This window comes from Idiotropiscis lumnitzeri, chromosome 4, assembly GCF_059441095.1.
Source record: "Idiotropiscis lumnitzeri isolate Australia: NSW breed Sydney's pygmy pipehorse chromosome 4, RoL_Ilum_1.0, whole genome shotgun sequence".
Taxonomy (NCBI): Eukaryota; Metazoa; Chordata; class Actinopteri; order Syngnathiformes; family Syngnathidae; genus Idiotropiscis; species Idiotropiscis lumnitzeri.
In genome coordinates, this window is record NC_142394.1 from 14148400 (window position 1) to 14292578 (window position 144179).

The 144179-nt window shown below is 40.6% G+C and overlaps 1 protein-coding gene across 4 annotated transcripts; it reads left to right on the forward strand.

The window, feature by feature from the left end:
- Positions 1-33203: 33203 nt before the first annotated feature.
- Positions 33204-97888, forward strand: pcdh19 (protocadherin 19). 4 transcript variants are annotated; one of them, XM_088294515.1, is made up of 5 exons: positions 33204-36179; positions 38564-38909; positions 66080-66138; positions 70238-70410; positions 95304-97888. In XM_088294515.1, exons 1-5 carry the CDS (start codon positions 34048-34050, stop codon positions 95867-95869), a joined length of 3276 nt encoding a protein of 1091 aa, XP_088150641.1. In that variant the 5' UTR covers positions 33204-34047; the 3' UTR covers positions 95870-97888. The 4 variants fall into 4 exon arrangements, with proteins under 4 accessions (XP_088150641.1, XP_088150643.1, XP_088150642.1 ...); XM_088294517.1 differs by having other exon boundaries at positions 38564-38696; XM_088294516.1 differs by having other exon boundaries at positions 38582-38909.
- Positions 97889-144179: the final 46291 nt, after the last annotated feature.

Consider the following 144179-nt stretch of genomic DNA (forward strand, 5'->3'; position numbering starts at 1 on the left):
TTAGATGTGAATCTTTCTTCATGTATTATTTACTGTACAACATTTGCTCGGTGAATGAAGGATTGCTTGCGCTTCACATTTCGCTCTGACATGCACATCTGAGTGGGCAGGTGAGAAGGAACATTCACTCACCAACACACTTTTCCGAGTTTATAGCTCACTGGTCAAAGAGAGCCCTTAAAAGAGTGCAACCTTTAGGGAAAAAAAACTGAAAAAGCAATGCATTCCAGAAGAATCAGACATTTGCCGCTACGTCCGTTGAAAGAAAAATGCTTAATGTAACCAATGCATTTTCCTTACAATTAAATCGTTTAAGCCGAGTCACTACTAGTATTCGTTTTCAAGCTGTGATTTTAATTGGCTCTCTTTAAATTCAAACCCACAAGTGTTTTGGAAATAAAGTTAGTAATGGGCATCATTAGTCCTTAGTGAAGAGACGAGCAAGGATCCCCCCTAAAAAAAAAAAAAAATGAAACATTCTTGCGCCTTTCAATACCAATAAGTTTGACATTTTTTCCATTTTTTTTATGTTCCTGTTGTACCCATCATTGAATCACGAGCAAGCTGAGTGTCAGCCAATTAAGCGAGGTTCATAATTCTAATACAACTTTTATGAGACTGGAGGTTGAGCCCAGAACAGTTGGAACATGAGCTTGCTTTTTCCCAAATAATAAATCCATTTTTTTTTGCTTAGATTAAACTTCATGGTTGAAAGAATATGGTGCTAATCACATTGAGAGGTAATTAAGGCAATCACAGGTTAGAGAGTTTGAAAATATTTGTTTTTTTTACGTTATACTAGGCAAAGGGATAATAGAGGAGCTCCTCGGTTTATGAAAGTCCCAGCATGCAACATTTTGAGGTTATACGCACCAGGAGAACGCAGTCAGTAACTGTCATACTTCACCGTATTCATTTGATTGCTTCATATTAATGACCTGGAAGCATTTTTCATACACATCGACTGTGATTATAACTTTACTACTGTGTTAGTGCAAGTTAGCAAGCAATAGTCGTAATGATCACTTTTAGTTTGGTTGCTGCTAAAAGCACAGTATTCCATAAATCCAAGAAATAGTAATTCATTGATTAAGAATAATTTGTTGAGTACAGTATGAGTTGAATCAATTGCAATGTCACTACATGATGGCAAACACCAGAGGCCTTTGCTGAGTCTAAAGAAGCACAACATGGCAACACTTGTTACAGAAAAATTAGTTTACAACATCCACGATTTCAAAATATTTGTTTTTGTTAATTTCATCATGAGTGGATCAAGAATAAGTATTTTCACAGGTACCTGCTTCTTATGCTTAATGTGCTGCATGTTTTCTCAATAATTTTTTTATCGTGTCCTTGAGGTACCTACAAATGTCATTAATAACTATACAGCCATAATTTCCTTCATGATCAATACAATATCGAGAGTCACTGATGGTGTAGTGGTACATTCGTCTGATTTGTGTGCGGGCAATGGGTTCGGTTCCCACTGAGTGACAGTGTCGATGTCTATCCTGTGACTGGCTGGCGACCAGTTCGGGGTGTTGTGCGCCTTTTGCCTGTAGTCAGCTGGGATAGGCTCCAGCACCTTCCCGCGGCCCTGTACAGGATAAGCGGTGTGGATAATGACATGACATCAATAAAATATTAACTACCTCCCTTCCAACGCGGACATACTAAAATAAATGTAAAAGTATTTATTCTGTAGTTCAGGGTTAGAACCTCACCAAAATGCAACATGCAGATTGTTACAACACTCACCATTGACTGCAGAAGCATTTGTGATGCAATATTAATGATTTTAAACTTTCAAACCAATGGAAGTTTTCTTCCAGACAGATGGTGAGCCAGTCTGTTTATGCAACATAACAACATACCCAAATATACTTTTAATATGTAAAACCAGTTTAAAGTTGTTTAAACTGTGAGTGTGAATGTAAATAAACTTGACAGACTATGATGCTTTTCATCAGGAAGCAGGGTGGGTTGTAATTTTGAAACACACCAACAAAAACACTTAAAGAGCTCCACTTGATTATCTTGTGGATTCTGGCCATCTTAGCCCCCCCAAAAAATGGAAAGTTGTGCGTGCTGCCATTTGCCTTGCGGCCAACATCTTACATGTCAACAGGATGATGATTTAGGCCGTCAGCTATTCTCCAGATGTCTCACATTTCTGTCTGCATCCATGTGACAGCTTCCAATGAGCAAGAAAAACATGTTTGATGAATCAGAGAAGAAGAGTGGGGCAGACAGGAGTTGGGGAATCCAGGACAGCCTTAAATAATTCCACTTGTGCATAATCATGGCTAAATAGCTAAAAGAGGACTTATTCAAATGGAAGGCGTTACATTATACGGCAATACCTCCACGCTGCGATGTCCCGAGGGTGCTACTCGGCTGAACTGCAGATCGTATTATCACTTGAAAAAAAAGGTTTCAGAGAGTGTGTGGTGTGATCACCGAGATAAATAAGAGAGTTCATCTCCACTCACCGCTCTCTCATTCTCTTTGAACTCGCAGCCAATTTGGAAATGCCTACGCTGACCTGCGCCTGAAAGCCTGAAGAGCGCCGATTGCGCTGAACTTCCAACGTCCAACCCCACTCCTCTCCATTCGTGTACCTCAGTCGCCCGTTCGAGCATCAACTTCAGAGCAAAGATGATTCAGTGTAATGGATGCGCTTCACCCCAGTAAACAGCCAACCTGCTGCTGTGAAAATGATTTAACCCCAAGAGACAATGGCTTCAACATCTGTGAAAGGAAAATAACCAGTATCTCATTCATGAGTTTGCACAATACACTTGCCCAGTATTTGATGCTCTTGGGGTACCTTATTGATTGTCCTAGTTAGGCAGTAGCTAACCGATACAATCGCAACACACTCAACCATCAATGCATGGTCACGGAATATACAGTGGAAGACCTCTGATAGTTTGCAATGATATTCGAAAGTCGCTTCACAAGAGCATCATATTCCGCAAGTGTGTTTTTTTCCCCCCCACATGTTATGGTTACACACATTTTATATGATGCAAATAAAACTGGGATCTGAGTTGGCAGCAGCAGTAATAATCTACAACTGAAATAAATGTTATACTACAGCAAGCTGTGCTAAAAAAATAACCAAATACTGTATTAATGAATTTGTAATCTGAGAATCAATATAAATGTAGGCAAACGCTACTATTCCAACTCCAACTCGCCGTGGCACAGTGACGACATCAAGACTCCGCAATTGATGTCAGAATTCCCTGCTCGTCCAATCAGAGGACCGAAAGCCAAATTCACATGCAGTGCAGTGTTGAACGGAAGATGGCTCCACGCAGACGTTCTTTGCCCCAAACTCAACATGCACTAAAATGTCAAAATAATGACCAGAACACTGTAATAGACACCTGCACATACAGTTTATCAGCAAAACAATAAAGCAGATTTCTTTTTCCAATTTATCCTCGTGTCATACCAAAGCTATATGCTCCAGATTTCATCCAAATATGTAGTAACGCTGGTTACGATCTGTCAGGTGGTGAAGTGTAGAATGACAGAAAATCAGCTATGCTTGTATGCACATTGAAAGGAGTCATAATCATATCTTCTGCGATATTGTATGTTGCTAACATTTTCATAAAGCTAAATGGGTTTTGGAGGCAGTGCCATCAACCGCTACTAATTACACAATGTCAAATCGCCATGACCCTCAATTAAAATGCAGCAATGCACACTGAGGAGGCAAACCACCACCAACAACAATTGAGAAATAGAATTTTTCAGTTTATTGTCCGGGTTCCCAAAATATAATGGATTCTTCCTTGGCCAATGCTTGATAGCATCAGTACTGTGCCAAGTTCTGAGACATTTTTGTGCAATTCTGCTAATATGAACGTGACGTCATCAATGGTTAGATTGAGCCTCTTAATCCTGCCACGGGAGAAGACATTGTGGTGTCACAGAGATGCAGTCAGTCAGAGGGCATGTATTGGAAGTATTATAAGTCATCACTGTATTATTATACATCCCTGTCAATACTATGATACGTCCCACTTATCTATATATTTGGGAGGCCTGACTAAGAGGGCTATTATGAGTTGCTGTTTGGTGCACAAAAAAGTTAATATTTTGAATGTGCAAAAAATGTAATGTTTAAAATGTCGATCTAATTCTAACGATATATAACATATTTATCCATGTAAAATTTTATTGAGACAAGACAATGCACATTTTTTCAATAAATATAATCAAGTTATTTTGAATGATTTTGAGATAGCTACACCAGAAAATATGACATCACGATCTAATTTCTTTGCCAAAACGTGTTTGAATAGTAAAAGGAAGCTTGTACAACATTTTATCAAGCGCAATGTGTGGAGGAGTTGTAAGTAGCGTTGTGGTAATGATGACTCTCGCCTTCTCTGCGCTTGCAGTCTCTCCTCTCTCGTCTATTCACTTCCGAGCGCTGAGTACCCGCAAGAGCACTAAGGGACACTTGTCTCCTCGTCGCTTTTTAACGCCACAGAAAAGATTAATTTTAAAGGGAGGGCTTTCAGAATTTGACAGCTCTGTTTTGTATTCAGTTAGTAGGGCTTATGATCAAGAGAGATAAATGCAAATCACTTTCTTTACTGAATAAGAAAAATTAAGGGGAAAAAAAATCTCTGGTACAGATGAATATGGATTCCGGGGAATCTTGCTGTTTGAGTAGGCCGAGCTGTGGGATGATCCCACTGTGAAGAAGAAAGAGCAGATGAGACGTCATTGTCAGACCTGACAAGATTAAGCCGCCTCAAAAAAAAAGAGGGAGCTGATTAGACCAGGACACATCGTGCCTGATGAGACCAGAAAGAGAGGCCAAAGGTTATAAACAAACTTGTGACATTGAAAGGGACACTTCAATTCCAGATAAAGACTCAAATGCAGCGTCACTGCAGACACAATGACTTCAATGTCCCAACCGTATAATATTGTAGCATGTTTTGTCCACCAAGTCCTCCCTTTGAAACATTTGCATCGTGTTGTGCCAGTGTTGTCCCTATTAATAGTTGGGTGACGGATACATGCGGCAATCCTATGATTCCACAACTGAATGGGATGAATGCAAAACGAACAGAGAAATCAAATCCATTTGTGTTTTCTGTCAAACAATATCCACTCAAAATATGATGACAGCGAAAAGACGTAATTTCTCTTACCACATTTTGAACCATCCATCCAACCTGTCATTAAGCCATCGATTGTCTTGATCACAGGTGAGTTGGAGCTCATCCCAGTGGGATCTCTGGAGTAAAGGGGATCATGATAAAGACATGCGAGAGAAGGCTGGCAAAATACATCTTTTGTTAAATTTGTCTTGGAACTTGACATCATTGTTTAAATATATTCTTGGCCAAAACTAAGCCTGGAAATGAGACATTCACTGCTATTCATCGTTTTAAATACCGTATAGGACACAATTGGGCAACAAAATACACCAGTCAATTTCCAGGACTTTTGCTCAATTAGAAATGCGTAAGTTGAAACAAAAGGTGCTCTCATATAAGTTAGTGAAGCCAATCACAATATCCAGTCAATCACAGGAAATAAAAGATAAAATAAAATCTTTTGAACACAGAAATAGACATTAGCCTCACAGTTACGATACATTTTGCAGGGGAGTGTACTGCATATTGCTGCGGCAGATATTTTCTTTTACTCTAATACTGCTGTACCCGTTACAATAAAGTCCCCTCGTGAGCCTAAAAAAATGTTTAGATTTACTTGGAAAAAGGCACCAAAATAACCTTGGATCTTAAGTCATGTATACATTACATGTAGCAGGCTGCTTGGGCAATTTTCTATTCAAATATGTGTATGATTTATGTCCACCAACTCATGATTTTTTTTCTCCTCCTTTTTTAATAAGTGACGCCTCATAATGAATGTTATTAAAAATAAACAGCTGTGCAGAATGCCACAAACATAAATTAGAGTTTCTGCTGCGACAGACAATTCATTTATTAGGATAACAACCGAACGCATCCTTTTTGAAACGTATTCTCATGCGCCACAGCCAACACCCATCTTTGATTATTCAGTTTTATGTGCGGTCTCTTATGAGCAGCCAAGCTCGTTGATTATAACATTAGAAGACTTGCCTGCTCAGCAGACAAAAGTATTAGAGGCACCGCTACAGCAACAGCCATGTGTCTTCCTTCCGACATTTACATCTCCTATGCAAATACGGACCAAATGGAGCTGGTAATCATTCATCAGGAAACCGTCTCCAAATGGTAACTTCCTCTGTCCTGCTTATTTATTATTCCTCGCCACGGACCGGGTCAGGCGGCGAGAGGCTCTACGACGACTACAATCGGCCTCATTCAAGTGTTTATCTGCCACATTGCTTCTCCAATGTTCTCCATCTCTGGCACCAAACGTGGTTTAGTGTGCCTATAGATAAAACACCTGGCCTGCAGCTTCTTTGCTGTGTTTAATGATAAAACATGCTGCACAGCATATATAGCAGCTTCTTATTGGAGAAATGAAATTCAAATGTGTACAGACACACAACATGCACACACATGCCCATCTGCATTTTTAGGTTGAAAAATTATTTTCCGAGCAAGAAAAAAAAAAAATCACGGTCACTGTTGCCTGATTTATGAAGATTATTGAGCTTCTATGCCATTTTTTCTCATAAAAACTAAGAGCTTATTGAATCCCCACAGATAGATTTAATGCTGTTGGAAAGATTTGTGAAAACATTATGGCAACAGTGATCAACAAATGGGGACCCTGATTTATATGAAATGCTGGCAGGTGTACTGCTAGTCTATGCTCTCGGAGATTCGGTTTAAAAAAAAAAAACAGGAACTGACCTTCCACCTGTTAAAGAGGAAGAACGGCTCTATTTCTGTAGAGAGGCGCACATAAAAACTGGCACATTTTGTATTGGGGATTTGCCATGCCGGACCAAGGGAATTTGCTTTCAAATGGCGCCTGACTATTTGGGATAGAAAGTTGTCAAAACTTTAAACCAGGCGAAACCAGATCTAAGTTGTGCCTTAAAAAATTCTAGCTGTAAGCATGCCTGAGTATGTCGTGCCAGAACATTGCGGAAACAGAAATGCGAATCGCTAGTGTGCACAACATTTGCACATAAACTGCAATATGTGTATGTGACTTTTGATTGTAGGTCGCTTTGCACCTCGCGATGTGTCCATGTGTGAGAATTCGTACCCCAAAAGATAATGAGGATGCCTCTTATCCAAATGCCTGAGCTCAATAAAAAGCAAATTTTGTGGATAAAACCACTGGTCTATGTAATCCTCATGTAATTACTTTGTGATCATTTTCCCATATAATACTTGAGTGCTAATGATCTGGCATCACCGGTTTCCATTCAGCCCCAAAGACAACGCAAGAGATCTGTAGACTGGAACGTTCATGATTTCCCTTGCTAACAGTACACACCCAATGTCAGATGCTGTTGTCATGGAAACCGATAAGCTAAACATACAATACTTGACTTTTTGGCCTGCAGCGACAGCTTCAGCAAGCAAGACGAGGAGTTTTTAGTTAAGCGGTGAGTGTTTTGTGAAGTCTATGATAAAGGACCCAGGGTATATGCCCGCTGGTCTGTTATCATCCTTAAGTGGAGCATTGTCTAGGCCCTGCAGCTTCCCGCCTCCCACAATGGAACTGCCAGTGGTGCACAATCACCAAGACCCCTTCGGGGCTCATATTTCTCGCTGCAGGTTGTCTGACAATTTGCTCAGCGGTTAAATCTGGCACGCAAGATGACAGAGACAAGGCTCCACAATCCCGATGAATGTGAAGTTCTAAAAACAGATCACAAAGTTAAGGTTATTTGGATATGTTCAGGTCACATCTTCCATGCAGCATATACGCGGTTAATATGTCTTCTTTATTTGCACAAGGTGTCTCATTAAAATTGCATGTGGCTAGTAGCCTAGTGCATTGTAGTCTGCTAGATTCACCAATAAACGGATCAAATTAAAATACTTCATATTGTGTTTTTTAAGAAGTACTTTGCTCACTTGTCCATATACCAAACTTTTTTCCTGTTTACATACACCGAGCGATAACAGAAGAGAAGCAATGTCACACGTGTTGTAGTAACACATGTTGGTTCACCACATCGCTTATTGTGCAATAACGTTGGCATTCCATGTATAACTTTACATGCATAATATATGCAAAGACACCTCTCTCCATTTATATCACTGATTTGTATTTCCACATTTGCACTCCTATGTATAGTCATGTATTATTATATAATAATGACATGATATTTACATTCAATTATGGACGCATCCATCCATTTATTTTCTGAAGTGCTTGTCTTCATTACGGCTGCACATGAGCTGGAACCAGCTGGGCCAGAGGAGGGTATTCCCTAGACTGGTCACTAGCCAATCACAACACAAACTGGAACGTAAAATAGTTTATCATAATAATAAAATAATTCAATCTATTTTTTTTTTATCCATATTATGATTAGTATTAATTATAAAGTATTATTAAAATGAATAAACCCTCTTAAACGTGAATCTAAAATTTTGGCCATGCGATAAATTACTGTTTACACAGCAGGTTACTCTCCTTCAACCATTTCATATCGTTCATTAAAAAAAAAAAAAAAAAAACGCAATGGCCGGATGTACAAAACTATTTATACAAGAGACCTTTACTTGTTATCATCTAAGACTAACGACATTGTTAGGAGTCGAGGCAAAACAAAAACGTTGACAGTCACTCCATCTAGTAAGCCAAATTTAGATGTGTCGCGCGCATTAACGTTAATCACAAGTTGCACGAAAAGAAAGGAGGGTACATGTCGGCAAGAATGACATACATGCATTCTTCCTGGATAAGACACTCCAACTGTGCATCAAGCTCGTACAACAGCCAAGTTGAAGACATAATTGTGAGGTACAGAGACTCACTGGGGAAGAACAGGCCATCTGCAAAGGTGCAAACTATCACTATGATGCTCACAGGGGCGCAAGTGCCACTGACATGACCAATTTATTCAAAAATCTGGTGTGCTGTGTCTGGAAAGAGGATTGTGTCTGAGATTTGAATGTGAGGAGAGAGAAAAGAGGCAAGTATATGTTATATTTGCACAATTTATTGTCAAATATTCCTGCACATTTTGGTATTTTCATACACCATCGTGTGTCTCTGATTGATTGTGAGACTCAAATTGGCTGTTGAAATCTGCAATATGGTTGGCGCCAGCGAACTGAATAACAGATGAGAGGACAGGATGAACAACAGTACTTTAATTCACCACGACTAATTTGATAATAAAAGTCCATTTCCATTTCACAGAGCAGCCAATTACAGTATGTCGTCACCGAGCTCAGCTGCTACTGCTGCAGCTGTTGTGCGCATCCCACTGCACAATGTCTGTTATGTTTCCTATTCACTTTTTTTGTATTTTGACATGTTTACTCCAATCATAAAACCATAACACGTACAGGAATTAATGGGGGACTTTGCAGTGTTAAATCTGTTAGTAGGATTGAATAGTAGTCCCAATTCTCTAATACTTCCACCCTAGAGACACTAAACAAAACCACGCCCGTCACTAATAAGAAAAAGAGTGTTCCTCACATATGACAACGCATAATGGCATGTGATTATCAAAGCACTTAATTGTGATAATAGTCATAAGAAACGCATAACCAGCGTCAACAAAAAGGCATTGGTAGCAATACTAAGCTAGCATTAGCACTGTAAACAAGTCGTCATAAGCCACACTTGTTATGCTGATAGCATGACTTATTTGTTTTGGAGTGTTACTATACACGATCAAATGTCATCCGTTTTATGTTTTATTTTTTGGGAATTTACAATCAATTAAAAATCAAAGAGGTGATAAACAAAACTGTCACACAAAAATGCTGCTAATTCAGTGTCAATCCTCAGACCTGCCTGAGGTCCTTTTGTTCGGCTTCTGTTTGGTAGTCTTTAGTCCAATTGTTGGTAAATGGGCGTGGGGGATGTTTCAAGTTGTGGGTAGGGGGCAATGATGTCATAGTTTCAAGCATAAGGTAAGAGGTCAGCACTCAGCCATAAGTGTGACAACTAAAAACTAAATTAACCCCAGGAACAGACCCCGTCGCCACAGGCGAGCCATAGGAGGCACAGCCACCAAATTGCAACAACCTATCACAGCGGCGAAGTTTGAAGTATGTGAGCGCGTGTGTGAGATAGCAGCGCATGTGCCTTTCTTGACCACTTCAACTGCACTTGTTATATAAGCTGTAGGGCTCAACGATTTACTGTTTTGTATTATAGCGACATCCATATATGAACATTTAAGATATTTAACAAATCTTAATATGAACTTTACCTGCTCGAAAGTACATGCACGGTTCATTTTTTATACTTTACTTGAATGTAACGCTGAGGCCTGCCAATCACAAGCCTCATTTCATGCTAGCCAGTGACAAATATTCAAAAGCGGATGTAACAAGTCATGCACACCTTGCACGTGAAAGGCAGAACGTAAAGAGTGTGAATAATACATTTAACATTTTTTTTTTTTTTTAGATCATGCATTTTTTTTTTTTATTATTCAAAAGGAAAAAAAATAGTGTTGTGTTTGATTATTAAGAAGGCAAAACAATGAAAATGCGCTTCTCACTCGATGAGGGAAACTACATTATAAACCTGAATATCCACTTTTTGTGCATAATTTTGCTTAGTGGTGTGCTGTGAGATATCCAATGTGAAATTTGAACATTGACTCAAAGTTTGGAATTGAACTAAAAATACTCTTTTTAAATGGAACAGAAATCCTAGGAAGATTCGGCAAAGGTCAATTGAAATCTGTGACTCATCCAACAGCGTCAATTAGAACAATAAATTGTCACAAATTAATGTTGAGGAGAAGGAAGAACCAATTGCAGGGAAGTGAGATAGGGAGTGGTTCAAAGCGGTATTGAATTTAAAGTCAAAACTCAAACAAACTACACGGATAAACAAAAAGATAAAAGTGAAAAAAACACAAGGACTTCAAATTAACTAAACAACTATGACTAAGAAAACCAGAACACGGTGAGAACCGGACGACAGACACTTGACAGGACACATTGACATGAACAGTGAACTGACAAGAACAGAAAGCAAACAGGCAACTAAATACAAACAAATTAACGAGACAACGAGGAACACCTGGACAAGACATTGGGGTTGAAGGGAACTGATTGGTTGACACCAGGCAATGGGAGCACAAGCCCAGGTGAACAAGATAAAGGAACACAAGGAAAAGTAAATATGAAATCAACATCAACAAACAGACCATGACAATAAATATTGGGATTATTTATTAAAAAACAACAACAAAAAAAGTCAAACTCACTAGTCGTGTTTTGACATGGCAGCAAAATACCTGTTATTTGACAATGGTCTATTTAACTTTGTGATCGAAGGAGTGGTGGCATTCACTCTCTCAGCCGCGTCAAGCTGCTTTGGCTCAAAATAAATAAATAAATAAAATTGATCCAGAACAAAAATTCTTGAACTATCCCAATTGAAGGGTATACACAGGATTGGTCACCAGTCAGTTACCGGGCAAAAACAGACAAACAACTATTATATTCACAGACGTACATATGGCTGATTTTGAGCATTTAATGACCCTGACAAGCATGCTTTTGGAATACGGGAGGAAGCAGAAATCCCATGCAAGCATTAGAGGAACATGCACTCGACACAGGAAGCCATAGATGACAAGATTTGAACCCTGAACATCAGAACTTCTTGCCACAAGACTACCATGCTGCTTCCTGGATGAAATATTCAGATGCTTCTTTTACGAATTCAAATATTATGTATAAAATATGTGAATCATACATTGTGGACAATATGCTGAATAATTATTTGTTGAAGTTTTGCTAACGTAGATCGGTGCTGCTGTTTTGGTTAACAAAAGCATTCAATTGTCTTAGCAGCCAAAAAAAAGCGATGTGTAAGTTGGGCAGAAGTGTTTATTTATTCAATTAATTTAAACGGCTGTCACTGAGTATATATGGTTGCTCACATGCGGGTGTGTGTGTGTGCGCACCACGCTTGCAGTATGTTCACTACGTTGGATGAAGCCGACTAATGTGCTTACTGTGTTCACTTCTATGATAGGTTAAAAGGAGATTTGAAATTGTCCACTGTTCCGTAACAACATATTTAAATATTTTACATACAGTGTGAGAGTCCATGTTGTAAGCTCATCTGATAAAGTAGGTGCATATACGTGCGTACCTGTATATTAAGTGCTGCATGACCGCAGAGGGCAATTCATCTTTCTTTCATCTAGGCAGGACCTTTAAGTTGAGGGCCTCATGGATGGTAGCTGAAAAAATGGATTTGACCTTGTGACAGGTGTTAACACTGCTATTCAGTACAGGAAGAGCTCTTGTAGTAGTCATATATATATATATATATATATATATATATATATACACACATACAGGTTGCAAGTTACATTATTGGGACAGTGCGTGTTACGTCATCGACTTGAGCCACTATGTTGGATCTGCGCACTGCTGACTCACATGTAAATTGTAACCAGAGTAATTTTTGTATACTTATTATATTAAACCTATAATACGTTGTTGTAGTAAGTGATTATATTGCCATTTCACTTGGCCCTAGATGAAACGCTTTTCCGTTAGACTTTTTTGGGGTGAACAGTTACAATGGACCCTTCAAGGTGGATCTAAAACGCCAAAATCATACAGTATAATATAATACTGTTTGACTTCAACACGGGACCATATTTACAATTCTATTTGTTTTAATGAACACATTTTTGTTAAATAATGGTAAAAAAATGTGCACGCGCACGCACCACTGGCTCGTCAGGTCCCGCTCACTTGAATTGCGAGGTCCCCCCGGCCCAATTGATCGTGGCCCCCGCCTCGGGGATGGCGGCTTTGGATGGCTGCCAGAGGGCTTCGGATGCTGCAGAGTCAGGATGACGAGCGATTGACTCGAAGAGGCGGCCAAATGAATGAGAATGAGGTCTCTAGAATGAATGAGTGCTGGCGGCGAGCTTTGCGTGCCACTGGCAAAATCACTATTGTATTCATATGAAATTATAAATATGGTTGGTATGTCGTAAAACACAAAATATATATGCTGTATGCACTGTATTTTTGTCTTGATAGCAGCCGGCTTTGTGGCTGTCCTAAATCTGGAAATTTTCTTTTTTTTTTTTTAGCCATTTGTGAAAGCTTCTGTGCATTTCATGGGCGAATTCGCCACATCATGCAACGGCATTTCATATTTTGACTCTCCCCAAAAACAGTGGCCGAGACTTGCCGCTTGTGAAATATTATTATGACACGGTGCGAGTGTGAATAGTGCAGCGTAAGCTTGCACTGTTTATGTGATCCCACCACCATCCCCCCTGTTGTAACGGAAAACAACGGAGACCCCGTGATTTGGTGCCGGGCATAGCAGTGTGGTGTGGGGCTATTGCGTGGTTAATAGAAAAGCGGCATTAGCGAAGGGCAGGGCCATTTATAACAACGTGTAGAGGAGACAGGTGAAGGAATCACAGGTGTCAATCATCATTACACGTGATCTGCTTCCAATCCAAATTCCAAATGATCCCCCAATTAAGAAGAAAAATGAAGTCACGGATGCCATCGGTATTTGACATCCTTATTAATTACTTCCTACTTTGTGAAGAATTGACTCCTGCTTCGTGTCACCTTGGAGTCCTCCTGTGCGGTTCGCAACATTAGCCAAGAGAACGACGTAGTAACATTTAAGCTTTTGCAGGTTAGAAGTTTTGGTCATATTTTGTAAGTGGTGTTTGACGGTATCAAGCTGCACGGGTGGACTAGTGGTAACAATGTCAGCCTCACAGTTCTGAGGTTGAGAGTTTGAATCTTCGCCCTAGTCTTGGTGCATGTGTCACGTTTGTGTCTGGCGACCACTTCATCAAAGCATGCGTCTTTATTGAGGACTCTAAATTGTCGGCATGATGTAACCTGCAATTGTCTGCAACCAGTCCTGGGTGTCCACCCGCCTCTTGCCCAAAGTCAGGTGGTATAATAATAATAATAATAATAATAATACAATCACTACAACTGCTATTACAACGACCAGTACTACGACTCATAATAATAATAATAATGCACGGACTACTAATTGAACAAGTGTTATGGAAAATGGATGGAAAAGTGGATATGCTTATTGATTTATATGTGACTATTCTAACTATGGCAACTCAGCTATACGTTTTGAAAGAATTCTTAAGTATGTAAAAACAAGAATCATATTTGATTTTGAATGATGATCCAAGATGTATGAAAAAAGGTTTAATCTAGAATACATTTGGAAATCAGTGGCCAAACCAGCATAATGCTCATTGATCTAAGTTATTTGTAAAAGGCAAAACAACAACGGGCTGTCGTATTCTCGACCGGCTTCAGACTCAAAATGTTTTTTTTTTGTTGTTGTTTCGAACTTGACACTGGCTTCATGGCATTTGAGTTGGACTTGTCTCCGACTTGGCTATTGGACTCGAGTCTAGCAACTCGACCTAGTCCAAATGAGATTTTATTTTTCAGATTATCAATATAGCCATCTGATTCACAAACCTGAGCGCAAGCACCAGAGCACGCAGTCTTTTTCTTTCTGTCATGTCAGCCAACTGCGGGGATATGAAATTTGGTATTACCAACCATCGAGAACTGGCTTTCTCCACATTTTAAAAAATAAACAAACTTGAAGCAACTTGCAGACTCTATAAGAAGACAGTTTGGGACACACATGGCACCACGTCCAACTTGTTTATCTGCACTCACGGTTAGGTAAGAATTTAAGAAATTTTGTGGACGTTAAAATTGTAGGTTTTTGTCTTAGCGTTTATTTTTTATCTCATCTAGACTTAGACTCAGACCTTGTGGACTCGGACTTGCCATGGACCTTTTTTGACTCAAACTTGACTTGGACTCGATAAAGGTGGACTTGACTATAGCGCTGAGAAATAATGATGGTTTTTATTGAAAAAAATAATTCAACATCTTGTTTACCGCTATGATGCTAGTTTATATACATTAATCTAGCGTTGACATTTTAAGCGCTTACCACCTCCTCACTCTTGCTCGTTGAGAGAATCTAAATATTTGTGTGCAAATGTGACATCAAAAGCATTTAAGCATTTATATTCATTGTTGACTGCGTGGCATTTTTTGGGGGGGCAGTTTGAGAGGGTTAAGCACGAGTGGATTAAAAATGCCGGCACACATCCGTTTGCATACTTTTATCCTCTTAGTGCCCACTCCTAATACGTTTTTATATCTTTCCCATCTCTCGCTGAGGTGAAATATCAGATTAGTTGCTCAGGCTCGACTCGATCTCATTACAACCTCATCTAACACCGAGGGCTTGTTAGGCCGATGGCGGCCGCTTTGTCTGTGGAAATGCAGAGCAGCTTGGAATGATCGTGTTTGTGATTTTTTGTCGGGGTGTTTAAACCTGGCATGCACGCACGCGCACACACACACACACACTCAGTAGAACTATATTGTGCTTTCCTGCACACAGTCTGGATTCATAACATGGTTATATTTTGGCTTGACTCTGACAAGTACACACATACACCAACAAAACCCACTTAATAAGACATACAGTGGAACCTCGGTTTTCGAACGACTCACAGTTCGAACAAATAATTCGAGAAATTCTTGCTTCGTAGTTCGAACAAAAATCGGAGTTCGAACGCCGGTACGTACGCGAGGGTGGGATGCTGAGCGGCGTACGGGTGTAGATCGCTCTCTTCGTGACTAACTGTTGTCGCGTGCGGACGTGCTGCGTTTTGCTCTCGCGTTTTATATAGGTGTACGAAGTGTTTTAGCCCCTAATCATGCCTCCAAAGAAAGTCAGTGCATGCAGCAAAGGAATGATTTCGGTGTTCGAACAAATCGCTTTTTGAACAGGGTTCTGGAACGGATTATGGTCGAGAACCGAGGTTCCACTGTACCTAGTGTAAATACTGCAAACAAATTGCCAATCAACCAGAGAGCGACATTAAAATTGTTTCCCGCCATGAGCTGAACCAGATCTCATAGTGCTAAAATCAATCAATTTGCTGCAAACGTAGTGTGTTTTACCCACATGACTCTCCTCTTCGACGTGCGACACAAATTGTCTATATTTCACAACTATCTCGCTTCGACAGCAAGAGCGGTGGCCACTGCAATTCGCGGCGAGGATGATGGAAAATACGACATTCAACGGGAGATAAAGTGCAGGCTGCAAAGTTGTTACTCTGTTTTACGTCGAGAGTGCTGGCAACTTTATATTCACCCCAAGGATTGTTCCGCGTTCTTGAACAGAAGGAGGCCCAGCTGGCTGGAGGCCCAAACAAAATAACTTAATTCAATCATGATTAGTGCAAAATAAGAGCCGCATGCTGAGTCACTTTTCTTTTTGTTCTGCAGCACCACCGCAAGACCTAACCATGGCGTTTCTAGTGTATGGCTGAGTACAATTTCAATTGTTTTGGTAGAGAAGTGAAAAGAGCTCACCTGAATCCAGTTTTAGGCTGCCACAAGTGGTCTTGTTTTACTTGTCTAGCAAAAAAATAATAATAATAATAACCCATCGTGAACTGCAAATCTGTCTGCTTTGTATTTAAAATAAGAAAATAATGCATCTGTATACTATTACGCCATAGTGTGTGTGCGTGTGTGTGCGCACATGTTAAGGGTGCACATCTCTCCATTAAAGATGACTATATTTCTCGATACATTGGGGTGAACAAAAAAAAATCTATTCAATCAACTATTGGGATATTATTTGAAAATTATTTCTTCTTTTTTTTTTTTTTTTTTTAATATATCTATGTCAAAGTTCAGCATTGATTTTCACCCCATCATCTGAATGAGCCAGTACTAAGCCACGCAAACCACATTGTTAAGCATGTGTTAAGATCTTAAAATATAAGAAAACAATGTACTGTTTTGAGAAAAGTGTCAGGGTTGAGGAAGGTGAGGACCCAAACGCAAGGAAGCAAGGCAGGGGTAACTTAAAGGGCATTTAATTAACAGAAAAGTAAGGCAAACAGGGAACTTGGAAAAACTAGACAACGACAGGAAACTAATAATCGGGACAGGCAACAGGAACAGGCAACAGGAACAGGCAACAGGGACAGGCGACAGGGACAAGCGACAGCGACAGTGAAAATGACATTGAACCAACAAGAACTGAAAGCAACCAGGGAACTAAATACACACAAATTGACGAGACAACGAGGAGCACCTGGACAAGACATGGAGGGTTGGAAGGACCGGATTGGTTAACACTAGGGCTTGGGTAAACGAGCACAGGTGGACACAATAGACAAGACGAGACAAGACACATGAACAAGGCCAAAACATGAAACCAAATACTAAACCAAAAATAGCAAATACAAATCATGACAAAAAGTAGCAATAACCGTGACAAGGAATTACAAAGCGCAGTATAATCAATAATCGTGATCTAAATCAAAACGTCAAGTATTGTGTGATTTCAATTGAATCGTCTCACGCCTAAGATACATGGCCCGTGCGATACGATTCATGAATGGATCATTATGAAGGGGAACGATTTGATTCAGTTTGATTCCATGTGGTCACATCTTTTGAATCAAATGCGATTTTCCAATCCAAATTGTTTTTTGTAACACGACTACTTAACTGATTAGTTTGTGCTAAGTGTTACTTCATGATAAAATTTGATCTAATTTGACTTCACCAAGTTGCAGAAAGTAACCAAGACTTGAACATGTTTGCTCCTTTTTGTTGTGTCTATAACAAAGAACCAAGTGACAGTCAACTGACTACGCAAACACTCAAAATACAGCACAATGTCACTCATTGGCCAAGAATGAACCTCGCAGAATGTGCAGTTCACCTCCTCATCAGTGGAGAAAAGGCAGCGGTTAATCCACACAGGTTACAACTGGCAAAGTCGCTCTTTATCCACCTAAAGATGATCCCGCCTTTGCAGCCCTGCAGATACCAGTCGGAGCGTGCAAAAGTGTGCATCGAACGTGGGCCCTGATGAAGGCAATGAGCCGTGATGAGGCTCCCGTCAACAGTGTTCCACACTGATGATTATTGAGGGATGCAGAACAGGTGGACTGAGTATGCAGCATTCACAGGGGTGTGAATACATATTGATGGGCACGCTTAACAGCAGTGTTGATGCTGGAGGGTAGGTGGGTAAGCAAAAGGTCCGCGTCAAGAGACAATTATTTTGGAAATGGTATGAAAATCTAAAATTATTATTTTTCAGCTGGACCTTTTCAGAATGTCTGCATCGTGAAAAAAGAACAAACTCTCCTTAACTAACTCTTGTGTCTTGTGAGATTGAAATGGGAGATTTTTTTGAAAACTATTTGCACTAGCATACCCGCGAGCCTCATGAGGATAAGCTGTTTGGAAATTAAATGAACAAAAGAATTAATTATTTTATTGGTTTGTTGGTTCTTAGCAAGACTAAACAGTCAACATTCACAAAACTATTGCGACTGGAAAAGTAAAATACAAATTTCCAATTCAAAATGTGTCGTTTTCTCATTTATTAAAAGTCAATAGTTATTTTCAAGGAATTCTACCAAATTCTACAAATGACTCAACAAGATTAATTACATTTTTATTTATTTGTGGTTAGTTCATTTTAGATTAACAACAACGGTGAATGCAAATGGTCGAGTCTGTCTGCATAATCTTGACGTTTTCCAATCTTCATGTTTTAGAAGGAAGACTCCTACAAACCAAAATACATTTAGTGGGTTTTGGTGACGGATGCCGACTGCAGAACGAAAACTATTACACTGCAATCATCTATCATATGTATTGAACTGTCTTACTGACCTCAGCTTGTCGTTTATGTGACTTGTGTTGTGTTTGGATGTCAGAAGTCAGATGGCGTTAAGAGAACAAAAATGTTTGTCTTTAGTGCACTCCATATATTATGTCTTTTCGTGAATCATTTCTAAAGCACATCAAATCATGAGCACATTTTCTATAACGTGTCACGCTCATTCTTGATTTCAACACCTCCTAGAAAAACAGCCAGTGTGCCTCGGAGAGTTTTACTAGAGAGTGCTACGATGCCTTTCTTGGAGGACCGCAGACTCGTATTGTATACAACTGCAGTAAACACCATGAATGAAAAACACAGCAAGCCAATCAAAAGGCAGTATTACCCCAGTATGGTCATCTCTCGCTCTCTCTTTCTACTGCAGCATCCATGAATGAAATAACTGTTGACACAAAGAGAATTATTTTTCCGCCCTAGCTTTGCTGTATGGCCAGTGGATTATGAAATGCTGTGATCCACCCTCGCTCTCCAGGCCTGGATAAACATTAGCTGACACATGGGGGAAAGGAATCCCCACTGCCTCTGGGCCAGATCGCCTGCGGCCAAAATAAGCAGCACTGACTACTACATGCTAAGCAACGAGAGATAATGAAGCCAAGGATTATCATATTAAATAGGTTGGTATTTAGCATCAAAGCCTGGATGATGGAGAAACACATGCATGTTTCACATATGCATCAGGAACGCATTTGCAATGCAATGCATTCGGCGGCGGCGGCAGCCTGAAGTTTGAAGTTGATAGATAGTGAAGAGGAAAAGACGGATGGAAGGCGCACGCTGCCCTTCAGTCATCAGCGGCTCAGGGCTTTCTTGAATTCAGGCAAGGGAAAGGTCTGCGCTGCACTGATTGGGCTGCAAAGCCTCCTTCAAGCCTGCACAGAATAGACCAAAACTCACCTGATCCACACAGGCCAGGAACACGCCGTGGGGAAGGAAATGGTTTGCTTAGCGGCGGTGTAAATATAATCAAAAGTTACTGAATTTAGGGGTATATTCAGCCAAAACTCTTCCAATGTACATTGCCTACTTTTCTGTAGACATCCCAAACCAGTAATGACCTGGTTATTTCTCTTATCCTGAATTATTTAATATTTCTAGTCACGATTTGCATATGATGCAGTGTACAGCATTTGCCTCTCTCTCACTGGGCTTCTTTTTCAGGCTTCTGTGTAGCACACTGTCATCCCACTTTGTCTTGCTCTCACTCTGTGGGTCTTTTTCAGGGATTTAGACAGCAGACTGTTGTAATACTTTGGCTCACTGTCACTCTATACGTCTTCTTCAGGTCTTCAGTGACACTACTAATATGACTTATTATATGAAAAGGAATCATATTTTCAAATGCAGTCCTCTTAACTGTAAGCACAGTTCTAGTATTGTTAAAGGCATACCCCAAACTGTAAATTGGCACAATATTGAATGAATATTGCCATGAAACTAAGCAGTCCTCCTACATTTTCACTTAGAAACTCAGCAAACGGACCCACTGACGCCACGTGCAACGCCAACGGCTTAGAAGAGAGCTAATTTCCATGCTAATTTCTTTCTTTTCTCCCTCCCATGACAGTAATTCCAGACCAGGCACGAGTCTGGGAGACATGTGTCGCTCGATCTAATGGCTGAGGTCTAATTGCATTCTGGGATACACGCCTGGAATTCACAATGTCTGCGTGCAGCCGGCATCGGTGCAATTAATAAGCCTCGTTCTGGGGGTGGAAGGAAACATTTGGAGTGTCCAGCCAAGAGATGCACTGCTGCCTTTGCTGCGTCCAGACAGAGAGACAGAAGCGCCATCCCCAGGCAAGCCCGACTCCTCTGGGGCTCCACTGTGCTTGGACTATTATGAGCCCAACTTAGCCAGCCTGCTGCAATCATAGAAGCACAAACAAGCCCCTAACCGCACTGAATGCTAAGCCAGATCAGTCTCGGGGGTGGTTTGTCAGGTTTTTGCAGGGATAACATAGCATGAGATTTTTTTTTTTTCACTCTCTCTCTCTTTCCCTCTCTCTCTCTCTCTGTATTTCTGCCCGTGTGCCTGTTATTATGGATTCACATCTTTCCGAGGAGGAGAATGGCTTTTTCGACAGATGCTGCTGATTCACGCACACTCACACGGCGCTGTACTGTAGGCACAAAATACGCACCAGAAACCTCTCACCTCTTATCTCCCCTTCGACACAATATGCCAAAACAGTGTGCGTTTATTTGCTGCAGGCGGGAGGGTAAAAATGTTGACACCCTCTAATTCAGGCCCTTAGAATGAGATGTTGCTGAGTGTTACAAGGTGATGAAGGGCAACATTTTAAATGGCTCAATCTCGAAGCAACGTCCTCCTTATAAAAGGCCATGCACATGATCCCATCCCTATGCCGCACCGTTATCACGCAGACATCATATGGATGCTTGCAGAGGTGGCTGTGCCAATTCAGATAGAGACACAGACAAATAGAAATTGAAAACCGGACAGAACAACAGTATGATGTCTTCAGCACTCATTTGTCTTGATGAGGCAACAGCTCAAAACATAGATAGAACACAGATAAGTACCACGTGGCGGAGATGTTGTGAGATGGCAACAACATCCCACAATGGCACCGCACAACATTTTCAGGCATTCTATCGAGCACATGGTGCCGATTAATCAGCAATGAATGGACACAAAGCTGACTGACCGCACAAGATGTGAACACACACTGCATTGGGACCTGAAATCCACTCTCTGGTTCCCGCCTATTTTATAAAAACATGCACACAGACTCTAAATTGTCTATAAATGTGTGAACAAAGGCCAAACACCTATAACCACACTCTTTTGCTGTTTGCACCAATCCCATTTATAAAAATCTTTTGTCACCACAACTCATCTGTTGGGTCCAATTCCAGCAGGTTGTAAAAATATATTTAAATAAATCTCTGAAATTAAGGGCACACTCACCAAATCATTTCTATCGTACGAGCATTTTAATTCAATAAAGTACAATAAATTTTATTTCACACACAAAAAAAAAACACATTCAAGGGAAACACTTTGTCAAAATGTGTTTTCTAGTCAATGTTGGTGCCTGTTTTTTTTTTTTTTTTTTGCATGTCATCTGATTGACTGTCTGGCCTTATAACAAGAATAACTGATTGGGTACAAAAGGTAATCATCCCTGTATTAAAACTCCAGCGTGGCATTATATCCGTGATTTGGCCCATTGTGCTTCACACCACCTGTTGAGGGGCGGTGTGGGGTGAGGTGTAATATCATATTTCAAGCTGCCAAGAAAGCACGCAGCTCAGATAATGTTCACTCTGTACAGAAAATAATACACATATTTTCAGGCTTGCCTTAAGCGATCAACGCCTTGCTAAAATATTCACTTTCCACAATTTGAGAATGTTTGATAGAACGGCGTCACCAGGTCAGTTTTCCTCAGGAAGAAAAGAGAACGATGAAGGAAGCGTTGCATACATTTTGCAAGATGTGACAACTGCACTCCCTCAAAATGGAGCCAGTCCAAGACAAAAAAAAAAGACCAAATGAATGAGAAATACTCTTGGTGGTATTCTAACCAACATCTTCCAATGGGCTACCCATGTTAGATTCATTGAAGACTTATACTATTTGTATATATGTGCCCTGCGATTGGCTTGTGACCAATTTCGCTCGTACACTGCCTCTGGATCGGCTCCAGCTCACACATGACCATAAAATAATAAACACAAGGGTGATAGAAAATGGATGGATGAATATTCCAGTGATTGTTATTCAGTCTGTGTGCATTATTGATGTACATCTCCATCACTTAGGGCATTACGTACCTTACCCGTACCTTCATGATACATATAGATAAGAAAATGAGGGCTATAAATCCTTTCAGATGTATTCCCCCAAACAAGTATATTGTAATATTGAACATGGTTTTGAAGAGCATGATCATTCACAGGTTTTAGTCATCTAAATTCACTTAGTGACTAGTACAACCTACGCTGCAGATTTATAGTTCTGCATGCAGCTTGGGGATCCACAGGGACGAGTAGCCCTACTTGATGTGCGCTATTTATACTCACAATAGCTCAAGATTTGAGTTCAAGATGCATTTGTTAGTAACAATACGCAGTAGTAATACGGCAGAGGGTTTATAGCTGATTTTATTACATTTTCAATTATGATGCCAAGACAGGTATTGTGCAGTACATTTGCAACCTTGCAAAGCCAAACAAAAGTCTAATTATTTATTTTGGTTGACCAGTAGTATTTTTTGTATTTCAATAGAGGACTAGGCCAGAATAGAAACCTCGGCTGACCCAGCAAAATACTTGTGCCCATTGGCTTGAATATGTTGCAACATTTTTTGTAATCACACATTCATGAGGAAATTATTCAAGCAGTATAAAGCCTAAAAGACTAATAAACTAAATTAAAGTGTTAAATGTTGAAAAAATGATGCAACAGTTATCGTTAAAAGAGTGAGCGGCATACCATGTCTGTTAATTGTCATTTAAAAGCAGCAAAAGCGCCAACAATCACAAATGGAACAAGCTGCCCCTAAACATGTTTTCATTGGAGAGGCAAATGGGTCATTGGGTTACTAATTATTAATTGCTTAAATGTCAACAAACTGCATATTAAATAAGCGTGGGCTTTTGATGTTCAGGGACCCCACCAACCGTGCAATTTCAAACGATCCCATTCACACATTTCACTCGCTCTATTAGCATTTGTATGAAACAGCCAATCAATGCAAGGACATTTGCATCTATTTACTGGAGAATGTGGAAAACCGTTTTAATGTTACTATTGCGAAATAGACTTAACCTCTAATGGAAATTGATCAAACTAGAAATCCCCTCACAGGAGGGCAGACCTCCACCAAAGCAGAATCTCTGGAAAAATGTACACGTTCATGTCAATATGGTTCCACTCCAGTTCAGTAGATGGCCATCATTCATATTACTCGAAATGTTACTGTTGCTCAGCTCTGCCTACATCAGTTTGAGATGGTTGCGTTTCCCTCTTGAAAATAGTTTTCACCAATTTCAGCAATACTAAAACGCATCCAATGGATCATTTGAGGCTTGCAAATAAGAATAAGCATGGAGGAGAACGAGGGTCTTCTAGATTTACTTCCAAGCATGTGCTGGCTGTTTTATTCAAAAGTAGACCGAAGGGAGCAAGAAACCGGACTGCTGCAGCAAAATGGAGATTTTGGAGTGACACTTTTATGGATTATGGAGCGCAGCAAAGGATAAACTATCGGTAGCATCCATCCAACCATTTCTAGTGCTTGTGTGTTTACTCCTCTCCGTTTTACAAGTGAACCACAAAGGTCAAGTATTATTACAATGGATAAAAATAAAACTTAAGTAAAATAATTTACCTGTTATACCTGTTCAATTTCTGGTCTTTTTAATGCAAAAAATGTATTTGGTTCTCGAACAGTCTAAAATTCAAGTTCATGAACTAACGTTCCACTCTCGCAACAATGGTGTTGGTGGTTAAAAAAACTACTCTTGGTCAATTAAAGGAGGGATAAGCATGAGAAAAACTGAGAGAGAAAAATGCCCACCAAAGAGACACATACACCCATCTTGTATTCACCCAAACACAGCCAAACAATCACAAAGTAAAAGAAACTGCATTGAGTCGTAGTGATATCGAGTGAACTCAAAGATGAGCAAATGTACCCAATTTATTTTTGAATGCAGTCAGTCCCATCAGGCTTGTGCTTTGGGGAGATTTGGATTAAAAATAGGACCGGATTAAAAGTGGCACATCAACAAGCACCAGCCCAATAATAATAAATATTTGGAAAGAAAGAAAGAAAAAAGCCGCTGAAACGAAGAACATCAGAGATCCATTTTGCTGCTGAGGCATGACGTGGTTGACACTGGAAATCTAAGAGGTTGTTTAGCGTTGATACTAACTGATGCATCATGGAAGGTGGTGGCATGGAATGTAGTGAAGGGCGTATCGTCATTGACGATTAAGCCTGTTGGTTCCCCTTTCTTTCATACGCCTCTGGCAAAGGATGCATGGGAAGGATAATTTTTGAGAAGTCATATTGATAGGGATCATAATATGGCAGCTCAGGCTAAAAGAGGTGTGTCTGGCGCCTTGTGTGCGGGTGCTAAGTTTCAGTGTCAGGTGGGCCACGCTGCCACACAGAATGGCATTCGGTGGACCAAGGACCTTGGACATCACAGCGTAGCCTAAAAACTGTCCAACTTGTTGAAAAATGATCTTGTAAATGGGAATTTTTTTTTTTACTCTGACTCGTGTTGACAATTCCTCCTCAGACTCGTCAATATTTTGGAGCAGATTTAATGCCTCCACTACTCTATAAGATTTTTTTTTTCAGAGATCATGGTAACCAGCAGCTTTTCTCAATTCAGCTATGGTTGCTATGGAAACCCTGCAGCGTCACAGCACAATGTTCTTAAGAATAAGGAGAGCCGTCAAATTGACAGGCACGCCGCTACTATTATTAGATTGTTTAATACTGTGAAATTGTACCACAGGAATCAAATATTTACAGAATTAGGAAAAGTCAAGAGGCTAGGAGCATCTTACATCTACATTACATGAATAATAACACATCAAAGCGTCAAAATGACGCCTTTCGTAGTCCTAGTGTTGATGCGATTTACAGATGCTGTAACAGTGCAATTATTTTTTTTCTCACGTGAGTTAGCACTAGTTGAGTGCTGCAATAAAATAAGCTGATTGAGGGATGCTAACTAACAACAATTGAGCAGAACAAAGATCACTTGTATTTCTTTGCATGTGGTCATTATATTTGATAAGAGATTGATGGCAGCAAAAAAAAAAAAAAAAAAAAAAAAAGCGCTACACTATAGTGGCGACTGAGGAGTATACCCTGAAGCATCCAGAGCTCAGCAAAGGGTGTATGGTTAAAATTGTGTGCTTAAGGTCCACATTTTGTTTTTGAAACTGATAGATGGGCAATTTTTGTTTTCAACTTGTCCTCATTAAACAGGATGTCAAATCCAAATGTTTCTTTACAATATGTTCTATAAAGCCAAACTAGTCTAAACACGGAATACTGATTAATATTGCATTTGTGAAAAATGAATTAAGGCGAAACATCCACCCATTTTTATCACCTCTCAAGGGGCGGCCATTTCGCCACTCGCTGTCACCTGAAAATGACATCATAGTCCCTAAGGGCTCAGCTTGCGCACATCACATGACGAAACCCTGAATACTGGTGAGCCGTGATTGGTGGTTACATGATTCCTTATTTTTTAACTTGACTTCCCCTTTAAGGTGGCGAGTGAGCTGAAAGCGAGAGGTGGGGTACACCCGTGCGTGTCGGCTGCCCCTCGCCCGGGTGCCAAGTTCCATTGCCAGGCGGGCCACAGGGGTGATAACGCCAGCATCTGTCACACAGACTCAGCTATTCCACCCTGAGAAAGCTTCAGGGAAAAGGCCGCAGCCGTGTGTGCCATTCCTCGGCAGGAGAACAGAAAAAAAATATGCGATATGAGATGAAATTCCCTGTGTACTTTCAGCTGCAACAGTTCAAGCTTTCTGCCACAAGTGCTTCAAATAGCTTCAAACACGATGCAAACTTGTGAAATTCCCATGGACTTCAATAGCCTTGACTTGCCTGTTGCCTTCAAGTTAAAGAACATATCTTGAAGTGCACACAGCACCATGTGTGTCAGAATGATTCACTTCCTGTTATGTCAGCGTGTGTTTTCCTTATCCCCAATCCACTGATGGACAATTATGTGGATTTGGATTTTTCATTAGTTTCTGTAGTGTCTTTATCACTGACAATTCAACGCAACACCATGACAAAAAACAAGTTTTTGATTGTTACATCTTACATATTGTTTCATGTTTCTTTGTCTAAAGTCAAAAAATGTAGACAAACATTCCCCGTAGAAATAATAATGAATATTGAACTATGGCTACCTTAAAACAGTTATCAATTTTCCAGGTAATGTAAAGGCAACGTTATTTTAAACAACAACAACAGTATCACAAGAACATGAATAATAAACAGAGTTTAGCACTAACATGTTTAGGGTGTATGCTTGGGAGGCAAGTCTCTTCACATAATGACAAAATAATAACAAACTTATCGGTGCACATTGGGTTCCTCTTTCTATGATTATTACGGTTGATTTAACCATATTGGACCGAGCAGCCCGGTCAGTGACATATGTTCCATATTCTGGTAACGTAACAATTGGGAGACACAGTTCCAGATGGATGTGGTTGTTCAGTTGCATGTTCGGCCCCATTGCACACGGACTATAATAACTTTGCATCTTTAACCAAATTTACACCTAAACGTAACCGCTTCTTCTTCAAATTTTGTGACATCCATCAAACTCATCTTAGTTTCTGATGCGCATTCTTCTGCTTTCGCAGATTTCACTTCTGCTTCCATGGATGTTGTCTTATTTTTTCATCCTTAACTTCACTGGCACACTCTCGTGGTGTGGTAGCATAATAATGTTTTTGGAATGTTGGAGGAAGCCTAAGTATCAGAAGTAAACCCACACAAGCAGCAGGAGAACATGCAAACTCCTCGCAACTCAGAACTGTGAAACATACATGCTAACTCCTCATGCACTGTGCCTGGAATAGAAATGATCAATATGAATAATACAGTATCAAAATAAATTAGAAGATGAGCAAATGCTTTCAAAGATGGTGACTGGAAATCAAACGGTGGCGCTTGAATCAGTGAGACACCACTCCCTCTCTGCATAACATTTCAGGACCACGACTGTGCTTCAATCAATAAAGGCCACAAAAGGCACGTCAACAGGAGGAAGTATGCCGAGCTAGATTGTAGCTCATAAATGAAATATGCCACCGCTCTCTCCGCGAGGGGAGAAACGCATTGTGGCTAAATTATTGCGCTAGTTTATGTTTGAGTCTGCCGCTCCAGGCAAGACTGCTGCCTTTTTTTTTTCTTCATTGCAGACTGCACTCCACTGCGGGGGTAAATATATCTGCAACATTTTGATCCACCTCATGCATTGGAGCAGCTCAAATTTCAAATTAGGTAGAAACGTACAGACCACAGCTTGGCCCCGAGGACAACAAATTCTCAGATATGTTGGTTAGCAACACTCAACCCTACAACCACCCTTTGCCAGGAATGAAGTTTGGGCAAAACTCCTTAGAAACATATCCCTTCCACAGGGGAGAAAAAGCATCCCATAAGACGATGCAATGAAGTTGATAATTTTTATTTTTTTTTAACTTAATGAGTGTTCTCTAGTATGTAAATTAGAACCTGCTAAAGAACCCATGGAAACGTGTTCTTTCCATTTATTTTCAATATCTTTGGATCTCATTAGGGTCACGGGAGCCTATCTCAGCTGACTGGAAGAGATGTTGGGGTACCAATTTCACGGCACATATTAATAAATAACCATTCACGCAATCATTGCTGGGATGGGGCAGAAACCTTCCATCTCCAAAATCACCACCATTCAGGAGAAACAGCATATTTGTTGAGCCATTTACATTGCTTTGCCAGAACGGGCCATTTTCAAAATTTAATATTGGTAAAAAAATTGTAAAAAACAAAACAAAAACAAAAAACAAGTGGGAACTGACCAATAGTATTGATTATTGAAAAAGGAAAAGTTAAGTTGACCAAAATGTACATAGGAGGTCCACCACAAGAGATTATTCACACTTATTAACCTATCTTAAGGAGTATGTTTTTGGTCTGTCAGTGAACTGCTGTCAGCATTTCAGGCCGCCCCAGTCCGTCCGAGTTGTTGGCAAAACCCAAACGGCGTCGAGGACGGAGTTACCGGTGCTAGATCATATTTGGCTGCGTCGGCTTTTGCGTCGCGTGTGTGTGACGCAGAAATTACGTTCTCGATGCTGATTCGCTGTTGCAGATGAGGGACAGAAAGGGTCCACATAGGACGGCGTGAAATACTGACGGAAACAGTGACGAACTGACAGACCTTTCGCCTGTCTGACAGAATGCCCACCCCTAGTTTTAGGAAGCTGTTGTATGAGGAGAACATCCAGAGCATATTGACTGTGAGGCTAACTTTACCTTGCTACTTTGGTATTTACAGTCTGTCAAAAATTTATCTCCGCATTAGACACAAATGAGTGATGATGCTGAAGTGAGAAGTCAATCGCTGTGATATTGTTTTAATAAGCCAAGTATCAACAACCTTGGATAATTAATGCATTGTTTCCAGCAGATCATTGATAATAAATGAAATAATTTTTTGCTTTCAGCCTTGAATTCTTACTTCTTATACTTAATCAATTCTGGAGGTGATTTGGTCACCTGTCATCCATCCATCCATTTTTTTTTCTGATCCCACTTGCGAAAGGCAGACTACACCCTTGACTGGTCGCCAGCCACTCACAGGACACTTGAAGAGGCAAACAATCATTCACAACATCAGAGTGGGAACTGAACCCGCACTGCTCAGAAATCAAGCAAGTGAATCACCTTGCGAACAGTGATGAGATGTTATCACCTGAAATGATTACAGTTTGACACTCAAAGGCAAGGCCAGATCTTGCCCGCCATACCACACTCAAAATGTGCAGTCAAATCTCACATGCTTACAAATTTACATCATCCATCTGTGGATTATACTCTGACTGAATATGGAAAATATCCAATATCTCCTCCATAAGAAAAAGAAGGTTAATGTGTGTCCCCAGTCAGTTTTGGCAATCGGATGGACCTCTTGAGACAGGAATTTCATCATCCACACTAATTCTGGACAAGATCGGGGCTCATGGTTGTGTTTTTCGAAGCGAGCCATCCAACTTTGCAGCCACAACAAAGTGTCATCCAAATCTGTAGAGTATACCCATTTCAAATTTGATGGAAACTGGGTGAATTCCCTCAGAAGAGTTTGTTCAGGTATGACCTCTGGAGGTGGCCCCTGAAAAATGGCAAATTTCAGATTAACTGGGCTCCCGAGAAGAGTGCCATAAGATGTTTTGTTGATATTTGATCACTTTACTCAAGGATCCACACATTTACAAAGTTATAGGTGAGTTGTAAAAGGCAAAGGACTCCTCACCTTTGAGACCAGTCCATGTCCTTACACCTAACTATAAAAAAAGATTGAGCTTTCTAGTGCATAAGTTGTCTAATACCAATCGTTTGCTGTCGGTTTTTACAAAGTACTTGCATTTAAAAAAAAAAAAATAATAATTTCTTATCACATAACAGGGGGTTCTCAGATTGTTTATTTACTGTAATAATGATGACTAGCTGTTGGTCAGAACTGCATCGCAGTTCTAAAGTATTGAATTTAAATATTGGGTCAGAACCTCTTCTGCTATGTTTGAATATTCTTCCAATTTTTGCATTCCCACTCACTCCCACATTCCAAAATCATGCATGTTGGGTAAGCGCAAGACTTTAAATTGTCCATAATTGTGAATATGAGTATGAAAGGTTATTAGAAATTAGAAGCTGGGATAGGTTCTGGGCTCCTTGACCCTAATGAGGACATGTATTATGGAAATTTGGATGTATGACTTTACATAAAGTAGTCCTCATAGAAGCATAACACCGTAGTAATCTAAGGCCTCTTGTAAATGGTCATCAGATAGCCACAATATTCACAGACAAAGGCATTATTGGCACAAGTGCACATTCTAAAATAAATTAGCCCACAGTCTCTAGGACAGTGCCATAGATGGCCATTTTATCCATGCCACTGTGTTCTACACACATAACTCTCCCGCCCGCCTCCCCAAGAAAAATGAACGTCCCCCAACTGCCACCTACGGTTGTTTAACTTGCTGACGTTAAGAATTTATGAGCTTCAAGATTCCTCCGGCATGCTCCCTTCTCTCTTGAGCGAAGGCAACACATCTCGAAAACTGTTATGGAGACGCAAACAAATTGCTTTTGATACCTTGTTTGTTGAGGTGGCGCAAGAAATGAGAAAAATACTGTAAATATATCTGTGTGTTTTGAGCAACAGGAGGATTTCATCAGTGTGTCTGCAGCACAGAGCTGGGCCATTCTTCAGACATTTTTCACATGTATTATATTGTAAATAGGGCTGCAACTAATGATTATTTTATTGATTATTTTGTTGTTTGATAAATTAATTTGATAAAAAAATAAACATGTTTTGATTTCCATAATTTAATTCCAAAATATGAGATTAGTTCAAACTGACAATGCAAAAAAATAAATCAATAAATAAATTCAGATTCAGGCACTGGTTTTAGTCCGTTACATGTCAGAAAAAGGGAAACAATGTTGACTATTGATTTCCAACACAAAGGTAAATCAGTCCACTTTCATATGGGACTGCATAAATCACATTTTTAATATTGAGAAGCTGAAATTTTGAGCATTTGGACAATATTAAATTTAAAACGGTATCAAAACGATGCATTGATTGTCAATGTTGGTCCTTTTCTGTCGCTACGTCAGCAGGGTATAAAAATCCTGACTCCTGCCTTTCTCTGACGAGCCTTTCAGTCCAGCAACGACAACACCAAAAAGAAAGACGCCGTTGTAGTTGAACAAAACAATCTTCGCTTTAATTCCACTTTAAAACTATTTATTACAAAACAAGGTCCATCGCACGGTCAAAAGATTGTTGCTCCATGATCTACGTGTCTTTCAATCGACTTTACGTCAACACCAAACTTTTCCACCGTTACCGGCGCTTTACGGCAGCCCAAAAGTAGGACATCTTTATGCAGCCTAGATGCTTACATGTTCGTAATAACTGTACTTTCAGTAAAAATTACAATAAAACAAAACATCAAATATAAACCAAACAATGTATAAATGTTCAATTAAAATTATTTCAATGGAGCACAAATAATTAAATTCAAAATGAACCAAAATCTACTTATGGCACTAGCAATCAAAAATAATTATAATCTTGACAATCGATTAGATGTCACATAATCGTTGCATCTGTAATTGTAAACATCATCCACTATCACATCCCCTTTAAATATGCATGTAAATCCACCACATTGATGCTGAAGTTAAATGATAGCACATCTTTTTGCATTTTTACAATATAAGACTTCAAAGCCATTTTTTATTTGTGTCGCTGCCATTTATGAACAATGATCGTCTCTAGCTCAGTCCTCGATCACCTCTTGGACAGCACATTAATTGTGCTCCAACTGTCCAATACCATTTCAATAAAACGAGCAAATTGATTGTACCATTGTTATTCTTCTGGCTAGGAAGGCTCTCTCTCTCTCTCTCTCTCTCTCTCTCTCTCTCTCTCTCTCTGCAGAGGGTGAAGTAGCAATACATGCAGCTGCGGACACTAGGTGTCACCCTTGTGACTTTGAAGATCCTCTGCCTCTGTATAGTGTGCGTGTGGCCTGAAGCGGAACTCGACATTAACCTCCTCAAAGTCAGACTGAAGACGTACCAGCGTTGGTATCGAACGCTTATGAGTCTTGCTCTGCATTTAGATTTGTATTTTTTATTTAACATCCTCACATTTTACATGCCTCAAAAATGCTAAATTCAATTCTATGACCAGAGACTTTATAATGCAACACTGCTTAGTATTTTCACTGTGACAGCCTATTGAACGTGATGTTTGCTCCTTGTGGGGGCTTTAGATTCAAACAAAGTCGGCCATGATGTAATATGATGTGCAGATACAGAAAGATGGCTATATATTGTTTTAAATTAGAAAATCAATTATTCTGGGACTTTTAGTCAAACTGCAGGATATAAAAAAGAATAGATACGCCCTTTTGCTCTACCCTGCAACAATTTGATACAAATATAAAACGGAATAATTGCACAGGGAATGGAGAGGGAATAGAGTGCAATATATTTAAACACGTCCCACTGATGCTGTTGAAGTATTCACTTGAGCAGCACGTCTTTTATTTTAGTTTCAGGGTGCAGTGGTGCACATTCTGCAAACAAGACACTCATTATTAAATATTGTAGTAAATGAACGACTTCCTGTCAAAAACTGAGCATATTATGTTGTTGTTTTTAAACAATTCTTTAAATGTATTTGTTGTCATTTGACTGTGCAAGTGCACCTACTATTGTGTCCAGTTAGTGTTTACTTTTGTGTGGGGGCGTCGTGGGGGCACGTTGCTTTCTCTTGAGATAAAGCAATGCAATAGCATGCATGTTGTAATTGCAAAGACGAGAGGAGCGGTATTATAGGTATATCGGCTGGCCATCGTGGATGTTTTTTTTTTTTTGCCCCACCCACAAGCGACTCCAGCCCTGGCTGTGTAACCCCTGATTGGCTGAGGAGGGGAGTGGAAGAGAGAGGTGTGGGGAGCGGGGGGACTGCGGGCCCGCACGCACTGAGCGGCCGGCTCCGGAGCTACAGCGCGTCTGCCAGTGTGCTTCGGTGGAGCGAGAAGAGCGCATGTTCGAGTCCGAGTTCTTTTGGATGATAGGAGCTACTGGGTCCTCCAGTGTGCAGTCGCTTCACATTTTAAGAGCTGCGTTTGTGTGTGCGTGTGTATGTGTGTGTTTTGTATTTTTTAATTTGGAACGGATTTCTTTAATGACGTGGATATTTGGCGCTTCCATCCCCCAAGTGCTTTGCAGGAGAAAGTGGCATCCGCAAGACTTGAGGAGGGTGATGTGAGAGGGAAAAGATGTGCTGGAATTAAAACAGATCTTGGACTTTGCTGATGCGATGAGACATTCCTCGAGCAGGTGACCAAAATCGGACTTGAGCTGCTCATTTATTTTCATATATATGAGCAAGGATTTCGATTTGAAAGTATACATGGAGGAATCAAGGGAGGACTTTTGAGCATCAGCACTTGGGAGATTTAAAAAAAAAAAAATTTTTTTCGTTATTTTTTGGGAGGACTTGCCACTGGATTTTTTCTTCACTTTGGATCAATGATTCACTTTGCTCCCGTGAGACAGTTTTGCGCGGTAAGGACATGCACAGCAGCACTTGGATGAAGACGTGCACGGTTAAATCACTGCAGCCTGCCCGGACACCGTGCGCGGTGCATAGCCCCGCCGTCACCCCTCGCAGCGCTACACTGCAGGAAGGACTACTCCGATAGATGTCAAATTTGCATGAACACAAAAACATTTGCCTCAACACTTTTTTTTTATACGTGACATGATTTTGGAGCTGCGTCAGTGATCAAGTTCTTTTATTTAGGTGAACTCAACAGGTACGGGGAAAATGGAATTAATACATTTAATTGTGCTGCTGCTCGTGTTTTGGGTCGGCGCCGAGGCTGTTATTAACCTCAAATATGGAATAAACGAGGAGATAAAGCCCGGCTCTGTGATCGGAAACGTGACGAAGGACGCGCTCAAACAAGGATTCCAAATCGCGCCGCAGCCGCCCTACTTGCGGGTGATCTCCAATTCGGAGCCGCGCTGGGTGGAACTCAGCCCGGCCGGAATTCTTACCACGCAAATGAAGATCGACCGGGACGTAGTGTGCCGCCAGAACCCCAAGTGCATTATTTCTCTGGAGGTGATGTCAAACTCGATGGAGATCTGTGTCATCAAAGTTGAAATTGAGGATTTGAACGACAACGCGCCCAGGTTCCCGACGAGTCACATTGACATCGAGATCTCGGAAAACGCGTCCCCCGGGACCAGGTTTCCCCTGGAGGGGGCAAGTGATCCAGACTCGGGCGTCTTCGGAGTGCAGTCCTACTCCATAACCCCCAACGAGCTTTTCGGACTGGAGATTAAAACGCGAGGGGACGGTTCCAAAATTGCAGAGCTTGTCGTGCAAAAATCATTAGACCGAGAGACTCAGTCCCACTATACTTATGAAATCAGCGCAGAGGACGGAGGCGACCCGCCAAAAATAGGCGCGGTGCAGTTAAACATCAAAGTCATCGATTCCAATGACAACAACCCTGTTTTTGACGAGCCTGTGTACACGGTTAATGTCATGGAGAACTCCCCAATCAACACTCTAGTCATAGATTTAAATGCAACAGATCCCGATGAAGGCACAAATGGTGAGGTGGTGTACTCCTTCAACAGTTACGTCACTGAGAAAACGAGGGATGCGTTTAAAATTGACCCCCGTACCGGTATCATCACCGTCAACGGCGTTCTGGATTACGAGACCGCCCAGATATATGAGATTGACGTGCAGGCCAAAGATTTGGGTCCCAACTCCATACCAGCACACTGCAAAGTCACCGTGAACGTGATGGACACCAACGACAACCCGCCTGTCATCAGCTTGCTCTCCCTCAACACGGAGATGGTGGAGGTGAGTGAGAACGCGCAGCGCGGGTACGTCATAGCCCTGGTGCGTGTGTCCGACAAGGATGCAGGGGCCAACGGAAAGGTGCAGTGCCGGCTCCAGGGCAACGTCCCTTTTCGGCTGCAGGAGTACGAGAGCTTCTCCACCATCTTGGTGGACGGTCGGCTGGACCGCGAACAGAAGGACACATATAACCTGACCATCCAGGCCGAGGACAGTGGCGTTCCTCCCCTGCGTGCCACCAAATCGCTGGTGGTGAAAGTGGCAGATGAGAACGACAACCCGCCGCACTTCCTCAAGCCACATTATCAGGAGATGGTGATGGAGAACAACCTGCCCGGCTCATGCCTGCTGGCGGTTTCAGCAGAAGACCCTGACCTGGGCATGAACGGAACGGTGTCATACTCCATCGTCCCTGGTGAGATCAAGCACATGGACGTTAACACGTATGTGAGTATAAACCCGTCAGGCCGTATTTACTCCATGAGATCATTTGACCACGAGTACACGAGGACCTTTGACTTTAAAGTTCTCGCAAGAGACAACGGCAATCCGTCTTTGTCGAGCAACGCTACAGTGCGAATTGTGGTGCTGGACGTCAACGACAACACGCCCGTCATGACCAACCCGCCTTTGGTGAATGGCACGGCTGAGGTGTCAATCCCCAGGAACGCCGGCGCTGGCTACATGGTGACACAGGTCAAGGCGGACGACTACGATGAAGGCGAAAACGGCCGGCTCACCTACACCATCTCTGAGGGCGACCGGGCCTTCTTCGAGATCGACCAAGTGAACGGAGAGGTGCACTCCACCCGCATGTTCAGTGAAAACGCCAAGTCCACCTACGAGATCACGGTAGTTGCCCGGGATCACGGCAAGCCCTCGCTGTCTGCCTCGGCCTACATTGTGGTGTACCTGTCGCCGGACTTGAACGCCCAGGAATCCATAGGACCCGTCAACCTGTCCCTCATATTCATCATCGCCCTGGGCTCTATCGCCGCCATCCTTTTTGTCACCATGATCTTTGTGGCAGTTAAGTGCAAGCGGGACAACAAGGAAATCCGGACCTACAACTGCAGGTACTGACCCACTTGTGTGTGTGTGTGTGTGGGGGGGTGTGTGTGCGTGAGTGTGTGCTTGTATTACAATCGTGTGTGCAGCAGCATTCTGGGCCTGCAGAGTTTCCTTCTTTGTTTTAGTTTCAGGCTGCTTTTGAAATAGAATTAGTGCATCTGAGGAGCATTGTTGCTTGTGACTGACTGATTTAATCCTTCCTTTATGACCAATTGGCTCATAAGTACGAGTGTCATGTTCAATTTGTGGCTTGTTGCCAGACAATTAACACGCCCTGCCGGTTTGGTGACAGTCACAGAAATTTCTTATATAACCGTGGATGATTGCTTATTAACTTTAATCTTCTATGATTATGGCATTGGTCAGATTTAGCCCCCCTTTAATTTTGGCGTCTGTCTTCGACATGCTAAACAAATCACAAATAGTTTAAAATGTGGTCTAGGTGAGCTCAAATAAATAGCACTCAAGTCGCAATATTAATGAATATCCTGGGAATTGGCACATCATTAGTTTTTTTTGCACATGGAACGCTCTGTTTTTGTTCATCAATCTGCAATCAGCCCTGGTGCCACATTAACATTATACATTTACATATAGATTGGATTTGAGACTTCACCTGCAGCCATAATCATATTTTGCTTCAACTATTATTGGAAGTCAAGTTTGGATGTTTTTTCGAGCATCGGGCCCATCATCATTCTAAAAGAGTACATCACTAATTTTACTTGTTGCTGTGGATAGTTTGGTTTAATATACCAGCGTACTCATGAGACACAACATTAGGTCAACTTGGGTTTCAATACAAGAAGCACATTCAAATGTCAGCCTTTGCAAAGCTGATAATGCTCAGTTTTGATGGACGCTCTCCGACAGATGTTTTTTATTATCTAAGCTTATGCATTGTTGATCACTAAATGGTATTGGTGTACCTAATGTTGTCGATGTCGAGTGTATGTAACCCTCTTCCTATCAGCTTTCAAACGTTTAACATTAGACAGAGTGTTTTAAATAGAAGGCTGATTTACAGTAGGTGGATGAAACTCTGGCTAAATGGAAAGGGTTTTGCAGGTTGAAATTTTGCCTTCTCCTGCTCATTTAAAAATCTCGCTCAAAGTTGAAACGATTACCAACCACAGATTCCAAAACACAATACACCCCCATAAACCCTCATACGCCAACCCCGCCTCCCACTGGGACTGGGTGCTATAATCAGCAGTGATGGGATGTGTGCCCTTCTAACTCACACCCCCACCTTGACTATGAGGAGCAGTTATCTCCAATTGATTGCTTGTTTTCAGCCTGTCAGACTAAACCCCAAGCCCCAACACCTCCTCCAATTTGCATTTGGAAGCAACATAGAGCGGAAGGCAGCACGCTAAATGATAAATGAAAACGAGGTGGAGAATGTTTTCCTTTTTGTTAGTGGCTGCCCATTTTCTTTTCACTAAATCAAGGCACTGGTGGTGGTGGTGGGGTGGGGGGATAAATTGAGGGCGGTAGCTTTTTACAAGATGCAATCTGAGAGAAAAATGAAAGTGAGGGAAAACAATGCTTCTTCTTAGCCTGCGCTATTGTCGAAGTGTTGGGAGGATTAGAGCTGCGTTTTAGTGAAGATACGGAGGCCAGTGTCACATCAGAGGCCAGTATCACACGGATATTCCACACGCGACTGGAGGAGAGTAACTCGCGTTTGAACAATATAAAGCATCTGGGCCACACAGTGATGACAGAAATGGCTTCAATGTCTTGCAAAGAAAAGAAAATTTCACAAATTACTTGCAATAATTGCGTTGAGTGAAATGTGGACATAGCATCTGTTCTCCTGTCGGAATCCACAAGCCTGCGTAAAGATTTTTCTATTTCCCACTCCCGGAGATGTCTTTGATGAAACATAGCGCAAGTGTGCTGCTCATTTGCTCTTATTTCAGTCAAAATGGTCTCTTAGAGCTTGCGGAAAACAGAGAGGGGCAAAATGAATTTCAATCTGCAATCCATCCTCCAACTCCATATTGCTTGTATGCTTGCTTGATAGTCAAAAAAGTGTGGTTTCTGTGCTTTGGATATGATTGCATATACCGGTAGTGCTGCGCTGAGCCAGTGTCGTTTGTATCTGTGGTTTTTGGCATGTTTGCATATTGTTTGCCTGTTTGTGACATGTCTTATGTTGAGCATGCAAATCCAGACACACAAAAAAAAGTCAGTTCCTTTGCTGTCTCGGGGTGGGGAGTCCCTAAAGTGGGTCTTGCCACCCCTGTACGCAGGAAATTCGCATTTGTTTGGCACCCATGGACCCAAACGTCATCCTAGCCGGCATGATGGTGGGAGCACGTTTTTGACTGTGTGCAAAAGAAAAGCCAAGACAGAGCACTGCTTTATTGAGTCTGTTCAGTTTCTTCTACTTGCGCAGGGTGGCTGAGTACTCCTACGGCAATCAGAAGAAGTCGAGCAAGAAGAAGAAGCTGAGCAAGAACGACATCCGCCTGGTACCGCGCGATGTCGAGGAAACGGACAAGATGAACGTGGTGAGTTGCTCATCACTCACCTCCTCGCTCAACTACTTCGACTACCACCAGCAGAGCCTGCCGCTGGGCTGCAGGCGCTCCGAGAGCACCTTCCTCAACGTGGAGAACCAGAACTCGCGCAATGCCGCACCCAACCACGGCTATCAGCACCCGTTCACCGGGCAGGGCCACCAGCAGCCAGACCTCATCATCAACGGCATGCCACTGCCAGAGGTGAGAAACCGCGCACAGTAGCTCCGGACTATGTCAGGCAACAAAGTAAGAGAGTAAAGCTGATCGATGTTGGGTGAACAAACCCCAAAAGCAACGTTGTTTTAGACTTCCGCCTTCGTTCAAAGTGTCTGAACGATCCATCTGATATCTGTTGATGGTCTGATTGGGATGGCAAGAAGTTCTTTGACACATTTCAACACATCTCGAGTTGAGGTAATATTTAGCACTCCATCACTGCGAAGATGGTGCTGTCAGTGAAATGTCTGCCCGTCATTGATGGAAGGTTAAGCTATTTGAAATGGCATGTGTTACCATATGTCAGTTTATCTGAGTGAAATGTTAAAAGCATTTCAAGAGATATTGAAGTTGACCTGAGACTGAAAGCATTTTACCAGCGCAACCTGGAGGCTGGATGAAAGGAATGATTTGCCCTTCTTACATCTTCTTGTTTTTCGTGCTTTAGTTGCTGCAAAAAGAAAACCTCTCTGAGCGATGATCTATCGATCCAGCCAATCAGCACCACCTCGTGTAATTCCAGGTGCTAGCGGAAAGAATAATCATTGCCTAAATTGCCTGCCCAGTGTCCATTTGGCAGAGCGGGCAAGCAGTGTGAGTGCATGGCTGCTCTGCGCAGCCAGCCATTGAATTATCCTGACATACTATGCACGGCTCCAGCAGAGCAGAGAAGGTCTGACGAGAAAAACTATTTGAACTGACAGCGTATGCAGACCAGCTGATCTTTATTTCATACATTTTCCAATGTATAAACTGCTTCATTGGATTTCTTGTGCAACACACCTCTCTGTCGTCATGACCCACTTCTCCTGAATCATGCGAGAGCAGGCAATAGTTCCATGTCTGTGAGTGACTGCAAATATACGTCTTGGCTTTGTCTGCGGAGGACAACAGCAGGAAAGGTTGCGCGTCCACACGCCCTACCAGACGGTCGTAATTGATGACTCCAATCTCTCTTTGACATTCATGGAGTGGAAGCTAGGGTGTTGGGGATCTTACAACAAGAAACATAAGATGGATATTGATGTATTGAGCAGATGATCTAGAGATATTCCGGCACCAATAGATCCAGAGAGGTCAATGAGACCAACTTCCAGGCATGGTGATTTACTGAGCTAATCCAATCTTGTTCGGATGTCGTGAATAGAAATAAGACATGCTGCTTTGGGATGGTTGTCCTCATATTATTATACTATGATGAGTACAGAGGAGTTTGGTTCACCCCATTTACATTTGAAACATTAGGTCTGATCCAGATTGGGCGATATGTGGCAGCTGTGTAAACAGGTTAAATTTGTTAGATACCTACAATTCAGTCCTCAATGGAGTGACATCATAGTAGTCTGATCTTACAACTTGATAATCTGCTGTTTCATAAGCAAGAAACAAATGGTTTCGTCATATATTTTGAGTGTGAACTAGGACATATGAGAGAGTGTAACATGGGCTACAAACATACCCAAATTCTTCATATACCTCTTTGCTTGCATCAACGGGTAACATACATGAATGTTTTCGGAAGTGTATGTTTGAGTGACAATCAGTGGTAATTCACTTAAAACTCATAATGCGTTTTAATCCGTTCAGCTACATTGCAGGAGAACACAGAGAGTGACTACTAGGCCGTGGCACATAACAGAGATGCCGCAGTAACATTCTCAATTTAACTTATTTGTTCCAAAAAAATGTATTTACCAAAAATAAGGGTCTGTTTATCTCTCTCTGCCAGTTATATGTAGTGACAGGCAGAACAATGAAATGCTCTTCCACCAGATGGCAAGAAGGTACAATTTAGTTTGCAGCTTCCTTCGTCATTCATAGAACAGAGCAATAGCGTTGTTTTCAACGAAACAGGCCCAAAATTCTTTTTTTAAATTATTTTATTATAAATTCAGTACTCAATTGCCATTTTTTTTACATTTTTAGGGTGGTGTGTGGTGAGAGTTTTCAAATGTAAATTATGTGCCTTGGCTCTATAAAGTGTGGGAAATGTTATAAATGGTTGGCATGCCACTGCAACTCTAATCATCCCAAAAAAAACACATCAGCCTCGCTACACATTCGCAGAAGCTCCTGAAGCATCCTTCCTCTGTGTCTTAATCATTCAATAAAAGCACATTTGCTAGCGGATTAGCCAAGCCTTGATTTGCCTGGGCTAATGAAAAAGTAAAGAGTTAGACAAATTAGGTTCGATTGATTCCGATAATCTTATATGCAAAGCTCTGAGCCGCCTTGATGGAGCCGTGCGAGGGCAAACAGAGACGAGGGAAAGGAGTGAAGACTTGTGAATGAGTGCCAGTGCCAGGTGCCCGAGCCAATGTTGTCTTGGAGCCACTTGATTGGCTTGATGGAGGCCGGGCCTGCTTAGCACGCAGCCTCCATCGCCGGTCACTTCTCTTGAAGTCGACAAGCATCCCTTTGAGCCAGCAAACACCCGCGTCTGGAGATGCCAGTGAGACCGCGCTTTAACCTCCGACCGCGTTTACCTCGACGGCGCAGTTCATTTTGTTTTCTCTGCTTCCCGTTGTGGCATCTGCCGTCGACACAAGTCCCGCAGCACAAACAAATGTCGTGTTTAAATAAGAAATGTTGTAGGTATAATTACAGCGCCATTTGTAACGCAAGAAAACAGCACTGAAATGGATGAGAAATGATAAGGGGGAAACCACTTGAGTTTGCCCTCTACCTTTGGACGCTCCTCCTTGATTAGGATAGCTGTTTTCTCTAATGTTGATTCATTCACCGTGAGAAAATTGAGCATCAGTAAATGTGGTAAAATCTTGTTAACATTGGGCAACATTTTTGGGAACCGTGTTAAATAACTAACTTTTGGTGAACTAACTTTTAAATACATTTTTCATAACTTTTGCAACTACAAAACATGGTACATTTTGTTTTATAACATTTTGGAAAACTGGTAATTGAAAGTTGAAAAGTTCATCTTTTATTTTTTGCCAACATGTTTTGAAATTATGATAGCGAACATTTTAGAAAATTTTGCTGAATTAACTTAGAGAAGTTTTTGGCTACGGTAATAAGAAAACATAATTATAAAAAAAGGTAAATAATGAAAAAAATTATTATATAAACAATCCCAACCGTGATTTCCAATAACTATGTTATTATTTTCATAAGACAGTTAAGGCAGTGTCCGATTTGGTTTTGCCAGTGAATCTATGCTTGTGATCAATGCACATATATTCAACTGTTTGCTTACGTGAGCTAGTGAGCGTCCTGCTCATAACAGAGCAGCTAGTAACAAAGCTTTTCCTGCTTCAGACAAAAGGTTCCTGCATCACACAGATACACATCCTGTACTCAAACAGCAGTCCTGGCCAAGATAGTGGCAGGTGACACTGACAGGCCTCCCCAAAGGCCTCATACCTGCGGTTGCGTATATTGTATTCCCCCTCTTGAGAACATGAAGCAGTAGATACATCCCTCTACATCCCCTCTCATTCGTTGTTTTGAAGCATGTCAGCTGTGAGGTGCTTGTTCAAACCTCCCGTGTTGTATACAAACGCTCACAGGAACATGGAGCTGTCTTCCATGGCTTAATTATAGTTTATCATGTTCTCGGAGAGACAATTATACACTAAAAGAATGGCCTTCGGCTCCAATGTGTTTTTGAATATGTTCGAAGGCTTCTTACACCTGTGATTCCAGATAATGAGCACATAGTGGGAAGATAAGTTATTCTGACTGTATTGATTCATCTCAGCCAGGTGTTTTTTTCCCCCTCCCATTTTATACTGGTAATTAGTGAGAGAGGGTGTCAAACGGAGCAGAAAGTAGGACGTCTCTAGGTGACTGATAATCAATACAGATCTCAGTCAGTATGTACCAGTTCATACTATTTGCAATTATTTCATTCCAGATACACTTTGGATTGAATTAAACGGTTATTAGGTAGAACACACTTTTGAGGATTTTTTTTTTTAACTTTTCAGTTTTACATACAAACAACCATTCACGCCTATAGACAATTCATTCTTTATTCAGCCTAACATGCATGTTTATGGAATATGGGAGGGAAAATAAAGAATAAAGAATAAAATAAACGACTCAAGCACGGAAATCACATGGAAATGAAATGGAATTATGAATATGAAGCAATATGTATAAACCGATAGTTATTTGAAATATGATGGTCTTCATTTAAATGAAAACCTAATGAAGCGTAGGTACAAGTATAGTATACATTTTTATTGTTTCCATTGACTTTCTTCAATCATTGACTGTCCCTGCCTCATACAGTAAATTGTGGCATTCATTATGTCATCAAATTTGGCGCCAACATAACAATATCAGATTCTCAGCATCACACCGGGATGCTGAGAATATGCCGTCATTCAAATCAATGCAGGTGGCCTTCTACAGTTCTGATGAATACACGTAGGCGCACACACAAATGCAACATACAAATCATTTCTTATGGATTGTCGCCTTTATTTGAAACATGAGCTGTGACATTTTCATTTACTTCCTAGTGCCTGACTCAGGAAGTAGAGGCTTGTCAATAGTCAGACATTATAGTGATTCTGCCTTTAAGCTACCTATAATGTGACTGTAGTGTAATTTTGTGTTTAATATACCGTTAGCCATAATGGTTGCAGTTTTCACTGTGTTGGACAGTACTTTAGAGCGGTGTTATTGAAAATATATGTTTTACTCAGCTGTGCTTCAAATCGCTTTATGCATTATGGTACTGTAAATTAAAATAAGGCCTATTGACTAAATATTTCTACTTTGGGGTTTCAAAAGCTAATGGTTGTGTTAGCGTGTTGAGATAATTAACATTTTTTTTTTTTTTTTATCAGCCCGTGAACGTGACTGGGTGGTTGTCTTAAAATGCCAAAAGTTCACTCAAATCATTGACCAAAGTCTCCTCTGACTGAAACGAGCGTTTCAACTTTTAGTAACGAACCGTTTTTTTGGGTAACTTTTTACCAAGTTTTGGTAACTAACCTCCGATAACAATTTGGCAATTGGTAATTAACTATAGGTAACATTTTTGAAACTATGGCGGCTAACGTCTCTTTGGCTATCTATCCATCTGTCAATCCATCAGTAAGTACAGATTCAGTTCATGACAGGTTGGCCTTAGCAAAGGTCTGCACCCTACTGAGTGCTCTTTATTTTCTTTCTATAAAACCTGGCCTTCATATGAGGACCCTTTTTTTTTATTCCCCTACCATTTCCAACTAGCACAATGACAGAAAATGTCACATTTCTAATGTTAGAACGGATTATTTGGTACTTTGGAGATAAATATTACTTCAGTGTATCCAACAACACAGATGGTGGCATTAAGGGAGGATAGTGCTTTAAGTGGATTTTACACTGTGTGTGACAATATATTTTATTCAGCAGACGCAAAGTGGTTACCATAATCGTCGACTTTTTATCCAGCTTTGTTCAAAACCACTGAAAATGAGGAAATGTGGATATGTTTTGTATTAAACGTCATAAAAAAAAAAGGGATTTAATGCAGATTCAGTGACACAGCAGCATAAATCTCCCTAAAGACTTTTAGTGGACGTGAACGCGGTAAGGCTACAAGAACTTTGGACCGAGGTTGATGGGTCCACATGTAATTTGGAGAAAGCTAAATGGAGTGAAGGAAATGGACATCGTGATGATGTTTATCACTGGGGAACAGGACATCATTACGCACCTTGTTAAGCCCCGCAAGCAATGCTGCATGGACGTAATTACCCATTTAAATGAGTATCCAGTGGCGTTTTTTCACCCGCCCCACTCCCGCTTTTAATTTCTCAAATTAAACTCTCAGACATAAATATGCCACATTGTGTTTCCTTTCATGGAGATCACCGGACTGTCTCAAGTCCCATCAGAGCACATGAATATGCAAATGTTTACCATGACGCGCATAATTATCAGCATTGTTTCCTGCAAAGGTTTATTAAGCTTTCAGGAAAACGTATGACTCTAAAAGAATATTACGTAAAAAGAAATAGATGATATTCCAGTAATGGGTCTTGGTGTAGCCTCTGAGAATGGCCTACAAAGGTCAGCTTGCATATTTAAAAACACAAACCCAAAGATTTGATTTAGCCAAGGGAAAAAAGTGCTTGTAATTCGTTCAGTGGCATTTTTTCAACATGTTCATCGATTATTGTCATGAACTGTGGGTCTCTCTATTTTAGAAACTCAATAGAAAAGAAAAAATTAACATTGGAAGCTGACTTATGGTAACATTGCTGTTTGCAATACTGACTACCTAACTATGGTAACAAAGCTCTGTAGAAATATTTGTAAACTTTTGTGTGACTGATTTTGTTCATTTTTGGAAATGAACGCTTGAAAGTTTATTAATATGTTAACAAACTTTGATATTTTTCATTGGAGACTTTTCTTAAACTGTGTTAACAAGCATCTAACTGTGGTGAACTTTTTGTATAACTAAAATGGAAGTCAGTAAATACATTTAAGTTGTCCCAGCCAATTAGCAATAGGTTCATACAGATTGCAAACATTATTACAGCATTTTTGGCCAATGACAAGTTAAATCTGCTATTCAGCACATAATGCAAGCGGTTCGACCATTAACATTTGTCGTTCTGGATGTTTGAAGAAACTGCCAGTTAGTGTTTTTCTGGCTACTTGGTTCATGAAGAATGACGAATGGACTTACAATGGCAAATAGTACCTGGCAAGTTAATACTTTTTTGTTGCAATATTTCTTTTTTTTTTTAAATGGTCTTATGGCTTATTTTTTTCCACAACGCAGAGGCAGAGACACATTTATTTAATACTTGCTGTGAATGGAAAAGTTCTTCGAACAGCCAGCTCTGACACCGGGAAAAAGTGACCTTTTCGCTGAGGCCTGAAACAAGGAGGTAGCGGGAGGATGTTAGTTAGCATCCCCCCCCCATCAGATTAAATGTCAACTTCTGCATGCATTATTGTAGAATAGTAAGTAGGAAGACTTGTCAAACAATTTGCTGGCACGGGTGGAAGAAATCCAACTGCATTGCAGCTCTGCCGTTGCGCTTTTCCACGCCACTGCCACTACAATTGGATGTGTGCCATAAAACTATTGTGGCTTCAAATAGCTTGAATTATCCTTGTGTCACATGCTTTTTTAAAAGTGAGAAGAAAGTATTAAAAGAGAGGCACTGAAGTAGTAAACAGGCAGGCAAATGCTGCATTGTTGTTTTGTTTGACCCAGTGGTGCAAGGGCCCTTTATTTCATTGGAGAACATACAAATGGTGTTTTTGTTTCAAGACATAAACCTCCATTTGCATCAGGGACTAATATACGGAGATTTCAACTGTAGCGGTGGCAGAAATCAGCTGCCTCAGTGGCACAGGCCGACGTGTCCGTCAGAGCAGCGGGGTGGCGTAATTGTGCATTGTGCATCCACACAACAGAGGTAGAGCATGTAATGAGCTGCAGCACTTGCAGCCAGCCAGCCTAATGGGCTATGACCGAGTGTGGAAGCCTCACGTTCCCTCTGCCCTGTGTGGCTGCCATTTTTTCATTTTTTTTCTCCCGTACTCACCCCACCCCGACGCCGTCACCCCTGTTATCCCCTTCCTTTATCACGTCTCCCTCAGCCGTTGTCGCTCCACCACTCTGTGTGTTTAGCACCTATTCTCATTCATGATGTGTGCAAATCTGAGAGCAGTCGGTGTGATTGAGCCTGACATATAGCGGAGGAGCTGCAAGATGACATTAAGAATTAAGCAGCACAATGAAGGCTCTGGAGGAGAATTTTGCTGATGTCTGGTGTCGGGGATTTGTTGTTTGAAAGTCTCACCTTTCCATTAAAGAGTGCTTTGCATTTCTGCATTCACACGCAGATATGCAGGTTTTTGCCCAGGCTAGTGTTCCTGGGATTATAGGTTTCCAGAAAAGGGCCTAGGCGTATTATTTACAACCAATGGCAGCTTGAAGAGGGATGAGAATCCATTTCTTTGCTTGAGTAATACCAGGTCAAGTTGCTAAGACAGGAATGTGTGCCAGGAATAGGTGATATCATCTCTCCCTGGGCTCAGGAAGACGCGGAGGATGAAAACACCACTAATGATAATAGTTATGATTGCCTTGCTTTGAAATTGATAATGACTCCACCTCCTCTTGCAGCTCGCTTTCGGCATTAGGAAATAATATTCAGGCCGCGGCGCACAATGGCCTGCCGCATTTTGACTTTCCCCTCACGTCCGACGTTTGACATAGCACAGCCCAGACAGCCAACTTAATGAACGAAAAGCACTTGGCCTCACTAAGGTGGCTTTAAGTGTCGTCTTTTTTCCGCGCTAACTTCTTTAGTTCCACCTGAGAGATGCTCGTTGCTCCAGTTAGAAAGGTAGAGCTGCGATGCTCCTTAAAGGAAAAGTCTCCATTTATAATCTCTGGGCTTTAATAATGTAGGCTGATGATTCCTTTGGCAACCAAAGCAGGAAGGTCGCCACAGAGCTGTGTTCAAGAGCTCTTATTGAGTGAGGCATTGTACCGTTTGGAATCATTTTTCCGCATTGAAATTGATTCTAAAGATCTCCGTCAAAAAGTGTCACTTTTTGGTACGCTTTCATTGTGGTACCAGCTGCAATACAAATTCATTTGGGATGGTAATTTATTTAACTGCATTCATGAAGCCTGACCCAGGAAAAATAGCAATGCTACGAATGGTATTCACATAGCAGACGGAAATGCAAGCCTAATTAGGTTTTACCCAACTGTGAATTAAACGGTACCACGTGTTGGAATCAGGGCTTGACAAGTGAACATTGCTTCATGAAAGGCAAGACTTAGCTGTAAGCTAACGTGAAGTTTCCCAAAATTGCTCAACGTAGTCATTTGAACTGTTGCGAAATGTTCCAGTTTTTTCTCATTGTACAAATCACAAATTAAAGTCTAATGTTTATTTCCTAATGGAGCCTTTTGACTACTTATGTTTAACTCTCAGTCGTGCTAGCATACTTTCTGGCCTCCATTTTCAAAACCGTTTATCCTGTTAAGGGTCATGCGCAAATGAAGAAATCCTCATTTTTAACTGTATCACTTTTTTGTTTTATACGGCACATCATGTTCAGGGGAATTACAATTTGTTTAGTACCTTTACACGTCGTAGTGTTGCCAAAAAAATAAAATAAAATTCAACCAAGTAATATGGCAAATCAAAATGAACTGTGTGGCTTTGTGCGATTTTCCCAAATTTGCTTAGTGTCCCCTTTAAAAGAAAAAAAAAATACAACAGAAAAAACATTTCTCCCATGAATATATATTTGTGTTCTAGCTTGCTGCTGTGCTGTTCACAGCCTACTTTCTAACTGTTGGCACCAGTATTGGCCAGAAATCCCCATTACAAGCGTGTGTTTGTGTCCAATATACTGTAGAAATCCGAGTGTTGTCTTGTTGCCAACATCTGAATGTGTTATAATAAAATAAAAAATATCTCTTATTCATATTTATGTGGTCGCCCACTTTGAGAGCACACAAAATGGATAACAAAGAGCGATGGGGGAGAATCAACATGGTTGTGGTGTTGTTACTTTTGATTTGTACGCTACTCGATGATTATTTGAGCCTCTAAGCCGCAGATTTGGCCTTGTTTTTGCCTTGGGAAGTCGTGTCAAAGGGGACAGGATCGCTCGGCTTGAGGAGCTTGTGTGAGACTAAGCTGGTTGGCAAAGAGAATCAGGTATATGCAGCATGCAAGAAATTTTGGGCATCACTACTGATGGGCTGATAGAGGGGCAGAATTCAAGTATGGTGGCTGAATGTTAGCATTTTTCCAATTTTAGACCTTCGTCAGTTGCCTTGTTAGCAGCGCTGGTAGGAAGCCAGTCACCCAGTTTGAGTGAGCAACTGGGGGAAATTGACTTTTTTTTTTGGTTTAATTTGGGCGACTAGTTCTAATCCAGACTAAATCTCTCAAATCTGAAGCCCCTTCCCTCCTCCCACCACAGTCGGATTACGGGAGTGTCTTTAAAAGGATAAGGACCCGCTTATCGCCGTTTCCCTCAACACTTGTTTGGGATTTAAAGAAGCGGGGGAAGGCGCTTCGGCGTTACCCGATGTGGCCGGGGTGGAGATGAGTCAGAGATTAGGCATCAGACAAATGAGATCAATGGTAATCACAATTTGCCATTTTTAAACCACCAAGCCCACTCCTCACCGCCCAACAGACACAAACACATATGCTTCCACTCACACCCACCCAAGCGAATTTCATTTTGTGTTTTTTAACAGGCTAAAATGAGATGTCTTGTTGATCTTGGTGAGTGCCTTTCACTCGTTCATTAACACCACAGTGGAGACTGATGGAAAAACGGCAGAAATGATCAAAGCATGTGACAAACGGATCTGAGCTGCAAAGTGAAAAGAAATTAACCAATTTGCTCTCCTTTGGCTATGCACCCAATGAATTTATCATTGAATTTAGAAAAAGAATGTCCATATTTTTGAGTATATAACACTACTAGTGTATATGCAATTCATGGGGAAAATGCACCTCGCCCGAAGTCAGCTAAAATAGGTTCCAGTGACCAGCGCTTTAAAAAAATAGATGGATGAATGTCTACGGATGCTCCCAATCAGATCTACTTTGTTGTTTTCTTCCATATGCAAAGCTAATGATCCACTTACCAAAACAGCATTTATTCATCGTACTTCCCACCAATGCAGCAAAATTTCCAAGTTTCAAAGTTCATCTCAGTTGACTTTGAGTGCACTGAACCCAGCAGTGAGCACAGCATGAGCTCGCATGGACTTTATTAGCACACATTCGACACATTGATTGACACACATATAGACCACTGACTTGCTGGATCCGTGTTACAAGGTTTCTGCTATAGTTGTCAGGGTTCGCCGTTCGGCGAAGAGGAGGGGGACCCAAAATGCGAGGAAGCAGGGATAAGGGTAACTTAAAGGGAATTTATTTAACAAAACAAAACCAAAAGGCAAACAAGGTACTGGGGCAAACAAACGTGGCTGGGTGCAAAAATGACGAAGACGAACTAAACGTGACTAGTGACAGTCCAAATCGAGCAGACAAGGCGAGGGTGGTGATGTCCGTGAATGGGGCAATCGCGTATCGCGGGCGTAGAAGGAGCAATGCACCGACAATGGGTTGACGGAGTGAGGTGTTTAAATAGTCCATTGATTAGGGGCGCAGACGGGAGTCAGGTGTGCGAGGCAAACGGGGAACAGGTGCGTGGCTGGTGGGGACGGAGTGCTGAGGGGAAACGCCCCTACTCAGGTGACAAAACAAACACAAGCACATGGCATGGGAGGTGAAAAACAACAAACAAAAACCCTGACATGACCGACACGGGTCATGACAATAGTGCCCCTGACAGGAGACGACTGTCATGGATAGCAAATTAGGGCAATCTGTTTAATGTTCAAAGATAATGCTTTTATTTCGTGTATAGATGATCTTTTCACTCTTACTTCAAGTAAGACAACTCGATGTCCTGCTCTATGGGTATCATTTTAATTTAATCTTTGCAAATGAAATGCAATGTAGAACGCGGTGGCATTGCAAAAAAAAAAAAAGCCAAAGGAAAAACAAAACATGCGTAGAGGCTAGTTACCTCATCTTGTGATTATGTATAAATGTTTGCCACTGCATTCCTCTTGTACTATATATGCAGACAATTTTCAATTTGAATTCAGAAACCAGGGAATGTAGTCACAACTAAATATTTAAAAACACAACTACTGTGTGCTGAGGAAAAAATGCTATTTATATCTGTAATAAGTGAAAAAAATGCAAATCTGCCAAATCAAAAAGAAAGATGTGTTAGTGTGAGGCTGTTGCTTATTTTGTCGGCAGTGCGATGGTGACCAGGTGACTGAATTCCTTGCGGATCCCGCCCGTAAAACCCTGAGCTCTTATCTCGGGAGGCAGCCAGAGAGTTAAGATGCTGCCAAAATCACATGGGGGAGGTGAGGCTGGCGTCGAAATAGAAGCACCTCGGCGGAGTGACTTGTTTACCGCGTCCTCATCGTTTCTGTCTCAGCTCATTAAGCCGTGATCGCGGTTGGCGCAAAAAACCTCCTCGCTCCTTCACAATTAATAATGGGACTTATAGGGTTAGCTCAAACACATTAGGCATCAGCTAATTGCCAGATGCAACAACAGGGAGAGGGGGGGGTCAGAGATCTCACCTCCAAAGGTACGAACACACACCCCGTCGCTTTTGTGTCAAACAGAGTTCAGTGACAAACCGCGCAATTAAATCAATTTTAAAAGAAGCTCTAAAAGGTGACAAAGAAGAAGATCGCCATCCTCTCCCCGCCCCTCACTCTCTTCCATTATCCATGCAGGATGCATCGCCTCTAAATAATTTTTGCATGACCTTTGCTACAGTCGCTCTAATTATTAGCAGCACATAGGCCCTGTAAGGCACACGGCTAATTAGAGTGGATTTATCTGAGGGGACATTGGCGCCGTTCTTCATAGGCATGGCTGGGCTGCCTTCAGAGCAGGTGATTTAAAGCCGGCGCTAAGGTTAATCTGGGTAACACAGTAATAGTAATTAGAATCATAATCATGACAAACATAGTTTTGATAGCAGCACAGAGCAGATCAGTCACAGGGTTCATTGTTAACAAGCCCCCTTTATCGTCTCAATTGTTTTTTTCTTTTTTTTACTCCTTTGACTGATGTTTGACTGCGCTTGTTGAAAGCTATATCTCTCTTTTAAAAAAAAGGATTGGCCTTTAATATAGGACCTCTTGTCATTGCATCTCATAAAGAGTTGTTACTGGAGAAAGCAGTATTTTTCAAAGCTTCGACATGAATGGAGAGGGGCAGCTGGAGCTATCTTTTGGCTGGCGGGCAACTTGTGTAATGAGCCTAAGAGGGTTCCAATTATTCCACTTGTGATCAAAAAGGAGATGGAGATTACTTCTCTTGCCTCTTTTTTTCCCTCGCGCTCTCTCGCTGACATTTTGCACAGTAACATCTTTTGATAGGGGCCGGGGGAGGGAAGGGAAAAAAGATGATTACTAGAAAGAGTCTGATAGTCTTGAACAAGCAGTTCTGGCCTCTGCATTACGACAAAATAAGATGCTATGACCAAGGTTATTATAGTTTTGGAATTTTAATTATGGTTAGTTTTTATTTCAATTAGAATTTATTTATTTTTTATATGTAGTTATTTTTTACTAGTTTTAGTATTTTCAAAAGCACTTAGTTTTAGTTTTTGTTTCGTTAAAAAGTGTTTTACACGTTTTAAAGATATATATAAAAAAGACAATGGTAAGTATTGTGCTGAGAGAATTCAGCAAAAATATTATTTCAAAACAGTTTGATAACACAGAGTACAGGCTACAGTTTAAACAGGCCACAGACTTTGAATCACAAAAAGTTCCGTGCGTACCACTTCTAAAGTTAGATACATGCAGACGCCCTAATTATATTAAAGATAGAATTCCTTGTTTGCCAAGTTGCCAACTTCTAAAGTTCATTTGTGGGCCACATTTGTGTGGCTCACACAAACTCGTTGAGGAGCGACGTCATTTGCTGATTCTTTTTCATTGGCTGTTACTTGAAGATGTCACTTTTGTGCGCCAAACATTAAGAGGTCTGCAACTCCCAGATGGCTCTTCGACCTTCTATTCTTCCAGGAAATGGCCGTACTGCTAATATAGAAAAAAAAGATTTAAAAAATCATCACCAAAGGCTTGTGTATTAAATAGATTGCCATAGATGGAAACAAAGCAGATTTTCTTGAGATTTATAGTTAGTTTTGTAAAGGAAATATATAGGTTCGGTATAAATCATTTTAACTCTGACCTTATTTCGATAACAAAAATGTTTTTTCTATTTTAGTTTTAGTTATTACGTTAATTTTTGTGACTCACGATTTCTTTTGTGCTTTCCTGTCGGGATGGACCATTGCGAACTAATGCATTCAATGTTCATTCTTTTAGAACCATTCCCAATGGTAATTGCCTTGTTTGAAAGAGAAAAGAGTGAAAAAGAAAAGTCCGAGAGTTGGAGCTCAGGGCTAAATCTCTTTGCAGTCAAACCAACCAACCAACGTGGGAACTCAGGAAGTGTGTTACATTTTGTTTAATAGCAAATATGAACCATGCGCAAACACATAAAACGTGTTCATTTTGCCAGAGAATTGTTTAGTTTTTCCACAAGTGACTCAGCAAGACAACTTGAAGTGCATTTTTTTTCCATTTTACACAAAATAACAAGATGGAGAGAAAGTACAGTTGACGCTCATAGTTAATAACTGTCATTAAGTCAATTATCCACACGTCTTGTCAATTTTTGTGAAGTGTGAGTATAAATGTGCTAACTTTGCAAACCAGGGCCGATCTCGGCAAATTTACATTGAGCCTAATTTATACAGTGTGATGAAAGAGTACATTTCGAAAATGCATTTAGGAAATGAACATAAACTGCCTTTTTAAACAAAAGAACAACGAAGCGAAACAAAGTTAAGCAACTCAAGTAAATCATGTTTCATCTTACTTTTTGAGATGTAGGAACATTTATTTTTTAAGATTCAGAAATTAATGTAGAAATTCCCGTCAATGCATTCATTTTGCCAGCCAGGGGAACCTTGCCCAATTGTAAGCAAATTTGCTTTGGCACAATTTAGTTAGCAAGTAAACATGAACTTATTTACAACGTAAAAAAAAAAAAAAGCAGTACCGTAGCGGCTCAGAGCTAAACCTCTTAGCATTCAAATGCACAAGCCTAAAACCTGATTTTATTTATTTATTTATTTTAATGAATTAGTTTTTACATTCTGTTTCTCCGGTAGTCTGCTTTGGCAAACATCTTAGTTGACCCCAGATGAATTGTTTACAGCCGTTGTTGGCTTCTGTCACCTTGCATAATCCATTAGGCCACATCTTCTTTCGGCTCTGGCTACATTACAACATTACCTCATGGTCATGTTAAATCACTATCTGATAAAAAAAAAAAATGGAATGATATGTTTCTTATAAACAGTACATTACTGTTTAGACTGCACACATTAGAAAGGACGTCCGTCTTGGTCCGCGGGAGACTTGATTGCCGAGCCCTGCACTATGTTTCTTTAAAACCATCAGGAGGAAGGCGTGTTGTGTTTGTTGTGTACTTGCTCGCTGCAGCTGTTTCTCCTCCGCCTAATAGTGACAGCCAGGCCTCCCCCTCGCTGCAGTACAAAAGGGAGTTGAAGCATTCCATTGTGTACGGATTGTTTCCTCCCCCATTTGATTTATTAAATTCACAGATTACAAGTAAAAGTACATTAGACGCCTGGGGGTGACTAAAGGGATTTCTCTACCATCGACCGTCAAACTATCGGGGCCTGGGAGAAATGGAATGATGAAAAACAAAAGATAATATTGTGTAGTATGGCGCTGGGACAAGGCAAACTCTTCCAATCAGCCCAGATAAACATCCAGCCCAGAGATATGTTCTTGCAAGATAACGGCTTAGCACACACGCTGACATACAAACATGAGCGAGCACGGAGCGGCGCTTTTGATAAGCACGGAAAATTACTACATGTTGTTTAGGGTGGCGGAACAAAAGGATTAAAAAGGACTTCATTTTAAGAAATCAAAGCTGTGCAAAAGGTGGAGAGATGCATTTCAATGGGATGGATTCGACTTCATAATGGAAACATAATTACAGGGAAACAAGATACGTGTTTGTGTACGTGTGTGTGTGTGGTAATACAGCAGCACCTCGGCTTCCCCCTGTCGATGCACCGCAGGGGGAAGGAGCCACACATTCTCCGTCTGTTGCTGTTTTGCGCAACCCCCGTAGATTCCCCCACGGTGAAAAACAGTTTGCCCCCCTAAAGTCAGGCAAAATACAAATTCAATTAAATGAAGTCAGTTCAGCTAATCCCCCCCCTTCCCCCACCACACACACTCACACACCCACACAGTTACAATCACTTCCCCCCCTAGGGGTCAAGCCCACTGCATCTGGCCCTTCTCTTTCTCTTCCAGCGACCCCCTGCTTGCATGCTGCTAGGATGCCATTCTCTGATGGAGATGACTGCTCCAGTTTTCATTCCCACTGTGATTGTGTGTGTGTGTGTGTTTGGGTCAACACATGTTTCACTGCAGATTCCTGTTGCGTTATTCCCCTCTTGACTCACCGGGAATGCACATTATTTATCCTCCCCCTTTTACTTGTTCTTTCACCCACTGTATTTTTTTTCTGTCGGTAATGGATTATAAACAAAAGCGTAGCACTGGATGTTATTCCCATTGGAGAGTGGCCGATCCTGTTAAGAAGCGGGATTTACAGATTCAACGATGATGAGCAAGCAGCTAATACTCTGCTGTCACTCTGACAGCTGCCTACTAAAACCATCACTGTAGATGACCAAACAGATGTGAATCGCATTGATTTACTAACAAACAGGATCAAAATCAGAACGCGGTACCTGCTTATCTGGATCACCGATAGGCGTGGCCTTGTTTTGGTGTTAGCTAAAACAGTGGTTCTCGATCTGGGGGCCAGAGATCCCTGTGGGGTCACCAACTGTAAACATGGGGCTCTGCGAAATAATTTGTAATTAATGATTATCTTGCGTCATTAAAAAAGAAGTGCATATGAATGGGGCAAAGCACGGTAATAAAATAAACACACCAAAGCAATTTATTCCTCCCATAACATTGGGCTATTTAAAAGCGATGATGGGATTGGACGACATAAAGCATTTCAAGCGCTCCCATGCTCTTTTATAATGTAAACGTCTTGGCAAAACAGGTGCGGTTTAGAACAAGTGTGGGCAAACTACGGCCCAGGGGCCACATGCGGCCCTTAAACGTTTTAATCGCCAAACTTGAAAAAAATTAAATGAATAAACCTTGTTAATGTTTTATTTTCTAAATACTCTGGTGTGTCAAACACAGATATTTTGTTGTAATATTTTTGTTCATTTTCATTTAAAATGTAATTTTTTTTTTTTCTCAGATGAGGTGAGGTTACCAAAACTCTTCATCCATCTGCTCCTGGTCCGGCCCCTCAGTCAAATTTTAGAACCCATTGTGGCCCACCAATCAAAAGGTTTGCCCACCCCTGGCTTAGAAACACATTCCTCACGAAAAGTTTCAAACATGTCGATAAATTACTGCTTTTAAAACATGTATGTGGAAACTCTCTTTGGCAATATTTAGAGAAATTGACTATGATTACCTCTTTTCCTGTTTTACGTAGTTGCTTAATGATCAAAATGCTACGTTATCAACACGGACTGTATCGTTGTTTATGAAAGCAGCGCTCGTCAGCTAGCGATGATAAAAAAAATGCATATTTGGTTTAAAAAAAAAAAAACTGCTACGACACAAAGGTTGTTAAACATCTGCGACACACCGTCATTGTAGCACATGCACCTGCACCGCGTGCCCTTTGAAAGCTACGACACCCCTTCACCCGAGCGCCATAATGTAAACACGATTTGTTTGCGAGGGTGGCCCGGGGTGGTGGGACTAATGAACGCTGATGAAGTTCCACTCGTATCCCAGGCGCTGCCTCCCTATTTACCGGAGTGGTTCGTGAAGCCGGAGTATGTCTAGAGGCGGTGACTAATTCCCTTTACCCAGTGTCAGATTAAGACATGTCAATAAACAGACCAACTCAATCCATCTCTGAGCGACTGCATCTGCTGGCCGAGTCTTTGCTGTCTGTAATGAGCTGCTGCAAATCTCCATTGGACTGAAATGTCTGGAAAGATGCCTTGTCACAGTGAGTGAGGAGGGGCATTGTAGGGGAAAGATGAGATGGGACTGCTGCCCACCTTTATTACCAGATTTACACGACACATCTTTGACTGTTTTCTTTTTGCTCCCAAGTGGCACAATTGGGTTATGTGTCATGGCATACGGCATGTAATCAGGCTTCTTCCAAATGTGGATAAAATCAGATATGAAATGGATATCTGCCAATGACACTGCATCATAAACCAACAGATCGGATCCACAGTGTCAATGCAGCCCTCATGTCACCAAAATGTGTCAATCAGTGATGTATACGGAGCGATTACTTCAACAACCTGATTAATGTAGTCCACATATCAATCTAAAGAACAGTAAAAGCATAGACCTTCTAAACACGGTGCAGTACATTAGTCAAGGCAAGGCAGCTTTATTTTTATATAGCACATTTCAGTTGCTTTACAAATTAAAAAGCCCAAGATTGAAAAGTATTTGCAAACCAAATATCTATCTCAAAGACATTTAAAAATGAAGTGCAGTAATAAAGTATAGCTTGCTATGATTACAGTGCAAGAATGTTTATTTTTGTTTTTTGGATAAAATCACAATCATAGGTATGGTAGGTCGAACCATTTAAAAGCATTCACACTGGACTTAAAGGATTTCTTCTTCTAATTCATCATCGGAAGCCAGTTTCACTTTGCAACATGACATTTGGTCAGCACGTCTTTCATGAGAAGACCCCACAAAAAGTCTCCATACCCTCAAACGCGTGGGACACTGTGTTGATTTCAAACACGTATTCTCAGGTCATTTTTGGCCATTTCCAGGAGTCCTTCAAAGATGAACTTGACCGAGAGATTTTTGCGGTTGCTTCCAAATGTGAACCTTGTATACTAGACAGATGGGTGATGAAGGAATCCCAAAATAAAAGTTTTAGTCATTGCGTTTGGGCAGTGCATAGTAACTTCTCATAGAACTCATTAAATCAACTTTTCACGCCTAATTCCAGACATTTTTAGGAGGCCCCTATTGGAAGAAATTTGTATGCTCATGTCTAGAACTCAGTCTTGCATACTTTTGTTGTGTCCCAGATGGACATGAGGGTCATATTCATTGTTTAACTTCATTGCGTTCAGGGGACTGTGAGACGCTGTATATGCCCTGTAAAAAATGGGGAGTAATATTAATTTGAAAAATCCTGGTCATTTTTTTCACTGAGAAATTCTAAGCACATTTTACCTGATTTTTTTTTAAATTACATTTTCCAAGTTTTTTAAATTAAAAAAATGTCATGCAGAGGTATAAACGTTTTTTTTTTTTTTTTTTTACACAGCAAACTGCATAAAGTCGGAAACTCATTGCGGTGAAAGATCGAACCCATTACCTTCAGGTTGGAACACGGCCACTCAACTTATTAAGTCAATAAAGTCGTAAAATTTACAAAAGAAAATGCTCTTTGAAATATACTTAGAATGTCTGAGTGAAAAGGAGTTACTATGTTTTTTCAAGTGAATATCACTTCCCATTTTTTACAGTGCGTGATTGTTGTTCTGATAGTTGCTATGACTACAATACAGTATATACTGTACATGCTATACAGTATATCTACATCAGTCATTTGAATTGTTCACTTCTATTATGCTTGTTGGAAACCGGAATAGTTTTTTTTTCATTTGTTTCGTGAATATACATAAATGGAACTGTGTATTTGTGAATCCAGCTTCATGTATAACGAGGACATTTACAAAATGATGCTCCATCATGTTGTATGGGGGAAGGTTAATCGACTCTCTTTTGGTTAATTTATCTCCTCTTAGTTTCCTGAGTTCACCAGACACTAATTTCTATAACGTTTCTGTAACCAAGAGTCACGCTGTTTACTCAGTCGCCAGTGTTTACATAATGTACACGCTTTCTGAATGTATGTTTGTAAGGCCCGGCCCAAGGGAGGGGGTGTAAACCTTCGGGAATATCTCATGCTCTAATTTAGTGTGCCTCACTTCCCCCCACAACACTGGCTAATGTAGGGCACAACTGAGAGGAATCAACGCTATCTAGTAATTCTCTCGCCTAAAAAAAATAAATAAATGACTGCTAATTGTTTTGTGTGTAGTGCTTGTTCCCATGGGGTCAGAAACACAAAATCCTTTCTAGAAAAGATGCAAAGCTCATCTTTTCCTTAATCCAAACCTCCCTCCTTCATGCCAATTTACAGTTTTTTGGTAGGGATGAGATGACTGGAAACTTTTTGGCTCGAGATCCGAATGAAATGAAATCCCCAAAGACGTGCCCTGAAGGGGGAGTTCTTAAGCTGATTTCTCATAGGAAATAGCGCAGATACATTTTTCTCCCGCAACCTTCTCGTCTTATTCTTATGTAAAACCGTAGAACTTTATCTCATACACTTCTTTCTTATTTGGAGATGGATTGAGTTCACGGGCACGTGCGGCCATGAATGCTGAACAGGTGTTCAATGAGTGCCTTACGCCGCTTCAGGAGTTTGATGACGCAGTACCAAGATCTCTATTCAATGAACACCGACCAGCCTTGTCACTCGAAACAAAGGCAACACAAAACAACCACCGCAGGAAGTCACATGGTCACCAAAGTTTGGGGGAAAAAAATGTCAGAGGTGAGCGGTGACCCCCTCCCCAAGCAGAAAGACAACAGACTTAAGCTGCTTAAGCATCGCTCGACTACGTTGGAATGCAGATGTCTGCAGAGGGGGGCCTATTATTTAAGAGCTTTTCATCACGCTGAAAGGGGGGGAAATGGCTCTAAAACACATGAATAATGAATGCCATTTCTATCAATGTATGTATAATTAATCACATGTCTATGGAGCCTCTCGGCCTGAGTGACATGGAGACAAGTCTGGTCTATAGTCTGAGTCTGACAGTTAAAAGGACAAATAGGCATCATAGGCTTTTTCCCTTACATAGATGGTACAGATAGATGGGCGTAGTAACTGATTAATCAATTGAGTGATTGTAAAAATCTTTTGATTTTCGATTGTGTGGAGTTGAATTTTGATCCGGGGCGAAACAGCAAAATTGAGTGCATTACTTGAGTGGAAATAATGGGCTTGCAACCGTTCCCATGAAGAAGAACAACAATGACAAATTCAGGAAGTGGTGCTGTGTGAAAATTGACATTCAATCAGGAGTTCAGAACATTCACAGTTGATATAGGAATTTCGGTTAAATGCCCGTACCACAAGCCCCTTTCATGCGAGCCAGCTGCGTATGGATGGTACTTTCTATGTGCTATGGATTCTGACAGTAACGCAGGCTTAAATGGAGGATGACCAATCGAATGACCATTTGTGTTGAAAGCAATTGTCGCTTTCCCTGACGTTGCTACACATTATCTGAACGGTTGAAGTGCCAGCAGCGTGTGAATGAGCATTACGGACACCACAATATCCTTCTTCAAATTCTGCCCGAAAGACACCGGCGAATAAACGTTATTACACGGGTAAAATAAGGTTGACTTCTTTAGTCTTTTTTGTTCATTTTACGAGTTTGGCAATTGATTGTCTTTTTAGACAGTGGTGGGAAGTATTTGTTGACCTTCTCTCGGGAAAGCTAAACGACAGAGGGGGAAATGCAAGCAGGAAGTGGTTTTGTGTTTACGCACTTGTGTCATTGTGCTTGAGAGGGGCCATTATTTAGTTTGCTGGGACAAAACTCGACGTGTATCACACCATCAAGGACAAAGTGATGACCATTTGTTTGTTTTTGTTTTTTCTTTCCAATTCTTCAAGCCAAAGAAAAAGGGATGACTTTTAACACGTTCTCTCAGTCACAATAATTCACTTTGGGAGCATGATTGATTCCCGGACTGGGCCGCTGGGTTTGGACTAAATTGACGGGTGATGGAGTGAAATGATGCGGCGAACGTGGCAGGCTGTTTGTCACATGTGTACCCCTCCGTCACAATTGATCGAATATAATTTGAGCGTGTAGGGGCGCCCGTTGATATTAAATGGTAATAACGCTCAGTATTCATCAGAGCCGACTCCCCGCAGCAAGCAGAAATAGAAAATGTAATCTCATCCGCAACTACGGCTATGGCCTAAAGCTCTCTTCCACGCTTTTTCACCACTGATCCTCCCTGAGGGGTCTTGGCCTGTCTCAAGGAAGAAGGGAATCTATAATCCAGCAGATGGCGGAGGATGTATGAGGAATTCTGTTATTGGGAAGAAGGTGGAATAGTTGCCGGCGTCCGGGGCAGAGAGGCCGACGGTTGCAGGGGGTTATTGTCGCTCAGCGGTATGGGGTAAACACAATCTAAACCCTCTTCACTCAGTTTGGAGGGCTCTTTGTCTTTCACGTCACCACAATGGGCCTCAGCGGCTCGGCAGGGGGGCAGACCTACAGGTGAGCTGGTCGCCTCTTTAAAAGCGCATTCCCGCCAAGTCGGGGGATTCTTGTACTCAACGAGGGGGAGCGTCTGTGTGTGCAAAAAATGTGCGTTAAGACTCAAAAGTTAAGCTCAGTTGCAGTCACGGGGGAATGCAAACGTAGGCATCTGCGTCCTCATGAGAGCAGACTCAGGACGAAAACAGATCCCAGGTCAGTTTTTTTCGATACAATCAGTCTTGACATAATATTTCATTGTATTGAGTGGAAAATGATTCCCAAAATATTCCAAAGCTATTTAATATCGTATTGTATTGGGGAAATAAAAAAGCCTGCTGTGTTTCGTGATATAATGTACAGTATATGATGATGTTGATGTTAGAGCGAAACAAACACGGACGGGTCTGCCGACAAACCCACAGCTACATTTCAGTGTTTGGATTGAGTCAGTGTGGTTTGTCCTTTTTCCCTCGTTTTTTTCAGTGCGCCTTTTAGCTTGGATGTTTTTTATCCACCAAATTGATGACTAAATGGTTGCAGCTCTGACGGTCATGAAACACACTCGTGTGTAATTGATTTTCTACTTTTTCAAACACACAAACCTCAACTCAGTCTTGCCCTTTATAAGAGATGTAGATGATGTTAGTAAACCCATTAAGGCTTTAGAAATTGTTTATACATATTTTATTACAGTTTATTATTTACTTACTAAACTGGTAAACAAATTATGTAACAATACAGGGAGTCACCTCCTGCTTTTGAAATTGTTTAGCATGTAGGCAGACCACTTAACGTCACATTTCAAAACTCATTAATAACAATATTTTTGCTTGACACTTGCCAAATAGGGAGCCAATACTCACATTTGGAAGGCATTGTTTTCTTTGTCAAAGATTAACACTTGCCAAATAGTGTTGGCATTTGTTTTTGTTTGGCTATGGGGATATTGTAGAATATTCACTGATTGCTTGTATTACATTGCTGTAAGCTATTTCATTGTCATCAAAACTCATTTTCCTGATTTCTTTTGCAGTTTTTAACAATCTTCACCTTCATTATTCGTCATGAATGATTTAATTACACAATTAGATGGCCAAGACGCTTTTGGAGTATTTGCTGTTCTCCAGTCATGGAAATATTACGCTATACAGTGGACTATTTGCGCACTATTTGTGGGTGTTCGAGACCGGGCTGGCCCGCTATGAGCAAAAATCTACATATAATTGACGGCCATTATAAATGAAAAGATTCACACATTGATTTTTGTTTTAGCCGGGTGCACATTGACATGAGCTAAATAATGTGCAAGCTTGCTGTTGTATGGCAATTTGCACTGTCGCAAGGTATTTATGGTTCGTTATCAAAGATAAAGATAAATCAATACTAAGCTTATTTTTTTTCACCCTGTAATAGGAACATTCTGGGAAAATGCACAATTTACAGTATTTTTTTTATTTTTTTAATGAATATACTTGCAAACTAGAGAGCCAATATTATGTAATATCTCATCAGACATAATATTGATGTTTCAAATAATTTACACGTGCATAACAGTGAGTCACCGTGTACAGTTGTTTGTTATTAATTATTGTTTATAAGGCTTCAGGTTTTAAAAAAACATTAATAATCTAGTCATAAACAATTGTTAAGGCCTTGCTAATTCAGTAAAGTGGTAACTGCATTTTCATTAAGAACCTTTCATTGCAGTGTTATGTTAGCACAGGTTAATGGCGCTAAATGTTCGCATCCCATCAACGCAGAGACGCTGTTTGCCAAATGATTGTTTATTATCATCACATTCCCTTTTATCACGGCTTTATTTTTAAACTGTAAACTGTCACGGTCGGACAAAAGAGAACACAGCAGAAAAGTCTCCACCGATAAATTGAACAGATTGGTGGTGACACCTTTTATGCATCCTTTTTTTTTAGCATCTTATTAGTGCCTATTGCTCCATCTGCCTGTGTTTGCTTCAACTTTAGCGTTGCAGTTTGCCACCGCCGCCTTGGTAATTCATAAAGTGGGGCAGCTGTGACATTCTGTCTTTATCTTTTTTCTCCTTGCTATCTTTTTGCAAAATCTGCTGAGCTTGTCGAGTGATTACTACGCGAAGAAGTGGCCCCGCCCTTCCCACCCTTACACTTTTCCGACCGTGCGTCCAGCGCTGCGAGAAAGGCAAATCAAATCTTAGAGGAGATTTTCTCTCAAAGGCAAAAGGCGAGTCCAATGTCCCGGTGACCCCACTTTTATTGAAGAGATAGATGCAAAGGCTTAAATAAAAAAAAACAAAAAAACAGGTGGGAGGTGGTGTGTGGGTGATCCTCGTGTGTCCCGCAGGTCAACACTCGCCCATTTCCTCCCTGCCTCGACTCCCCTCCCTATTCGCCGTAACACAGTGATCAGTCACATTCCTCCCCGCAGTCCTCCAGATGAAACGGAACAATAATTATGGAAATGGAGTGGCTCTGGCCGCCAAACCGGGGCCGCTCAGATCACAACAACACATTGTCCAACCTGATTAAGGAGCCATTTGCGGCCTCCTCCTCCTTCTCGGCTGCTCTCGGCTGCAACTTGACCCCTCGCAGCAAGACGTATCGATGCGCCCTCCAATTTGAGGTCGCTCATAAACGTGGGAGGAGGCGTTGTGTTTCTCTGCTTAGCCTTCGTCGGAGTGAGTGACTCATCATGGTTGCTCCTTGTTTCGAGAAGAAGGGAAGTATGGTCATTTCCTGTTCAAGTCTGTGATTCAACGAGCGATGTCGCAAGTTTGCAACAAGCAGCGTGTTTTCAGTCTAATAAATGATTGTGAAACTGATTTTTTTTCCATTTTTGAAATTATCGACTGATTGAATTAGATGAAGAGTTACAGTATTTGTTCAAGTTGTGGGAAGTGAAAGTGCCATTCTGCTGCAGTCTGGTTTAATATCCACAAGGCGTGTTCTGAAAATGATGTTTTGTCACGTTCGTCCTGTTTTGTCTTTGTATTCGTCTTGCTTGTAAATTTGTATTTGTATTGCTCTGTAACTTCCGTGCTTGCTTGTAAATTGCAACACTAAGGAGAATAGACTATCTTTTATTGCCATGTGATTATACTCCACTAGAAATAAATATATTTGATTTGTCCAGGTGATTTTATTCCTTCGGAAATAATTGAAGTAAAATGGAATTTTTGATGTAGTGAGCTTCAGTGACGAATGCTGATCTCTTGCGGGATTTGCTGAAGAGTTTTTTTTTGGTTTGTTTGTGATATTTGTGGCATATTTTTCCTTGAATAATGTTAACCGGCGTTCCACTGTACATCTTCATGTCATTTGCAAAGCAATTCAAGTTATTTCCTTGATGCTCGCTGAAGCGAAAAACGCTAAAGTCTTGTGAGATTTGCTGAAGTCTCACACTGTGTCACCCATTATTGACCTCTGAGGTTTTGCGTGTATTTTGATGCAAAGTCCTTTTGAGTTCCACTTTAAAACCAGCAGTCTGCCACTATCCATGTTTATACTTTGATGGTCGTGAAAAGCTGCACCACTGTTTTATGTATTATGGATTCGTACTTTTCAGGTAGAATTCTCCTGAAAAATGTTAATTCCTTGCCAAATTGTGAGACCGTTTAGAGATTCACCGATACATTTCCTTATAACTTGGAACAACAATCCGAGTTAATTATTTGAGGCTATCTGACATGATTTTGAGTCAGGAATGCTGTCTTTCTGGCTTTGTTGGAGTCTCAGATTGCGTCAAGCATGATCAACCAGAACATTTTTGTGTGACTTTTGAGGTTGATTTAATATTTTACTGCCAAATTTGAGTTGTTTGTCTAACTATACGACCGTTTGTAAATCTCTGCTGAATTTCATGTTGATTGCTTCTCTTATGTGCGGATATCATGTATTGTATGCATGCAGGAAAAACAAATCAGCGGCAAACAATGAAACATTAATTGCCATTTCTGTTTTTTTCTTCAAGGAATGATCTACTCTTTATAGCGGCGTGTTAAAGATTAATTGGGGCTAAATAGCATAGAGGGAGTATGAATCATGATAACCTTCACAGCAAATGCACTGATTCATAATATAGCACGTCCTTGCATCCATCATTGCAGTTTTTCTCTGCTAAAATAATCAAGATTAAAAGGCGGTGTTGAGGTTGTGCAAACGCCTGCGTTGACTTGGCTTCATAGCGGTGATTTTGGTTTTGTCATTATTTCAACATAGCTTCAGTATCTGCACAGATGCCTTCACACGGAAGTCAAGGGGTCGACCCGCAGCATGCTATCTTCACTTCGGAATTTGAAATGAAGCCGGTGCTTTCTCTCCCCGGAAAACACCTGCATCTGATCACACTTTGCAGGGAAGGGTCACATCCTGGCTTTTTAACCGGACCACCATGCTTTTTTTTTTTTTTTTTTTTGAGAAGCCTCCACTTTTTTTTAGTGGGAGTTGACACTAAAGGGAGCGGTGGGGGTTCATAGATCCTCTCCAAATATAAACGCTGGGCGAAATATGAATGTGGGATGCCTTTGAACTTTACGCTGTAATGTGGGTCAGAGATCTATCGCATGCATATTCTGAAAAAGTCTTTTCATCTCCAATTGCGGCGTTAAGATTCCCCCCGGTACATTCTTAATTTCATCTCCTTCTCTCGCTGTTATTTATTTCATTTTCTGCACATTAATGCGTAATCTTCTCAAATGTGTTAGAAGTGAGCCATCCGCACGAGAGGACGGGAGGGAAACATTTTCGGATGGGAGGGTGAACTTTTTCTTCTCCCACCTCTGCATAAGAGAATGTCCATCCCTATGATTCGGTTTTCACGGTGGTGGGCTGACCGACAAGGGAATGAATGAGGACCGGGGGTTGATGAAGCTTATGTTCACTGCACCACTCAACTCCCAGTCAGCCTCAATGTGTTTGTGTGTGTACTTGCTTTAAAAGACGCAGAGGAGGCTCTCCTTTGTGTAAAATAACATTCCTTCTGAAAACCAATTACTGCTAACATTGTTATCGCTTCTTCTCCTATTGAAAGTACCTCTCTCTCTGTTCCCCCCCCTCCCCGCACATATCCCCTACTCACCAACCCCCAACCCCACCACCACCCCAACCCAACCCCGCTCTGTGTTTCAGACGGAGAATTATTCAATTGACTCCAGTTACGTGAATAGCAGAGCCCACCTCATTAAAAGGTACGTTTATCATTATTTTTGTTTCAAGCACCTTGTTACCATTGTTATCTGTAATTGTTTTATCTAATGAGAGCGCAGGAAACCTTGCAGTGGTTTGTATGAGTTTGTTTTGGAGTGCATGGGGATAATAGGGATTGAAAGAGAATATGCAAAAAAAAAAAAAGGAAAGCCTCTAGATAATTAATTTAGACGATGAAGAAAGAAATAAAGATTACTGCATTAGACATCGCACCAGAATCTATTTATCTGATAGGAATCGTCTTTAATTTCACACTTTAGCAACACGTGATGCAAAGCAGTTTTTTAAGTAACACAAAGCAATGTTTTTGCTCTCCCTGTTGTTGGGAAGTATAATACAATTCATAGGATACAATCTTTTCAGCAAGATAGCATTAACGCGACTGCTAACAAAACATCCGAGGTGTCTTTGACACCCCTCCATGGTTAGGAGATCATGCCATGCCATGACAATACCAAATTTTGTATACCTTTTTTAGTATTGACTCTTTCTGTCATATTAACTCATTTACTACCATTGACGGATAAAGACGTCAAAGATCCATTTTTTTTTTCTTTTACTAGACTGGTAGTGGATGACTTAATCAGTTGAATTGTCGTACTTTAAAATAAGGGTAAGTAAATATTTCCTGTATGGGCTTTGTTTGTAGGTGTGGAATGTTTGGTAACTTTGGAGCTGACAGTACAAAATATTACATCAGTATCTGAATATAAACTTGTGAAAATCATCATATTGCAATCCTTTTAGTAAACTTGTATCAATATAAGCACTAAATCGATGTAGAGGGTTTATAGGCAGGTCCACCAAACGAAAGACCCGCCAGAGTTGGTGATGTGGGCTCGCCATGGCAAAGAAAGAGATTCTATTATCCTCGCTACTTTTATCTTATGTCAATCATATCGTATAATACATCAGCATCAAATTCTTTGAAACAGAATTAAGTCATATGGGGTGGCCCTAGTTATGAAGTCAATGCTACTTGGGTTAGTAAAAACCTCCACCATCAGGGTCTTGAAATCATGACCAATCAATTTAGTAAGATAATAGGTCGACAGGTTCCACTGAAGCAACATATAATGCCAATCAGATTTTTTTAAAGCAGTGAATGTAATGTTTCCTTCGTATGCTTCTACTCTAGTTGTCAAGCAGCTTTGTAAATAAAAGTCATAGATCAAGCGACAATAAGTTTGTTTGGTTTTTTTTTAATTTCAAAACAACAGTAAGGTAGCACCGATGCTAACACTAAAAGAACATGAGAATTGTCCAGGAGGGTCAGCCAAATTAAATACCACCCAGAATATGAGATACAGGGTTTCTATGGTAATTTCATTCTTAATGTGTGACACAGAACGTAAAAGGTTCACTCTCCTTTTAGATGAAAAAAAAAACAGAACAAAAACACATGTTATTTGTGCATAGCCATGATATTTTTTAACAATCCACTGTAGCACCGAATATGGGAAGTGTCTACACAACATATTAAAAGACCACCCAAAAAAAAATAAAGGGAGCAATTATATTCTCCTTATTGAGGGCAACAAGAAAAAAATATATATAGTTGTTTTAAAGAAGATTAGATATTAAGAAGAGTGTTTTAAATATGGAAAAAATGGCCTCTTAGTTCATATTTAAACCAAAATGTGAAACATTTTTTTCATTATACATTTTTCTGCTTCTTTTATTACTACATTTAACATCAGAATGTTCAGTGACCTTGTTGTGCAGGAGTCTTACCATTTCATTGACATTGGAGCGCTGAATTCATTCACACTTTGAAAGTGTTTGAGCATATTTACGAGCAAATATGAATATTATCTTTCACTATACTATAGATTGTTGGTGTCAGAATGCGTCCACCAGGCATTTGTCGATGCTTTTTTTAAGGCTTCTGGTTGGCTAAATAACAGCTGGCTAGTCTGTTATTATGTGGAAGTAAAGTAGATAGTTTAAAACCGTTATGCATGTGTGGACTCACAAAGCAGAGATCCATCCATTTGTTTTCTCTAGCACTTATTCTCATTTGGGTCCTTTTGGGTTAGAGACGGGTACATTTTGTTGCTAATCAATTGCAAGGCACTTAGAAAAACAACCATTCACATTTGCACCCAAAGTATAATCTGTAGCAGGGATGGGCAAAGAGCGGTCCGCAGGCTGCACACTCAGTAGACCCTTTATTTATTTATTTTTTAACAAAGTCATCAACAATTATTTTTAAAATTCTGATTAAGATTGAATTAATGTATTCCCAGAAAAACAGTGTCTTGCGAGAGGAGGGGGTGTTGGCGTCTGGGGTAAGAAGTTACAGTTGGGGAAGAAAATGTAGTGAACAATTCCAAATATTAAAAAATATTTCATTTAAAAAATGTGCCAATATGTGAATCCGCAGGTGGCAAATCGCAAATATGCTGGAGTCAATTGTGGTTTTAAATTGTAATGTCACCAATCGGCCCTAAATGGCAGACATGTCTTAGTTGCACTTTCACTAGCTCTTATACTGTCCTACATTAACATGAGCGGGCATAATAATATTTTCGTGGATACGTAATGATGTGTAGGAAGAACAGCACCTTGGACATAATCAAATTTTGAGTGAAATATTTTTGGGTGAAAAAAAAACACAAAATGAGTTCTTGTACTTAACGTTGATTTCTTGTTCAGCAATTTTATGTCATCCTTGAATGGTATTTTTGTACAACAGAGCCCTTTGCGGAAAAGAAAATATGTGGATTTTTTAAAAATGAAGTACAGTATTGTAAGTGCACATATTTTGCATTCCATATTGAATATAGTATTTTGGGGTTAGGAAGTGCGTCGTTCTAATTGTCCCTTGAACTACTCCGACCACGCTCCCCTTTCTCCAGGAGCATTAATGTAAAACTGTGGCACCCTCCAGCATTTCAGTTGCCCATTCTTGGTCTCTAACCTTTCTGCATGAATGTGGAAGGAAGACTAAGCATCTGTAAAAAGCTCTTGCGTGACATGCAGCCGCCACGCAGGAAGGGCCTGCTTCACACAAGTCCACCACGCTGTCCCAAAAACGTGGGAAACAGGGTTAGGAAATTGGCATGGGGGTCAAAATAATTCCCTCCGGCTGTGGAATAGTTTTGCAAGGGGGCTTCTTTTGATTCCACAATTGTCCCTTTGTTAGACGCCGTCTTGTAACAATGGAGGCTTTCTTTTGTTAGCCCCCAGTTTTGCTCCCCCCCTCAAGTCCCATTATGACAATTTCCTCTCCAAAGATTTCCTGCATTTATGTAAACAAAGAACATTGAAGTGCAGATTCTCACAAAGGAAGCCCCTCAGCAGCCCAGTGAGCACCCCTGGTCTGGTACAGGTGCAATTACAGTGATAACATCAGAAGGTCAGCATTAGCTGCCACTGCAGCCCTGCAATGGGGAACATTCGGCCAGTGTTTGAGGGCACAGCTACCTTGGAATGTCTTTCATTCCTACCTCACACTATCTCCCTGCTACTTCTTCCAAGAACACATGTTGATTTATTCCCCTGCTCTTTAGTGTTGTTTATAAATGTGAATTTGTTCTAGTGGGATGGTACTCAAATGAGGGGAAATCACACTGTTACTGTGCAGCTGTTGACTGTCCCCCCCCCCATCCCCCCACCCATCCTGCTTTATTGACTGCCAGCACCCAGTGCAAGGCAGATGCTCCGTTTGCATGCCTCCGGCGTTTCCGACATCCATCTTCCTCACCGGAATTCCTGATTACTGCAGTATTTGTCTGATTGAAGTGAGCGCGAGCGAGCGCCTCCCTGTTTGTTCAAGATGTCCTTGAAGGCATGACGTCCATCCAAAGTGTCTTCGTCTGTCCCCCTCAGGGAGATTCATACAACCTCTTTTTATCAGGATTATTTCAAGTTGAATGACTTGCTAAGATTTATTCCAGAGCATTTATTTAATATATCCAGAATGGACAGAAAATGACCTTGTGGAAAAAAAAAACAGGGGAAGGACACTTAAAAAAATGTCCGACCGGATAAAAAGATGGACACCCCCAAGGCAAACATGTGAGCGAAGGTGATGTGACAGTTAATCAACATCTTTCTCGGTCCTCCCTTGCGCAGTACGTCGACATTCAAGGACCTGGAGGGGAACAGTCTGAAGGACAGCGGCCACGAGGAGAGCGACCAGACCGACAGCGAACACGACGTCCAGCGAGGACACTATGTTGACACGGCTGTCAATGACATGCTCAACATGACCGTGCCTCCCAATGTTTGCCAGCTGCCAGACCAAGGTAAGACCACCTCTGTGTTGTTGTACAACAACATGAGCATCCTCAATGGTTCAGTTCAGTTAACTTTTGATCTGCCTTGTGGTTCCACCGTTGGGTGTGGTGGAAAATGGTGTGACACCATAACAGTCTGATCAGTACAAACTAAGAGCAAAATAATTCAGAAAATAAAATGATTAATATGTCAACCAATCAGCAGAACTCATTCTTTATCGTTGTGATTGGTCCCACGACAAATGGGGTCCCTCATAGGTGTCAAACTTTAGTCCTGGAGGGCTGCTTTTCTGCATGCCTCCTTGCTGCAACACACCTGATTCAAATGATCAGCTCGTCAGCAAGCTGTGAAGACGCCTGATTAGTATCCTGCTCATTTGAATCAGGTGTGTTGCAGCCGGGAGAGATGGAAAACATGCAGGAAAGCCGCCCTCTAGGACCAGAGTTTGACACCTGTGGGGTCCCTTAAAGTGTACTGACCAGTTAAATTGGTGCCTTTCATTACTGGGAATAACGGAAATTCTTTTGTGGCTGATCAAGTCGGATTTGTCGGGTAAATGTGTGTGCAGACAAAAATGTGGAAGGAAAAAAGACCTAATCGGTATGAAAAAAACCCCCAAAAAACCAGCAGTCATTTATGAAAAAGAAAAAAAATTGTAAGCGTTTCAGCAAAATGGTAGCTAGCCCAAGTAAATGCACTGCTCGTTGTTATTTTTAGCGTGTAAGCTGTTAGCCAGTGTTTTATTGCGTTTATTGTTTTTATGTATTCACTTATTGTTTTAACTGTTGTTGTTTTTCTATGACTGATATTTACTTTATCTCCAGCACTTTGTATGGAGCTTTGGTTGTTTTTAAAGTGCTCTCTACATAAAGTTGAGCTGTAATTTGCCAAGAGTTGTACCTAATATAGTGGTCAGAAATTGTTAGTGTGGTCATCCATTTGTTGTGTGGCAGTTTACGGAAATGGATTGGGAAGGGTTGTCTTTTTTACATGCTCATCGGGCTGGTCTCCTCAGCTTTAAATGATCCTGGGGGGGTGACCTGATAATGAAAGCTACTTTTCTACCCACTTACATCTTACTAATTAATTATCTCAATCAAAAGCTGTTTAAATGGTTGCATATTGTTGCTTTCAAAGTTGATGTTGTCCCTAAAAAAATAATTCTTAAGGTTGCTTTTAAGGTATAATTGTTTATTCAAATATTGGATGAAGAAAAATCATTTGAGGATGTGAATGTGTATGTTTATTGGATATAGTTGTTGGAATTCCAATCATTTATTCATCGACGTTACCATGGTGCACTTAAACTACCCTCCCAACTTTTGAGAATTGGAATGAAACAGAAACTGCACAGTACCCTTCTGACGCAACCTCAGGCAACACACATTGATTGACGGCAGCTATGTTTGCGAATGAAGGCTCGTCGAATCCCCATGAGCTCGCGTGGCAGCAATTAGGCTCACAAAGGTGGACTTTTATACATCTCAACGAGCCCTGATCCATTATTCAAAGGGATCATTTAGCCGGCGAGTTAATGTGGATGTTTCATATCTGACTGGAGCGTTTAAAAAGACATCCCGTCGTCTGGCAGGAGTCAGTTTAAGGGGTCGTGTTGGTGCTTAACTGCTGCCACTCACACTGAAGAAGCAGGATGAAGACATCCACACCTGGCCCAGATGTTGCTGTGCACCTGGGAGCTATTTTAGACTTGCAGGAAAACGCCACAGGTGCACAAGAGTCCGCTTTGGGGAAAACCTTTAGGGTGACTTGAGTTTCCCTTTTTTAGCTCTGAAAAATGGGTTTATTAATAGCTGCGTCTTCCCTCAGTGGTGTTATTTTAACTCCAACCATAATAAGCACCTCGCTTTTCTTCTCCCCCCTTGCTCACGTACAAAATCAATTTTTAATGAGAGCGACAGAACAAAAATAAGCTTTTATGTCAAGGAATAATAAGGCTTCCTTAAAGTTGATGTAGCTGGGAGCAATTTTGGCTGAATGTGTTGTGTAAGTGGGGAATAATAACATTAGGAGACAAACTTAATGACAGCCATGCAAATGGACTCCGCCGCCGCCTCCCTGGCCACTTGCCCGTCGTTTGTAACAACTTGGCCGAGATGCGCGCCTGCCGTCAACGCCACTCTGAGTAGCGTCACATGCTATTCAACAATGAACAATAAGTATGTCCATTAATTTCTACATTTTCCAATCTAGCCTGATTTGATGTAACCACTGGACATGATTAGAGATGATCCCATATTTGAAAAGTGTGGCCAATTCATCGCGTTGTCTCCTAAGGAGAAAAACTGAAATCCCTGGTTTACATAAATGACTTTGATCAATTTCAGAAATTCTATAATGAGTGCAGAAACACAAGCTTGATGGTAGCCTTCCTGTAAAGAAAGAATGAACTCCAAATGCTTATTGACAGGCTGCGAATCAGGGAGACTAGCCTTTGCATTTTTGGTCAGGTCACATCAACTCTACAATAAGTCAAACCTTAAGAATGCAAACATTGCACAAAAAAGGGATGAACGATTTAGCATTTTGGGCTGAAAATCGCGATCTCAGACAACGCGATTTTCAGATTGCCAAAGCTGGATTTTTTTTAAAGGGCTCTTGTGGCCCACGCTCACGAAGCAGGTCATACCGAACCAGCGAACACTAACATTAATTCATTAAAAGAAAAAAAAGTGGCGAGTTGTTGCCCACAGTCCTGGAAGTAATTTATTTCGCTGCAGCTTGAATGCGACGCGCCAAGCTATCTTGTGCCGCAGCATTACGGACTTTATTTGTACTACATGCAAGTCCATGCACAGTAGCAGCAACGAGCTGCGTGATGTGGTTCCTCTCCTCCGTGATGAAAAACACTAACAAGTAGCGTTTTAAACAAGGAGGCAAACGAGGCGTCGCTAATCGTGCTAATCGCTAAAGAGAAATACAGAGTTGGCAAAGACCCGAAATAAGTGCTTAGGTGTATAGCCGACGTTTAACAATAGTCAAACTAGAACTGTGTTGGGACGGAAAGTCATCAACGATGAACAGAAATGCTGTATTTCAATCAATACGTATGTAGCTATAAAACAAGACGACGGCTACATTAGCAATTTAGCAGACGTCATCATGATGAAGAGGTTCAATTTGAAACGTTTATTAAGTATTTATAAGCTCATGATTAATATTTGCACATTTAGCACCACACAGTACTGAGTTTTGAGATCTGCACAATAATAGGTCTCTAAATTATACATTTTAATCAATTTAGCTTTGCTGCTAAGGGTCAACTTTTTTCTTGACAATGTCAATGTACATTGTGAAAAAAATTGCAAATGAAATCGAAATCGCAATATCGGTCTTAAAATTGTTCAACCAGAGCGCCTACTAAGAAAAGTGTTCCTGTGTTGCCTGGCAGCTTTCCTCCATTCAGCACATGGTGCTGCATACAAGGAAAGTCTAAAGACTATCTAGGCATCCTGGAGCAAAATGTGCTGCCCTGTGTCAGAAAGATTGGCGTTAGGCAAAGGTCATGGGTCGCTTAACAGGATAAAGACCCTGAAGTTACTGCTAAAAACATCTGAGACCTGATAAAAATAAACCACCAGAAACATTTGAAGTGCCCTGGTGTAAAAGCCATTGAACATCTGTGATCCAGTCTCTTTCAAGTCATCAAAACAACAATGCAAACATGGAAAGCATAGAAATATAACAGTTGAGGCAGGTTTGTCTTCACTTTGAGTCCATTGACGGAAGATGGACAGTGTGACGCAGTTAGTTGTGTTGGGTGAAGGGACGGGATTTTTAGAAGACAATTCACCAAACGCGCTCGCTATTGGGAGCTGAAGTCGCAGCACAACACACAAAGACAGACAATGCTGAGGAATCATTTTCTCCATGCACACTTTTATTGTCATGTTTTCTTGTGTTGATGAGGGCCATGAACAAAGCAAGCAAGAAGAAGTGCAGGTTAAACTCCCGAGCCTTAACACAGCAAATGTTTACCATTCCCAGTGCCATGCAAAGGTGCTGTTTTCTCAGGAGACAAACGTTACCTTCACACAAAGACCCTTCGCACCACCATAAACATGCTGACTTTCTTTCATGAGGGAATCCCTTTGTGCTCAGTCAAACCCCCCACTGCTCTCCATCACAATGGACAATCCTTCGCTTTCCATCACTTTTATTGCTTGTCAATACAGTTGCGCATTTTTTCCCTTCTTGCTGGGTACAAGTGTTTTGATCTCAGCCACAGGTGTCAAACTCAAGGCCCGGGGGCCAGATCCGGCTCTCTACATCATTTTACGTGTAAAGCAAATCACGAGACTACTTTCATGACCTTTTCTAAAATCTGTATCCAAAATTTAAAATATTACATTTTGTTACCCTTCTTACAGTAACTTGATTAAAAAAAATCAACAAACTACTATCTGATTATCAAATAAGTATTCTATCAATTTTGTTGCGTATTATGTAATAACACAATGCAATGATTAAACATTTATTGGTTTCACTGTGAGCGGCACGGTGCCAACTGGTTAGGAAGTCCGCCTTACAGTTCAAAGGGGCAGGGTTTGATTCCAGCTCTGGCCATCCTGTGTGGAGTTTCCATGTCCTCCCCATGACAGCGTGGGTTTTCTTCGGGTATTCCAGTTTCATTCCACATTCTAAAAACATGCATGGTAGGTTAATCAAACACACTAAATAGTTCCCAAGTGTGGTTGAGTGGGTGAATGGTTGTCTGTCTTTGTGCGGTCTGCGATTGGCTGGCAAAGCAATTTGGGGTGTACCCCGCCTACAGCCCAAAGACGGCTGGGTTTGGCTCCCTCGTGAGGATAAGCGGCTTAGAAAATGGATGGATGGCTGGTTTCACCGTCATAACAACCCTCTAAGGGAAGCCGTAACGGCGGCCTGAGTTGTCTTCATTCTTCTTCTTTGTGGTGCTTAATGGTGGCTAGCAAGCTGACAGAGTGGTCTTCTTTTTCTTTTCTTCTCATCGTAGATGAGTGTTAGAAATATGCGTATGGACCGGTGCTGCTCGGAGTGGGTTGTGGCATAAAGGGGAAATACAGTACTGTATCGTATGATGTAGCGCACAGTGAAATAGTTTGGCTCCTAATTAATAATAATTTTTAAAAAAATGCATGTACTTGAATAAGCAGATACCTACCTTGAAGAAAAGCCCCTTTTACCATCTGCAGTTACAGTTTACCACCTGCATCTCGCAGAAGTTAGAAGGAATTGACAACTTTTAAATAAACAGCACACTCTTCTCACACACAGTTCACGCACCTATAATTACAGAATAATAAAATACAGGGAAAAAAAAGATCCCCACCACCATAGTGTTCACTATGATGGAAATCTTTGATCATAACTGCACAAATCATTAACACTTAAACACGGCCCCTCTTGTCATCAATGTACAAAAATAATTTGTGTATTTCTTATTTTCGCTTTGCCAACACAAAAGCAAATTACGTTTGTACTCTCCAAGTCTTGTCCTTTCAAAGTAGAATGATTTTCAAATCAAAAGTTCAACATCAGATACAGATTAAATCTGCTTTTATTATTTTAATTAATTTTTGACATGCTGTCAGTGTCCCACCAGCTTAGGATCAACGTTGTAGTGTATCTTAATCGTTTGCTGAATCCCTGCCAAGAATCTTAAGAGGAGTCCTTTTTCAAAACCGCACTCTGGCCGATTAAGTTATTGAAGTATTTTCAGAACAAATCATGTTAAATCTCTTTAAAATCTATAAAGGATGGGCTATCTTTAACACTGCAATGTAGACGGATGATATGGTTAAAACCATAACCTCTGAACAAGGGCTGTATTAAATATTTTTTTTATTTTTCTAACGAAATTGGAGGGATTTGCTTGGATAGAGTTTAAGCAGTGCCGAGCCATTACTGTCATGACAGAAGCCAGCTAACAGACAGCTAAATCTTTTTTTTTTTTTTTTGTGGTCTCTTTCCTCTGATTGTCAGCGCTCTCACATAATTCCTGGCGGATGTGGATGAGCCGCTGTGTTTGTACGGATTAACATCCATGTTTTGTCAAATTTCTCCATGTAGGAGTAAAGTGGGGAGTGCGACGTTTGTTGGATTTTGTGGTTTTGCGGTTATTTCAAGTTCATTAGAGTGGGGGAATGAAAGGGAAAAAAATCAGTCCTTGTGGCTTTTGTGCTCATAGAGGAAATCGAGACTGTTCAATTATCTCGAGTAAGGAACAGGCCTCTTTTATTTTTGACATATTCCTCACCCCCCCTCACCTCTGGAGAATTTCTCTCATCTATGTGCTGGTTCCCTGTGGGGGTGTGCCTGAAGCCCGGAGCCCAGGAATGGAAGTCCCCACCGTGGGCCACAGATTTTCCATATTCCCATCTTCCATCAGCGGGATCCACTGGGTCTCACTGCTCCTAATTGAATCTAGCGTCTCCCCCTTCCTCTCTCATTGCAAACGTCTTTTTCTGTCTTCCCTTAAACTTTGTGCCACTCAAGCACTTCCCTTTCCCTGTTGAATTTGAAGGGGAAAAAAAAGTAAAAGCACCTCATATGCTTCTGCTGCAAAACTTGCCCTAAATTCAACACGGGAACATTTCTAGTTTGCAGTTCTGTGATCTCCTAAGGAAAATGCTGACAGGTGTCAGAGTGTGCGAGGAGGCGGGGCTGTGCTGACAGCAGGGGGAGGAAGAGCAAGAGCAAGAGGAGGAGGAGAAGGCAACGTGAGGCAGACAGAGATGGAGAGATGAGGGGAGAGTATCGTAAGCAGTCTTAGTGAGGGGAAATGAAAAAAAAAAGAAACAATCAATCTGACAGGTAAGAGTGATTTTTTTTTTTTCCCGGTGAATAAAACTTCGACAACATCGAATCAAGCGTTTCAATAACAACAAATCATGCATGCTGATATTTTTATGATCACATCCACAATCCAAACTCCATATAGGGACCATCCATTTTGATTTGCTTAATCTAATGTGGGAGCCATGGAGGTAAAATGGCCGACAGTGACAAAGAGCTGTGGGGAGGTGCAATACGAGTTAAGGAAGACAAAGTGCACCACAGAGCGTGAGTCCGACTTGAGGAAATATGAAGGGGAATAAATTGGAATTTCAAACTGCGTCCATCTGTGCTCCAGTTTCCTCCATCTTAGGAAGATCCGAAGACGAATAATTAGTGGAATTAAGATGAGCATACATGATTTTAGAAGAGCTGTTTTTTGTGTTTTTTAATTCCACATTGCATGCTTTAATCGCCAAGATGGCAGAAAGTGCTCACGGTGTAAATCCATGTCGTTGCTGTTCTCATTAAATCCTGCGGAGGGCGGTGATGAATGTTTCACTCTGCTGTCAACCGTCAAACCAAATTGAGAAGAAGCGCTCATGCTACTCCATCTATCATTCGTGCATCATCTGCATCTAAAGTGCGTCAGATTACTTGAAAAATGATTTAAAAAGGCACATTTTCTAATTTAGATTTAGATAGGACAAATATTTCTAGGCAGTATGAGGGTTTTTTTCTTAATTGGCCGTCACATTCTTGTTTATTACTAAATATCTGAAGAGCACTTTCACAAAGATACTGTGCTTTCATACAACCGTTAAAGTGTGCAGTCAAATAAATACATGTGTAGGGAGTGGTGGCGATTGCATTCGATGCAAATATCTGTTGGCAATGAGTCTCTGTTGCGAAACTCTCGTTTGGCAGTGTTGCTCCTCTAATTTTCGTCAATTTCACCAACTTTAACCCCCAATCTCACGTGTGGCAATGTTTTTGTACGGCATCACAAGAAACTTAACATTAGTGGCATGCTAATGCTAACAGATTGGGGAGGTGTCTGAGCTACCCATCTATCTATGTAAATATTGTACTCCAACTCGTTATAAAAAGAAGAGCTGACTGGCATTTATTTTACCCTGTGGAAAAGAGGCTGCCATCACTTTCTTTGTTTTTACACATCTGAATATGTTAAGCAAGCGTGTACACTGCTTTCATGTTTAAAAATAGCCACCGTCTCTTGGTAGTAGTGTTTGTTTGCTGTTCTTGCATAAGTAAATCAACAAATTCTTAAAAAATAAATAAATTTAAAAAATCCCTCCCCCACCCTTCCTTTTCCCGTTAGTTCTTTACTTAATTCCAAGCGGGAATAAGTCGAGGGATGCGAGGACGGATTTAAACAAACTTGATATGTTTTTAATGCCACGTTAAGTTTTACAAGCGTCTTTTGCTGCTGGCTTTTGCACACGGGGACAAACCGAGACTATAGATTATCTCTCGGCCAAAGGATGTCGTAGCACGGTGGGAGCATCACCTGATCCAAGCAAAGCTCCCCTCAATACAGCCGGTGTGTTTTAATCAGCTCAAGAAGAAACTGCTTATCTCTATACACTTGTCATGGATAGCGTATTGAACGTATCAGAGTGAGAAATGGGAATAGTTCATTATTTTCTAGGGCTCACAATGAGTCTGATGTATTTTATTGAGGGCCCTGTGCTGACAGCTCATTTTCCGCACAATCCTGGTATTCACTTGGCTGTGTGAGTGTGGGGAGGGAGCGAGAGAGAGTGAAAATAGGCTGCCGGATCTCCATTGCTTATTCATGATGCTGTGGCATGCTAGGTGTGTTAATAATCCACAAGAAAGAGAGTGAATCACACTTGTTTGTCGAACACCTCGTCAAGTGGGGCCTCGGTGGACGGCAGGTGTGGAAACGAGTCTTGATCGGGGGATTGGAGGCGGATTAAAACAGGTAACGGGCTGGAGTTTGATGGGCAGGAGTGGATTGGATTAGAAGCCGGGAGTGGAATGCTAAAACAACTCGTGCACAAACACTGACTGGAGACTTGGAGAGTCCGTTTTTTAAAGGCTAATCACAGAAAGATGTGGAGATTGAGGAATTGTTGAGGAGTAGGAGATGCAGAATTTTGAATGAGCCTTTTGTGAGCCTGAACATGCCCGAAAACTCACCAATTCTCGTGCATCCGGGTGAACACGTGCTTTATGTTCTAATTAGCACCTTTTGCAAAAGTAGAGAAAAAAATAGTCCAGTATCACCAATCGACACCAACTTGGGTGTGGATCTTGACAATATACGACATGACAAAAAGTCTTAAGGACCCATTTGCAAAATCGAACTTCAAGTACAGAATTTTTGCAAGCAGCCAAAGTTTAGCACTGACACAATGAACGAACAGGAGATGCTAAATTGAAAAACTGAAGATGTTGAATTTAAAACTTCTCCCTCCCTTTTGTAAATTTCCATTCATCCAATGCAAAGTTTCCGTGTATAATTTCCAGTTTTCTGACCGTAGTAAGGTTTGGGGTTGGTTTTCTTCCAAACCACATTGGTCGTATCTTGCCTTCATGGAACTTCATTTATTTTCTGAAAACAGAAAAAAGGCCTTCCCCAAAGTCAAAAAGCATAAATGTCTAAAATGTCTTGCTAAAAAAAGAAAAATAAATAAACATTAAGATTCAGGTCTAGTCCAGCTTGTAATTGATTAACTAGATGCTTATTTTAACCCTTTTTACAGTGTTTAATGTGCTCTGTAACAAACTAACATAATTTAAAATCTATTTTGGGGATCAAATTGCCACACATTGTCACTATAGCACATTTATAAAGTAATAACCTTGCTATTTAATATTTCCCCATCGTAGAGATGTTCACAGTTAGCCTCCCATCCCCGTGCGATGCGTCTTGGGCACGTTTCGTATGATTACGTAAGCCCAGGTCATTGCAGGAGCAGAGCAATGTTCACCACTTCTGGGCGGCCAACTGCATGATCCGCGTGGTGCGCATTCAGCAGAAGGAGAGGTTAAGATGGCGGGGCGTGCCACGCTGCTCTTATTTACCTGCTTCCCGCCCACACACTTGTCACGGAGATCTGTGAGCGCCTGTCCTCTCCTTTGTGACACTGTGGTTGACCCAAGCGACGACCATGCAAAAAGTTAAGCCAACTCTTTATTAAAATAACACGGCGCTTTGCAGGCATAAATCACAAGGACACGGACTTGTACCAGTCGGACATGCTTGTCACATGATCTGGTTGTTAAAACATAAGCCTACAACCAATGTTCCATTTAAGCCGTGTAAGTAATTGCGCACTGATCTCACAACGCACACCCCTTTTACATTTCTTAACTCATTCATTTCCATCCCAGTTTAATATCCAAACGGCACACCCACCCCCTTTCCCGAAGCCTGAAGTGAACATTTGCGACTGTTGGCTATGGTAGTAAAATGTACGCTGGCATCAGGGTTCGTTCATGGTTGCAAACGTTCACCATTTGTGACCTTGAGCGAAACCTGACAAGAATTCAACATTCGCTACCTTCGCAAACACCCAAATGTTCACCACTCAGTGGGTAAGGGGCTTTTCAGTTTTAGTAGTGCGATCGAGGGTGCACACTTTGAAGCATACATTGATACACATACACTCACTCGCACACACACTGACGCAACACTCCTGGCAACACTTGGTCCGATCCATTCAGGAAGTCCAAAGATGGGCATAGCCTAGGAGCAACTTAAATGAGGCTCTTTTGGACGTTTTAAAGGTCAAGTGACAAGACATTTTTGCGTTTTGTTAAATGACATGTTTTTCATTATTTATGAGTGGACTAGGGCTGATTTTATTCGGGTCAGAAATCTAAATTTTATGGTTTACATTTTTTTTGTAACATACCTACATCATGTTAATCATGATTTTAGGTTTTGGAAAGGTGTGTCAGTGGTTTGGCCGCTATGTGCATGTCTAATTTTTGTCGGGGCCACATTGTAATTATGAATTGTCTCAAAGGGCCGGTATGACTATGAAACCATAGAAATGTTTAATCGCCTCCTCATTTTATTACATAAACATCACAAATCCATAGATAACTTGTTTTGAAATCAGATGTAAAGGATGATGGTTTTTATATTACTGTTCAAGTTACTATAAAAAATGGAGCTTTCTAACAAAAAAAAAAAATCTTGCATATCTCAACGTTATTATTTTTATAATTTTGGTCCCGAATTTTGCTAGAATCATGGAACTTGACACATAATTTGCATTTGCATGCCACAAAGTGGTGAATCTGGTCCCTGGGTCTTGAGAAGGGCATGTCACTTCCAAGAAAGAAAGCAGTCCCACTTAAAAAAACTAATTTGTCGCTATAAGTGTTTATGTTCTATCCAATTCTATTAACTATTGCAGTGACACCAAAAAAAGCAAATCATTTACTATGTGAAGCTGAAATTTCAGCAGTGATGGTATCCACGACAAAATGACGGAGTAGACAGGGTATACCGTCATTATCTTGCATGTGGGACCTCACTAATTATAACAATTCGTCACAATCGTGAGATATATTTTTAATTCTTAGTTTATGTGCTAAAATTTGCTGTTTCACCGTGCAAAAACAGGTTAGGGACCACTCTCACCCCAAACACCTTCCCCATGGACAGAAAATAGCAGTTAGTTTTCACTCCGGAGCCAAAGCTGAGCTGTAAACAGTCACAATGGACTTGTGTCATCACTGTTACTGGCGGAGTAAACAAGCTGATATGAAGGCACACACATGGTCCAGAGGAGACCCGCGAGTGGGCAGGATAGCCGCCGAGAGACTGCCAAGCCGGGCTTGTATTACAGGGATCCCAGGATATGAGACACCGACCGCTCGGTCCGCGCTCCCTCTAGGCAGCTGGCCCGCGGCCCAGCCGGCTGTAATCAGCTCCATTACCTGGAGCACTGACTCACATTTAGGAGCTCCCATATTGAAGTCATGAAAGAGGGATGAAGCGGGCGGTATTAACATGCGAGTTGCACTCTTCACGGGCACGGAAAAGGCATGAAGAATGTTTTATCTCCGAAGAATATAAATTAAACGCTCTGTTGAAATCAGTCGGAATACTCAGCCATGGACAAGTGCAAGTACATTTTAGCTCACACTTTTCTGTCCAGAATACAAAGAGACACTTATCACTGCAGCTGGGATGATGAGGGAGGGGTAGAGTGGGGGGGGGGGATCCTTAAGGCATTTTTAACCCCTCTCATTTCTTTTCCTTTTCCGTGGGAAAAAAGCTACACCCCTATCCTCATTAATCCATTTGACTTTTTTCCATCTCATCTGTCCATCACATTGATGCAGCGTAGCTTGACTGGAACATGGGCTAGCAAGTGCCGTGTTTTCTACTGCGCGGTGCATGCCTCGATGAGGGACGGAAAGAACAAAAAATGCTTCAGTGGAGACAGGTTAACAAAAAATAGGGAACGAGGGTCTCTAGTTTTCTGTTTTAGCATAGGGGAGAAATTTTTTAACTGAGAGCAGACTGAGGTTAGCGCTGCAGAAAAGTGGCATTTTTGAGTATTAAACTAAAAGCTAAAAAAATCTTCTGGGACTTCACAATCTGCATGCATACGCCAAGTCACATGGAAGGCTTGTGGAAAAATAATGAAGGAATGAGAGAGATTCACATTTTCAACATGGGAATCCAGTCAATATTTTGAGTTTGTGTAAGGTGTAAGGTAAATTCATGTTGACTAAATAATAATTGTATCAGCAACTTGATTTTCTCAGACTAAACTCACCTATCTATTAAACAGAGCCCCGCAGATCTAAATGGAGGAGTAAAGGCAAGCCATACAATGCATGTCTATCGTGACTATCTTTCATTCAGCGACCAGCGGCTGTGCTCTCTCGCTGTCCCCCTAGTGACCTTGGCCAGTCGTGCTCTAATTCGACATTCGGTCTCAGCAGCAAGCGGCGCGGCTCGGCGCGTGACTCGCGATATCAACTATTGATGAGGCTGGACCTTTTTTTTCTTGGTCGAGACTCTTCAAGAAACCTTGAATGTTAACTGCAGTCACAGGCAGACACACGCACACGCACACACTTCTGAGAAGTGGACTGCTTCGCATCTTGTCATAGGTGAATGAAAAATTGCATTTGACTCATAAAGTAGTGTATGAAAAAGCCTTGAAACTCTCCAGAAAACATGCAGAAAAAAAATAGCCAAAGTTGAACATTTCACCTGGGAATATCTTTTTAAAATTTCAGATATTGAACACACTTTAATAATTGAAAATTAAGTAATTGTAAATCGCCATCATCATAATTTAGTTTTATTCACTTTGTATTGTTATTATTGCCTTTGTCGCGTTCTCTTCAGCATGAATGTTAAATGAACATTCCATATGTGCCACACCACACTCATTCAAGCAAAAAAAAAAAAAAAAAAGGAAAAAAAAACTCTACATGCTGTGTGTAGTAGAGGGAATAGCTGGTTGGATTCTTAGTTGGTGCTTTGTGCAGAAAAGTCCAATATCGTGAAAACAAATTGTGTTAAGGTGGACAAAAATCCCTAATCTCTTTTGAACAAACTAGACCTTTTGTTTGATTTTGTTTCATTCCAGTGAAAAATGATGTTGCTATATCGTGTCGTTAGTGTTTTTGTTTGTGTTGCAACATGCAAATGATCCACATCTGAAGTGCAGCGAGCATGTTTGTAACATTGCTTGGATGAATACTACCAGTAGTTGCTCTGAAGTGTGTTGTGCTATATGCAAGTTTCCGCTTGTTTTTCGCCTACTTGAGCGTGAAAAAAGGTCAGTGGCTGAGTGCGACGCATGGATGTTTTCTGCATCGTGGCCAGCGGTGGTGCATAAGCAAATTAAGTGAATTAATCAACATTAACGACATTATTCACAAAGAGCCATTTGTACAAAAAGGGATATTTCCTTCAGGCAAATCTTTCTGGGCATTAGCATAATTATCGCATTAATGTAAAATCAGGCAGATCAGTTGCTGGTTATTTACAGTCTTGGGTTTCGCATTAGTGGGGGTGGGGGAGGGGGGCGATTGCACTGTAGTGGCTTTATTGTCCTTTCTTTCATATAAATAAGCCGGGGACTCAATCGATGGTGGCCAAATTTGACTTTTCAAAGCCCCTCTGTCCCCTGCCTCTTAAAGAGAAGGATAAAAGGTAATGGGAGAGGTCGGCTGTTAAGTTTAATGGCAGACAGGCAAGTCTCAGAGGGGCTCTATTTAATGATGTGCCTCTTCTCATGCCGCGCTCGTTAAAGATGAGGCCAAAATGCATGAAGAGGACAGGCCCACAGCTCTGCACCCCCCGGCAGAGAATCTGCTCGCTTTTGTGTGTTGTATGCACCTACTCGGCTCACATTAGCATCAGGAAATAACTAAAGCGGGTATGACCTCTTCATTCCTCAACATAGGTTCAGCCACGTTGCATTTCGAAGTCCACGCAAAACCTCTTGTGCGCCTTTACCACTGGGGGGACGTCGCCGCTCGACCGCCGTCTTCCGAGAGAAGGAAGCGGATGGTGGGAATTGGATCTTTGACACCTGCCACTTCTACTCTGCTGCACCTTGCTTCACCCATCACCCCCCCCCCCCTTGCCCAACCATCAGCCATCGCCACGCATAACAACGTTTGCATGTCACAGCTCAGCATGTTATCATGAGTGGGCGCATGCAGGGAAATCCAATTACTTCCACTGTGTCAGACCCCTACCATCGTCCTTATGTATGTAACTCAAATTAAAAAAGATGTGCCTATTAGTTCCCCGGCTCCTACCGGCCATTACCCCCCCCCCCCCCCCTTCCCTCCCATGCACATGTGCAGGTCTTTTTGCGGACTTGGACATTGTAGAGTGCAGAAGTGGATGGCAGGTGGTAATGCTTCGGCTATTGATTCTGACTCATATTAAGTGGTAGCGTGGAGCGTCTCTCGCTGTGGTGAATAATGTGGAGCCAGAAAGACATCAGCATGGCTGTTGCAGTTTGACAGGCGGAATGATGAGGGATAGCCTTTTTGATGAGGAAAATATTGCACATTGTACCCGAAAAAGCTTATGTCTTGGATGTGTTTCCTGTTTATAGTGGTTTCATTTATAAGCTAATACGGTATGTTTACATGGCTTTAGAGAAAAGTGCATTACTCTTTAAATCTGAATAATTTTAACCAGACTTACACAACATAGTTATAATAATAATAGATTTTATTTGAAATGCACATTTCAAAATGCATGATTCAGAAGTGGAGCAAAGTTTTTAATCATAATACAAGGCGTTAGTATAGCTGAGTTTAGACTATGTTCACACTGCAGGGTGTTATTTCCAATTGGTCCCACAAAGACAGAAAGAAAACAGGGAGCTAAATACAAGCAAGCGATGTGACAATGAGGAACACCGGGCTAAGACACAACTGGCTGGAAGGAGCTCATGGTTGACAGAAGAAACAGGGCTGACGAGAACTGGTGGAGACGGAAATTTTGCGAGTAAACACGGAATGAAAAAGGGACACAGGGAAAACATGAACTAAAACTAAATCTAATTAAAACAAACTTGTACAATTGGAGCCTGGATCAAATGATTTCTTGTTGCAATATTTCAAATGGAAATCTCTATCTTTGATTCTGATGTCCGAGTTTCCACTGTAGACATGTTAATCTGCCTTAAATCTCAGTTATGGATGCCTTTATACGCCTCATAAATCTTTTATGTCAGAAACAGGTAGAAATCAGAACTACGCAATTACGACAGTGAAATGTCCAACCATGCATTGACTGCCTCAGGTTTCTTGAGAAAACAGCGTTAAGTATCTTTCTGAGGCATGATGGCTAACCCAGTGTGAACCACTCCACTTCATTGTGTGCCTTTCTGCTCACAGAGCTCAAGCTGCCCCTCATACTTCATACTGCCACTCACCGTATTACAATGTCCTACTTGCAGAGGTTGTTAAAATTACCTCGAAGAGACTTTTCAAGGGAAGGGGGAGGAAAGAAAAGGCGGAAGGTAGAGAAGGAAATGAGAGAGCGGGTACCTCACCGGGGCTCGGTGACAAGATAAAATGGAATATTAAACACATAGGCCCGCCTGACACAAAGTGAATGTGACTGAATGAGAAGGCACATTGTATTAATTATGTAAGGCCGCTTTTTTGAGGCAAGTCGGAAGCAGCGACAGAAAGAGAGACAGAGTGCGATAGAAAGAGGAAGGGTTCGGATTTTTGCTGTGGTGTCCTACTGTGAAGTCCAGACACGTTTGGTGGCTTTTGTGTTTCTTTGTTCCACATGGCAAAATAAAGCAACAGTACAAGCATGGAAATAATCAAAGAGGAAAGAAAATGGACTTGTTGATTCATGGGATCGCGGATTTAAATTTACACCACACCTTTATAGCACAAACATGTATTCAACAATGCTTGGTTTGGTTTTGTGTACTGAAAACTAGGTTTTCCATGGTGCATGTCTCTCTGTCACATTTGGATGCACCTTCAGCATGCCTGTAAAATATACCGTCCGGGCAGACCATGAACTGGAAATATATTGTCAACGGTACGGGGGTTTGCAGATGGAACTTTTCCTTACTTAATGCCCATCGATCACAGCATAATGGCCCTTCATTTACGATCTGCGACTGGAGGTGTTGCGGATGATGCGCCCTCTGGGTTGAATAAATACAACCACCCGCCCATCCCTTTGTATGCCCCTGGTCATACAACCGTCACACAATTTGACTTTCCTTTCACTGAAAAAATATGTTAGGGTTCCGTGTTACTACCAGCGCATTTATAAAGCCACAAATAAAATGAGAAAGAGGGTACACGAGACCATTTAGGATAAGAACCATTTCTTTTCATATTAACGTCACCAACCTCTGTCTCTCTCTCTCTCTCTGCGTATGACTGGATTTTTCAAGCCATTTTGACAAAGTTTTCTGGATGTGATTTTCACAGGTGATTTATCCCATTTATCCACCACACTTTCATCTCCATCTCAATGCTGACCATTGATGTAATTTAAAATTCTGCTTATTCCTGTCTTTTATGTTTCACCTCAGACTCAAATGGTTAGGACCAAATTAAGCTTGTGAGGCTGGTCAAGCTTAAACACTAAATCGCTACTTTCATTTTGGTTATATTTAAAAATGCCCTCTGCTAAAAGCTGTGCTGAGTTAAAATGAGTCAATCACATATGCGGGGGCGGGCTGTCCGCTCTGCTGTCATGGTGCGGTTGGCAGGTGCGCAGCTGTGATACCAAGCGCCTGCTGTGTGGAGTTTTGGGGAGGGCGTATTCTCGACATGGAGCAGCAGAGCCAGAACACAGGTTAATTGCGTAGCTTACCTTTAGGAGGGCATTTTGAAAAAGCTGACAATTTGCAAGGGTAACATTTGTGTAGGTACAGGAACAAACAACACACTGCATATTGCTTCGCAAAATCTGAAAAGTCATTACAGTACATAGAAAGCTTCTACCAATAACTTTGTTGGACTTGTATGTTTTGTGAACTTGCCCTTAAAAAGTACAGAAAACATTTATGTTCACAGCCGTTTTTCTGTTCAACCTCCAATGGAGTTTTTGTCTAATGTGTCATAAGAACAGAATTTGTCCGATAACGGAATCTGGAGACTGAATTTTGACTGTGGTAAAGAGAACCAAAAAAATCCCACTTTTAAAATATTCCACCCTGAATGATGTTCCATTGCAGAGTCAAATATCCTGCTAATAATTTCATTTGGACTTGAAATTTCTCATTAAGTTACTTTGATTTCATTGCAGCACATTGAAATAATGGTTAGGAGGTCGGCCTCACAGTTTTGAGATTTGGCGTACAAATCTGGGCAGTCATCAGACACTTTGCATGTTTTCCTAGTGCTTGTGTTGCTTTTCTCCTTGTACTCCGGTGTACTTAAAGACCCGAAATTTTTCAGTTGTCAATAGTTGTTTGACTATATGCCCTGTGATTGGCTGGTGACCACTCCAAGGTGTTCCACGTCGTTTTTGACACTTACGAATAGAAGCTGACGAAAAACAGAAAGTACTGCCGTAACGGAGCATGCCTTCTTGTGCGACTTGATGACATTTTCTAAGCTGCTGCGCAAACTTGTTCACTGTGCACTATTCATAACCTCAAATGTCATAAATTGGCCTCACTATATTGTTTCAATAATTCTTCTTTTCTTTGTTGGTTTGACGCATTTGGACAGCAATGTTGCAAACTGCACATGAAACACCCGCCCATGTTTCATTGCAAAAAAACGGCACAAATGTACATCGCACAGTAGTTCAATAGCCAACAGTCCTGTCTTTGAACCGAACAATAATATGATGATTTATTAACAGCACGTCCATTGTTGGTGTTTGTTCCACCCGCCCGTCGCTGTTACACAGCTGTTAAACAGCTGCTGTTTGTACCAATTTAGACGCGAGTGCATTGTTTGTTAACACGGGTTAGGTAATTCATTCCTCACACCACAACCTGCTGGCTCGGGATCGCTGGCGGCCAAGGTCAAAACCTGGAGTACGTTTTGGCCCGGTTCTTTTTCAACAATCAGGCAAGTGCAGCTATAGAATGGCATGTATATAGAAGAATTAAGTTGAAGTGACATATTTTAATAGCCGTGGGGAGGACACAGCCATGCGTGCGGCAAGTGACAAGCTGTCAGACATTCTGCTGCGTGATGGATTCAACGTTGAAGCCGTTGTTCATAAATTGACTGGTGCTAACGTGCAAATTGAGAAGCGCGTGAACCTCTGGCTTCGCTGCACGTATCAAGGAGCTAACAAGACCGCCCAGTGATTCCAATTTCTTTCACAATTAATATTTGACTGCCAGACTTGAAGTCATACGAGGCAGAAATGAGAAGAATTTGGGATGAGGGATAGATTTAATTACAGCAATGTATGTCAGAGAGCAGCGTTGATAAGATGAAAGGGGAGGACAGGAGGAGGAGACGTATAAAGGATGGGCCATGGCGGGGGAGCTCGGGGATGTTTTGGTGGTGGTGGTGGGTGAGGCTTCATATGAAACAAGCAGATGCTGTGGGAAGAAGGAGAGGACTCAATGCTGTGCGGAGAGTGATGGCTTGCCCGGCGCAGGAAGGGTGCCCCTCTACTGTTTGTAAAAACAAGACCATCACACTCCATCTTGCCGCTCCCGCTGGAGCCGAGCCTGCGGGCTGATTTATGGCGCACACACTGAATTGGCTCGCTGGGATGACAGCAAGGTTCGGACTCTCTCGGGTGAGTGGTGGATGAGGCTGTTTGTCCGAGACTAAGCTGGCCAGAGCGCCGCTCCACTGCTGTGGTTAGGACTGACTAGATGACGACGTGCGCGCATGAACTGGACTCCCAAAACTGGTTACCACTCTCTCTTGCCTCTGCGCTGCTGGTGCCATCTCTCCCCCCCCCCCTGAATTGCTCTCCCATATGATTTTTCTATCCGCTTTTGTGGCAACAGCTTCATCAAGGCCCTGTAGTACCAATCTGGATTTAATCAATCTTTGCCGTGTGGCTGCCAGAATGGAAAATTAATACGGAGTGCAATTACAAAACAGCCATTTCACTGTCAAAGATACAATGCAGCGCCGTGATGAGAGCAGCGAGTGGATGCTGTCAAGCAGCAAATTTTAGCGCTTTCATGGAGACATGGCAGCGAGTGTCGGCTGCCATGTTCTCCTCATAACAACCACGAGCACCGCAAGACACACTCTTTGAAAAGATTTAGGGATTCTACACAGTTTCAAATAAGAAGACAGCAGAAAGAAGTCATGCCCAGTGCATTCACTGATTTGGCAGAAATTGTGTTTGAAATTGCAACATGTCAAATGAAAAGATCAGATACTGAATACAAGCACCTGATAAAGTACTTTATGCGAGCCGTGAAATGTGCCTTACGCAAACTTTTTCAGTCACACAACCTTGCACCTCTCACCAGTGCTTAGATGCATTACAAACGACACGATAACACACTTTGCATCAGAGACTTCATCAACATAATGTGAACAATCTAGCACTACAAATGTGTCCTTTGACTTCAGCTACTGTGGCCTTCTTATGTTGGGTGCAATGTGAGTACAAGTATTAGATCATTCCTGAGAGGCTGAGTTGGAAATTGAGAGCGGTAAATGTAATTATCCCGTATCTTGCTGTGCATTAACTCAGAAGTGTTGGCCAACTTAAGGACAGTGGTTTGAAAGCTGAATGCGGTAGTGTTCAGGCACATTTACCAAAACGGTTGTTAACCTCAGCGATTTTGTGCTTGGTATCCAAATCAAATTTGTCGTAGGACAGACAACTGTTCAAAAAATTTGAAGAAGGCAAGCTGAAAAGTTGCTTTGCGTAGACCTCAGACAGGAAAACTTTATCAATGTGGCCAAATCCTACTTAAAACAGTTGTTTTCCTGTTTCCATGATGAGGTCGTTTTTCAAAAAGTGCTATTTAAATGCAGCCGATTTGCCGTTCACCTGTTGGCCGAGTAGCTTTTTGTTCTCTCTGTCGAATAATTGTCTTTTCAAACACTCCGATAGATTTGTCAAAGTAGTTGGATTTGATAGAATTTAATTTCAAAGGCCGTGACTGTGGAAGAGAAAAGTGTCATATCAAAGCAAAATGTCGCTTCATTCTAGCCGCACGTATAACATATCAAGGTGTAAATTGCTCTTAATTATTCCCTTTCATAACGCCGACATCACAGTAGCATCAACATGTCTACCTGTCAGTTGCGGAGCGTGCTGCCGCAACGACAACAAAAGTGTCAGTGCAAAGTGGCGAATACAAAATGGTAGTTGAGAGCCCAATGTGGCAGCCATTCTCCCCGTGAAGTGATTTATCACACCAGAGTGCTGTTTTAGGTTCCCTTTGGGGTTCATCAAGCTGTGATACCAGACTGACTAAAGTGTGTCATGCTCACCCACGTGGATACTTTGAAAATAAAGTTTTAGTATCACAACGTGACCTTCAGAATGACCACCCGTCTCTTTGGTGTATTTCATCGGATGACATCACTGATCGAGCTCTTCTTCAGTGTGTTTGCCAAAGTTGATGCAAAAAAACTTGCAAAATCTGTGGGAGTTTCTTTGACGAGCTCCTCCTGACAGTGAACGCATCCCCTCCCTGTTCCCATCAGGGGGGATTTTTCGCTGATTCATTTTTTTTTCTCTTCCCTCCATTAGCCACACACAAACATCACCTCCAGCTGTATGACAAGAGGGGATCATTATGTGCACGCACAAGGCGACGGAAAATTTTGCGATGAGCTTGTCGGGCTGAGGGATTCCTCAAATCTCTGTGCCAGGAAGTTAAGACGTCTTCATCAGACGAAAGGAGGCTCAGAATTTAATGAGCATGGTGACAAACTATGTGGAAGAAATAGTCGGAATGTTTGTGTTACACACTTTTAAGCAACGGTAAACAGTTATACTTGGCCAGAGATTCAATTACAATTGGCATTGAGGGACAGTATTTCTTACGGAGCCACTGGTCACACAGCGCAAGTTTTGTTCTCTTTCAGTGATGGTGTGACTGTGAGTCTGAATGGCCGTCTGTCCTAATGTGCCCTGTGACTGGCTAACAAATTCACAGTGAAGTTTTCTTTTCATTCAAAATAAACTGTGATAAGCTAGATGTGTGATATTTCTTATGTTTCACAGTTTGATGCTTTACATTAAATAAAATTATGTGACCTCCTGATACAGGATTAGCATTGAGAGCGCCTACTGGTAATTGGACAACGATCCCTAGAACTTGAAGGTCATTGAGCATCTTATTTCTCAAAAATCATAGCATTTATAGTCTGTGCTTCTGCATTAGGTGTCTTTCAAAGTTGAGTGCCGCTCTGTGAATCTTGAAATTCATCTATGACAAGTACATTTGTTGGTGAGAATAGGAGAAGATTGTGCTTTGTCAGAGGTCATTTTTTTAATTTAAATTCTGCCTCTTCAAATTTGTCACGGCTCTTTAGGGCAACATCTGCGTTTTATGAAGCTCCATGCAGAGGCAGGATGTGTGAGTGTTCATGGTTCTTGGCTTTCACAACAATGCCATTTACGGCCCCGGTTGCTCTCCTATAGACCCCAAAGGAACCAAGGGAGCGAGGGTTAAAAAAAAAAAAAACATTCATTGGAAATGCTTGCACTGCTAAGTAGGGAGCATACAACTTGTGTGTTTCTCTTTGTGCCCCAAAGGCTTTTCATGCTTTGGAAATTGCTTCAGGCTATAGAAAAATGCTGAAATAGTCGGCGGAAGAGGCATTAATTACGAAGAAGCTTGCAAATCTTTTAGCAGTTGAGAGATTTACTTTGTCAACCGTGTCACAGGAGACTTTGGTAAAGACATTTCTTATAATTAAAGATAGACCTTGAATTAGACTGAAAAAGTAACAAGGTGATGTTAATGTCACAGGTTTGGGAAAAGAAATCAACACATTTTCACACACACATAATTCTAATAATATTGACTTTTTGGCTAAATCAGGATGCCATTTCCCATTCATACCATCTACCCCTTTCTATTTCTGTGAGGTCAAAAACAGACAGTGGAAGGTAGTCCAGAAGATGCTCAAAATGTCTTTTGCCACTGGACAATAATGGCTTTTAGTATTCTCAGCATTTCACTCATGCTGAACCCAAGACATGATCAAGAACCTTGCGTTGATATAGACAACTCTCCACTTCATCGAGTGCATCAATATGTTGTACCAACACTGTCCAAACAGCCTGACAACAACCAGATTTAGTCTACTTTAGTTCTCACTACCATTTATTGTACCCTTTAACATCAACCTTGTTGGTCTTAACCATGGACAAAGTGAGAACCATCCAACAAAACCACTCTCCAAAGAGTCTGGCACCCTTTTTCGAGTCAGGTAGCCAATTAAATAAGATGCATGATCAAGGTTTTTTTTAGGAATCAACCACCATTGTAGCTCAAGCAACACTGGAGAGACTTTTGACTGTGATTACGATCGGCTGTTTTTATGTTCTGATTGGATCCCTCATCTCAAAATAACAACCCCAGATTTGTGCTCTTAGTCTGCTTGATTACCATCAATGCAGCAGCTCTAATCAGCATCCATGCAAATGTAAGAGTGCAAGTTGTGAAAAATAGATTTAATTTCCTCATTCCACAATTTTTTCTAGGTTGATAACATCCTATTGCATTATTTACATGAAGATGATCGGATCAAAAGTTTGTCAATTTTAGGTCACTTGTTGTGATCCTTCTTGGTGCTGATAACTTAATCACTCCAAAATGATATATCTACTAACATAGGATTTGCTTGCACATTCCCACGTTGTCAGTTTGATTGGACAGTAATGTAAGCAGGAGGTCTCTTGCAGACTGTCACAGCCACATCTCCAATCTTCAGTTATCGATCCCCAGAGCCTCTGCTGAGGTGCAAGGAACGAAGGAAGAAAAACAGATCATTAATGATTTTAATTAGGTGATCTGTCAAGCTGCGATTGCCAGATGTAAGCGTATGCATTTGGGTCGATTGCAAACAACCCTCCTCACCGCTCAACCCAACAACCCCCCCCTCTGAGATCCTGCCTTGTCACCTTGAGCCTCTTGAAATGGAGGTTGGCTCAAGCTCAATGAGCAGATTGGAGCACAAAAATGTGTCAGCGCAGATCTGTGTGGCAGGACGGCCCACCGCTGCCCACTGGAGAGTATTGTCATCTATTATAGGACTCAATCTTTTTTAAAAGGCGTGCAGCGGCCAATATTTTGTAATCAATCCTATGAGGTAATTTGGTCTGCAGACGGCAGGAGAGCATGACACCTTTGTGCTGAAGCGCTGTTCTGAAAGTCCTTTCCTTTTTTAAGATAAGCAGAATGACAAAGTGCGTCTCTACAGACTGCAGACAAATCTCATATTCACTACAGAGTAAAACATCATTACATATTTATGAGGCGTGCCAGATGACAGGCACAGAGAAAGGGAGGAACCGGGGCGACAACACCGGAACCTGTCTGGTGTCTCTGTGAGATATCTGATCGCACTACTTCAAGCGACCTATGCTGGTCTCGTGTTACCACACGAAAATAATTTTACAAAGGTGTTAAAAAACTTTTGATTAACAGTACACATGATCCCCTGGAAAATGAGATCATGCATCAATGATGCATTAATGACCATGTGCTCGAAAATATTCTTGTTGTGAACTTGTGAAGATAATATTGAAGTCACTGTTTTGGATCATGGTCAACTATTTCTGTGTGTGTGTTTTGAAAGATTAGCGCCTGGTAGCTAGCTAAATGTTGTGTTTTTCTATGTTTTATGATGTGCGTTAGTGATTTTGTGTAGCCTCCTAAAAGTGTATACTGAACTAGAAACAGTTTTGCATCAATTAATTTTCACAAGAATGTACTTTGAAGAAACGTGACTTATTTAAAAAAAGTGAGTTGATGGCAAATTAACAAGAATTTTGAAGTTGTTTTGTTTTCTGCTATATTTACGCTGTTTGATGGCGTGGCATCATATTTTGTATCATTTCCTTCTAAATTATTTGCCAGGCTGTACTGAACCAGACCCAGTATTAGTATGGGTACAAATAGCAGTGCACCAAAATGACTAGAAACTTGACGTCTTACGAGTTGAAGGACTCAAGGCTTCAGTTACTTGGAAAGTATTTGAATTTGAAACAAGTTAAATTTTGATAATTACAAGATTATATGCTAATAGCTGTGGCATTTTGAAAATTATAGCACAAATACTCAAAATATCAACTTCATATTAAAATTTCTTTGCGTTAAATAACACGGAACAAAATATTTTATTTAGCTCGTTACTCAAATTTAGCTGAGTTAATAGTGGACCAGAACCAGTATTTGCCTGGATTCAACTAACAATATTATTGTAAAAAATATGAAGGATTTTTTTACCACTTCATACAAAAATGATACACCTTAACAGCTTTGAAATTCAGGAATGGTGTTTTTGTTATAATCATGAAACGAGTTGGCATTTTAGTGACAAATTGTGATAATTTTGCCTGAAAACACATAATAGCTTAATTTTTTTGCAGAATTTCTTCCTAAATTACAACCTTGTTTTCTACAGTAATTTACACAAGGCGTTAACAATTCTAACAATCACTTCTCCTGTGTTTTTCCAGCTGGAGAGCCTGCTGAAGGCTTCCACTGCCAAGACGAGTGCCGCATCCTTGGACACTCCGACCGCTGTTGGATGCCTCGCGTCCCTCTGCCGGCACGCGTCAAGTCGCCCGAGCACGCCCGCAACGTCATCGCTTTGTCAATCGAGGCCACCACAGTGGACGTACCCCACTATGAGGACGGCACCACTAAGAGGACTTTTGCCACCTTCGGCAAGGACGGGCCCGAGGACGTGGAGCGGGTCGACGTAAAGGGAAAGCGGACTCACGAGTCTCAGGTGTGCAGCCCAAAGGCCAACGGCGGTGCCGTGCGCGAGGCCGGCAACGGGCGCGAGGCCGCCAGTCCCATCACATCCCCCGTGCACCTGAAGAGCCCTATGTCCAAGCCCTCGTCCGCCTACAACACACTGAAATGCCGCGACGCAGAGCGCATCGCCAACCACAGTCTGCTCCGGCAACCGGAGGGCAAAGACAGTGAGCCGTCGGTGCGGGAGTTCAACACGCTCCTGCACGACGGCCGTGACAAAGAGTCCCCCAGCAGCAAGCGCTTGAAGGACATTGTGCTTTAGCGAGCTTCGCTGCCTCGCGCTTTCAGCTCATGCAGCGTGAAACTCACGTACCATATATAAATATACAGTATATCCTGCAATAGCTCTGCATACACACCACAGAGTGGGACTTGACCAGGCACACCCATTTGCAGTATGCAATATTCAAGAGTGTGCTGCAGCTAGTTGTGTGCTCATGCCAAGGTAGTGGATGTGGCTTCGTTGTAGTCGCAGTACTTTTCCCTTGTTTGCTTTCTTATTATTCCATTTTGAGTTTCCTATAAACAGTGAGTGGACAGGCAGGTTACTGTTGACTGCACAGACATGGCTAGCGGAGCACTCCAGCTCTCACGCCAAAGCGGGACACATTGGACACCGGCGGTGCCGACACCCGAGTACAGTTATGCCTTTTTGACGACTTTTTCTATCACAACTCAATATTTGCCTTCTTTGGTTTTCGCAGTTTGTTTCAAGCTGCCAAAATCTTTTTGTTCCTTTGTATAGTGAGCTCCGTCAGTGTAATAAACAAGACACGCAGGATTCATCTGAAAAAGTACCTGTGCATTCGGGGGAGATGTAAAATGATGACCTATCTGACCCGTTTGAACCTATTTCCACGACTACGAGAAGCTTTCGCTGCATCTGCGAGGACACGCCGGCGGCACCAGACTGTGAGCTCTTTACAGTATTTATATTCTTTCGCAGATGGAGCTAAGTGAACTGTGGCTATCTGCCTGAGCCTCTCCGGGAAAAAAAAACAAAAAACTGGAAGCGGAACAGACAGAGCCATGTGTTCACACCCGGTTGTATGACGTCTCATATGCGACGCCCAACCTTGATTGTAGCCAGCGGAGCACAAGTTAGGATCCTGTGCTCTGTGGAGTCTTGTACCTTTTTCTGACTTTTGACTATGGGGCTAGGATAGAAGGGATCGTCACTCATGTCTTGCTATGTGCAACTCTGTATAGAGTTTACTGTTATCATTTTTATTAACCTGTTGTTATGTGACAATCCCTTTAATGTTTTGTTTCAACAGATTAAAAAAAAATACAAATAAACATAAACATTGGTGTTCAACTGAAGCTACAGTAGCGTTTGTAACACAAACACAAAAATGGGGAAAAAAACATGCCAAAATATATTTTATAGATAATTTAAAAATGTATAATGAGAATATTTAATGCTGTGTAGTTATTCTATGAGTAAGTTATACTTGAAATTAACTTACTTATGTTTTTTGTTGTTTTTTTTTGTCTTTTGCTTCTTATATTGAAACTGTTTTTTTTTGTTTATAATTTTCAGAATGAACTTGGATTATTATTTTTCTTTGACTGTGTTACCCCTGGCAACTGTTGACTTGCAGTCTACCTTGTTGTAAAGAGTTTCTTATTGGTCAGTTCCTGTGCCATCAAGTTTCTGTGTGGACAAATAGAAAATGTAAAAAAAAAATAAATAATTAAAAAAAAAATACAACAAAAAAAGCGATTTCAGCACCAACATTAGTGTGTCCGTCCAATGAGCATTAGAGTGAGATAGCAAAAGAAACCAAAAAAATATAATAATAATAATGCAAACATAAGATGTGTAATCTTAAAGGCAAGCAGATAATTGGGGTTCCACCTGGCGTCATACCGGGCCCAAAAAAAGTTTTATATATTCAAATCTTTCACCGAGAGATTGGGCTCACCCAGCACTTACACACACACACACACACACACTCTCACCCCCACACACACATCATCTGTTGAACTGACAAAGTTTTGATCAGAGTGGTATAAACAGAACCCCTTCAAGCAGCAGACTTGTGTCTGACATGACAAAGATCTGAGGCACATCAGCAATGTGGTTTTATGTTGCTTTGCTGTAAACTATGTACAATGTGGATCGTGTGAATGAAGTGGACAGACTGCATACAAAAAAAAAAAAATCTAGATCTTGTAACTGAATGTTTTGCTGGTCTCACCCTTGGCTTCTGGCAAAATGAACATCAGAATAATCACTGAATGTATACAGCAGCTTATAATTAAACTATTAAATGTGCTCTGACTTGTTGTCTCATCTTTTCCGCACACACACACACACACACACAAGTCCAGAAACAGAATTTGATCATTAGGATACGATATCTGAGCATCAAGCCACTGAGTGAGGATTTTGGCTTGGCAACACTTTTGATTTACATCAAGGGAGCTGATCATGGAAGAATCTTACAGTCAAATTTGGTGTAGTTACTAGGCCAATGCATTGATTCTGCGTCGCCAACAAACTGAGATACATAGAACCCAAATGGTAAAGATGATCAAAGATCACTTCGACAACTTTGCAAACTGTTGGTGTCTGTGTGTTGTGGTTCAAGCATCTCAACAACACTGGACTGAATGCCTACGTCACAACTAAGTATTCAACACGAGTTATGTTATTTCACATCACAGCTGTCTTGTCACTGCACACAAAAATAGTTGACCTTGTTTGTTTGTGTCTGCTTTCTTTTCCATCTTTTGTGGAATTATAGTAAGTTCAATATGAAAGTGGATTGATTGTTTCAAAGGCATGGGACTGAGATGAGGTGGGTATACAGCGGCAAATCTAATGGCAAACACTACACATTTATTTTTGTATTTATACTTTGTACATGGCACAGTGATGCAAGTGGTTAGCACATCAGCTTCACAGTTCGCATCCACCCATGACCCTAGCGAGTACAGGGGGTACAGAAAATTAATGGATGGATGTATTTAGATGTGACTGTCCCCATAGGGCAGGGGTGTCAAACTCATTAATTAATCAAAGTAAAGCAAATGTGCTAGAAACGGGAAGTTGACATAAATGATTTGCCCTTCTTGGCCCACATGAAATGATGTTGCTGGTCCCCGGGCCATGAGTTTGACACCAGAAGGAAAATTGGAAATAATCTCCAGGGTCAAACAAAACAAAATTATTTACTAATTGTGCAGGCAGTTGTTTTTGTAACATTGTTATAGTACTGAAGAAAAATCATTCCAAAAGGATGTGGGAAGTGTGTTTTTTTTTCTATTAGCACTTACTGACAGCCATTAACATTCCCAAAGTCAGCAATAAATGAAAAATAATGAAATTCATAATGTACTGCAATTGTGCTTGAATTATAGCTAATTTTATGCTACAACAGATTTGTATTTGTTGTATTTGCATGCGTGCGTGAACTGCATCAATGTGTGTGTTGTTCTGTACCAATTTGTCCAAACACGACCCTTGTGAGGATACGCGGAAAATTGATAAATGTGTTGTGTGGCTTGAGAACAGTTAACCAATCACCCCGCACAAGACGAGGGTGGTGTGTGCAATGATGGATCGCGGCTTGAGCCTCTCCATCCAATATCTTGCATTGGTTGACTTTTTTGGAATCTATAAAAAGATAGTGGCAGCCAACATACATGTGCATTGCTACAGAAATAGGACCTGGGCGAGAATCATGAGGAATGTGTGGATATACTGAAAGGCGAGGCCCACGCTTATCAATTGAATGGACTGGCGATTTTACAACAAGCTGCACTATTTTATCCACTGATAATTTTGAATTGACAAAGTTCTAAAAAAAACAATATATTTGTACAGTTATGGAAACTTAGGGTCACAAAATTGAAAGGCATCATCTAACACAAGTGTGGCCAGGTCATATGACTGATATCGCCCTAATTTCTGTGTAAAAATCTTGAATGGCCTGTCCACTTCGCACAGAGGTTTTGGCGTTTTTATCGAGTTTAGATATTCTCCATGCGCCTATGTGGATTTTCCCCGGGTACTCCTGCTTTGTCACACATTTTAATATCATGCATGGTTAATTAATTGAACACTCTAAATCTAAATTGTCTCTAGGTGTGATTGTGGGTGATAATGTTTTCTTGTTCTACGATTAGGTCGTCGGGTGGAGGTGGTAGGAGAGGACCCAAAATGCAGGGAAGCCAAGGCAAGGGCAACTTAAAGGGAATTTAATTAACAAAACCAAACCGAAAGGCAAACCAGGTACTTGGAACATATAAACGTGACAAAGTGCAAAACAACGACGACTAACAAAACGCGGCTGGGCAGCACTAAACAGGACTATGACACAGGGACCGGAACCAGGGATAAGCGACCGTGACAAGGAAACATGAACAATGAACATGGACGATGAACAAAGAGCGACAGTGACATCCAATATAGGGCAATGCACCGACGCCGAGTAGTCAGCGCCGGGCGTTTAAGTAGTGAAGGTAATTAAATGAGTCAACGAGTATCAGGTGCGTGGCTGGTGAGCGCGTCTCTCCCGGAGCGAGGTAATCAAGGAGTCCATGAGTAACAGGTGCGTGGCTGGTGGGCGTGTCTCTTCAGCCAACACGACACGAGCTGGAAGGGAACGCCCCCACGCCCGTTGAGCAAACATGAACAAAAACAAGACATGACGGAAACGGACCCTGACAGGTGGCAACTAATTTTGGGTGTACCTCACCGCCACGATGACTTCAGAGGACTAAATTCAAAATAAAAGCTGGATTAGACATTGATATCCATTTACAGGCACTAGGTACTATTTGCGCTTTTATTTTGAAGTTGACCCTCGCGACGCATTGCATAGTATATGAACAACCATTTTTGTGGCAACTGGCTTGACTGGCCTAGCTCCGGAGCGAACGACTACATTCGCCGGTGGCCAAATACAATGCGTCGTAGGAGAGCCGCCGGCTCAAACAGTCCATCAAATTATGTCCTTGTGATTTATGTGCAAAAGCTAGATAGTCGATTACAGGGTCCCATAATGCAAGTCAGGGGTGGGCAATTAATTTTTCAAGTGAGCCATGCAAATCAGTTGTGATAAATATGAATTTGTTTTTTAATGAAACAGTAAATGGTATTGTTTTCATAAGCTGCTATTGTGTCGCCCTTGTACCTTGTTATAATTAGGAAATAAAAAATGAAAACAGAAAAAAAAAAAGAAAAACAATATTCACTTACATGAAAATGACACATCTACACATATTAATGATAAGATCATGAGGTCGGTGGGTGGGGGAAAAAAATTAGCTCACAACAATACAATACACCTTCCTCTGGTTCTCATTTGAGGACCATGCCAACATTTTTATGTAGCTCTTGTACCTATTTTCCAACTGAACATTCTCCTGGCACAATTTATTGACAAGGCATATCATGGTGTGAAAGTATGCCAAGTTGAAAACAGCGGTGAGATAGGCCATTCTCTTAGTTCTAATAAAATTAACAGTTGGAGTGGGCACTGGCGCCAGAACTCACCATTAATATTCACAGCACTCGCTGTTGCCATTTCCCATTATTTCCTTCGCGGACCTTTGGGGGAAAGTTCCAACAAGTGATGCGAGTGCTTGCGTGTGTCTATTTCTGGTGGGAAGTGTTCTTTTTATTACCCAGAGTGGGTCACAATGTGCCATTTCTGTGACAAAAAACTAAACAGTAACTGATGAGGCCTGTGTTCCGTTGAGTTTGATGCTCCTTCTCAGCCAGAAGTATGATGTCATTAATGACTCGTGTACACTATTGATTTATTTGTTGACTTTGAGTGGAAGGGTAGAGGAGTCTGCTACCTTTTCTATAATGCTCCCACTCAATAAACGCTCCGAGTTTCACCTCTCTCCCACACACAGTGAGTGAGCAAGTGAGCTTATGAAGGATATATAGTATATGAAGAACCGGATTCTAGTGCTAGTGAGTGGATGCGGGAGGAGAATAAGCAACAGGAAACGTGCAGCTGCCCTGTCTGATAAGAGGCTGTCTTCATTTCTATAATTAATTTGCCATTGCCTCTATATAGCCTCTGGTGGAGCCAACATGAAAGCTGGTCTGAAAGCCCTCTTGCCATAACGTGGCCATTAAATCCATAAGGAGGATCTTGTTTCTCCCAGCTAAGTTGCAGGCAGCATTGGACCACACAGATGAATTACCACTGGAGGGCTTCGATTCCCAAGTAGACAGAACAAACTAATATATAGCCTTGACTCCAGCTAAAGGGCAAAATGGGAATTAAAAAAAAAAATCTCATGATCATTGGCTGGAAAACTAGCTTACGCGGACTGAATTTGCCCCCCTTTAGTTACTTTAGCACATAAGACAAGATGCTTCCAATGGAGAAATGTCGTCAAATTTGGGGGGGGGCGACATTGCAGAGCGCAACACATTGGCATACTGCTTCGCACATTTGTCTCACAGTCAGGAAATGTGTAGACTTCAGTTTCCTCCCAAATCACAAGCCTCTCAGAAGATTGCATTTTCTATGAATGATAATATTAAAATCATTAAATAAATAAATAAAATATCATTTTGTGTGAATGATACTTTGTCTCTATTTGCCCTCCGATTAACTGGTCAAGGGTGTTCTCAACCTCTCATCGGCTGGGATAGCCTCCATTTACCCATGACCCTAACGAGGACTCGCGCTATAAAAAAAAGGAGGAATGGACAGAAAAAAAAGGATAGAACTTAACGCATAGTAAACCACCAAATGATTGAAACAACATTAAAGGATTAATGCTGGCTACCTTTCAATTTACTTTTACATTCATTCAAAAACAATTGAATCAAACAGATATTAAGAACAGTATAATTCGATTGTTGTTGTTTTTTTTTTTGCCAGCTACTGTGAAAGCATCACTTTAATTGTTTATTTTTAACCTTGAAGCAGACAAAGTTATGCCTGTGGTGTCATGCTATTGTTTTTTTTTTTAGGGTTTACACAACGTCACTTTAGCCAAGGCTTGCGTTTGTGTGATTTGCTTGTTTTTTTTTTCCTTTGAGAAAACAATATGTACGCCTACTTACATTTAAAAAAAGCAAAAATATCTCGAAAACCCATTTTAAAACGTATGATTGAAAAGAAAATCTGCGCCTCCATGCAATTGGACACCCTGTGCTTCAGGGGAATGGTTAAGCAAAAACTGATTTGAAACTATTGAAGAAATTGTGTGGATTATTCCTGCACCATTTTCCGCTCAATGGAAACTGCAGCTGGCCTGGAATGCAAATAATTCTTATTGACAAGGTAACACACTATCAAACAATGACAATTAATTTGAGTGGGTTTACTGACATCGCTTCCATTTTTGGTACCTTTTGGACATTTTTTTTTCTTTTTTTCAGAAGTCCTATTGAGACTTGTCTGGGCCGCTTACACATTCGTTTTTATACGATACATGTGAAAAAGTGAACACTCACGTGTTTTCAACATGTCATGAATCATTGTGAATTTGTTTAGAGTTTTTAAAAATGTGTTTACATCTTTTTTTTCATTTTGTGTATATTTCTCGAATCACCTTGCAATCTTTCCACCTTGGTGAAGGTCTGTGCTCATCTTCTGGAGCCCCCGCAAAACGGTGCTTCAGAGCACATTTAATCGCTCCTGATTCACAATGGTCATGGAGAATATTCCCCCCATTACAGCGAGATTTATATCAAAGGTTACCGGGACACACATCCTATTAACGTCCTATTAATGTTTCAATTATCACATGTTAAGAGGGGGAATCAGAGAACAATTAGGGTGATTTATTTACGACCGGGACAGGCACAAGCGGAGCCTGCTGCAGCCTGGCATTCCTTCAATACAAAATAGATTGAAGGTTCTTTTGAATTAGACCCCACATACTCACAACTCAACCAACCCAACCCCCACCACCCTTACTAAAATCACTGATCTCTGCCTCTTTGGTGACCTCATTCTTTCAAAAGACCTTGCAGCTGCTCCTTCCTCACAGAAAACAGCAACTTCTTTTCAGTGCTGGTGGCCGTTCGCTGCAGATTTAAGGGACAGCATGTTTGACACAGGGTTTCTTTGGTCAAAGAAAACCATTGGTATGGTTAGTCAAAAAAAAGAATTCTAATTTATGCATTTTACTATATTCAGTTTTGGATATAAAAAAAGTTTCTCCCCTCAAAGCCCATCCAATTTCTCGTCCTTTCAGCCCATATCACAAAAAAAAATACTGAAGAGTATTAATTAGTAGAGATTTACTGGCGAGCTCTAAATCCTGAGCGGATGTGAGATTCTTCCACTTTTAAGCACATCAGCCATTTCTTTGAAGACTCTTTCAGCCCCGCACATTAAACGATTAGCCAGCAACTCGACTCACCTCAGAAGAACAGTCCGCCTGGCGACTTGAAAGAGATACCCCTGCCATCTTAGCGAGATATGAAAAGGCTCAGTATTTAAGAGCCTTTGTGAAAACGAGTTTTCTTGTCCCTCATCCACCCGCTAAATATTACCTTTTAAAAATCAAATAATGGAAAATCTATGCGCTTTTATTATTTGGTCCATTACATTAATTTAATTGTCACTGATACAGTAAACAATACAATTACACTGTGCATTATATGAAATAATTATATGCAATATATTTGAAATATATAGAACGTTATATACTAGGACATAAAACCCCAATTTTCCTCACAGAAGTGATTAATTATTTTTGGGTAACTTGTAGGGTTGTGTCCGCGACGTTCTGTTCAAAAAAACAAATCTTTTGAGTTGACCAGGACTGAACGGATCACGTCCTGAAGTGATTCGTTCTTTTCTCAGTTCATTTCAGCACAGCCGCATGCTTTCAACTTGGAGCGGAAACGGAAAATCAGTCTGTCATTCACTTTTGAATCTTCTGAAACAGTCAGTGTTAGAGGGAGTACGGACTTGCCTGAACGTGCTGCCATGCTGGATGAGTCGGTGAGTTAACGTACTGCGAATTGCAAATAATTTGCTCCCGTTCACTAACTGAACTGATAATGGCGTTTTCGTGGGTGAATGATTTGGTGAAAGTATCTTTAGAACCAGTCTTTTTAATGAATTGGTTCTAATGATTCAGTACACTTAAAAGAACTAGCGTACCCATCACCAATAGCCAAGCTGCTACACAGAAACCTATTTAATCCAGAAATCATACGGGCAATCCCAGAAACCTTATGTTGGTACCACATTTCATGCGCAACTTAACCCAGTGTACTTTCTGTGATTAAAAGAACAACATTTCAAGGCTTTTAAAAACATAGGGCTTAATAAATTTACAAACAAGTTCTTTTTCTGGTGTGATAAGAAAGATAGCTATCTTGGCAATTCAAACACATTTCTTTCAAGATAACAAAATCAAAAATCGCTAGCCATTGACCTATCGAAGCTAATATCCAATGAAATAATCAAGTACTCGGTTTTAGCTAGCCAAAGAAAAACAACACATCAAGCTCCCAAGCTTGATACCCGGCAACCTACAGTATCTACACTGCAGCTAACCAGCTACCAGACAGAGCGGATTTTCTTGCGGTACAATAACAAACCAAGCTATCTATCAACTCTAGTTAATAGACCAGCAACCTACGTAAGTTACTTGGGATAATAATATCAGCAATAGCCCAAAAGTCACAGTACTGTAGTTATGTTTAGCCATCATATTTCTACACCTTTTAGTGAAGCGATTATCATCCCTTCTGGATGGGAATCAAGCGGCTCCTGAGAGATGTCCTGGCCTTGCATGAGTCCTCACACTTCCTCTACACAGCTCCTACACGGAGACCCAGTCGAGCCTGGACCAGTAAGTGATGACAGCATTTTAGCACTCCTAGAGTGCTGTTCCAGTGTGTGTGGTTGGAACGGGTGACTAAGGATGACTTATTAGGCGATGGAGGACAAAGTTTGTAGAAATTATGAAGCGTCTTGGGGATGGATTGTTCCTGTCCGAGAGGCAGGACTTTCTACACAAGAGGAATTGTCTTTTGTCTGAGCTTTGTTTTGTATTGAAAAGGTTAGTCTTTGTCACAATGAGAAGTGGCCTGCTCATTGCTATCAGTAAGAAGACTGATTACACTCTCCATCTCCCAACCACAGCTACATATCTGCCTGTCCTGGTCACTGACCACTTCCTTTTGTGGCAACCACAAAGGATCTTTGATCAGCAGTGAAATGAGTTGCTTAGACAATAGTCTTCATTCACACAAGGCCGCCAAGGACCTGGTGGAATGAGGGGGGTAGCAGCGGCAACCTCTGTCGCCACATTCCCCCAGCAGTGTTTAATTAAATGTGATGCTGGACAGATCATATCATAAACATTGTCTGACATGGGTCAGATGAGCCTACCAGGACCCCTCAGGCCGCAGGCCTGACCTCAGCCACCTTGCTCGGACATTGGATGACCGGATATGGGGGCGTATGACCCCCTCCCCTCCTCCCTAGATCCCCCCCATCCCACTCCACACTCTCTGGAGGACAAATTGGCTGATAGCAAAAAGAAATGAGGGAGTGTGGCCTTTGAAATCCTCTTTTTGTCAACAGAACCCTGGATCTCACCAAAACTCCCCATGGGCGTTTATTATGGGGCTGGTGATGATTGGACCCATCATTGATTTATTTCACCCTGATGCAGGTACATGCTCTTTGCTCCCTCTGCTCTGGAAAAACAGAGAAGTATTGCACTTGGAAAATGTCTATATCAGATATTTGTCTGTTAAGATATAGTATTCATCATTGGTGGCAGGTGGAATTTTTGCCAAGAGTTGGTTTTGAGGGGAGCCCTGTAAACAAAAGTGTCAGTATTTGTAACAAACAGCCTTGTCCTCTACTTCAGAACAGTTAAACAAGCATTATACAATTTGGATAATTAGTACAGTTAAAAAAAAACAAATTCTAGTGTGATGTGTGGTGCAAATTCCAGCAGCATTTAAACGTAAAATCTTGGGCAAAGCAAGTGCCTAAAATTTAAATCAGGGGTGTCAAACTCCTTTTTGTAATGTTATTTTTCAATTTATTTTAAAACTGGGTTAGGTGACTCGCTTGCAATATGTCAACATTATTGAAATTGAAGTGAAAGTCTTTGTGGACCACTTAAAATCATTTGGTGAGCCGGATCTCGCCCCCGACCTTGAGTTTGACACCTCTGATTTTGATGGTTGCGTTCTCAACTGGTCTCGCTCTGGCACTGACATTTTCGCATTACCAGGACATCCCAATAATTGCTTTTCAAAATAAAAAGTGAAGAAGCCTGTCCTCTATATTTAGTACAATTTTGAAAATAAGAAAGAAATAATGTAACCTTTGAAACCTGTTTTTGACAAAATGGTGCAATTCCCTTTTTCGGCAAATGCCCTCTGTGCTGCTGCTCAACACAATATGACAAACTCAACAAGTCAATGACGGAGTGGAAACAAGAAACTGTCCTTTAATTTCCCCAACAACGATATGCATGAGTACGTATATAATTGTTCCAAGATCTTTTTATGGGGATTACGCATTTTACCACTTAAATGGCAGTTGATTGTGTGATACTTAAGACTTTGCATGTCTGTTAAAAAAATCTAAAGCATTTACTTGGGTAACAAACTATTACCATGTCACTTGAAATCACTTTTAAATTGCAACAGATTTGACTTTGGAAGTTTCATTATATTATGAAAAGATCAGCGTGGATGATGAACAAATAATTGCTTGAATCAATCTAATGCTTCATATTTTTCACTGCGATCCCAATTATTCCATTGAATATTGTGTCGGAGTAAGACAAAATAAAGCTAAGCTCCTAAAGCTCTTTATAGTGGTAATACAGTAAGTGATGATGAGCTCAAGGTAATCAAGGCAACACGGCAAGTTTCTTTCTTTTATTTTTTTTATTTTTTTTTTTTTTAGTATGACAGCGTCGGCTGTAGCTGGCCCTCATCAGCAGTCGTCCTGCCTATTCAATGTGTTCAATTGAATTACTCGTGGAGAGAGTCAATGAGAGAGCAGTCGCCTGTTCAGCCAAGCAAATCAGTGAATACACATTCAGGGCCACTTCGCCCTTATTTTTCTGCTTGTCGAAGAGAAAAAGAGCACTGGTGGGTATGCACTCAAACAGAACATTCAGTACAGCTGCACAATTTTCCAAGATTATCTTTAAAGTTCAGGGGCCGTGCCGAACAGTGCACAGGATTCGAACTAAAAAATGTACATTTGCTTAAAATCCAACAATAGCATATGACAAAAAAAATAATAGTTAAAATTCCAACAGTATGCACAAATTCAGTAAATTTAACCTCCATAAGCCAATTTGAAAATTCTGTGCATAATTGAAGCCCATCGGGAAAAAGAAATTCTTCATAAAACACTGAAAAACACGCAATATGCATTTCCATGAAAAAAAAAGAGAAACCAAACAAAAAATATGATTATATATCAAAAGCTAATTTGAAAAAATATATATCCTACTGAAAATTCATAGAATAATCGTGTATTTAGGTTAATGCTATTTTTATTTAATTCAAAATTGGAATTTACAATTATATGACACCATGTAGCCCCACCAGTCTAAACACGGCATTCTGATTAATAATATGTTTGTGGAACGGAATGGAAAGCGGCAAAATCCACACGTTTTTGTCCATCTCAGGGGGCGGGCATTTTGCCACTTGCTGTTGACTGAAAATGAAATCACAGTTGCTCAGTACGCAGGAAATCCCCAATCACGGATTCGATTACAAAGATCACCAAAGTCACAAAATAGGTGAGGTATCAAATCGATCTCAGGCCAAATTAGCAGAGTTGGTTAACTTTTTGACATAAACCCAAAATATCATATTCTGTGTGTCCTCAGAAGTTTTTTTCTGTCTTTCTTCCCATCATCATTGGTTCCATGCAATTGACAAACACTCTTTTTATACTCCACGCATTTATCCTCTAATCCAGGCATAGGTTTGTGCTTGGCTCATAGTGGAAAGACAAAACACGTAGGGGTAGTTCATAAATCACAAATTGTATTTTCCGGCTGACAAGGCAACAAAGTGATATAGACGGTTGCAAGATGAAAGGAAGACACTGTGGATGGAAAAAAAAAATAAAAATGAAATAAGGAAGACCAACATCACTGTCATAAATTTCAGTTCATTACTTTGCCTGTGATGTTCCATTGCGACACAACATGAGTGCTTTTTGGGAAACAAAACATCCAACGCGTATTTGGAAGACATCACGACTTATCTTCACAAGAGTTACCCAGAGAGAGCAATATCGGCTTCACATCCTTTATTTCTATTCATCATTATTTGAGCAGCAGAAGTAGAGCAATACGAGTTCAACCACCGCAGACCTCATATGTGATCACATATTTAAAACGAGCAGGGTTCTCGATAAGCTAAAAAGTAAAAACTGTGAAAAATGCTTGCGGTTATGATACTGATGCTTCATTGCAGAACGCTAACAAATCAAGAATATCTCACCAGGATCTTATGAGGTTCCAGTCAAATGTAAACAAGAAAACATAGCCAGCGGTGTTCCTCAGCCAGTATTTGGTTTGTTTGAGAGGAGACAAAACATTGTTGTAGTATTAGAGCAACACACGGTTTCTTTTGAACAAATAATTATTTGCCCATCCATTTTCAAGAGCAATTGTCGTCATTTGGGTCGTGGGAGATCTCATCTGACTGTGAGTGTGGGTTGTAGTTCATAACAGCATTTTTAACTAATACAACAAATACATTTTTTGTCTGTTAGCCTCGATTTTGGAGTTAGGGCTCAGACATCGTTTTGAATACCCTTTTTCAGTTACTCTGATTTTTTTCTGTAATACAGCACAAAAACCTCCCAAAAATATTTGTATTATCCTGACCATATTAAGAAAAATTTGGAAATTTTGAGTGACATGGACATAAAACTGTACCAAGTGAGTGCGTTAATCTTTTACCTTATTTAGTTTGGCTGTTTGTGGTAAGCGAGAATTTAAAATGTGTAAGCTTGACACTGGTGCGGATGAAATGAGATGTACTGTATAAATAGTAATGACTTGACCCATGACCTAAACATCCGTTCATTTCTAAAAGACTGACACATCTTCCACTACTATAACAAACTTTCCACTGGTCAGAGTTTAAATGATCACATCTAAAGATCACATCCTCCTGGTTGAAGTGGCATAATCAAAACCACTAAATGCAAACAGGAACATATTTACATGTAGAATCAAACCTTACAAGTGTTCTGTAAATAACTGCTATTGTAGTGTTTATAAGAGGCTGCAACAAAGAAAAAGAGCGTTGAATGGGTTTCACTCCTCTGCATAGAAGAATAAGAGATTAGGCTATGCAGAAACTAGAGCAGTGTGTGTGTGTTGAAAGTGTGTAACTTATTGTTCTCTATGTTATTTAAATCATGGAACAAAAGTGAATGGATTGCCCTGAGCTTTGCTTCAACTACAGGTGTTTGTGTGTGTGCGTGTGTGTGTATGCTTTGACTGCAGCTGGTGGAAGAAATTGGACATGCTTGTTGTTTCGCCTAAGTTGTCCAAATCGTACAAGACATATTTTTTTTCCGAGACACAAAAGGGAAATCACGGAATTGTGTTGTAAGGCAACAACTTCACTCTGGCCACGGTGGCTTATAGCTACATCAGCACAAATACATTTTTCACTAGCTCACTTGTAGGCGGTTTATATAATTTGGTACAGGACATGGCGCAGTATTGCATCTGTATCTTCCTGCTGAGTGCTGTGTTGGATAACTATTTTAGTCAGACACAAAATGTCTTCAATAAAGGGGGCGGAACTTTCTCAGTCCATGAGGGACGGTTGAAGGTTTGAATTCAGCCCCCTTTTGTATCATTCTAAACGATGACGACTCAGCTACTCTGATAGTAATACGAATCACTCCAATTAGAATGCGACATGATTTACTCCATTTAAAATTTAATCCAATCTGGCATAATGCAAAAAGCAAAGCATTGGTGCAGACATATGATATTTTCCCACAATTTTAAACAGGTGTTGTAGCATCATGTATGTCATGTTTTGTTCAAAATAATCCATGGATCATCAATTGCAGTACACTCATCAACAGCCCTGTTCAGAGCAGCACTTATGGGGGTTGTCTTGGCTCAAGCCAAAGAGGCATTGCTCACCCAACTTGCACTCATGCCTATGAAATTTCCCTGACCATGACAACTACTGAGCATAAATGCCAGGAGAGACAAGGCTGACAAAGAATGTACAGCACAATAACCAGATAGTGGATAGAAAAACTTCACACCCCCCTGTTAAAATGCCAGTTTTTTTGTTCTATATTTGACCTACCGAAATCAATTGAAAATATTTTCCATCATGTGGAAATCAGTTAAAAAAATATTTTTAGCGGAAGTAAAAATAAACTTGTGATAGGACCATAATGTAGTAGCACAAGTGTGCACACCTTTAGAACTAACTGGACATCTTTCATGGTGACATAAGGCGCACAAATCACCATATCTCAACTAATATATATATATATATATATATAAATATATATATATATATATATATATATATAAAAGCACCTTCAATAGCTCTGGGAATGGTAGACCTTTGCATAATACACATCAAAGTTTTTCCAGGCAACGTTTCATCATCATTGTAGCCATTTTGAACTATTCATGAATTTTTCTATGTTGTCTTAAGGCCGCAGTTCCAAATGAACAAAATCTGTCAGGTTTCTGTTGTAGTGTAGGAGGACACTAACGCAAAGTGCGGCAGGAGTAAATTAAATCTGATTTCAATGTTATGAAAACAAAAGGGCAAACAAAGAACTCGGACAATTTAAAAATACTGACACTTAAAACAACAAGGATCATAGCAACAAACAATCAAAAAAGAGGACTTGGATTGACAAACAAAAAAAACAAACAGCCTTGACTTGAGATAGGACACATGGACAACGAACCGACAAGAACAAAAAGGAAACAGGGAACTAAATACAAACAAATTAACAAGACAACGAGGAGCAGCTGGACAAGACACAAAGGGTTGCTGGGAGCTGATTGGTTAAGACTAGGGAATGGGACTACAAGCACAGGTGGACACAATCAGCTTTACCAAGAGACACACCAAGCAAGGAAAAATATGGAACTGCATACTAAACCAAAGACAAACACAGACCATGACAAAAATCAGCCCTTAAACATAATGCGGCCACCACTATGGTTAATTGAAGTGGTGTTCCTTAAACTTTAAACCAAACATAGTTTTTGGAATTTGGGCCCAAAAGTTTGACCCAGGTTTCGTCAGAGAAAAACCCAATTTTTGGCATGAGTTTAGGAGATTTTCTCCTGGTCCAAGGCAGGCAAAGAGTTTGAAGGTAATTTCACTAACTCTTGGCTTTGCATGCAAATTTCAGTTTTGTTTTTGCAGGTCTGAGTAAGAGGAATGTGTTTGGACAATGTCATCTATATCTGAAACGTTGCTAAAGCAAATAAAATTAAAATAAAAAATGAGGGAAATCACATTTTATTAAATTTGTAATCATGTACGTATAATTTGAGATGTTAGTGGCTCTGCCGTTAAACCTATTAAATATATTGTTTCTAAAGAAAGACAGAGTACATACTGTGGCTGTATATACTTTGTGTTCCATTTTCGATGGCAACATTCTTATGTTTTCAAGTAACAGGTGTCAAACACAAAGTATGGAAAAAAAATGGAAATTGTTCGCTGGCCACTCTTGTTTTTTACTTGATTTTAAAAATAGTTACTCATCAATTTATGACATATTAGTTAAATTACAAGTTAGAATAGATGCCACCCCACCTTTTTTTCCCCAGTGCTTTTGAAAAGTTCCATTCTTACTTGTCTTCCCACTGCAGCTCAGCCCCACCATACAATTCTTTGAGGAGTCCAAGCGAGGCCTTGGGGAATACGTGTGGTGACCTCATGAAGAATAAGTAGCCCGGTGTGAGGTTGTGCCCCTGAAAACTTACAATAGAAGGCATTAGTAATGGCGCCAACAATAGGGGACGGTGGGGAGGATGTAAGTCACCGAGAACCTCGCTCTCGCGACTCACTGGGGAGCCTCTGAAATTCAACAGGATGGCTTGTAATAAAGCAACTGCTTGCAACATTTCCAAAGCCAAGGAGCATATTTATGGAGCTTTACGCTACCATAACGAGTTGGTCCTCATGGGATTTAGTGCTGCACAAGCTTCAATGGTGCACTTCATAACAACCCTCCACTGGCACACTAGCAGACGACCAACACTATGTTGCAATCCGTCGAGGAGGAGGCGGAGGAGGAGGTTATGCTCTTGTAGTTCTTGTATTGGACTACTATCTATCGTTCTTTTACCCTGGCCTGACTAGGCACACTGTTGGACACAAATTACAATTTTTGGGGATTATTTTTCGAAACTTTCAGGTAATGGTTTGGATCCAAATGCACGAAAAGGTGCCTGTCGTAATCCCTAAGTGTCAACACAAGGGTCTGAGTCAGGAAAACAAGCAAAGTGAAATGATCAGGCAGGTCCAAAAATGGGTTCAAGAATGCGTAAAAAGTACTGCTAAACGCAAGTGACAATCTGACAATGAGAACTACAGATGGGGCAAAATGTGCCAAGGCTTCGAACTGTGTCTCGAGCAATCCAGGAGGGAATTTCTGAAGCACGTATCAAAGGGTGAGTCATTATTGGCAAATGATTGATCATTGATTATGAAGCCTCGCTGACTCGAGAAGTGGTTCACGTGGCCCAGCGAGGCGTAACAGGGTCTGCCAAATTCCCAAACACCATAAACTAGACTTTGTGAAATGCGTTATATAAATAAAATTGTATTCTATTGTATTGACCAGACACAAAGATGACGATGTGCCAGTTTTAACGCCAAACACACGTCACTAGTTCAGGGAGTCAATTTTAAACATTTCAAAGTGTTTAATTTCCTCATACACAATTACACAGTCACCTTTTGACAATTAATGGTGTTACAAATTCTTCAAGCAGTTAAATGTGAGACGTTTTAATGTCGTATTCTGAAATGCGTCTTTTATTGTGAAGGGTCGCTCCACATTTCCGTTTCCTGTTTAGGGTTTTCGTTCGTCATTCACTTTAAAGCGGTGCAGAAGTCAATGCTGACGTGAGTACTTGTTCAAATTCATTCGGATTAATATTGATAGCATATTCTTCCCACTTTCCTCAGTAAAATAATGCGTGTGTTTATCCTGTTTATACACTTGTTTTTTCTTATGTTTGCATTCGGTGGTCAACGGTGTTTAGCTACCTTGTACAATAGTTAGCCGTTAGCAACTTGCTAATACAACTAATACAGATTGGAAAGGTAGCAAGTTTACTGAAAACAACAATTAAACGTCTATATATGTCAGTTTACTTGTGTTGGGAGTGTTTCTGGCTGTTAGGTTTTAGAAGCACTCAGATGCTTATTCTAATGATAGTTATATATATATATATATATATATATATATATATATATATATATATAATTGTGTGTATACATGTATGCACATCTGCACAATGAAGCTGATTAAAGTGTTGAGTTCAACACTCTGTGCTCTCTTACTGGAGCCCCTTTAGTGGTCAATACATCCAGATAACCAGTTTAGAGGTCAAATCTTCAGCAAAGGGTGTTAAAAATGAGTGTTAAACACTTGTACATTCACAATCACAATTATGCATTCAACTTTTAAGACTTGTGAGCAGCCATGTGTATTAGTTCCCACATTATTTAACATATTTTTGTCAAAATACACCAAAGGTCAGATATTATTGCACACTTTTCACCAACCTTTTTAGGCCTTTTTTTTTTTGAGGGGGCAGTCCTACCTCATGCAAATGAGCGACTGCGGTCTCTACCCCCTCTACGATTGGGCCAATGCATTTCATTACCTGGATGGCAAGGAATGCAGCTGCCTATTGAGAGTTATTGAAAAGCACACTTGTCAATTAGAGTAGCAGATTCATGTTTACCAAACAAATAACATCTACAAATGTAACCCTTTTGTATTACCTACATAAAAAAGAAATCACATATGGCTTTACTTAACATATTTTTAGTGATATTAAAAAGACAAGATTGCGATTGAAAATATGGAAAGGCTTTACTGCAAAAATACTGCAGACCGTTAATGTGTTACAAACAAGCAATTTAAACAGCCATATTGCTGCTTTTGAATGACAGTATGATCCGACTATTGTTTCAGAGCAGTAAGAGACAGGATATTAGACTGAGAGACAAATATTACCACTTAAAAAATGTCAGACCCCATTAAGTCAATCAGCATGACATCGCTGACAGTCGTCCCAAAAAAAAAAATAAAAAAAGGAAGAAAAAAAAGAAATCCAAGCAAGAAATCAACAAACGCTCAAAACATAAATGGGTGGCGGGGAAAAAGCTCATTGTTTTTGTCACACGACACAGAATGTGGGCAAGGAATACATTATTCAGGAGATAAAAGCTCAGGCACAATTTGCTCCATCAAAAAGATGCAAATCAAAATTCCCCCACAATGCTCTCTTCCAAGCAGTATTTGAGCCTTAATAGGGGCACTTTATTTCCGACTGCACATCAGTGGATTATGCTGAGCAATGGAGAGCAAAACCCGCTCGCTACTGCATAATGTTGCCATCGAAATATATTTATTCTAATGATTAAAAATTAAGGGGACCAGCGCTGCAGGCGGTTACATCATTATTGAAACTGAGCGGAGAAAAATAAAATAGGAAATATATATACCGGTAGTATATCTGCTAGCCGTCGGGATTTTGTAATTTATGTGCCTAAAACTTAAGACGATGGATAATGAGAGGAACATTTTGGAAAAATTGCAGAATCTTAATAATCAAGTAGCAAATGGTTACATATGACTTTCACCACGTTTACCTTACAGCAAAATCTCACACGATGCAGTTTTAACAGCAATTTGTTCACATTTTGAACCAGTCTTGTGCTATCTTATCTCACTCATTAAGGTGCATCTTTGTCTCTTTGCAATCACATCACATGCACCACATTCACAGATCTACACACTAACTAACTCGACAACTCAAAGTTAACTTGGTGAAAGATTTTGCTCTACTGTGGAAGATTGTGTGTGATTTGCAGTTTGCACTTGTTTTATTTATTTTTTTTCGACATGGTTTTCAACGAATAGCTTCAGAGTGGGCCATGGCTCATTTGCATGAGATCAGTGGCGAGAAAAGCAGAGTGGATGCCCACGGCGAAAGCATGACCATGATGCGGTTGAAATATTTAGAAACTTACTGTTGATGTATAGCCGCCGACTCTTACGCTGTATGCCCCCTTCTTTAATTCAGCTCGCCCTTTTCGTCAGGTTTTGGAGGAAGATTTTACCATTCGCTGTCCATATACCTCCCCCGACTGAAGGACTTTATGGCCTTCTGTCCGACGCGGATGCTCCGTTGTATGATTTGATGCCCGTTCATAAATGATTGCCTTGTTTATTGCCTGGCAAAAAAAAAAAACACTCCACAGGGTCTATGTTGGGGGCCTAAGCGTAGAGGCTGCTGTTGTCCCATCCTTGGAGTATTTTGATGAATTAATGTGATGAATATGTTATTAACATACTTGGGAACTGAACCTCTTTTAAGGAGTACCCAAAGGAAAAATGTTTCAAGCATCTACCAAAAGGCAGCTATTGATTCAAAGTTTCTAACAGAGGGTTGGACATGGTTGTGTCCTTGATTGCCAGCAAGGAGACTCGAGACTCCAATCAATTCCAAGAAGCTCACACTCTTAAAAGCACTGGCTGCTGGAACACACAGCCCTCAGAAAAACTGTTGGAATCAGACCGGTTTTATGTGCAACAGTAAGTAAGTTCGCTTGAACACCTCAAAGACAGAATCGTTCCCAGTTTGCTCATAAAGATGACATTGGGGCAACAGGAGGCCTGCTGCCCAAAACTTATAAAGAGTCATAGGAGAGAGTTGTTGTCATGAGCGACTTGTTTGACTTTTTTCTCTCCCAGCACAAATACGCATTCCAAGCTGCAACGCACGGCACCACAAAACTAGATTGTGGGGTTTTTAATCATTATCAGTGGAGAACTCACACGCTGCTTCTGCAGTGTTGGTACAAGTGTGGCACGACTGCGCTGATGCAGACATTCATTAAAACTGATATTTGGCATGATTAATGATTGTTGCAATTTGGGGAGAAAAAGTACAACCTCTGTTGGGGTTTGAGGAGGATAATTGGACTGGGTTGCCAAAAGAGATAGGTGGTCTCCCTCGCTATAGTGCCCAACTTGCCCTGTCATGTTGTGCTGTGCTATAATGTCTCTTAGGGATGAACTCTATGGAACTTGCTGACTTCATTTCCTGCAATGCACTGCAATGTTTGACTTTACTTTTATCCTTTTTTTTTTTGGCCCAGTCCCTATGTCCTTATTTTGCATTCGTTTCATCAGGGATAATTTAGTTCCGTCTGATTTAATGAAGCGATAATTCCACGATAATTAATAGAATTCAACACCAAAGCAAATTTGCCTTGTGACAGTTGTTTTGATAGTGGGGAGTCAGTACACGGTGGAAGTGTCCACGCTGCAGGAAAACAGTTGGCAGAAGAAAGAGAACAAAGAGTTGGGGACAGAGACGTTTGAGTTTGACTAGTCAACCCCGTGATGTATCAAAACGTTTTCACAAAGAACCAAAAAGAAGGTGCTGGAGAGTCATCTCAAGTCTGTTATGATGCTTTTATATGTTTTTATCACATACAAAAGTTATTTTTATTTTTATTTTTTTTTACACCACCAAGCTCTTGATTTGTCATAAGGGAAAAAATTAAGTTTTTGGAATATAGACCCGCATGTGTCACAGACTAACAATAATATAAAAAAGATGTGCCTAGTAACGGGTGTGTCCATCAATGGTACAAGTAGAGAATTTCAAAACTGTAACGGATAGTCTGTGTTTTGTTGGACAAATCTGAACATGACCATATTTATTTTAATATCCGTATTAAGGATATTAAAAAATAAATTAAGGGACACATTGCTCAAAGAGGTCCAAAGTTAGATGAAAACTAATAAGTTGAGCCTAACCACAATCGCTGTTTTAACATGAGGAAGTCTGGTGTTTTCTGTGTACTTTAATATATTCACATAAGCCGCACAAAGAAACGCTTTATAAGCAGATTATCATGCCCATTAATGCAGAGATAACAATTGTGTGCTAACGTCAACTTTATCCATCATAGAATAAAAGACGGCATCACACTGCACTGTTGTTTGTACCATACTCGTTGGAATTGCTAGCCAAACGACCGCTGCTTGGTGAAGCATTGCTAATGGTGAGTGACATTTTTAATCAGTTGCTTTTATTTTGGTCCTTGAAAGTCTTCACATGCAAATGCTTTTATTTTAAGGCAAGAAAAATGTGAGCAGGGCTGTGTGTATGTGTGTGCAATGTGCATTGTCAGAATCTCACTGCAAAGGAAAAATTGTTGTAATTTTTGCATGGATTTATTAGTAAGAAGTAAGGGCATTTATGAGGCTTCTGACAAATTATTGGGATATCCGGCTTTTCAGTGATTTTATGATGTTATGAAAAGCTAAGCTAGGGTCTTGTCTGTCTTATCAAATGTTAAAAAAATGTGTTTTCAGTGGTCATGTCCAGAAACTCAATGATTTTGACAGTAAAAAAGAAACATTGATTGGATGATGGAAAAAAAATCAATGTAATGTAATGCGACTGAATAATTTGGGTGTATTAACTCATGCACATTGACAATTATATGTCAGAATATTATCCGTAAAAAAAAAAAAAGTGGAATAAAAGAAGTCGAAGACGAACATACAGCTGGCTAAACAGAGAGAGACAGAAACCAAAAAGCGGGATGTCTTATCAAGATTAACAACAAGAAACCGGGTTATACTTGATCAAAACTGACAGCTCCGGGTTCAAATGCATTCAATTCAAAACAAAAGTACTGTATGTGAAAGCCAGTAGGCCTATGAAAGACAAACTACATTTTCAAGTAGAGTGCTTACGCTTTACAGATAAACATGTTTTTCTTCTTTCATTAAGGCATATAGGAATTCGTGATTTCGAAGAAACGATGTGGCAACTTTTGCTTTACTTTTTTTAAGTGAATTAAGGTGCACTTGCAAGTTTTATTTCCTTCACCCCCATGCTGCTTCATAATATAACAATTGTGCATGTTGATAGTACAGTATATGATCAACACAAATGATTTGAAAGGCGTATATTGACATATTAAATTACATAAATGAGCAAAATGCATCCAACACAGAGATTTAAGGTTATTGCAGACCTTTTTACGTACTGTGCATCCGAATATAAACAAGTATTAAGTTGAGTTTTAAAGGTCACAACTCAAACTTCGGCTCTTAAATGCCTCAGTCACTTGACACTCAAACACAACAATGTGCACATTGTGTTTTGAGCTGTATGACATTTGCGATTGCGCACACACACACACACACACACCCAGACACACTCACACACTTCTCTACTCCCCAATTATATCAATTATGCTATTATGTTATTACCTCTGCACCAAGAAGTTCACAAATAGCATTGGGCTCAGTATGGCTTACCGCTCCTTCGTAAGCGTTTCATCTGGACAAACGATCAGGCAGACTAACACTGTGGTGTCAGACTAATTTGATTTATTGTTGATGACATCATACGTCTTTCAAGTGGGAACAATCACCACGCTCAGCGCTTCACTTTTCCACGACAAAACTATTTAATAAAACAGCAGTGGAATGCACTGAAGTCATTAGACGCTTATTTTGTCCAGCAAAACTCTAGATTACAGCACTGAGATTGTTGGGAATTCTGTGATTAATAATTTATCAATTTCTCTGTTTGCTTAAAAACAAAACAAAATAGATAATTCACTCCCCACATACACATGCATGGGTTTTCTTGAATAATATGTTAACATTTCTACTACTTGCTGTAAAAAAAATATGAATCCACTCATCCTAATTCAGCATATTCGCAGCGACCTTTCCAAAATGATGGATTTGAATCATGGGTAGAAACGCTGTTGTCTTACGAATACCTTTGTGACTTTTTGGCTTCTATACCTGTCAATGGCAGTTTTAACGGACGTCATGGTCAATTCAGTCTCACGGTACCTTAAAGTCCTAAATCTTATTGCTCTTCTACTATGTGGTAGTGGACAGGATGACCAACGCGACACACCTCTCACTTTCCACCAACAATCACAAGTCTCGTCCACCAACCCAGCAGAGGCAGCAATGTCCCACGGGGGACGATGGAGGCAAGGAAATCTTTATCTCATCTGGTAATTCCGATGGGGTGGCAATTTCTTGCCAACTCATGGTTACCAGTCGCCATTATTTGTCTGTTCTGTCTTCATCATCTTCAGTCAGATTGCTTCATGGCTGACCATTGGTTCTTTGTATTTGTCAATTATGGACTCTGTCTAGGGCCAAGCTTTGGTTGGAAGGTTGGCTAGATTACCCTTATGTCTGCATTTCCGGCCGAGAAAAAATATGCATCGCCCAGCACAGGTCTTACTCAGGATAACTAGCATTTCCTTGGTGTCCGACGCAAACCGCCTATATCTAAATATGGTCAAAATTCATTTTTTTTACGAAACGATGTTTCATCACCGCTTTGCCCGTTATGTTTACGCAATTCAAAAAAATGCTGTCACTCTTAAACACAACTAATGTCTGGGAAGGGTTACAAAAATCCATCTATTTAATTTTTCTACAAATGCTCTAAGGCGTAATTGTGGACGCTGATGAGCCCCGGAGGCAAGTCTCCGTTGCATAGCAACATCCACTTAATACACAGGATTAGTTGGCTCATTGCTTTATTTATTGCATTGCACATGGCTTAAGACCTTTAAGAATGTGTTTGTGAAGATGACGTAGGACAGACATTTGTGTTTGTGATGTATTAAAAGGCCTTTTGCAATTTGGTGGCTTGGCGTGACCGCAAATTTTGAAGGCGATTTTTTCTTCTTCAGCATATTAAATTCGCGATCATTTTGACAGTATGAGGCTTCCACCCAACAGGGATGTTATCCTGACTTTGTTGAGTTTTCGTGCTGGTCTTGCTGGTGACACCAGTAAGATCAGCTCAAAAACGCAAAACCATCATATGCTCGTGAGCTCCCACTGCCTGCTGGTCTATGATGGGGTTTTTTTTCCAGCAGAGTTGTACTTACATTTTTCATGTTGGCTTGGAAAAAGGCAGAAATGTGCCATATGGCTTTGTTGGTTTTATTGCTGGACTAATTTCACCATTTCCAGAACATGTATGTTAGGTTCAATCAAAACTCAAATTAAATTGTGTGAATGTAAGCATAGATGCTTCTCTATATGTGCCTCCAATTGATGTTTGTATATAATACATATTCCTGTCAGATAAGCTTGATGGACTGCCGATTCGGTTACAAAGTAATTTGGAGAGTCTAAAAAAACATGAGATGGTTTGATGGCCAAAAAAAGGAAACTTATTACAGTGCAGCTTGTCTAATTGACTAGGAAATTCTATTCAAAAGGTCTTTTTGATGTTAGTCCAGCTGTGACTAGTTGTGCTGCACGCAATATTGGACAGCAAGGGTGGTCGCTCATTAAAAAACTCCACTGTGCCTGGAGAAGTATGACAATGAAGCTACAAGGCCGCCACTGCAGTCGTGAGGGTCCGCACACCCTTTACACAGCGGTCAGTGTGTTTGTGCATAGCCACACTAATTAGGGGAGCTTGCCGCCTTTCTTTCTTCAAATAATTTAACCATCAGGGGTCAGATCCCATTAACCAGTAGAACCTCGGTCTGGCAAGTGTGTTCATAATGCTACAAATGGAAAAGAAAGCCTAAAGGAGGAAAATAAGAGGTAGAGCAACACAGCACGATGCGTTTACTGCTGGGTCACATGTATCCTCTTTTTAAAATATTGTTTCGGGCAATGAAAGAGCATTGGCGCTGAAACGACGACATTGTGGTTTTCATGGGCTGCTGAGGCGGGAGTAGAATAAATTGGCTGTGCTGATTCTCAACTGCATTAAAATAGATTAGAAAGGTAAGCCTTTGATTGCGCGTAAGATGGACCCCCGATGGTTTAGTGAAGTTTGATTATTGGTGTTGAAATTCAACCGGAAAAAGAAGCAAGTATGGCTGCAGGGCGAGTGTGCGGAAACTTCAAGAAGGCAGTCTTTTTGAACCAATTATAGGTAATTTCCCTGTGTCTCAATCCTCGCAACCCATTTTATTTGACCTTCAACGTCCCTTTGCAGTTATCCTCACTGGGGGTACAGTAGGTAGCTCCCTGAGGAGAAGTCTATGTATTCTATAATTAATAATTAATCAGCCCAGTGCCAAACAGACAGTCGGTGGGTGGAAGCACTGACAAGTAGTAAGGGTCCGTCTCCTTCCTCAACACTGATGAAATACTCCTAGCTGCTTAAATTATGACAATGCAATCATCAACATCAATCCTAACCATTGTGCTAGAATCAAAAAGACATTTTCGGAAAGTCTTTTGTATCTGCATTGATCAAAAATAATGACACACTAATTGCTTTAATTAACCAAATTCATTCATCAATTTGGATCATATCGCTTTGCTGTTGGTGAGTGATTAGCGTGGCGTTAAAATACTAGATCCCAGACATCCCTCTGCTTTTTTTCCCCGCCCCAGCAAACACGTATGTAGAAATTGTTTACCACAACATTGGACACTTATAAGTGTGTAGAGTGGTGAAGAACAATTACACAAACAAAGCAGGTCCTGTAAGCAGTGGGCTTTTAAAAATACATCCTAATTAATCTGATCACCCACAGGAGTTGCTCTTTGTAAGCGGGCAGACATGCTGCATTCGAATGTACAGCATCTCATTATGGGTCAACAGTGAGCATTTGTGAATAGATTCTCATTTCGCTAAAGTCAATGCAAATGATCAATGCCTCTTTTTAGATAGACCAAATGCACTGGTTTTTACCGGCCACAATGCACCTGCTGAGGTAGTGGTATTATCAGATTAACTCCACATGGACACAGTTAGTCTATCCTTTTCAATTTTTGATATGTGCACATACAAAAAGAAAAGGAAAAGATGACAAAAGGACAATGGCAAATGGTACCTAGCACCCTTAGTTACTTTTAGTGCATCAAACTTTCGGAATCAACGTGATACTCCACATTGTACTCCCACTCCGTGTAGTCACTGGACTGAAGAAGTGGAAGCCAACAATTAAACATCACATAAGGAGCAACACTGTTCCTGTAAAGGTGTCTGGATCGCTATTTACAAACATTGCCACCCGAAGCACCTAACTAGCTTTGTTAGTTTTACTGTCTTAACTTGCGGGTACCACTGCTTATGCAGTACTAACAAGACATCACATTAGTAGCATAATGCTAAGCATTTTGGTCAACACTATATTCATCTGAATTTACAGATTACACAAGTACTTTGCTTTCCACGGAGCCGACCGTGTGGCTGGGCACAATGCTTTTTAATACTTATTTGGGTTACTTTGAGCTTTTTTGAAACAGAAAAAAAAATCTGTTGAAAATCCCTGCATTATACGTGTCAATTGTTTCATCATGCTTACTCTGGTGTAACAGTACGTATTGTCCGATTTTTAAGGTTAACACAATCACTACTATAATGTCTGTGTCATTTAGTATACACCTGTGACAATTGTTCAGTAGTGCGCACTATATGAAACTCAAGACACATTGACCCCTCCCCCCAAAAAAAATCCACACATAAAATAATTACAAATAAATAAATAAACAATATGTTCAGATGTCAGAAAGACACCAACCAGGGACTCCTCCAGATGCTGTCTGAGTGATTGGATGACAACAAGTTCTCGCAATTGTCTTGGGTGCATTAACGTTGCTGCTAAAAGCACTCAGGATGTGCATCACTGAACAGCTGAGGAGGTCAAAAGGGGGCCTTAGAGGTGCTGGTTAGCACGCTCATGGGACTGAGCTAGCTTAGGTTAACCATCTTGTGCCTCTTGATTTATATTAAAATGAGATAATTTGAGCAAAGTTATGATCCTGTCTTGCAAAACAAAGGCATTTTCTCCCAAAATGAATGATGGGAATTGAATTAATTGCTCCAGCACACGTGTGAGGTGAAGCAATTCAGATAATGAATGAACGGGTGTATGTCTGAATGCTCAAATTGCCTCATGGCAAGCAAAGGGTACCAGAATCAGAAATGCTTCCGAACATCAATGAGTTATTTCTTTGCTTCTGGTCTATATTTCAGGCAGAGAAGCCGTCTGAGATGCAGGATGTTTGCGTCTTTCCGGGACTTGATGTGTCATGCCTGCTTGATGATGTGACTGGTGTCAAGGAAATTAGAAGTGGGCTGTGGCAGCTGTCATAAATATGACCCTTGTGGTTACAGACGCTATTTACAATCGTTCCAGAGATCAAGGATGGATGCGTAGAGCTGCTCCACCTGCCCTTGCCCATGCTGTTTTGTCATTTTAGTTCAAGAGGGTTCATAAATAACGATTGACATGCACGCCTTCGTGAAGTGCATAGGGGTGGTTGAGCATATGCATGGAGTCTACACCTTGAATCTTGGATTTGTTCCTCTTTGCCTGTCCCACAATCCTAGGTTGGCAGGTAAATAAGGTGTCAACAGCACTTTACATGTTATCCAAGTGCAAGTATTCCTGCTGGAATGGATCCTTGTGAATATTATTAAACTCACTTATTAAATACTCGCTCAAGAGTATGTGGCAGCACCCTCAAGACTGACGACCCCGTTCTGCCTATGCAGCGTCTCTTCTGAATGACATTAATATTCATTTTCTTGGTTTTAACGAAGCAGGCAACAGACACGGGCTGCCCCGGGAGCACCGCGTTTAGCATCAATGGAGATCCAGTCAAACAAGCAAACACAGAGGAAAGAAGTTGGATGTCTCCTTCCTCTGGGCTCCATATTAATGAGACAATGCCACACTTCAGCCAATTACGGACACTCCCAGACAGATGCCTTTGGTCCAAGACAACCTCCCACCGTTGACTCCGTCCCCCCACCCCTCCTCCATCCAGTTACCATGCCTTTACATGAGCAACACATATATCATCTGCCACGGGCAAAAGATATGCAGGGATGCTTTATGCAGATATCGCAACAATGGACTCGATAGGGACAACACCCCATGACCCCATTTCCTCCCATACAGACTTGACATTGTCACCCAATGAGGGCTTAAGGTTTAAGGCTCTTGCTCGGAAATATCACACAAATATTCAACATCTCATCAAACAGTCAGGCATTTGGGGATCTTTGTCCTGTTAATACAAGATTAAGCTGAAAGAATATCATATCCAACATGGCAAACATCTGCTAAACACTGAAGTCAGATCACAAGATTCATGTTGTTCCACTGCACTCTAATGATTTTCCCTGGTCAAGAGAAGACATTTACTGAGTCAAAATGTATACGTTTGTCACCTTTCAAGAATTTCCCATCACTATTATCTCCCAACGTACTTTCAAACTAAGCTCCTGAATGATTTTAAGAATGATTTACTTTAATATGTATCATGCCCGATACAGTTCTTCTTGTTGCCAACTTAAACAGTCTATTATGATTCACTAAAACACATTTCAAGAGTCAATAAAGATGTCATGATACACTAATTATAAACATATTACACTTCATACTCTTGGTGGGCAGTGTGGCATGACAAAATACTCAGAATGCCAGTGCTCATTTCAAAGGCCTGGTCTAACCTGCGTGAGACGCCTCATTAATTGTGCATTACAGAGCTGCGGAATTAGAATCGAGCACTACCTGCCTGGCATCGTAGCAGCCTCCGCAGCTCTTTGAATAGGCAGTGTTAGCAGCATCACTGTACTCATTAAAATGCGAGTCAGCAACTGCTGTTTTACCAATGAACTTAAAATGGAGTCTATAAGCTTCGATTAGACAAGGACCCGAGGACCAGTGGAATACATACAGTGCAATAAATACTGTTATTAAACAACACTTTCATTGTAGTGTGTTCATGTGACCACTGACAAAAAAAAAACGATTTTCTATTCATGTGTTTCTCTATTGCTAATGTCAACAATAAAATGCATTTAAGCTACCGGTACTTGTTTCTTTGCTGGTGCAGTGGGATTAGTTCCTGTTCAGTGACTCTTGGTCTGGATGCCGGTGTGAATGATTGTTTGTTTCTACAGTATATATCCCGGTGATTGACTTGCAACCAATTTAGGGTGGACCGTGACTCTCGTCAAAAGTCAGCCAAGATAGGTTCCAGCTCACTTGTGACCGTGAACAAGTTAAGCGGCAGAAAACAGACAAAGGGGTGGATAAATCAACTTCCAGTACGTAAAAAAAATACTTGATTTTCTTTCAAGAGGCACCACAGCCTGTTGCCAAATGTGAAGGGGCAGCTGAGGCAAAGGCCACGTGTTGAGGACAGTTTATGTATATCGGCCACCAAGTAAAATACTATAACTTCCTCAACATAGCTCATGAACCATTTTGTCACATCTGCTACTTGTTGCGTAACTGAACATAAGTAGTGAGATCAGCTCTGTGGGCAGAAGAATATTTTATGTACATTAGTAAACATTTTTTGGGGGGTGAATGTTAGAGGCATTTGCTCATTGCTCATTACATGGTTTTAAGGTAAATTCCACCAGCTGGGAAAATATTTGTGAGGAAAGAGACCAAATTATCAGATATAAGCCGTTAGTTAGTTACCATTCCTATAATGCTGGATGAAAGATGAAGAAATTGTGGTAAACAGAAGCTCAAAGTACAATTGAAAGAAGACTGGATTTGTGTTTGCATGCAAAAAGATGAGCATACTTGAAGTGTGAGGGAGTAAAGACGGCTGAGAGCGAAATGAGCCTGGGGACCAAAGAAATCATTGAGCTTGCATGGTATTCAGGGTGAATCTGGTCCGTAGTACAGCGCAGTGGGCCAGATACAATTCTGGGGAAGGGCAAGAGTGGCATGACTAGAATACATTCTGTATGACTTGAGCAATTGCCAAGGTTATTTGAAGAGAATCAAACACTCAATATCATAGGAAGTAGCATTTTTACAGGCACAGTATCCTTGGTCACAGCTCATACCAAGGAGATGCTAATGATATCTTTTTTCACCCATCTCTTTGACAACTACAGAGAGACTCTCCCGTGGGGAAAACATCTCTCTCCTGTGTTAGGTGCACATTTAAAAAGTATGCCTAATACAAGAATTTTGTGGGGACGGTGCAGAGAAATAATGGTGAATGCAGGGCAAAGACATATGCGTGGAAAAATATAAAAACTTAAAATATAAATCACACAAATATGATTTCTGTTAGCAAAAAAAAAAGACAGCCATCACTAATTTTATGAAACTGACTTATGATTGGTCAAATATCTGGTGTGTGACCAAACAGCTCTGTTTTTGACAAACTATTGTTTTTCATTCATGCCATCTGTGGAGAGCAGCCACGGGCAAAACACGGCCCGGGGGCCACATGCGGCTCGTTAAACGTTTTAATCTGGCCCGCCGCACTTGAGAAAATTAAATGAACAAACATTGTTAATGTTTTATTTTCTCTGTAATTCTGCCGTATCCCCAGTAGGGGGTGCACTCCAAGACCGATATTTTTTCGTAATTCTTTTGTTCATTTTCATTTAAAATTAAAGCATGGTTTTGCTATATACTATACGTATTTTTTTTTTGTCCAATGAGGTGAGGTTACACAACACACTCCATTCCTCTGGTCCAGGTCCGGCCCCTCTGTCAAATTTTAAACTCGTTGTGGCCCACGAGTCAAAAAGTTTGCCCACCAATGGTGTAGAGGATAACTTCTGATTTCCGTATGGTGGTGTTGTTAGAGCTGCCATAGTGAAGCTATCCCAAGTAATGGAATCACTGTTTGCTCAACATGGGTTCTCTGGGACACCCAAGTGTTTGGGAGGGGCAAAAACAAATAATGAAATGAGATTGCGGAAGGAAAGATTGTGGAAGGAAACAGTGTGTACCATGGAGACAAGGTACACTGGACTAACCAAGACCAAATTTTTATGACTATTGTTAGTTTCTTCTACAGAGTTCCCGGGTTTGGGGTGGTGCCGACACACGTGGTTTTGAGATTCCGAGCGGCTTGTTATGAACTACGTAGTCCAGTGACGTAAGAATAAGTTATAACACAGCAGAAGAATGCATGTTCAGTTAGCACAATTTGATTTCATTGTTTGCTATGATTGGCTGGCTACCAGTCGAGGGTGTAACCCGGCTCTTGCCTGAAGTTAGCGGGTCTGGACTTTAGCACAGTCGTAACAATGATGTTAAATTGTAAGAAAAATGTTTGTATGTTTTAGATTTATGATCTGAAAGTGTTTTTCTGTTTTTGCTACAATTATGACTTCACTCTAGAGATTATGTGGGTCAGAGATAGAATAGTTTGTGTCTCATCATAATGGATCATTACAGTAACAGATATCATAACACAGTATAGGCTCCTGCTGCAACTTTGGTAGGAATTGGTCACATGCTACTTCCAGAATTTCAACCACAACACGACCAATTTCCCCTTTTCATAAACAAACACATTTGTCCTGTAAATCTTACACTCAGGGATTTGTTTCAATTTCAGAAAAATAGAGTGTACTATTTGGCTCAAACCAACAGAGGGGCTATTGATGAAGTCTCAAACAGTCTGCCATTGAAAGAAGGAAAACGAAAGCTTTGAAAGTTTTCTATTGTATATACTTTTTGAGTGGTTATTGAGAGAGGGTTCTCGTTTAGCTTAATTGCGCTTCTCGCACGCCAAAAGGACGTCCATTCATCTCTTTGAGATGTTGCTCTCATAACCGACCAATGGTAGTATCAGTGCCACCCAGTGTGCACAGAAGTTGGTTTGATTGCTCTTGATAGCCTTTTCCCTTCACTATGAGTGAAGTAGTGCTTAAATACAAAAGCAGACGGTTGCGGCAGTCATTGAGATATGAAGAGCAGCATGAAAACAGCTGTCCAGTATACGCCCGATGGATGTGAGCCCTTAGTGACATTTTGAAGCAAAATATCTTCATTAATGTTCATGTTATTGATGCAGCAATGCAATTATTGAGATTGCTGTGTGTCAATCTAAATTCTGCTGAGGGATGCTTGTCATGCTTTGGTTACCTTGTTTTGCTACAAGAGAATCGAGTCCAGTGAAAAGTATTGTTGTCATTGTGAAAAGGTTTCAGCTTTAATCTTTAGCAATTGTTTTCTTCTCGTGCAGACACTCTGACTTCCTCTCGCAGTCAATGACCATATAGGTTAAGAGTGAAAAAAGTGGCTTAAATTTATTATTGACATTTTGGGGAAAATTACTTGTGTCTGCAGGTGGTGGTCTGGCAGGAGGAAAAGGGGTGGCAAGAGAAAGATTATTGAGGTCAAACAATGGAGAGTTTCATCATATTTTGCTTTCTCCCTGCGAAACCATTGCAAATAGAGATTTGTATTGTATTAGTTTTGTCTCAAGCTGGCATTGACAAAACAAACAAGAGGATATATACATCTGTTGGTCACAAAGCGTTCCAAGTTGTAGCCTTTGAAGAAGACATTCTCTGTAGTTTGCTACTGAGAAATGGAGATTGGACTGTCATCCTGCGATGTCTTGTCAGGATGCTTTTGAGCTGGATGAGCCCTTCGCCAACACAAGCCTCCTCAAAAACATCAGTGTTCTTCGGGGAAATTGTGTTTTTTCTGCCAATGTTGTTCCTATTTCACTAATCAAAATCCAGCCTTTGCACATAACGGCGACAAGTTTTGCAGTGGTGATGCTGTATTCAATACATATTTCACATGAATTATGCATCATTTGTGCACTATATTGTTATGTTTTACTACATTATGATTGACAGTGTGATTAAAAATGCAGTGTTGTTCCACAGTGAAAATGGACAGAAAATTTGCAAGACATTATGGCTCAGAAAAGGACCGGTAATACATTAATGCTCTCATTAATTGTGGTTTCATGACCAAACTCTGTATTAGGAAATTGGTATTAATGAAAATAAAATGTAAGTTCTGAGTTTCGCTACTATTAATTTTTTTTTGATGTGTGTAAGTATAATTTCTAAGGGGAAACAGTACAGACAGTATAAAAGAGAAAAATATATCTTAGCGCTCCTTCACGCTTCCCCCCTCCCCATGTTCTTGTGAATTAACTTTCAAGGGCAGGGAGTTTGATCAAATAATTCATTTCCCAAGATGGCCATCACTCAATCACTTGAACAACTGAAATCCATCTTTTGTGAAGTCGAGCTGGAAAAATATAGAATTTTTTTGGAGCAGTCCAAGATGACGGAGATTGCTTTGTACTTCTTTCCTGGGTGTCAACATCTGAAGCGTACAATTGGAGATGGGATTCTTTCACAGCATTTTGTATTGGTGATGACATAAGTCATTCATGCAATCACTACAACTGTATTTTGGCTTTTATTTATTTATTTATTTTTTTATCAAGAATCAAATACCCCTAATGTGTGTCAACAATGTTTCTCAAAAGTAGTAGTGACTGTCGATTTCTTTGACTGGCTTCATTCTCTCCTAATCATCTGACAAACTGAGGCATATAGCAGTTCCCCAATAGCATAGAAAACTGGAAGTCAAAAAGAAGCTTGTTTTCAAGAACAGCGCACTAGCAGTCCAGATTCAGATTGTTTGTATACAAAGAAAAGAGTAAAAGCACACAAGCCAAATTGATAAACTAGACTTTGTTAAGAATGATAACACCAACCGTGATGTCTGAGTGAAATCCTGAAACTGAAAGTAGAAGATATAGTCACTTGTGTAGCAATATGTTCAAAGTTAAACGCTTCTACAAAAGAGTGACATTGAAGATAAGGTCTCAAAGGTCAGCGTCTCAGTGCTGTTGCTTTCACTGCTTAGAAACTTAAGGCAGGAGGTCAGATTCACCCCCACCAGGATCAGTCAGTCTTTGTTCCACTGAGATACTAGGCTTTTCCCACTGGTGCCACTGGTTCATTATCCTCTGGGTCTCAACAGTTCATGGGCTTTAGGGGTGAAAAGGACAAGGGGGTGTCATACAACTTGGCGGAGACCGATGTTTACATGTGACATGCGTTAAAAGTCACTAGCGGCAAACAATTGTTGCCCCATTTTGACAAGGATGGGACGCATATTTTTTTAGGAGACAACTTTGCAGAACGGCTCAGATTCTTACTTCTGCATTCCAGATGGAAAATATCATTTGGAACTTCCGAGGCTCTGCGTCCGGTCGAAAGTAAGTAACATTGCAGAGGACCTTAGCAACAACAGTATAGTGTTGTGCTTTTTTTTTTAGTTTTTTTTTTTTTTTCATTGGAAATTCCCAACTTCACAGTTTTTTGCTTTCTTTTCTCAAAATCAAAGAAAACAGTACTTTTATTCTCTGGCTTTAAGGAAAAAAAATGCTTTCCAAGAAATGTTTTTGGCCCAGATAATGTTAATTACTTCTATCAAGTTATGCAGAAACAAAAAAAATCAATTAGATTCCTTTGTCCAGGAGATATCCAATGTAATTGCTAAATATAATTGCAACTATTCATTGTCATGTTTGAGGAGTCACAGTCTCTTTTTGGCAAAGTTGTACCACCACCACCACATGGAGCATGCTAAACCCCCAAACACTATGGATGCCATTGCCTGTCCAACAGGTTAGAGACTGGAAAAATAATAACAATAATCCCAGAGTTGTCAAACTGTGAAACAGTCATTACCTTTAACTGTTTTTTTTTTTCATCACTGCCTAAATGAAATGCGGATAGGCAACTGTTTCCCTCCTGCACTGTAATAAAAACAAAACTCGTCTACTTCCAAGCTCCTTTCTTTGTTGCCTCTCCGCAAGGCCCAAAAAAATAAATGACACTATTTGTACTGCCTGCGATGACAGCTAGATGGAAATGGCTTTGTGGAAAAACCCACTCGAAGCTATTGAAACTCACATGTCATGTTATTTGCTTTGTGCATCTTGCTTTGTGCGCATTTGTGAAGGGGATACGTACACAGCAAAGAAGTATATATATTAAAAAAAAAATTAACAAGCAGAAACATTTTTTTATGACTAACGAGTGCACTGTGATCTGTACTATGCGTGAACATTAACAACACGTTATACTAAAAAGTTATGCAATAAGCAGTAGTGGAAATTTGCTACTTTGATTTTATGTCTTAAAAGAAGGCAATATCCCAAGTGTATCTTGGAACCAGTTTACAATATAAATGTGTCATTATCATATCAGAGCGCCATTGCATTTTTAATCTCAGGAGGTGGGGTACCACAATTCGAGAATACCATTGTTTACACAATTAGGCCACACCTCACATCTCGTCTGTTGACAAGCACATCCTATTTGTCAGCAGGCTTGCCAGACGGCGATTAAAAAATAAAATATCTAAAGTCCAAAGTGGACAAATTTTGGCATTTTTAGTCAGACCAGCACAATAACATGGCTGTTGTTTTTCATAGTCTGTCTAGTAAACACAAAGGGGTTTTCTGAACGTGAGTCGAATACTGTTAGTTCCGCCGTTGTTCCTGCCATGTTTGTTATTAAAATGGATCATTCTTTAGTTCCGGTAGACAGGTGCATTGCTGTCCCACATTGATCAAGCAATTAACACAAATTAAGCAATTTAAATAAATCGGACCTAAACTATAAAGCTGTTCTTGTGTTTTCATTTTGGGATACAGCCCAACTCGTGTGTGGCTACAAAGGCTTTAATTAAACGCACCTATGCACCTCTGCCTGAGACTGACTGGCAACCAGTCTAGTGTGAAGTGCGCATTTTGCCCAGTCAGCTAGGGCAAGCTGATGCACTGTGCGACCCTGAACAGGCTGAGTGATATAGAAAAAGGATGGATGGATAGTTGGGCATACTTGTATCCAAGCTGGCTTTAAAGGATTGAAAATAGATATTATAGTCTTTAAAGCGTTGGAAGATTCATGAATAAGCAGAGACAAATGACAAGCAACATATTTCAATGACATGGGGCCTTTTTGTGCTTCTTGAGCGAGGTTCAAGGTGAGCGCTTATTCATTACAGCCATCACACATTTTCACATGATCGCACTCATGGGTCAAGTCTATTTCATGTACACTCTACAGCCGATACCACAAATCACAAATTTGCCTCCAGGTGACTTTCCAAGAGGAACAGTTTTACAACCAGCCAAACAAACCTTTATTCTATGAAAGGAACACCGCTAAATTAAACTATAACAATAAGCATATGATCTTGGATTATATATAAATCACTTTCTTCCCTTACAATAATTGACATGCAATTTTGAGCTGCTGCACATATTTTACAATCGGGATGTTGAGTGACAAAATCAGCTCACATATCATTTGAAAGTCAACCTCTACGCTCTGACTTTAGCCACCTCACACCAAAGGTTGCAAGGAGATCTCAGTTACTTTTTGTAAGGTGATTAAGAAAACAGCAGCATTCGTTAGTTTTTTTTCTCAGATGAAGCGCCACAATGAAAAGATTAATCTTTCCTGAAATGATGGCGTCTGCTAAATCATGCATTGCTTCTCATCGCTCGAGACTAATGAATGCAGCATAATCAAATATCTGTGATTGTATGTTATTCAATGAGGAGAATAAATCAAAGCGCAATACCAGCACAACAATTGCATTGGCTGTCTTAATGAGAGCCTCATTTCTATATTGGATGATTGCCAAAGAAAGGCAATGTTTTATTTTACTCAATTGATCATTGGAATTAATTTCCCCAATGACATGATAAACAACAGCAACTAAAGACAATTATTAAAGAATGAGAAAAACTCACAATGCTTTTGCTTTCACATGCATTTCAAATACGATTGTTTTTAAAGTCACTTGAGATTTAAGGCACCCTGTGCCGGGTGCCTGCGAAACATCCCAAGAGCTCTCCCTCCAGCTTCACAGTCGGTACATTGTTCAGTGTTTGGTCATGCGACCAAAATATTAACTTTAGCATTCCATCTTTTTTGTCCATGGCACGTAGGTTAGTTTTTGTATTTAAAACCCATTCACCCCCCCAATGTGACAACCATTTGTTGTGCCGTGCGGTCAGGGCGTGCTATTAACATAATTTTCAAGATGATAATGAAAATTCATTCAATGAACGGATTGTTCCACACTGTTATCATATTTATGAAGGAAATATGATGACATCAACCATACACGCTCAGTAGATGTCTGCCTGCGCCTCGATCAAATCCGCAGAATCACGTTACACCACCTGCGCCCCAACTTGGACCTGCTTTTTGCTAGTCTAAAATCTAGGCTACTTTTGGTCACCAAATTCTCACGTGAAACCTGAGAACCTATTATTATAGAAGACAAGATGAATGCCATTGCGCTGTGTGCATCGGCAATTATTGTAAATGGAGATAAATTAAAAAAAATCCAAAATCAAGTGTTCACTGCACAATAAAAGTCAAATATTTCATTATCTGCAATGGAAATAAGCACTATAATGGCTCATCGGACAACCACGCCACATATTTGCAGTGACTCGTTGGACGCGCCAGCACTATTGACACCAAAATGCTATTAGGCGGTGAACTCAAATCACCCAACTGACTGCAGGCCCAGCAAAGTGATTGCTCACAGTCTGAGCTGAGAAACTGCAGTGCATAATAGCAAACAATAACACGGCTGTGTTCAGCTGGGTCCCCAAATTGGCATTGGTTGCTACGCGCTCTCTGTGACAGTTGGCGTCGAGAAAACAACTGCCAGTGATTAATTTTCTTACAAAACATTTTTTCCAACAAGTGACAGATGTGTTTTAGCCGTTACAGGAATAAAATTACACTTTTTCAAGTGCTGTTATTACAAATGAGTTAGTTGAACTTTTTTTTTCATGATACTTAAACATCTCCTGTATAATACACAATTACCTCCAATGCTAGTGTTGGATGAGAAGCAGGGGTCCCAAAAATGGTGTTCGCTGGCCTGTTCTAAAAATAACTTTCCAGCGATGGGACAATGTGATATCCGAGAAATGTTGTAGAAGTGATCATTTGAAAATATATACACTTGCAGAATTTCAGTGATGGGTATTTTGTCCATTTTGAGGACAGAGGATGTGTGTTTGCATTCGTCTCTTTAATTGTTCCTAACAGTGTCAAGTACCGCCTGTCCAGAATTTAAATATTTGCACTTGGAGCAGAATGAAATATTGTAATGCTCTTGCGTATACTGACCGTTTAACTGACAGCAAGCAAGTGAGTCTCTAGTGGGCAAAAACACACAAACTACAAGTATGGCTGTGTGAAGAAGCAATTGAGAGCCAGCATCTTATATTGTGTTTACTTTGAGCAAAGAGATGAAATGCAATAAATACAGCCATCAGTACAGTGCCACCCCGGTCTGACTGAGATCATCTGTGAATTTACCTCGTGTGACAACACGAGTCTGAGAAAGGTTCCTGTATGCCGTGTAAAAATAGCTGCATTCAACATCGTTTTGGGAAAAAAAAACATCGCCCAGTGTTTATAATGCGAGTGTTGAATACGCAACAGCTTACTGGCAAATTGAGTGCATTGCTGAATGCCATTTGTCCCAGCAAGGCCACCATACAGAGAGGCCTCAAAGGTTAGAATCTAAAAACATAGCATGAGGCACGAGCTTTTTATACCGGCTGTCTATTTCTGAAAGATAAAAATATGGTCGTATTCCATAAATAAGGAGGACATTGTCTGATTCAGAATCAAAATAAACTGCAGAATCAAAACAGACTGTACAGCCTGTGGTCACGCAAATGCAGAGAGGCAAAATAAACACATGTTAAAGTGGAATGGTGCTTTGTTACATTACATCTTCCTGGGAATTTGCATAAGAAGGAAGAAAGCCAAACATATGGTTGTTGTCAGTCTGGAAAAAAAGAAATACATTTGTTTTCCCACAAAATGCATCGCACAAGTATGTGGACCCACAGTATATGCGATTATTGTTCCGTTTCTGCTAACTTTCCATCCTTACATTCTCTGTAGCGCTTAATACAAAGAAATGCCCTTGAGGTCACACGATTCAGAATGTTATATTTATGTACAAATAATTATTTGTAAAAAGCATCCACCAAAAGTCAGAATCCACTCATTTCTTAGCACAGCCTCGATGCCACCGTAGAAAAGGTGGGATCAGAATCTCCTTTGACCTTGTCGCTGCTCTCAGGTGGACTTGACATTTTTTGTACGGGGAAGAAGCGAGGAATAATCAATAAAGCCAGGTGACATTTAAGTTGAATGAAATGTAATATAGTGAGTGACAGTGCGGGAAAATAACAAGGTAATGGCTAACATGAAAATATAATTTTTTATTTATAAAGATATTTTAGCCCAACTGACGAAGAAATAATTCACCTTTAAAACTGTGTTGTTTACCAAAGCTGGATAATGTCAAATTGCATGTGCGAGCATACGCCCACATGTCGATGACTACTCCAATCAAATGTGTCAGTCAAGTAGAAGAACAGATTGAACACACCAGCCTCACAAGTTTACAAAACTATGAAATATCCAAGAACTCCAACTGTCAGCTATTCATTCTGTGAAAATAATAAACACATAGCTCAGTCATAGTGGAAATTATAAGTTAAAAGCAACAAAAAGTGAAATAGAAATTTGAGAACACAAAATACTGCTGTAAAGACTTAAGCGAATGTTTTTATTTTAAGGTAGACAGAATTTTTCATGTACTTATTTGTTTTCCTTTCCTTTATTTTCTTTTTTTTTTTTTTTTTAGAAAAGCTTAAAGCAAAACATTTTCCGAAAAACGCTTGCACGGGCAAGGAAAACAAATAACGAAAATTGCTTACCAAAAGGGCAAGAAGGAAGACCAATGAGTAAGGATGAACAGAAACGTACCGAGCCGTAGCTGGAGAACGAAAGAACAAAAACGCTTGAGCAAAACACACGAGGCAAGAGCACTATCAAATACGAGGAACATGAACATGAGCAATGCGGGACAATTATCCGACGATGACTTGTCAGTGTAGGTGGCTTAAGTAGTGTGTGTAATCAGTGAGTGAATGACAGTCAGGTGTGGAGCCGGTGGGCGCGTCTCTCCGCTCCTGATGACGTGACACGAGACGATTGCCGGAGGAAACGCCCCTGCTCAGCTGGGAACAAAAACAACCAGGCATGACCGACACGGGTCATGACAGTAATACTTTTATTTACTATTACTATGCTTGATTACAGAGTTGTTTTTTTTCTTCCCCCCAAGTAGTGATGTTATGATTCAAGTTTTTAATATTTGGTTTGTGCGATAAAATATATTTTTATATTCATGCCTGACTTTAAAATTTAAAAAATTACTAACACTGTTAAATTTTTAAAATTATTATTATTCATATTTTGCCTTAATATTTCAATTAGTCTGTGAGATATTTTTTTCCAATCGACTATGATACTGTTAAATTTATCACGAAGTAAAATTGTATTGTGTATCTCAACTCTGCTGTACGAGTTCCCGATGAATTCAAATGGAAAAAAGGGCCAACAAAATTACATTCATATTGATCAGGCACTATGTAGCAAACATATTAAGGCTAAAACATTAAGTGTAGTTTGTTCGGTGTGATCAATTGCATCTTTGACTTGGCTACCATCTCCTATTTCCACACAGTTATCTTGTTACTCCTTATGTCCTGTACTTCCATGGGCGCCACTTTGTCTGGGCCCGTCCCCCGAGATGGCAGCCATGAGGGATGGGGTCCGGACGACCGGACCGAAAGTGCTTTTTGAGTTTAGAGAGCCGCTGTGCACTGCAGGGATTAAAATGTTGGAGAACTTTTCAGTGGAGCAAAGATAGGTGAGATAGTTATTCAGATGGTGCTGTGATGGCATGTACTGTATTCTCAGTGGTTAAGGTGTGGGAGTTCATCTCTAGTGATCATCAACTGTTCATTTCTTCCAAAGATATGAATGAAATGAAAACAAATGTTTACTTTTTCCAGATCATTTCCCTTAAACCTTGAATTACTATGCTGTAGCTTTTTTTTAGCACAGCAGGGTACACATGCTAACTCAGTCTCGTATCAGTAGCATAAAATTGAAAATTTTAAATAATGTCTGAGCAACAACAGAGCATTATTGTATATTGAACACAAGTTCCAGCTAGTGTAAAAAACATTTAGAAACCTATTGATAATTGGCAGATTTAACCGACTGTACGGTCAACCGGAAAATTTCATCCTGACAAGAAAAACTTTCACAACAACTTTTGTATTGTCATTAATTGCCAAATTACCTTTCAGTCGTGTGGCTCAACTAATGGTAAACATTGATTGGTTCAAATGCATTTTAAAGCACAAGTTAGTTGGGAAATGGATCAAGTACTAAAAGAACTGGTCTCTAATGTTTGTTTGTTTTTTTAAACCAAGCCAAACGTAACTAACTTGGAAATCAACCCAACACTCAAAGATATAGAACCAATGTATATAGCGAGAATAAATTACAGGTTAATAGTTATTGTCATTATTATTATCATTATTACAAAGCAGGCCAACAACTTTTGTCAACAGGAGCTTGTAGCAACCCTCGTTAGCTTAGCTAAGTTTGCTAACACCTTGATAGTAACTAGGTCTAAAGTTAAGAGCTAGTGTATTGTTTACTTTGGAGAATACATGATTTGGTTCAAATGATGTGGTGAATATTTGGGGTTTACGTAAACAAAATAAAAACATGTTGCAAATGTTGAAATGTATCATGTATCCATTTTGGTCCCTTCTGACCTTAAGAAGAGTTAATTTTGAGAAACTGGAAAACCACATTAGACACCAGGGGATTATGGATTATCAGCGCAGAAAATATATTGAAAATTGTCTAACCATTTAGTGACCTTTGACGGCAGTTTGATGCATCTCAGCTCAGGCATGTGTCAAGATCAATAGGTGAAATAATCCCTGGAAATTTGAGGAGGAAATTGAGAATACTGTATGATATGTTACCTTTGGGCTACCTCGCCCATCGTTGTTTTAGGCATAGGATTTTTTCTTTAAATGGCGCAAAAAAAAAATTAAAGGAAATTTATGACAATTAGAAGTCATGATTGGTATTTAAAGCCAACAATGGCACAACTGTGACACGTGCATAAATTAACTGATCATTTCTGTAAGAAACAATCTCATGTGAAGACAGGTGGTGATCTTAAATGTGAGTGATGACAGATTGCAACCTAAACACATCAAACTGAACAGCTTGTGAGCTCACACAGACTAACATAGCTGCCATCTTTACCCTTAAATGCGATAAAGCCAGCAGCTGCTATAATTTACTGAATGCAGGCATTGCCATTGATTTGGATTCATGTTTCTGTCCTCAGAATGACTAAAATTGAATGCTTGCATTTTTTTCTGCACAATTTAGCCTGTTTGTACTCCCAAGGGAAGTGCTATCATCCTGAAGTAGTTTGGACCGAGTAGTTTTGAACTATGAGCCCTGATGAGCTGTGTCATCAGAGACCTCTGCCAAGGCTCAAACTGCAAAATCAATGAATGATCAGATACAAACAAATTTCTATCGCATTAAGAGCTGAAGTTTCATTTAGATATTTTTTTTAAATGTGGATCCAGGGAAAGAACGTGAAATGAAATCTATTGCCAATTGCATACAGTAGAGAAGAGAAAATCTTTTTATATTACATTTTTTTATAACAGTACATTTCATTTTTATACTGCTACGAAAATGCAACTATTGCTTCTGAACTTCCATGAAAACATTGTTTACATTTTTTGCAATTGGATATGGATAGACATGATTTAGAATACAGACGTAGAAGAAGAACAAAAAGAAGACACTCCAACCTTTATATATAATCATTTATACAGTGGGGCAAAAAATCCTACATGAAGAAATAATTCTTGTACGTCAAGTCATGTGTCCCATGATTATCAGCAGCCCTGATGTTAATACATTGTACAACCACTTTTGCCAACAAAACCGCACCTAATGTTCTCCTAAAGTATAACGTTTCAAAAGATGGGACGATACCGAAACACAGACAATCCCTCTTAATCATCAAACACATGTTTATAATGGGGTTGAGTCCGCTGTCAGCTGCTCTACCCTACAAGCCATAAATTACTAACACCCGTGGAGGTATATTTTTTTTAGCTTATTTATTAAAAGTAATTACCTTCTATATATTTTTTCAGTGGTGTTTATTAGCAGCACTTTTTAAGTCATCTGCTAGCCTGTTAGCAGGTGGAGCTACGGTATGAGGCTACAATGTGACGTGTGAGCGGGGGGTTGGATGGGGGATTCTTCGGGACCGCACCTGCTGTTTGCTCGTTGAGGAAACAAAGTTCAGAGTATTAGAAGAGAGTCGCCAAACAACGCTTGTCGTTATTAACTAATACAAAGTCGCTAGAGATTGGTAAAGTCTCTGGATCAGACCATAAAATGCTAAAGTTAGGGGTGCTTATACTACAAGATTTGAGAAACGGAAGAGAATCGGAACACAACCAGTTCAGAGTGTGAACATGGTCTGTTTGTTGATGATTTTAGTTTAGTATTAAGTTTAGTTTCATGTTTTCCTTATGTTCCTTTGTGTCTTGTCATGCTTATTATGGCTCGTCAATTTCTATGCATTTAGTTCCCTGGTTCCTTCCTTTCTGTTTTGTCAGTTTGTTGTCAATGTCTGCCCTCTGTCACTTGTCCTCCTACCTGTCTCGCTACTACTCTTTTTTGTTAAAATCACTCCCTGCCTCGCTTCCCTGCATTTGGATCCCCCTCCATTTTCTTCCATGCCGAAACCAAAATCTGACACATATCCAGCCAATATGTATTACCCAAGATAAAAGTGTGAGTATCCATGAAAAAAAAAATACCTACACATTCCTGTATCAAAGAAGACTTGGCTGGAGACCAGGCCATGATGGATGCCGCCTCTCCCTCAAAGTCAGCTGGGATAGGCTCCAGCTCTTTGCAGGAATGTCCAATGTCTACGTTTCATGCTGACGGCTGTCCTGATGGTCAGCTTCAGTCAGGAAACAGGCTGTTTCTAATCCTAATGAGGACTCGCCCATTACTTGGACTGGACTGATAAGGCACTCGCCTGTGACACTCCATTTTCAAGAGCGAAACCTTATCGAGGAACTATCAAGTGATAGGATTGCTGCAAGACCATTAAGTGAATGTCTAATTAACTGATTTTAAAGGCATTTTGGAGCTGGCTATCAAACGGGCTCCTCCAGGCATCACTGCGTCCATCTGACCTGATTTGATTGTGAGGCCATATTAATGAGCTCTGCCATGGCCCACATTCAAGCCAATAGAATATGGGCACTTGTGAATATTGTACAATGACAGAATGACAGAAACAAACATTTAGAACTAATTCTGGGGCCAAACTTTCTTTGCACTTGAAAAATGTATTCCATTTGCAGATTTGTTTTTACCACAGCTAAGTGTCAATGTAAACATGAGCCATATTAGCAACTTTTGCTGATAGTGTGTTGGAGCTTACTTTTGGTGATTATTTTGGTCAGATCATTGATAATAAATGTCCTTACTTAGTTTTTAAGAATGATATTGCAAGCCATTATTATTTAAGAATATTTCATGGAAGACATATTTTGGTTTAAATTTCAATGTCATTAAATGTATTTATTCTTACACAAACTGTTGTTATAAACCAGTACCAGATACGGACCGTCCTTAAATGCAGGGTACGTGTAAAAAAAAAAAAAAAAAATGTAAAAAATATTTTTGACATGCCATAACCAAACACACCTATTGTATAAAAAAATTAATAAATAACTGGGTTCTAATAGTGTCAGCTTAGTTGTTCATATCCCAAGTACAGTCGTGTTACAAACATCCATTTTGTTGTGCCACTAAGTCTTTTGAGTTTTGATGGCTTTTGTGTTTTCAAAAAATAATTACAGTGTAATCTGTTGTTGTGAGGGTTAAATTGTGATATTTCACAACACTTACCAGCAGCGTGACATTTATGCAGAACGTTGTATGAACAAAACCTGAGTATCTTTCATATGCTGTCTTCTATTAGAGGAATCTTAGCTATCCATGCATGATTTGCATAGCACACGTGAAGCTACTTTGCATGACCCACATTAACTTTGCATTCAGACATGTAACACAGGTGAACAAAGCCTGTTTAGAGTGTCATAAACTGAATTACCCAGTATCATGTCAGTTATCCACGCCTGTTTACTCAGACCCACCTTGTGAATGAGTTGCTTGTTTGACACATCCCTGGTTACGGGGTGCGTGACCCACAAAGAAAGTGAAGGTCACCTCGGGGGAGAATTAAATGAAGCATCTCGAGGCGAGATTCACACGGGATTATGGTCGTCGTGTGCACAAATTCGGGGGGCTTTAACTTCACTTTATCCTTCCGCTGTTCTCTCGGGATCCCCTCCGCTGGCTGATGTCAGAGAGGTTCACTGCACTGCCCCTTTCCTGTATGGGAACATCTATGAATATAAATAGGTGAGCTCCTCCAGGTATTACTTCTCATCCAGGCCTGACAGCGAATTGAGAATGTCAATACCTGCATAATACACAAGAATGGTTACTTCCTACACTTTCTAAAGGTTATAATGGAGCAAGTGAGCGGCTATGTTTTCAACTGTGCTGCCAACTTTAAATTGCCACTGTAGGGGATTGGATATGACCAATCAATTAAATAGTTTAGTTTTTATCTGTCAATGTTTATGTAATGGCTCACATTGATTTTCCAGTATCCCTTTGCTTCTTGCTAATTGCCTTTTTTTTACCCATAAACAACATCTTATAAATCTTGTCAACACAAACTAATCAAACCAAAATGCAGAGCTGGGCACTTGACCCTTTGTTGCCGGTGAGTCAAATCGAAGTGGGTTAATGGTTTAACTTCTCCTCTGTTCTCTTAGTCTGTTTGTGTCCTTCTCCTCCTTCTTCTTTGTCTCCTTCTTTTTTCATCTTTTCCACGAACGTGCCCAATGCAAGTATGCATAGTAGGCAGTGGCGATTTTGACACGTTCTGTGGAAATTTCTGTCGAAATCTTTGTCGTTTGCCCAATTCAACGAGTAGTTTGAGATGAATTTTTGGCTGCCTCATGATCACGTCACACGCACAAGGGCCAATTGTGGGCCTGACTAAAATCCACCTCCTGCCTTGTTTAGTCGATCCCTTTTTTTAAATTTGTCACCCCCCCATCTCCTGCCCCAAAAATGGGTGTCGGGCCGCACCGTTCTACCTCCGGGTCGGACTGCCCAGCTCTGCCGAAATGTTTTCAGTCGAAAGGAATTGGCCTCACTATACCAATACTGTTGCTGTACAGTGTAAATGCTTTTTGTTGGGCAATTTTATCTCTAAAAATATTTCACAGAACAAAATAAAGCGTTTTCCATATATCAACATCTCTTGCACAGGTTATATTGTGTCCAGTCTGTCATTTGGATTTCAATTCAGGACAAATGCTGCCTTCCTTCGGGGTCATGCACTCATAATCAAATCAACAGGAAATATCCTTCTTGGTTTGAGTCAGTTTGAATAGCTCATCCTTGTATGCGCAGTTTATAAATACTCAGGATACAGCTTAGTGTAGGGCTTACTAGGCAAAAAGCACTATTAGATTCTCGGGTCTAATAAAAGTAAATTCTGCAAGAGGAGGACCACCGGCATACCTGGCTCGCATCGGTAAAGCAAATACCCCAAACGAACACAAAGAGCATTATCAGGCTGGAGACAAATCCAGAGACAAATAGGGAATGACAGCGATATGGTTTTAGCAGAGAAAACCATTAAAATTCAATTTGAATCATAGTGGTGTGTCGGCGAAAAAATGCACAAAGCCAGGCTGAGACTGATGCTGGGGCCTGTGTGACTCACTCCTCCCGTGAATTTGAAAATGTTACTCCTTCCTGCGATCAGTCAGCCGCAGGCCGTACTGGCACCGCTGGACTGCCAGAGAGAGAGAGAGAGAAGAGAAAGGGTTCGAGTCAAGGCTGAAGGCCATGATACCAAACTCCCTTTGAACCACTGTGGGCTGCAGGACTGATACCAGATTATGTAATATTGAGTGATTATTATATATGCACGGGCTAAGGAGAGGGCGCCTTGTATGCTACACATCTGAGAAAATGCACTAATAGACAATTTGGCATGTTGCCCTCCCTGTAATGCATTCTTCCAGTCTGACTCCACTAATAAAAGCTGAACATAAATTCAGCTTTTTAAGAGGTGGTTATAAATGAGTGCAATGTCAGCACCAATGGAATGGCATAGTAAAGTTTTCTGTGTGCACTTACACATAGATGTGAATATTTACTTGAAACAAATAGTTTAGGTACAGCTAAGATGCAGAGTCAATGACATCATAATCAGCAAAGGTAAACGAAATTGCTGATTTTTCTCATTATGCATAATTTTATTTACTTAGTTGGACTCAAGTAAACATACTTTTAAAGGTTAGTATTATGATAATCACAAGACGTTGTGACTGGAATGTATGTATGTATTAAACCTAATTAGAATTATAACAAAAATATGAAATGCAAAGATGTATGGTTCTACAATGTCAACTTTACGTATACAGAGTAGATTAAGTTGGTTAACCCTACTGATTTGAATGTCTGTA

Excerpts from the sequence above, each read along its gene's own strand:
- pcdh19 (XM_088294515.1), top strand. The coding sequence starts at position 34,048 with ATGGAATTAATACATTTAATTGTGCTGCTGCTCGTGTTTTGGGTCGGC. Across the intron at positions 38,910-66,079 it reads ACGGCATGCCACTGCCAGAG|ACGGAGAATTATTCAATTGA; the intron begins GTGAGAAACCGC and ends TCTGTGTTTCAG. Across the intron at positions 70,411-95,303 it reads TTGCCAGCTGCCAGACCAAG|CTGGAGAGCCTGCTGAAGGC; the intron begins GTAAGACCACCT and ends GTGTTTTTCCAG.